Source organism: Leuresthes tenuis, unplaced genomic scaffold, assembly GCF_036924035.1.
Source record: "Leuresthes tenuis unplaced genomic scaffold, fLeuTen1.0.hap1 SCAF_21, whole genome shotgun sequence".
Lineage (NCBI taxonomy): Eukaryota > Metazoa > Chordata > Actinopteri > Atheriniformes > Atherinopsidae > Leuresthes > Leuresthes tenuis.
In genome coordinates this window covers 9,274,098-9,398,350 of record NW_027325375.1, presented here as the reverse complement: position 1 = coordinate 9,398,350, position 124,253 = coordinate 9,274,098, and the positions used below count along the sequence as shown (strand labels likewise).

The 124,253-nt window shown below is 39.9% G+C and overlaps 5 protein-coding genes across 7 annotated transcripts; 3 read left to right on the top strand and 2 right to left on the bottom strand.

Annotated features, from left to right (window-relative positions):
* Nucleotides 1-2,646: 2,646 nt before the first annotated feature.
* On the bottom strand, nt 2,647-59,926 carry capn5b (calpain 5b). 2 transcript variants are annotated; one of them, XM_072374915.1, is made up of 14 exons: nt 59,787-59,926; nt 49,322-49,495; nt 33,927-34,058; nt 25,607-25,815; nt 25,204-25,396; nt 24,014-24,207; nt 21,781-21,858; nt 19,297-19,492; nt 19,087-19,209; nt 18,788-18,984; nt 18,062-18,183; nt 17,898-17,948; nt 15,795-15,931; nt 2,647-10,686 (listed from the first exon to the last, which is right to left on the bottom strand). In XM_072374915.1, the coding sequence occupies exons 2-14, from the start codon at nt 49,484-49,486 to the stop codon at nt 10,504-10,506; spliced, it is 1,980 nt and encodes a 659-aa protein (XP_072231016.1). In that variant the 5' UTR covers nt 49,487-49,495; nt 59,787-59,926; the 3' UTR covers nt 2,647-10,503. The 2 variants fall into 2 exon arrangements, with proteins under 2 accessions (XP_072231016.1, XP_072231017.1); XM_072374916.1 differs by lacking the exon at nt 17,898-17,948.
* Nucleotides 28,030-28,561, top strand: ompb (olfactory marker protein b). Its single transcript, XM_072374917.1, has one exon. It carries the CDS (start codon nt 28,079-28,081, stop codon nt 28,559-28,561), a length of 483 nt encoding a protein of 160 aa, XP_072231018.1. The 5' UTR covers nt 28,030-28,078.
* A 5,451-nt stretch (nt 59,927-65,377) lies between the features above and the next one.
* On the bottom strand, nt 65,378-80,735 carry LOC140279632 (cullin-5-like). The gene is made up of 19 exons (XM_072374787.1): nt 80,685-80,735; nt 77,939-78,048; nt 77,740-77,839; nt 77,139-77,315; nt 76,911-77,052; nt 75,967-76,112; nt 73,952-74,032; nt 73,577-73,670; nt 71,674-71,804; nt 71,310-71,417; nt 71,157-71,221; nt 70,938-71,070; nt 68,581-68,712; nt 68,290-68,413; nt 67,754-67,929; nt 67,390-67,551; nt 67,098-67,216; nt 66,644-66,767; nt 65,378-66,477 (listed from the first exon to the last, which is right to left on the bottom strand). Exons 1-19 carry the CDS (start codon nt 80,706-80,708, stop codon nt 66,283-66,285), a joined length of 2,343 nt encoding a protein of 780 aa, XP_072230888.1. The 5' UTR covers nt 80,709-80,735; the 3' UTR covers nt 65,378-66,282.
* Nucleotides 80,736-84,502: 3,767 nt separating this feature from the next.
* Nucleotides 84,503-91,755, top strand: slc35f2 (solute carrier family 35 member F2). 2 transcript variants are annotated; one of them, XM_072374270.1, is made up of 9 exons: nt 84,503-84,712; nt 85,203-85,308; nt 86,612-86,784; nt 87,413-87,540; nt 87,893-88,052; nt 88,831-88,987; nt 90,425-90,477; nt 90,558-90,712; nt 91,124-91,755. In XM_072374270.1, exons 1-9 carry the CDS (start codon nt 84,625-84,627, stop codon nt 91,325-91,327), a joined length of 1,224 nt encoding a protein of 407 aa, XP_072230371.1. In that variant the 5' UTR covers nt 84,503-84,624; the 3' UTR covers nt 91,328-91,755. The 2 variants fall into 2 exon arrangements, with proteins under 2 accessions (XP_072230371.1, XP_072230372.1); XM_072374271.1 differs by having other exon boundaries at nt 84,503-84,716.
* A 1,007-nt stretch (nt 91,756-92,762) lies between these two features.
* Nucleotides 92,763-107,098, top strand: elmod1 (ELMO/CED-12 domain containing 1). The gene is made up of 11 exons (XM_072375472.1): nt 92,763-92,895; nt 93,283-93,354; nt 99,213-99,358; nt 99,570-99,598; nt 99,728-99,825; nt 100,025-100,154; nt 100,560-100,693; nt 101,144-101,212; nt 103,294-103,344; nt 103,677-103,810; nt 104,393-107,098. The coding sequence occupies exons 2-11, from the start codon at nt 93,338-93,340 to the stop codon at nt 104,566-104,568; spliced, it is 984 nt and encodes a 327-aa protein (XP_072231573.1). The 5' UTR covers nt 92,763-92,895; nt 93,283-93,337; the 3' UTR covers nt 104,569-107,098.
* The last annotated feature ends 17,155 nt before the right edge of the window (nt 107,099-124,253 follow it).

Genomic DNA, 124,253 nt, shown 5'->3' with positions numbered 1-124,253 from the left:
CAAGTATAAACTTTAAGCAGCTCAATTTCCTGGAAAATATTTTGAAATAAACTGTTTTGTAACATCAATATGGCTTGTTGGATAATGAGGAAGAATACGTCAAATCTCTGTTTATCTGGTAACACCATTTCACTATGAAGCATTTCAGACCTGGCATCATCATATTGTGTGATATTTGTGATGATCCAATCACAAATGGACAGCTCAAAGCATGTGCATCCACAAATGGTGTTAAAATGCATCTCAAAATGCATCTTGAGTGACTCCTTGTGATCACATCTCAGTTACCTGCTCTATTAGCTGTCATCTGAGCAACAAACAGGAAATAAAAATCTCCACCCAGAGACGATGGTTATGATCTTTGCTAACTCGTGCTTTCCTCCTCAGGCTGTGTGCGTTGACATTCAAAGGGCGTGTTTTATGGGATGCTTCTTACACATAAAATATGACGATCCCCTGACATCTTGTTAATAAAATGAGCATGTTGTGTGAATGTAGAGGAGTGAACAGTTATGCAAATTATTCCAGCAAGGTAACCATGTACCGCCAATTAATAAGTAAGAGAAAGACTGCAAAAAAGTGCTCATGCAAATTAGAAAGTTGCCTACCATTTATGCTATAACAGCCACACAGGAAGCTCTTTGTGTGTGAAAACTGAAAACTGTGTTATTTCTACAATAATCGAGTGCTTTCAATTTGGTTAGGTCAGGCGTCAAAATAGATGGGATACCATCAGAGAGAAAAAAAAATCAGTTGTGCAATTTACACTACATTTAATTTGGAACTGAAAGTTATCTGCTTTGGAGAAGGTCATGTGTTCCGCATACCGTATTTTGCGGACCATAAGGCACACTTAAAATCTTTTAATTTTCTCAAAAATCGACAGTGTGCCTTAAAATGTGGTGCGCCTAATGTATGAATTAATTCTGGTTGTGCTTTCTGACCTAGAACCGATTTTATGTGGTACATGGCGCTCAAAAATCTGTCAAAATGTTTTAGGACGGCCTTTGTAAGCTACGAAGCTGCACTGCTTGATGGATTGAGCATTATGGCCACCGTAGGCACGAGCCTAGCAGAGTAATACGATCTGTGCTTCAACATTAAGGTGTGTGCATTCATTCATTTTCTATACCCGCTGCCCCAGAAATGGCTCCTGTTAAGAGACATGCTTACAAAGCGGATTTCAAACTCAACGCTATCAGTCACGCAGTACAACAAGAGAGTTCAATAAAGTTGGACTTATCTGAGTTTTGTTTAATTTAATGCGCCTTATAACCCGGTGCGCTTTATGTATGAAAATAGACCCGTTAGCAGTCAACCATTGATATTGTGGTTTTCACCCAGTGCTCTTTATAGCCCGAAAAATACGGTATATTACCATGGTGATGAGGGCAGGGTAGAACACTACTCAGTTTTGAGAAGATATGAGTGTAGTTCAGCTCTAAATATCAGGGACAAGAACAGACAGTACAGATTCTGAGCTTTTGCACAGAGCAGAGCTGCCTTATTCACTGTTACAGCAGAAATGAGCATAAAAGACAAACAGGTTATTTTGTGTGAATAATAGGATGCTTTTTTTTTTTAAGAGCAAGAAAACATTCTAGTGGAATGGCTATGACCTGTGAATGTGATCTGATCTGAGGGCATCCTCAATCCTTCCTGAGTGCATTCACACTTGTATTTAGCTCTGTGTACTTGTGGTCAGATCTCCCAGGACACATATTAGCACAAAGCCTGAACAGCTAAAGGCTCCCCACTGTGTTGTATTTTAAGAACGAAAACCTATGAGCTAGTAGGTTTGCCTAAACTTGACTGAAACTGAAGGTGACGAGGTTAAGGAGGGAAAATCAAACCACAATTAAATCTATACAAACATAGTCTACTCATCTTGAAATAAAGACAATAAACAGATTGCAGAATCCACTAACAATCATCTATTAGTTTAGTTATCTGAATTAAATATTGATGGAGCAATGATTTATGGTTTCATTGCCACCACGTCAATCTGAGTCAGCAGTTACTATAACCAGGATAAGATTTTCTTGTGCACAAATGTGAGGGGTTAAAACAACATCAAACACTGTGAGGGGAAGTTCTTCTGCTTTCTTACTCACAATTTTTCAACAAATCTGCATTGCATAGTTCTGAATAGGTCCATATTTTCCCTGCATGCAGGTTTGTCAACGCAAAAACCCCCTGCATGGCCTCATATTCAATGCCCCACTGGCATTGACACCAACAAAATGAACGAGGAAATACAAGTTATTTTACAACTCCCTGGAAATGACTTTAAGGCATGTATATTGCTGGCACAACTGAGGCCAGTGGCTACTGTTAGCATACATCCTCCTCTCTTTCTTATAATATAAACTATATTCCAATACAAATTAATTCACAATAAATTTCTTCTCACTAACAAATGTAGAATACTGACTGAAATGGAATTAATTCTAAAGACTATATGGTCACCAGCTGTCTAGAACCAGATTGTCCTCCAGTTGTTAGCTGCACTATCTGCACAGATTTTGTAAAGACACAAAAAATGTCAGGTATTGGTTTACATTTGACATAACATGCAAATATCTTCATACCATTGATCTACTTAATTCTAATGCTCACTCACATACAATGATGACAAAACCAGAAAAAAGTTTTCCTGTTTTATTTCAAAGTCATGCCACAAGTTGACATTAATTACAAAAGAAAATGAACAATTTCCGATTGTAGCTATAAAATAACCACAGTGTAACCGAGAACGAAAATGAACGAACACGCATTGAAAAGAAAAAGTAAAGCTCACACTGAAAATAACACACTGACAAGCACACAGTACAGAGCATACGGCACGGCTCTCTGATACCTAGTTATCAGTAAACATACCAGTTGGGAACGCAAGGTAAACTGGATATATAAAATCAACAAGCTTATAAAATACTGATAAAAGATACTTGTTATAAAGACAGTAGCATCTTCTAGAAGAGTCACCATGCAGTAGGTATTCCTGTCTGCAGTTGATAAACATTGGCAGAAAAATACAAGAAGAATCACAAGCTCATTCTTTAAATGGACAAGACTTGATCTCAGATAAAAAGGTCAGAGTTTGAATTGGATACAGTCTATGTTATGCAATCTTTGAAAAATATAACACCTGGTGTACTTTCTCTGGGACTCCATTCTATTTAAACACATGCAGCGGCAGGCAAGTTGACGAGGCTTTAAAATCAGCACGCAAGCAGTCGTTCTTTAGAGAAGTTATCAACGAAAACCGATACTCTTAAAAATCTTACATATTATCAGTCCATGTTACTCCTGCTTCCATCATATAATGTGTGAATCGTCAGAGCTTTAAACCTTTCACTGAACTTGCAACTGCCAGAATTTAGAAGTTACAGGTGTCTTCAACTTGTAGAAGAAGTCTTATATAATATGTATAATGTACAGTATTTCAGTCTTTTCACTCAGTCCTCTCTGCTCCAGAATGAAGGCCATAGTGGGACCACACATGGATCATTTTCCCTGCATGGGTCTTGGTCTGTTTATCTTTCCTCTTTTCAGCTTGTGTCTGAGTAGACTGTCCCGATTTAGTTATCCTACGTCATTTGTTAAAGTATGTTCCCAAGAGTTGTCACCTTGAATTTCATATTCTTCTCTCCATTTCAATTTCAACATCTAACGCATGTCCTTCTCTGTCCTGCACTGAGTTCTCTGTTGAAGGCTTTTCTTCCTTTTGAGTTTTTCCTTATAAATATCAAGGGTCAAAGAAATGAAGGCGTTATAACCTTCACAGCTTGGAAAGCACCTGAAAGGTCATTTGTAATTTCTGATATTGCACTTTACAGTTGTTAAGCTACCTTCTGTACAGACATCCAAATGACAATAAAGCAGTTAACAAGCTCTAAGAAACCTTCTTCTTACTATGGGCAGGTTTTGTGTGCGATGACCTAAAGAGGTTACAGTAGATGTACGCAGCACAAATTAAAGGTGACAGGAGGACATCTTTGACAGAAAAACAAAGACTGTGGGCTTGTGTGAAAGTTTTTGCTCATTTACCAACTAATTTCAGCAAAAATTTGAGTTAAAATTGTTTCTCACTGATAGTGCTTCTTTTTTCAACTACTACTATTCAAACGAGTTTGTATAAAAACTTGGTTCGTCGAGTTAGCTTATTAGAACGAGAATGTTTAGCATATTTGATCAAACTATGTGCAACAACACTGGCTTTTTCCTATATTACCACAACACTTAACTAACCCTAAAATAAAACAGTTTGTTTTTGCTAACTTCCTCAGGTTGTCTTCCCTTTCCTCAGTGAACAGTGAGAAAGGATAAGATCACAATATCAAGAAAAACACAGGGGGAAAATTTGGCCAAACTCACCCCACTGTAGATTCTACAATCACTGCCATTCAGGACAAACCAACATAATGGCAGCTCATAGTGGCATGCTCCACCAGCTTGCTGTCTGGTGAATTGAACTGAACTGGATAATTTGCTTTATTGCTGGGAATTACAGCAGATACCATAACCAACACCACTTTCACATTAGAACACTAAACATGAAGCTGCAGGTAACAGCCAGCTTTATAGCACCCCGACACTAACACTTTATATGCTAACTAATCCATACAGAAACAAAGAGAAAGAACTGTTTCTTAACTAGAAAGAAATATGTCAAGTGAACACCTTGGGAGGACTAGTTATTAGGCAATTAATGTCATAGGTAGAACTTATCACACTGTCAAGCAGTGATATTATCTCGGCTGAGGAAAATCGAATTCCTTCACTCACAGCAATCAGTTACTTATTCCATGTTATCAGAAACATAACATACCAACATGCAAAAATGTCAACCAATTAAGCTCATTTTCAGCTTACCTGAAGCTAATAAAACAGGATTTAGGCTAGATAGACAGATAGGATAAGACAGCGGCATTGATCTTCTCATCTCACTCTCAGGAAGTGAATCAACTTATTTCCAGAAATGTACTTTTCTGATAACGTGTAACAGAAGACAAGTTATCTATTTCTTAAGAACCTCTAAGAAAAGGGAAGAAACCTGTAGCATAAGATAACTGTTGCAGTCACTAATTCAGTGGAAGAAATTACCAAAATTCTTGCCCTTTATACTTCACACAAGCCATAATGGAAGTAGAAAAATGTGATTAATTCAGTTTATGCCTTTAAATGTTGTTGCTGAACACTTAGGAAGTGGGAAGAACTGCTTCCCCTTGAAATCCCTGTCCAAGACATAAATAACCATCAAAACATAAATCCTGCAACAACCGATCAGTCAAGTTGGTGCTACTTTTATATACATACTGTAAACTGCATGTTACAGGGTACAAAGTATCTAAAAACTGTATACTGCTTTAATGCATGCAAGTGTGCAACATAAGCCTTTTTATCAAACACAGTATGTTTATCAAAGTAGCAACGGGAAATTATGCTTGAGGACCCTGGGAGAAACCATAATATATCTTTCGCGATTCATAATGATGCGAGCAGATTTAAAAGCATTTTTGCTACATGCACTGCCATTTTTGGATTCATACAAAGTAGATCACTGTTGTGACAAGTTCAGCTTCATTTGAATAGTATTGAGTTATTCAAACGTGCTTTGGCACATGCAAAAACATATATACAGGGGATGGATAAGCTTTCTAGCAACTATAAAAAATAATTTTTTAAAAACAACAACCAAGGTCCAGACACCCCAACCAAGCTTGGTTTGTTTGGTAGCTGGAGTGTATGTGTATACGTGTGTTTCTCTCTGTGTGTGTGCGTTTGTGTGGTGGTTAACAGTGAAAGCCATAACACTTTTGGCAAAGGTTCACAATGTGCAACAACTACAAAGACTAACATAGCAACACAGTAAAACACATGATGATAAAACCAAAAACAAAAGGACATAGTGGAAAGCAAAACATTTGTCTTACATTTACATCTTTCCAACTCACACTTCATCAGCCACAATGCACCTCATCACATTAGGCCACTGGTCTTTTTTGGCACTGCAGTGACAAACGGAATGCCTCAAAATGTTTAACACTGAGCTTTTTTTTGGCTGCTTACCACAGCAATTACTGTGGTATTTTGAGTGACACAGTTAAGCCCAGATACTTATATTTGTTAAACCTGTCAGGTTATTAGATATTATATTTCTGTGTCACATCCACACAAATCAAAACAGATGGGAGGGATGGAATGACAAGGTGCCGACAAAAGCGTAATGGAACACCTCACAGCTCAGTATTGGCATCATTTAAAGATAAACTGACATAAGGAAAGCTTACATTGTCAAACACAAAATAATATGGCACTTTCATGAACAAATAAGTTCTCTTTTTCAGAGTTATCAAAACCTGCATCCTACTCTCAGGTACCTGCTCCCATCTGCAATCTTTACACAACATTTATACGTGTGTTTTTCTTGACTCTTTTTTTTTTAAAATAACTGACATTTAATTAATATAGGCTGATGGCGTTAACAGAATTTTTACTGAAACGAGATTTAGAGTCTGCAGCAACAGTAATGGCTTTGAAACTGCACAGTTTAATGCTAATGTTGACAAGCAAAAATATACTTCCTGGCCGACAGGTTTATTAATTAACTATTAACTAATCTAACTAGTGATTGAAATTAGAGCTGGCTTTTGTGAGCGTACCATGGTGCAGTTATCAGTCTAAAAGTTTACTCCTTTTTTAACAATAAGGATGACATCCTGTTGGTAATTTGTCTGTGACAGTCCAACCATCTTTTTTGGATGAATGCACAGAAACAGAAAACTGTAAGTTGTAATTTTACCGTAATATGCCCATAAGAACCCACAATGGTTGGTGACATGGTTTCAGTACATTTATTACTAATATTAACTATTAATTCCCACATACCCAGTCTATAACTGATAAGCTTGTAGTTTGAGCCTACATAATAAAAATACATCTGTTGAATACTTGTTTAATTTATGGGCTGGTAAGAAGGCATTGTTGGAATACAAAGGAGCAATGCAAAGAATGGTGCACTTTGTGGCAATAAATGGTAGATTTGTCAGTTAAGAGGGAAAAGTATTAACAATTTGGGCCACATGTGGTTTGTTTGTGACTACCACCTGCTGCCAATATGATGTGCCATATTTTTTGTCACAACAATTCAAACTAGTCAGAAAAAAAACAAACAAACAGATAACGTTAATCTGATCTGCAAGAATCCACAGTGCCTCCGTGAGGACAATCACACAACAAGTAAGGGAAGTTTCTAGGACTGACGAGGTCACCCATGGGTATAAATGGTAAATGGACTGTACTTGTATAGCGCTTTTCTAGTCTAGCTGACCACTCAAAGCACTTTTAACACTACATGCCACATTCACCCATTCACTCACACAGCACGATACAGCTACATGCTTCCTACTTCATTCACACACACTCACACACCGATAGAAGCATCGGTAGGCAACGTGGGGTTCAGTGTCTTGCCCAAAGAAGGTTCGACAAGTGACCTGGGGAAGTCGGAGTCGACCTTCCATTTGGTGGGCGACTGCTCTTCCTTCTGAGCTACAGCCGCCCCCAAAGGGGGCATAGATGCGTAGATGTACAGATGTGTATGTATAGATGATCACAATGACAGGTCATCTATGTCCCAACACCATAGACCCTAAGTCAAACTAATAAATAAGCATAATCCAAATTTTAGGCCAAGGCTCTACAACATTGTTTCTGCTTTGGTGTGACGTCACTGGCCTGTACGCCTTTCCAGGGAGGGGCAGAGGCAGAGTTGAGGCACAGCAGAGAGGGAGCAGAACAAACCTGTGAGTTCACTTATTTCTCAAGGTTACTGGGTTCTGATCAGTAGATATATTTGGAAACTAAATTCTAAGCTGTGTAACTTGAACCACTACAACAATCCATGTGGCAACATATACCTTTGGCACTACTTTCGTCTCACAATAAACCCTTTATCCATTGCTGAGTTTTTTGCAACTGATTTGTAGCATGCTAACAGTACTGAGTAGGAGACATTAACAATGTTCCAGAAAATTTGTTAATAAATAGTTAGGGATTCAGTGGTTTTAAAAGGTACTTTATAATAAATAAAAACCAACACGATGTCTAATATTTTATCACTTGGCACTGCATTTTTAAACCTGCGGGCTAAGCTGTCACAGTTGCAGCCTTCGTAATACTGACATTCCCGCCAGTGAAAACAATAATAACATTTAGAAAAAAAAAAAAATAATAAAAAAAGCACATAGAAGACAAATAGCACCTATATAGTAGCCAAAAACAGCTGCTGATGTTCACAAATACTAGAGGCATAATGAATGCATCGCGGTAATGCAAGACCTAACTGTTTCAAACCGAATGATATGATGAGACTGATGTGAGGTGCATTAGTGTCGACATGCGCACTCTTCAAAACTAGCATTTCCAAGATGTTTGAGATAGAAAGAATATATATATATATATATATATATATATATATATATATATATATATATATATATATATTTATAGTAAAAGTTGAACAGTACAATACAAGGCAATGAACATATTGAAAAACAACCCATGCAAGACACATTTATAAATATGCTGCCAATTAAATGTCACATGTGACAGTTCAAGTAATGGAAAAAGCTGTTAAAAAAAAAAAATAAATACTGTCTTACATTCAAAGGAAATCTCTTTATAACAGTAATATTTTTTTAATCTTGTGTTAAGACACACACAAAAAAACTATTCATAACCAAAAGTTTATGACACTTGGGTTCCACCTTTGAATTAAAAAAATAACAGAATTATGTTTTCTGTTTGGACCTCTCAGTGCTAAAAAGTGAGATCAAGTGGCCACGTCAGCTAAGCAACAAATATCATGGTTAATAAGAGATAGATTAAATACAGTAGTACCACTTGTGGTTCAATATGCAAAAACATCTTAAATCAGCAGTTAATCCATGCTGTTTTCCTGCTGTGGAGGCAAAGCCAGGACCAAGGCGATGGCACAGGTTTGTTTGGCAGGACGCCTCCTCTGCCAGTCCTCCTCTTTCTGCAGTCCTTGAAGGTCTTTTTATGCCTCAAAACAAAGTAAAGTGCAAGGTGTGATTTCCCCTAAAGGACACCTTACTGTTCGGTTCTCACCTTTCCCCACACTTTTATCTCTTCCAGGTACAACATGGATTAACAGATGCATTCACTCAAGCATTCCCATTTACTCCCATTCAGAACGATGCTAAAACTAGCAAGACATACACACAGCACAATCACACCATCACATACTCCCATGTCTGTTCTGTGCCAACAGCAGAAGCTGTCTTTCAGGATCACGTGGCGTGAGTCTTTTGGGTCGGGCCAGAAGACTCTCGTCAGAGGAAGCGTCAGGCAGTGGTGTTGCCGTTAAGAGATGATGTGGCACAGGGGGTGGTGATTTTATAGCTAGGCTTGAGCTTGGCCAGGCCAGGACAGTCTGAGAGGGACTAAGAGAGTGGAGGGCCTGGCTCGTCTTTGGTCCCATAAAGCACTTGATTTTTGTCAGGGTGAATCTGTGCATTTTGCTGGACGGGTAGGGTGTGCACATTGGAAAAACAAAGAAGGAAGGGTAGCACTATCAGAAGCACCGGCTGCTAAGCTACGACTGAAGAGATATGCAGCACAGGCAGAGAGTTTTTTTTTTCTTTTTCAAACCATGCAGTTTAGAGATCGTCCATAGCAACCGGCGGCAAGCATCTCAGGAAGTTTCAAATGGTAGAAGTGAAGGAAGGCGAGAGGCAGGATTTCACACATGAGCACACATGACACAACACAGAAAAGCGCTCACAAGTGGGAGAAAAAAGCTGCTATTGGCTTTCACTTTTAAAGTCAAGAGAAAAAAGTGTCAGACAATGATGCATGCTCTCCAAAGCACTGTGAAACTGCTGAAGACTTGAGGTGTCTGGGAGAGCCGACTGGAAGGGAGGATTATCCAGAGATATACAGTAAGAGAGGAAACAATAGGAGGCAGAGCATGACAGAACTGAGACAAAAAGCAGGCGGTAGTGCAGACTTAAAGCAACAAAAAAAGAGGCTGTGCTAACACTTAGAACAGCTGATAAAATCTAAAATAACCCTTGTCTCCTCAAGGTAGAGAGACTGACTCAGCCTTAAGGCAATGCATAGCCCTTGGAAACACTGGCACATGCATGGAGAGTGCAGAATGTCTGCATATGTATAGTATGTGCTAAATGTAGGTGAATGTGTTTGAATTTAACAAAATGCAGAAAGACAAACGAAAGATTTTGTAGAACAGAGTCAGAGCAACAAGCAGGTGCTCATGGAGATTCTGGCTAAAAACCAAGCAGTATATAGATATATAGAGGCCTTAAAAACAGGTAAAACAATGAGACACAAAGAGCGCAAGTGGCAGCAAAAAGACAGTGAGCTCCTGCTATGGCTGAGATATGAATGGTAAAGATGAGCAGCAGTCACGGTTCAAACGGCACCTCGATTATTTCAATTGTATCAAGGATTGCGTCAGATGTTGGTGAGCATGGTGGAGGTGATGAGGCGCACAGTGAGCGTGCCTGGGAGGTCGTTGTCTTGGCGGCTGCCCTTGTCGCGGAGGTGAAGCGTGTGCTGTTCCTGCCGCTCGTTGGGATCGCTGAACAAGATCACCTGACCCAGGAAGGTGTCCACTATTATGTTCTTGTTGTAGATCTGTGCACCGCTCGTGGGAGGAAGGCACAAATCCGACAGAGAGGCAGGAAAGCAGGAAGAGAGAGGAGAAAAAAGACAAAAGGAAATAAGTGAAAGAGAAACCAAAGGAGGAAATACAGTCGGGACAGATAATTCTAGTTTGTGGAAATTGGGACAGAAGCAAAACACTGAGGATAAATGTAACTGTTGACATGCAGAAGTTTCTGAGTCAAGCTGTCAAGCTGTCAAGCTGTCAAGCTTTCTTTCTTTCTTTCTTTCTTTCTTTCTTTCTTTCTTTCTTTCTTTCTTTCTTTCTTTCTTTCTTTCTTTCTTTCTTTCTTTCTTTCTTTCTTTCTTTCTTTCTTTCTTTCTTTCTTTCTTTCTTTCTTTCTTTCTTTCTTTCTTTCTTTCTTTCTTTCTTTCTTTCAACAGGTAAATATAATGTATTGTATAATCATCAAAGATGTGATGTGCAACATAAACATCAGCTTCAGACCTCCAGATTAGGCTTTCCACCAGCAGCCACAGCTCAGATTAGGAGCACCACTTTATCACAAGAAATTAATGTATTTGATTATGTACTCTCATTTTAGAGAAATGACCAAACTCCTGGTTTACTTTAAAGCAAAATGTCACAGACTGAAGAAGCTTAGGTGAAAGATAAATAAATCCCTTAATATCAATTTCTTCCTTTAAATAAAACAGCAGTTTGATATTTCTGTAGGCTAAAACTATCTGTTTATTACCAAAACATCTATCAGTAAAGCTCTTAAGATAGCGTAATTAATAATACCGTATAATATTATTAATAATAATAATATTTATATTATATAAATTTCACAGCTCTGATTGAGTAAATGCAACATCATATTACCACTGATAATTCCCCTAACACATATGGCCTGATATGCAGGCTGTAATTGATTGGTTATAGATGTTCTGCAAATTTCCTTGGCAACTTCAGTTTAATGTGGCATAATGTCACAGCAAGAGAAAATGATGGGGAAAAAAACAGAAAAGTAAGGTAACAAACATGAAACATGTTTTGTATGAAGATAAGTGTTGGGGCAAAGGAAGCCTCTGCAGTCATTCACCAACCCGAACCATTCCAACAGCTGGCTTCACTGGTCTTTAGTCCTAAATGTTTACTGCATCCATAAAATTCCTACATGTAAAACATGTATAGAGAGGGTGATTTAAGTCTGTGTTTCATGATCATGCTGATTGAGAGTTACAAATGTAACTACGGTTCTATGAATTCTGGATGACCGCCAGAGGCGGTGCTTTAGCACTGGATGACTCATGCCAACAAGGTCACGAGGAATGCTTGCCGCATTAAGGCATGGAAGCTGTTGATAGAACAGCCGTTGCCACAGCGGGTAGAGCAGCCACATTGACGCGATAATCGTGAGCAAAGGTACATGAGGATTCCCAGGTCGCTGCAGTACAGATGTCCTGCAGAGAGACCCCCTTCAAGGCTGCCCATGATGTGGATACACTCCGAGTAGAGTGGCACCGCACGTTACTAGGCACAGTTAGGCCCTGCAAACTATAAGCATGTAAAATCACATTGACAATCCACTTGGAGGTTGACCTCCTACAACCCCCATAGCAAACAAACAGTTTGTCAGATTTACGAAAATTGGCTTTAGCACCCACATACCTTGAGTGCCTGAACAGGGCAAAGCTGCTCTGACAGCTCTATTGCTTGCTGTGATGAGCTTGGTGGACTGAATGCTGCCAACTCAATTGCTTGGTTTGCATGTGAGGGAGGTACTCTCTTTGGTAGGAAGGAGGGATTGGGTAACACCTGACCCATCCAGATACCAACGCATACACATCTGGCTCACTGATAGGGCATGGAGTTCACCCATTCGCTTTGCCGATGTGATTGCCAGCAGAAATGCGGTCTTTGCAGACAGCCACCTGAGTTCTGCCTCTCTTATGGGTTCGTATGGGGGCTGACACACTGACCTCAAAACCAATGTCAAGTCCCATGATGGTACCACTGTGACCCTTGACGGCCTACGCCTCTGTGCGCCCCTTGAGAACTGACTAACCAGATAGTGTGATCCCACTGTCTGGTTATTCACTCTGGCATGTCCTGCCGAAATGGCCACCGCATATACCTTTACGGTTGTAAATGACTGCAGGAAACGCAGAATGATGGCCACTGAGCAGTTCTCAGGCACCTCACCCTGTGTCTGGCACCACTGGGAGAAAATACCTAGTGGAAGGAGCCCTGGAACTTAACACCGTGTGGATCATTGACTGGTCACAGGATACTAGGAGTGGGTTCTGGCTCCCAATGGCCAGACTCAAAGCTGAAGACGATCCGGATTCGGATGCCATACGTGTCCCCCCATCTGAGAGAGAAGGTCTGGTCTCCTTGGGAGGCGCCATGGTTCCCCCGGAGTAATTTTAGCAGCACTGGAAATCATGGCCGCCCTGGCCAGTTGGGGGCTGTAGTAGTAGTCTGTGGCCCTTCTGTCGCACTCTTACCAGTGTCACACGAATGAACGGAATTGGAAGAAAGGCATATAGAAGGCGGGGTGGCCAAGCATGCGCCAAGGCATCCTGTCTCATTGAGCTGGTCCCCCTTAACAGTGAGTACCAAAGAGGACAATGTGTGGATGTATCTGAGTCAAAAACGTTTACTTTTGCTCTGCCATTTTTGTCCGAAATCATCTCCACCACCTCTGGGTGGAGTCTCCAGTCGCTCTGTGGCAGCCCTTGACAGGAGAGAACGTCCGCTACCTTGTTCTGTACACTTAGGAGGTGTATGGCCCTGAGGCTCAGGAAGTGGAGAAATGCCCATGTAAGGAGCTGCTTTGACACCTGCAGCCCCTGCTTGGACCTGGTGCCACCCTGATGATTTAGGTGGTACACTGCTGAGGTGCTGTCTGTGCGGACGAGAACATGCCGCCCCTTCAGTACTGGGAGAAAATGTTGCAGTGCGAGATATATTGCCCTGACCTCAAGCACATTTATATGTTCCCACCTGTGCTGTGCGCTCCATCTGCCCTTGATGGTCCCATGCTGCCAAACGGCACCCCAATCTAACAGAGAGGCATCTGTCTCCACAACCTCTTGGCGGGCAGGGATTACTCCTCGGGGAACCCATCTGGCTATATACCCCCTTCTCCTCCAAGGACTCAGGGCTTGACAGCAAAGACTGGATACCCTGATGTTCCTGCCCCTGTGCCACTTGGGATCCAAGTGAAGTGTGTGGACCCAGATTTGAAGGGGCAATAAGGAAAGAAGACCCAGGGGGATCTCCATGGATTCTGCCATCAGCATACCCAGCAGCTTGAAAAAGAGACCATACCTCAACACTCTGCCTGGAAGCAACCTATGAGTTGCAAAATATTCTCCACTCTTTTCTAAGAAAGGAAGGCTCTCATTGACAGTAAGTTGAGAGTCATGCCCAGGTAATCTACCTTTTGACTGGGTGTAAGACTGCTCTTGGAGTAATTGACAATGCTCATCACAGTAATTGACTGTGATGCTCAACCGGTTTACATGTCCAAGGAGCCAAGCAGTGTCTCTAACTGCCTGCTCTGTAGTTGGGGAAAGAATTAGCCAATCGTCCAGATATGGCAAGATCGTCAAGCCTCTGGCTTGTATGGGAGCAAGGGCCGTTGTCACACACCTCGTAAATATGCATGGGGCAAGTGAGAGACCTAACGGCATCACCTTGAATTGGTGAGCCCGGCCCTGAAAGGCGAATCTCAAGAACTGCCTGTGGCATGGAGCAATAGGCACATGAAAATAGGCATTCTCTTTGAGATCTATTGATACAAACCAGCCCCCCTGTGCCACTGACTGGAGAACATCTGCCATCCGCAACATTCGGAATGGCCGGACCTTCAAAAACCTGTTCAGCCCCCACAGGTCCAGGATCGGACGGAACCCGCCATCCTTCTTCGGAATCAAAAAATACACTGAATAAAACCCATTGAGCCATGTATGCCACTCGATATGCTCGATGGCATCTTTGTCTAAGAGAGTTTCCAGCTCCTTGCTGAGGGCGAGGGATTTTGCGGAATCTTTGACCAACGGACATTCTGATCCCGCAGAAAGTTGGTGGCTGGCGTTGGAACTGCAGTGTGTATCCCTTGGATATCGTGGATACCACCCAAGGGTCCGTGGTCTCCCTTTCCCAGTAGCTGATGTGCTGCTGAGAGAAGCGCCCGACACCGGCCCTTTGAGCTGGCCCCCTTCAGGAGGGGAGCCATACAAAAGTCACAGACATGCGAGCTCAACATGTCATTAAGTGGGACAGTCTCCAGAAAGCACGTAAGAGTAATATAGCTAATATTATGCTGCACAATTAACTCATAAACAGTGTGAGACAGTCACAGTGCAAACACTATGTCGCCCACACAAAAATAAAGTTCAAACGCGTCCACACTCCACACTGCCTGACAATTTAAAGTAAGATGTCTAATGGCGTGCTTACTACCGCTACAACTTACAGAAAACAGAGAGTTAAGCAACATAGAGTGTAATATAACCTGCGGCGAAAACACCGCCGTTTAACCCAAATACAAGCCAGATGAGCCGCCGGTTCTTACTAACAATTAAAGCAATTTAGCTGACTTACCTGTCTGTAGTAATTCAGTACTAATCATAATGTCAAGGTCACCACTGTTCGCCCCAAAGAAACAGACACACTTGAAAAAAAATAAGCAGCTTGCCACAGACTCTGGTGGAAGAATAGCCGAAGCCCCAACCTTCAGGTTACGAGACTACCAGCAGCGAGCCCACTGACCTGCTATCAGATTTTTCCTCAAATGCGAGATGATAGAAGGAACAGATTGCGTGAAGACATGAGGTTCTTATACCTCATCACATGGTCACAGGTGACTTTGTTGGTATAATAACTTGACCTGCACATATGTGAGATGGAGATATCCAGTGCGAAAGCACCGCCTCTGGCGGTCAGGAGGAATGGAATAGAACTACATATTTAAAAAAGATGCACGTGTCTCTAAAACAACACAATAAAAATCTCAATGTTTGGACTGACGTAAGGCACTGGTAGCGCCGTTATGAAGGTGTACAGCAGTGAAACCAGGTGTTTGTGTGCTGTCCCACCGTGGGATTGCTGCAGAGGGAGAGCTCACCTCGATATGGATGCCTTCCTTGGGCTTTTTGCGGTAAAACAGGCCTTTGATGTCAAAGTTTGGGCACCGTGTGTCTTTTTGAACTGGTGAACGAACCCTCTCTCCTTCACAGGTGATTATCACGTAGGGATCTACAGCTGCGAGGAAAAAAAACTCACATCAATATATAATATAGATAAACAGTCCTCAGCTTGAAATCTGACTATTTTCTTGATAACGTGATAACTCATATGGTCTACAAAATGTCTGAAAATTGAGGGACAGTGCCTGTAATGTCTTCCACAGGCCAAAATGGTGTCTTTTTACCAATGTTTTGTTTTTACAGTTTGATAAATAAGCTGAAACCAAGACACCATCACAAGTGGCAAAGAAGAACAAGTCTCAAACGAGAAGAGGTTGGAAACTGGTCATGTTTTGGCACTTTTGCTGAAAGATTATCAAAGCAGTTGCAGATTAATTTTCAAGTGTTTGAGTTAACTAAATCTTACCAAAAATGTTCAAGAAATTGAAGAAACTAAAGATCTAATTAATACTGTAAAATAACAGGTTGCATTAGACTGTATTCTCCATAAATTACAGCTGTACATGGTCACTTTTTTAAACCTAATTTTGGATCAGTTACCTAAAGCAGCTTCAATAAAATTCTGCCTCCACAGTCTGCATCAGTAATAATCTAATTATTAAAGATACTGACTAATAACAACAAGCAGCAGAGGTAGATTGGGAACAGAAATTTCTGAAACTTGTACCTAAAGAGGAACTTTTAGTTGATAATATGTACTTCTATTTTTGCCATTATTTTTAGTAACAAACTAACACTTCTGCCATCACTGCTTCTCCCTCTATAAAGAAACAACAATGTTAAAGTGCTTTGAGCAGGATGTGAACATTTCTGACTCTGCTGCCATCCTGTGGACACTGAAGTAGTCCTGGAAAAAAAATCTGAGTGCAGTGCACAGATTGCACTAGAATTCATAATAGTAGCCGGCTTTTTTTTTTTTTTTTCAAAGTTACAACATCATAACAAAGTGCAACACTAACCGAGTTTTATAGTACAGTGGCTTTGAATGTGGTTTACTTTGAAAGTACTGCAGTAGTTAGTAATCCTTTAAAATCTCATCTGTTTAACAGAGAATTGTATATTTTGAAAAGAGCAAACTCTAATGACTTTAATACAGTGTGGGGTATGACTGCATATCTATGCATAACGTGGCTCCACCCACAGTTCTGCCTGCCAGTTGTGCAGTTCTACAAAGTCTCCTCCAATACTGGAAAAATAGCTCTGCTACACTCATATTTCAAAATCCAAACAGCAGTAACATAACGATCGGAGCTGCTAATTATTACTCAGTGAGCACAAGACTCATGGGCTTTACATGACGGCACCTGTTTGTTTTATTTTCAGCGAGGCTCAGAGAGAACAAAGTTGAAAACAGTGGAATAAAACAGGACAAAGAAGTCTCTGTCTATGAACAGGCGATTCTGTCAACCCATCACTTTATTTTTCTAACCTGTAATCTCTGTCCTACTCTCATTAGCAATTCCTCCACTCAAGCTCTCAAGGGATGGCCCTGGTGGGACAGAGATAACACATTAGAAAAATAAACTTAAATGAATGCTCTTACTCGCAGTGTCTCCTGTCTATAAATGAAGTGTAATAATCTTTTTAATTTGCTCCATAGCATAACTGAGCATAACTTTTTGGTCAAGTCCAGTTAACTGGCTACAGATAGGTGTTCTCTCTGGTATTTTGATGGGACACTGCAATGTCTGCAAATAAACTGAATCCACTTCTACTGTAGTTTTAACATCTTCTGTAAAACTACACAATCAGATTTCATGATATCACAATCACGCACAAAACATCAGGTCGCCCACGTTAGCAAAAAGAGCAAAAACGCACCAAGTTCTCCACCTGGTTTGTGCTCATTTCTCCTTTTAATCTGTTAACCTCTCATTTAATTGGTTCCTCAAAGCATATGCAAATCAGCTGTACAGCATAATAGCATAATAGGTCCCCTATAAGCACAGACAATAGTACACTGCAGTCTATAACTAAATGACTAAACTAAGTATCTACTTCAGCAGGTGGTGCTGTGGTACCTTGTGCTTTTCCCAGGAGTCTTTTCTTTTGGGGATTGCGACAGTGCAGCTCTGTGGGTTTTTGCAGGAGTTTACAGTTCATTACAACAAAGGAATTACATGATCATTTACATGAAGATATAAAGTAGAAGACTCTTTGTCAACTGAGAGTGGAGTACTCCTACCTCCATTGGAGTCCTGTCCCTGCAAACCCTCTGCATTCAGTACGTGGACCTGAGTGACCAGCTGAGGGTAGCCACACATTCCTGTCCAACATGTCTGAGGAGGCTCGTCCAGAGTCAGCTCTCTGTGAAAGAAAGAGTGCAAATTTAAACAAATATATACTCTAAGACATGTCATCTTGGGGGAGAGTTTAATTAATGCATAAGTTTCTGATTATGTGTGAACATCGTTTTTTCTTAAATCGTCTCAGTACTTATTATTATCATCTTAAGCAGCAGGGAATGCTCAAAAATCTGCATAAAGAACATATAGCTACAGGTTTCTTAAAACCTGAATAAGAGCTTATCCAAATTTCTAAAAGAAAAACAGGATGTGTACAAGTGCAACAGAAAGCCAGAAAACATAATTCATCATTTCATGTGGTAGATATTGCTTTAAAATTTAAGTGTTTATGAAAGACAAAGCTGACGTAGGTTGTTGGGCTAAACACTCAAATATTTTTAATGACAGCAGATTCTCTGAATGTGTTGTAACTGGTTCAAATTCAACCTGCAAACTTACATACTATATTTTAAATGTCATATGAAACAGCCCACTTTTGAAGCCAACGTGAAATTGTATTCTGAGGGATTTTGTCATGACACGCATCAGTGGTGCAGTGGTGGAGTTCTGGCATTCAGCAGATGTAAAATGCTACACTTTCAGCAATAAGATTTTTACATATTTACTTGCAGTCTGAAGGCACATCAGTGAAGACACGAAGCAGAAAGTCGCCCTGCTGTCCGGGGTCAAAGGTTGTGGGAATGATCACGTAACGACCTTCTTTCAGCTCCTTCCTGAGGAAGATGCAGCGCGAGTTGATGTAGATGGAACCTGCTACTTTCTGCTGGGCTGTGTGCATACGGTACTTTCTGTTCAGCTCCACCTTCAGGATAAGAGAACGTAACCACAGAAATTTGTCATCCTGAGAAAAGTGACCTGTGCGCTTTTATGCTTCATCCTGTTTTTGTAGTATTTGTGTTTCTACCCGGTGAATATCAAAGCCTATAGCCAGGTTTTCTCCTTTGCCCTCTTTGGGTGTGGCTCTCTTCTCTTTTTGCTGTAAACAGATCAGCACCTCATCTTCCACCTTCTTCACATCAAACACGTACTGAAAAAACAAAAACAAAAGATGAAGGTAAGACACCCTGGCTCTGGTTTATTACCTCTCATTTATAACAGGAGCATGTGGACCAACCTGAGGGTTCTGCAGGAAGGTGGCCTTGTGATTGATGCAGCCTCCGGATCGGTTACGAAGGGGATCCTGGCGGTGGATCCAGGAGCCTCTCATCACCTCCTCCTCCCAGGTCTTGTGGATGCTCAGGTAGGAGGTGTTGATGAGACGACAAAGGATCAGGTCAGTGAAATACTGACAGAAGTCATCAAACGTCATCCTGGAGGAGAGCAGGTAAAGACGAGAAGAAAGAGCGGAGAGAGTGGATACCAACTAGAGGGAAAGAAGATCTTGAACAGGTGCAAAAATAGAGGAAATGAGACCAGGATCAGAGCAAACAGTTACGTGTTAAACGGAGACAAGAATATACTATGCTGCTGAGCAGTTAGATTAAAATGACAATAACAGGGTTTGTACAGGGGGTGCAATGGTACTTGGTAAATTATTGAACCGTTCGGTCCGCTATGCACGGGACAATACACTCTTATGGACTGAGGGTTTTTTGGTTTTGCAATTCATTTTGCGCTGATACTTTACAGGCCACTGTGTGTGCCTGTCCAGGCTGCTGAAAAACCCTTCCCGCAAGAAGCGAGTTAATGTCGAATCACTGTTGTGCCTCCACCCACGCACCCCCTGTCAGTCACACTGTTGTAACTGGAGGCGGGTTCAAAGTGTAGCTCGCACACGGAAGCAGAAAAAGGAAAACAAAGAGGCATGGCAAGCACTAGCGGAAGAGTTGAGAACCTTCAGGAGCACCGGGACATTTCCTGGTGGCCTGGCCACCGAACTGGCCCGCTCTGCGATTGCTGATGGTCGGCAGGCCATTTAGTGGGGGCTGGTCTCTGGTCTAGACGGCTGGGCTAACAGAGTCTAACATTTAGTTAGACTAATTTACATTGCAGAGTGCATTGAGAGGGCAGTGGCTGTGTGCTGCGACTAATGGTGCATTCAAGTTGTAAACGAATGTCGTAATTTCTGAGCTCCGAGTCAGAATTTTAATTGAACCATTTGAAAGTTGTGTTTAGTAACTGATAACTTGAAAAAAAGTGTTATACTATTCAGTACACCAGTGATAGTGGTATGTTTACAGTTTTTGCTGACAAGCAAAAGAAAGAGAATTTTGGGTGAAAAATTTTGAAGAAACCCAAAAACTGAGGTACGGACCGTACTCTGGGTTACCTGTACCGTTGCACCCCTAGTTTGTACTGTGTTAAAAACATAATTTTCATCATCTGAGTATTCAGTGTTAATGTGGAAAGACCATATAAATGAACAGCCTGACATTTTGGGAAAAATGTTTTTCCTTTTGAAGACTGATACTACTCATCAGCCATTTTCTTCTGCAGGAGTACTGATTTCCTTTGAAGTAGTCTGGCCATAACAGCTGGAACAACTAAACTAAAGAGATCTGTGGTAAAATTGTATGACTAGATGTGGAGCTGTTTGCCTTTATGTTGGCTAAATTTAGAACCTGTTGGCTCCAGCTACATGCTTAGACATGTCAGTGGTATAGATTTTTCCATTTAATTCATGGCAGAGTAAAGAATAAGCCACCATTTCTCAAAATGTCAATATCAGAAAAATTGTGGAATACATAACCTCCTTTTGAAAGCACAAACTCTGCTCTGACATAATATTTCTGGTCTACCTCCAGTTCAAACAAACTCCACCAGTAATAACCATTTTATCTAATAAAAGGTGGGTTTTATATGTCTATATAATTTCTTCAACAACATAGTTTTGCTCCATCCTTAATATGGCTTGTGAACTGTCAGCAGGGTGAAAAGCCTCTGAGCTGTTGATTTCAGGCATGGTGCCACCAGGTCTGTTGATGTAGAGCTGTGATACATGTATTCAAACTGGCTGTTTGAATTTGAAAAATTTCATCATCTGCTTCGTGCAGCATCCTGCACAGATTGCTTCAAAAGTAGATTGTCTGCTACATGGAAGCTTCTGAAACGTGCAGTAGTGCCTCTGTTTAGTTGTGACTCACCACAATCAATTCGGATGGCACGATTAGACAGAAATCAGACTGAAATAAGTCTGTAAAGAGGAGATCACTTTGAGTATCAGCAGTACCCAGACTGGTTTTCCATTTCTGTTTAAACTCAAACTTTATAAAGTGTGCCAAATTTTTGGGAAACAGGGTTGTAAGTCTGTCCAGCTGATAACAGTCCTTGGAAATCACAATTATCAGGAGGTTCCAGACTCATCTAAACTTGTGCATTTGTGCTGTGATACTAGTCACTAGCCCACTAATCTATTATACTTTCTTCACATTAGCCTTTATTTAAAGCTAAGCTAACCTGCTGCTGGCTGCAGATTCACATGAATGGATCTGAAACCATCAAAAATCTTATCAAGAAGAAAAAGAAGCACAAAATGTCAAACTGTTCCTAAAGCATCGTCTCCTCAGAATGTTGCACGGGCACCAGCGTAGGTTACCACAGATATCAAATCATGTTCAACAGTATTAACAGGTTGAAACAGAACATTTATGACTCTCACCAGAACTCGCCATCATCCTGCACAGTGACACCCAGCTTTTCTCGCTCACTCTTGCTCACCTTGTTCCATTCCTCCGAACTGCAGTGAACAAAAACACAGCAGCAAATAGGCTATTATTATATTACTTTCTTCAACAACCCTTTTCTAGTATTTGTTTTCTTAATCCTATGACAAAGACATTCGACATTACAAGCATTTCAGTTGGCACAATTCCTCTCTTAATTTGGTGTGCCTCATCTGTGAAATATTAACAAGAAGGGTGAGATCCATTTGCTGTGGATTGCAGGGGCTCTGGTTTATTCAGCAAATCACCTTTAAGACTTTAATTTAAAAACCCATTAGTTACCGCATATGATATGGTTTAATATCCGTGTTCTGACTGTATGACCCATGAATAAAAAGATATTACTGAAAACCTGAAGAGGAATATTTAGCAAGAGCAAAACATTTATAACATCCTTTATATATTTGTCTGAACTTTCCAGTTGAGTTAAAAAAAATCTGAGGTCAAATTCCAACAGAAAAGTATTAGAATAAATGTTCCCTATTTAAATAAAGGTCAATCTACCATTAAATGTTATTGTAACACTTGTTACAGCTTTGTTTATGTCAGAAACAGTTGTAATTTGTTGTATTAAGCAAAACATTTGATGAAGGGTTCTGAAGTTGTAATATTATCTATATACGTCTACAGCCATAACACTATGACAACTGAAAGGTAAAGTGAGCAACACTTCTCATCTTCATCCAATGAAAATCCTGGAACTTGTGGATTTCACTTTGACACCTACCTAAACATTTCTGCAGTTCAAATCCCCCCACAGCCATGGCAGCACCACTCCCTTAACGAGCAGCTAAGCCTTACAAAAACAGCTTAGGAAGGGCTAAAAAAAAACAGAGACTGAGGTGTTCCCCTGATCTCTAAACTCTCCAGGTACCAATCTGATGGGATCTGATAGCATTTGTGGAAAGCAAGCCCAATACACGAAGACCCTCCCCACAATGCACAGGACTCAAATGATCCTTTACTAAGGTCCTGGTACAAGACATTCCAGGAGAGTGGTTTGAGGAGAGAGATCTCCAGTTATTTCTGATTATGACAGGGTATTGACAATGTTACAAAAATAGCACGAGGTTATAAGAAAAGAAGTACTGTGTGCTGGGGGAGGCCTCCTTCTATCTGGTTAGTTTAACCTTAGATGCTGATGAAGGCCTTCTATCTTTGCTAGTTCTATCTTCTGTATGAACCTTGATTTACTAAACAAAGAAGTCTTATATGATGTTATGATATTAACTACACCATACTCATCTAACAAAGATAGTGATAGGACGGAACGACAGCAGTGTCTCATAACCTTGTGTGGCTTATGTTTTTGTAGTAGAAAGCTAGCAGAAGTATCATTTTAGAACTCAGACAGCCCTGTGTCAGCTTTGTGATCTTACATTGGGATGTTTAAGCATCAATGGCAAAAACTAGCTAACTGCTCTTAGCTTAAAGTTTTTGTTTTCGTACATCATAGCTAAAAATCAAGCTCAGCTCTGTGTTCAGTGCTCAGAAGAGGCACAGCTGCTTGCTGGATGTTTTATCTCTGTGTTTGTGTCTGTTTATGATTCACTGATGAACGTACACATCTCAGCAGTCTGTCAGCCTTCATTTACAGAAACAGATTTTATCAAACCACGACTAAATTATTCAGTGACAGTGAGTGAATGGCTGGGAAAGTCCAAAGATGACATCTTTTTAATGATATCTGTCTCTTTCACCCACATCAATAATTCAGATGAATTACCATCCAGCTTTACCACTTTTCACTTAATTGTGAGTTTGCAAGCTAACAATTCACAGACACAGATGTAGAAGGAACATCCTTATCTCAGTTTAATCCATTTTCATTGTTGACTTGACATTATGATTTCATTTTGACGATGTTGTGTTCATCATATTTGGGATGGCTTTAGTCTTGTCATTTATCACATCACAAGTCTTTTAGAAGTGTTTTACTTTGACATTTTAGAAATTAAATGAGTGGGAGTCTCTAAAGCGCTGTACAACAAGGTCACACATTATAGGAGAAATTCAATGTTTGTGTTGCTTTAAAGATGGTCACATATCACATTCTGTGATATAAAAAATGACGGACTGGTAGAGCTCCATGAGCCTTCAAGAGACAAGATCAAAGCTTAAGAGTTGTGGTAGTTCATCCGTGCCTCCAGGTGGCAGCATTGTGATTACCTATCACTCCAGGGGCCGCTCCACTCCTTCTCTCCCCATGGGTTCCTCATGCGGATCATGTGCAGCTTCTCTGACTTGAAGAACGCCAGCAGTCCGTGACCCAGACGCACCTTCCGGACATCTGTCACAGCGTAGGCGTGACCTTTGACTAAACCGCAGTCCAGCCGGGCCTCCATGTCTTCAACCGTGGTTGCCTGGAAAACAACAAGGCAGGGAGGTTTAAAGTGTAAAAATAAGATTCTTATCTCCTCTGGAGAAGCAGAAATCTCACATGCAGGATAATCAATACTGACATAAGCATCTAACAAACAACAGCACCTCAACAACAGCCTCACAAAACTGTAAACATGACTATAGACCCTTGTTTTCTGTGATGGCACCGAGAGACACTAAAAACATCAATAGATTTGTGTCTTTGCGTCTATAGACTGTCATCTGTGTATTGCCTGTTCAGATCTGTAATGTCATAAGTAATGTTTTTCTTACCTGTACTAGGACTATGAATTTTAATTGTCAGTTTCTGTCTATGTAGGTATTTACTGATCTACATCAATATGTCTGAAAGTTTAGATCCAAAACAGTCAAACTAGGCTCATGACATCAATATTAAAGCTTGGAAAATGATACAGGATGCACTGACAAGCGATTACAGACCTCTATAATCTGGATTAAAAGTGAGGATTCAACCTGGGCCTGTAAGTGAGTGATTGGTATCTACTGCAAAGGGGTGATCAGGAATCCTGGGATTCACAGCTGAATCCTCTGGAAGGTTTCACTGGCCTATTAGTAAAACACAGAGGAAGGGGGGCGTCCACTTGAAAACCTAGGAAATACCTCTGCTAACCACTGCTGTTTATTTTTTTTTTATCCCGCAGACTCTTTCCATCATGTCCCACAAGAGCAATTAAAGAATGTTAACAGCTAGACCTGCACAACAGACCAGCTCATTAATGTGAACTGTTTCTATTACATAACAAAATGTCTAAAGGTCTTACTGCAAATAGTCTACTTGCATTGCTGGTCAAGCTCCTCCTTTAGAGGCACAACTTCTGAAGAACTATTAGTAAAAAAAAAAAAGAAAAGAATCTCGAGAAGAAAACTAAACTTAATCTTGACCCAAGTTGTCAGCTCTGGTCTAAAAACATCCCGAAGGTAGAAAGTTGCGGTGAGACATATGGCTCTTAGTTTACCCTGATGGAGCAGCTGATGAGGCCGTCTCTGCTGTGGACTTTGAGAACTCTTTCAAACAGTTGGTTACGGGCTGCCTCATCTGTAGCCATCTGACCCTCAAGCAGGTCCACAGGCTCAGAAACACCACCCGTAAAGTCCACCAGGGCATCAGCTGTGTTACCCCCATCCAAAGCCTCGTAGCAGCCATAAACCCTGCATTGAGTAGGGGAAAGTCTGGTATGTTGCAGCATGAGAACTTTCTGATTTTTACTGATATTTTACAGACAAAATTAACTATTTATCTTTTTATCTGTATAGAAACAAGAGAAGTCAGAGATTTTTTGTTAGGAGTGTTTTTTGTTTTTTTTAAAGAAGTTCTGTTCTTTAATCTGTGACTGGATACTTGCTGGCACTGATACTAACTTGGCATATGCCTTCTCCACCAGGGCACTCCAGAACTCGTTGCTGTCATTGGAATGGCAGTAGACGAGCTGGTTGTCCACTGTCGGTAGACGGTCATCAATCACCACATCCACCCACTCACCAAAGCGCCAGAAGCGGAAGTGGAAAATCCCTGCGTAGGAATCTGGTTTTTCTGTGTCCCACTCCTGCTCCTTCCAGTCCGGAATTACCTAAAGGAGGAAGATGGAGGAAGAAGAACAGAGGGGAAGGTAAGCAAAACATTCAGCTGTTGGTTCATGGAGCGTGAATAATGCAGAGGTGCAGTGGGCAGCCAGACTGAGATCGTGTCCCTTCATGTCTGCTGATGCGTTAAGTGTTAGGGAAGAAATTTATAGCCTTGGCTCTCTCAGTCATAAATCCAGCTGTAATAGGACATGGGTGAGAGGCAATAACGGTTTGACTGCAGAGTGTGTGTGTGTGTGTGTGTGTGTTTCAGCTGCCTGCACTTGCTTCAATCCAGTTGAATAAGTATAAGCCAGCCTCCATTTTGAGAGAACAGTAATCTACAACAAACATAGGCATCAGAAATGACTACCTCATAAGCAAATATTATAGGAACATATTGCACAGTACTGAAAATACTCACTTTATTCCTGCTGACCACACAGTGCTGTTCCAGTCCTGCCAGAGATGCTCCCAGTCATTCTCCATCTTGCCAGCTGGGCCAAAAAATCCAAACCAGGCTCACTCAGGGCACTCCTGCTCTCCATAACATACCTGACCTGTTCATCATTCAGTCATGTGATGTGATGAGCTTTTTCATTTGTTTCCTGGTCTGCTTGTAACTTTGTCATTATTCTAGTTGATCCTAATGTAGATTGATCTTGCTGTTGAGGCTTTTGCATTCTTATCCAGGACTTGCATAATAGCTCATATTTGTAGCTTTCCAACCAATAACTGTCAGCTGAAGAATTTGGATCTGGGTCTCCCAACAAAGCCATTTTGCCGTCTTTGAAAATGTTTGGTACCATTTAAAAATTGTGACAGCTTCAGATGAAGGTAATTTCTGTTTGCAGCCTCTATGGATGAATAGCTGAGGATAACATTTGCTAAATGCTGCCAACTCTAAAACGCAACCGCTGAAAAATGTTGGTTAGATTCTGTCGGCTATAATCCAAGAGATCTCCTAAGTTTTAACGGACTGAAATGGATATTATTGTAATATAACTCTTGTCTTCAAACCTGGGAGGATTTAAACCCAAATGACCCACAACATGACCAGATGGGTCAAAAGTTCTTCTCACACTGTCAGTTTAAGGTGCAGTGAAAAACAAATGTATAACTTCTAACACCTTAGAGCAAATAAGTGACAGACCAGAGAACTGTTGAATGAACAGACCAGACGGAGCAGACAGCAAAGAGAGTCCTTCTATTCCCATCGGTGTATGTTTTGAATTGCACTGTGGAGGTCAATAATTAACCAAGGTGAAAATTCAAGAAGGCATAAATGTAAAAAAAAAAAAAAAAAAAACACCAGTGGACTTCTTTTGCAATGTCTCAGAGCAACCTACTGACCAATCCCCCCATCAGTATGAATATCAACACAAAGTGCAAATGATGCAGTGAGTGGCAGTGTTCCAGCGGGTGTCCTTGGAGATGTCAAGATGTGCTAACTGAACAGCAGTTCCTGTCAGACCTCTCTGCAGGAGGTGACACGGTGCTGATGGAGAGAATCCCGCCTCCACAGAGGACCAGCAACAGCTCATTTAAAAAGGAAGATGAGAGGGAAGAAAAACAAACCAAGTACAGCACCACAGAAACCTCAGAGTCATTTTGTAATCCTTCGGGAGGCAATCTTTCCTGCACTCCACTTTGCTGTTGCTTACTCTCTGTCTCTCCATTGACAGTGGGGAACACTTCATCTATCTCAGCTTTCAGCTGGGGCAAATGTCGCTATACAGCAACTGAACTCTGGTAGGTAATTCACCTGACAACTGACCAAGAACACAACTACACAGCACCTTGGCTTCCCTGGTTTGATAGAAAAGCATCCCAAGAGGAAAAAATAAGCTTTTCCCTCACTCTCCACCTTGTGTCCAACACTGCCACACACAACACCATCTCACTCTTCAAAAACATTTGCAGGCTTCTATAATTCTGATGGCACTTCATGTGCCAAATGAGTTACAGTACAGGATCTGTAACCAAGCAAGGAAAGCCTAAAACAAATGTGTGACAAACAGCGCTAAGCCCAGCTCCCTGTGGGCCAACCCTGAGCTGTGGTTCCAAATGTAATTAGATCTTGTTTTCTCCTGGCTCATCTGTACTTCTGTGTAAGACCCACCCTCTGCTATCGCTGCCTCATGGACATGCTCATAAACCTACTGTGGCAGTCTGCAGAAAGAGACAACTTACTTGACAGAGAAAAAGTAAAAACACTTTGATTTGACATAGCTGCTGATCTAATCCACCCCTGCAGTGGACACTGACAGCATGTCTACAAAGATGGAGCTGCCCTTCCGGCTGGACTCCCAGCTGACGGAGGTGATGCGCCTGCGGGTTCAGTCTCTGCAGCAGCGCAGCCAGAAGAGGCAGGAGGGGGAGCGTTTGCTGCAGCCCAACGAGGCTGTGTATCGACTGGACTTCTCAAAACAATCCCTCCGATTCTCACACTGGTCGGTGCGGCTGGGACAGCCAGGGCGCCTCACCATCACGGCCACCTCGCAGCTCTGGACGCCAGACCTCACCAACCTGATGACACGTCAGTTGCTGGAACCCGCCGGCGTTTTCTGGAGAGCGTTGAGTGATGCCTCAAACGCACCTGTCCAGTGCTATGAGGCTGACGCAGCTGAGTTTGGTGAGAGGATTGCAGAGTTGGCCAAGGTAAGGAAGGTGATGTACTTCCTGTTTGCATTTGCAGAAGGCTGCAGTCCAGAGACAGTCGACTGCTCCATCGCCTTCATAGTTGACACTTGAGACTTGGCGATGAAGGACTCAGACAGAAGCTAAATAATCTCCTCTTGTGTGCTTATGGGCTTTCAAATGAGGAAGCATTGCTTTTAGGTTGCTTCTACATTTTTGTATGAATTATTCCCTCTTGAGTGCCAGCAGTCAGCTGACATCCGAAGGACTCGAAAACACTTGCTACCAATTCCATTATTCACAATAGATGTCTCTGTATGTTTTTTCATCCTGTAACACTGAAATAAAACAGCTACATCTTAATAAATCTCATAAATGAAACAGATGTATCTGCATTTTTTTAATAAAAGTATGAGTTTGGATTGTATTTGGGTTTGAGTGCTGAACAACAACCTCCTGTCTGACAAACAGCAGACCCTGAAGGGGTTGTTGGAGCTGACTTAGACATGAGATATTGCATAGAGACAGTGTGTATTTATGTGTGTGTGTGAGTGTGTGTGAGTATTCCCCAGCAGATGTGCGTAGAGGTTTCCTGTGACCCTAACAGACAAGAGGAAGGAGGCATGTGGATTTCACCTCTCAGCCTCCTCCTCGTTGTCCTCCCGCAGGCTCACCCTCACTTCAACACATAGCCACAGGGGTGACACGGTAACTGTGAATGAGAAGTGCCTGAGAGAGCGTGAGGGAGATGGAAAACAACTCGGACGTCAGGAGGATTTAGACATCGTTTCTTGTCAGCACAAAGCATCTCCCTAACTTGCCGCCTGAACAGTCAAACCACAAGAGGCTGAACTTGTTTTTACAGAAAAAAGCAAACACATTCTCAAGAGTCTCAATTAAATCGATCTCCACAACAGTATTTGAACGCATGAATAGAGATTTTTGCCATTTTTGTGTCCTATTGTTCACTCTTGCATGCTACACTATGACCAAAAGTTGATCAAATAGAGCACAAATTAGCCTATTTATGTTATCAAGAAACGATGTTAGTTGTAAAAAGAATGTATGAGGAGCTAAATCAAAAGTAACTGTATTTCTGTTCATTAAAAACTCTTCTTTTCCCCCAGATAATCAGTATAAAGGCAAAAATGTTTTGAAGTCGCAGCCCTCTGTTTCACTGGGGAAAGCGTCTCCTGTGAGACATGGTCTGGTATTTGTTTTGCCTTCAGAGGAATTAAAGACAGTGGCAAAGAAGAGACAGAATAGATGCTTAATATCGCACAAAGGCAACTTTCACAAGCAGACCTTCACAAGTCAAACAGCCAAACCTACGGGAACGTGGAAGAAGAAAAAAAGGCTTAGAGGGCTTAAAGCTAGTTAGCCAAGTAACAATACATTGTAAATTGTAAAGCCGTAATTCCAACCAACTGGAGGATAATTACTTGCACAAAAAGAGAGATTAATATCAGATACAATTAAATGCTGGGAAAACTTTCTATCTGGAAAGTTTAGGGATCGTATATGCAACTGATGACCATTTTCTGTTCTGTAGGACAGGACAGTTTCAAGAGAAGCAAGGAAGTAAGGATGCAGCTGTAATCTTTCAGGAAACATCTAAAATTGCTCTACACATAAAGAGTAAAGTATGAGGAGAGAACTTGTCACAATTATGTAGTTTAACTATTTCAAAGGCAGGACACTAAAAATATTTTTTAATGAACAGGTCAATTTTGAGATTCAGGGTTATTTCACTTCTATAATATATACTCTTGCTTATCAATGGAGAAACTTGTAATATAAAGCATAGGTGTCCTAATCCACATAGGATTCCTGGAGAGATCTATTAATTGAATAATGTACTCTATTGGAAATATGCCCGTATCGAACTCTACGATCCTTAAACACTGCAAGGTCAAAATGATTTTTCTTCATTTTCTGAGCCAAAAAGCTTCATTCCAATGGCACCAAACTTTACAGTTAAATTCCTATATTTATGCCAAAAAAGATGAGACTTTTTCTGAAATTTAATAAAACATTAAAAATGTAACTTTGTGAAATTCAAATTCAAATAAATTATTTTCTTCAATGACCAATTTCAACAAATTCTTGGTCTTTCTTAACATCACCACAGTTATTCGAAAGAGTCTCCCTTAATCAAAAACAAAAATTCCATCAGATGTAAAGAAACTAAAACGATAAGCAAGTAGCAGACATGACGGATTAATGCTGAAACTGGTGGTCAGTATATCTCTGTGTAATGACAGATACGATGTGTTAAAAGACAAAGATATCATGTTTGCACAACCATATGCACACGTGCTCTTTGATAAGTCCGTCACAACTCTGAAGCTGCGCTATCTTGTTTAAAATCTAATTAAACCTGGATGATCATAGTTCTTTCAATATGGATGTCATCCAATGCATAAAAACTGGAATAGTGACTTTGAGACTCTGATGTGGATTCATTTGTCCTTCTTTAAATGCTTTGGACAGCATTGCCACTGGTAACCACTGCTTATTTGAAAGTGAAGATAGATACATTAAAGGTCATTTAAGGATCTGTAAAGAACTTTTCTCTACTTGGCAGCAGTGTTGAAAATGAACATTTCCTCCCACCAATTCATACCATTAAGGCTTAGATCTTCTAATGCTTTGCACCTGTCTGAGAGTAAATTTTGGTATAATTTCTTTAAAAAAAAACATTAAAGACATGTCTTAACTTTTGCACCTGATGTAGCCAAGGTTGTGCTGTGCAGATGAGGCACATGTCCTGTGCAACACTGGAGAAAGTGTGTGAAGAAGGGCATTCTCCATTTGAAATAACTTTAGAATGTCTGAAGATTGTCTATCTATTGCCAAGCCATGTATTCTTAATTGACTGGAAGATGTTAAGAGGCCTTAGAATCATGAACAAGGAATTGTACAACACATGCTGCACCGTAACTTCTACTGTTCCTTCAGTTGAATTTAAAAAAAAATTTCTACGTGAGTTTGTTTGGTTTGAGTGAACAAACCATGAATTCTGTTGGAATACCATCATCCAACTTTTCACAGGTGCCGTCTCTGAGGGCTAAGGAATACAACGCTACCAAGCAGCGAGGCATCTGTTCCTCATAAATAAACAGCTGCAGATGACAACACCTCTGAGCTGACAGCTGCAAAACACAAACAGATGCAAACAGATACCTTTCGAAGCCCAAATGTGATAACAATACCACAAAAAAATTTGGATTTCACAATGTCCAAATTCTCTTCAAAAACACCTTCACATGGTCCTCTTTGTCAAATATTTTCACCCCAGAGTCTTCACTGTGTGATTTCCTGCATCAGACCTCAACAATCTCGCCTACAGCTCACTCTGTGTATACATGGCAAAAACACAGCCCGTAGAAGACAGCTACATCTCTCTGGTAGAAATTTAAAACTTAACGACGTTTGCTGTGTGATCCAGAACTATAAAAAGAAAATAACAAACTTGAATGCAGTTAAAGTGAACAGTGAACACAACAGTTAATACAGATCTTTGATTTCATGTTAAGCAGCAGGCACAGATTTTACAAAGGCAAAGTCAGTTGAAATAATTAGTTTAAAGACTGCTCAGGCTTCAGTTTCGGCTGTATTTACATGCATAATGATCCCTCTTTGAGAAAGTTACAGAATCAGTTGTTCTGCCAAAAACAACAAACAAAATCTCCTAAAACTTATCATTTGCCAACTAACTATTTGCGTAATTGTATAAAGTATTGTTCTTTTGTTTGTTTGCTATAAGTTCCCTGACTTATTGCTTGCAGTTCTGGCACAAACGTCTCTCTGGTGGTAGTTTTTTTTTTTTTTTATGCATTTGTTCTCATCGAAAGTGAGATTTTGAGTGAAAGCTAAAAGCTCAGAACACTATTCACTCTAGCATGTAGACTTTTCAGGTGTTGTTTTGGTGGAATGGCAACAACACTGATCATAAAATTGCTAAACTGGATTCCTGCATTTAAATGCTGAGTACTGGTTGAAGATTTTGTCAGTACCTAGATACTTTGTGGTTTCAACTTTCAAGTAAAGCCAAGCTTTATAGTGTAAGTTAGCTGATTTGCCATATTTATCTTTAGCAGGACCCACGGTAAATAAACCCAAGGTGTTGTCCCTGGGACATTCCAAACTAATTTCTTTTTTAATCTTTGCTTGATATCTAAAAAGTCTTTTGATTATATTATATTTTTCAGCTTGGAAGCCCCAGTTCATTAAGCCACTTGCTTAGAAAGTTCACTGGTTCTGGCTGAGCACTAGGGAGAGCTAGCTTTGGGCTTCTATGGCTCCATAGTTCCTAACTTGCTCGGCTAATGACTTGGGACGAACAAGCCTGGATCTCCAGAGCCGATCCTTTTATCTTTATTTATTTATTCATTCTATTCAAATTTAAACTTTCTGAATATGTGGGTGGAGCTCTGGAGATTCAAAGCAGAAATCCTTGTTACACATAAACAGACACTTGATAGGGACATTGATAAGGGTATAGGTTTGATTTGATTAACCACTGCAACTTTGTTAATTTACTCGTCCTCTATCCATTTATCCATCCACACTAGCTGCTAACAGCAGCATTGCAGATACTCTATTGCAGCTCTACTCTACCCTTAAAACAATGGGTCAAAATGGAGACTTAAACTGAATACTGAATAATTACAACTGAATACTTGTTATCACCCTTTTTAAGAAGTGTAATATATTATTTTTGAGTTGGGAACATTATCCTTACAATCTTCTTCAAATAAGATTGCCATTATTTGTCTGACCATAAACTGAAAATATCTGTTATGTGTTTGGCAAAGCTGGAAGTTCTTGGATCTTTTCAGAAGCAACTCAGCCAACTGACCATGTTAAACTGGGAAATTCAAATTAAGAATTAAAACAATTAAATCATGATGCAAGTTTTTTAAGTATTAAGGGATGATTTCTGTTGTAGGTTTGTGCAGCTCTTCAAGTCTTCCAGCTCAACAGTGACGTCTAAGCCAGCTTAAAATTTCAGCACAACTCTGTATTTTGTTTTGAGATAGGGTTAAAGTGACAAAGTGACCCCCCCAATAATCATTTTTATTTTGCAGTGTGTTCAGCTTTAACTGGTCATGTGTAGCATCACTCTGTCTAAAAACAAATAGAGAAGCTAAATAGAGACTTTAACATTTGGATAAATAACACCATTCTGACAACTGGAAGGAGCCAGCTTCATCAGTAAAAATGCTATTTTTTCAATTACATCATTATCAATTTATTTTGCACCCTACATATTCAATATTTATGGTTAAAGCAATATGTGCATCATGTACAGGTCTTTGTTTGCCCAGGTTTTATGAGGGCAGGTTGGTGAAGCTATGACTCGAGCAAATCAAGTAATCCATACGACATTGAGCAAACACTGTGATATGGTGATTGAAAAACAGAAAGAAAATAAGAGGCAGAGGAAATCAGACACACACGTAGGCATACTTACTTTTTGCCACAGAGACTCTCTAGAGGCCAGACTGGAGCATGCTGCAACGAACCAACAGTTACCCAGCTGTCCCTGATGCAGGTCATGTGCACTGATGCCATCCACAAACAGGTGAGGGTCCTCACACAGCTCCTACACCCCCAACGGTGACAAACAAGACCAGACAACAGTTTACTTAATATACTTGACCAGAAGCTGAGAAGGAAATTCTCAGAACTTTTCAGTCATATATCATATTCATGACATTCTAACCAAGAGGGCAGCATGCATTCATGAAATCACATTTCCTGTGGATTCTCTTTCAAGGTCCATTTTGTTCCACAACATGTACAGCCAGTTAATTGTTGTTACATCTACACACATGGAAAACCCATACAAACACGCCATCAGATTTCCTGTGGTTCCTGCAATAATGTGCGGGATCATTACAACAGGAAGTGGGCCGATAGTTATCCCTTACAGAGAAAGTCATTGTGCTTTAACTTTCTGCCAACACACAATGGACCCACTTCAGTAAAAATCACAACAGCTTGCAAAATTAATCAAATAATGTATCCTAACTTATACAGAATGATACAAAGTACAATGAAGTCAAATGTTCTGCTAAATTAGTATATGAGGTGCAATCAAAAAGACTGCGCCGATAGAAAGTAAAATTTGGCTGCTTTACAACCTTCTTGTAATATCTGAGGTACACAACACTGAGTGTTCAGCAGCAGCAGGTGATTCAGTTGCTGTTGAAGTTACAACAGTGAAAATAAAAACAACACAACAAGTTGTTGCTTCATAGTTGGGTTCAACTTTCTGGGTGAAAACCAAGGAGCAGAACAATGGATCTTCACGATCTTTACTGAACAGTTTTCATTTGAAAGGCCGGCACAGTCACCATTCACTTTGTGAAGATGCTGAATTAATAGCTACATTCATATCATATTTCACTGAGATTAGAAATAAAAAGAGAAAAATTCCCAACCTGAGATGAAATCCAGTATTTTCCAGAATCACACTATTACACGCATATGAATTTAAGTGATATCTCATTGTTAATCCATAGGGTTTAATATGACATCAGTCCATCCTTTGCAGCTATAATAGCTTCAACTCTTCTGGGCAAGCTTTCCACAAGGTTTAGGAGTGTGTTTATGAGGTCAGACACAGATGTTGGACGAGAAGGCCTGGCTCGCAGTCTCTGCTCTAATTCAACCCAAAGGTGTTCCATCGGGTTGAGGTTAAGACTCTGTGCAGGCCAGTCAAGTTCTTACATACCAAACTCGCTCATCCATGTCTTTATGGACCTTGCTTTGTGCACTGGTTCGCAGTTATGTTGGAACAAGAAGGGGCCATCCTCAAACTGTTTCCACAAAGTTGGGAGCATGAAATTGTCCAAAATCTCTTGGTATGCTGAAGCATTTAGAGTTCCTTTCACTGGGACTAAGGGGCCAAGCCCAGCTACTGAAAAACAACCCCACACCATAATCCCCCCTCCACCAAACTTTACACTTGGGACAATGCAGTCAGACAAGTACCATTCTTCTGGTAACTGCCAAACCCAGACTTGTCCATTAGGTTGTTCATCAGAGTGATTCGTCACTTCAGAGAATGCATCTCCACTGCTCCAGAGTTCAGTGGCGGTGTGCGTTACACCACTGCATCTTTGCTTTGCTTTGCACTTGGTGATGTATGACTTGGATGCAGCTGCTCGGCAAATGGAAACCCATTCCATGGAGGTCTGAAGTTTGGAGGTCTGTAGCGACTGACTGCAGAAAGTTGGCGACCTATGCGCCTCAGCATCGGCTGACCCTGTCATTTTACATTGCCTAGCACTTCGTGGCTGAGTTGCTGTTATTCCCAATGACTTACACTTTGTTATAATACCACTGACAGTTGACTGTTGAATATTTAGTAGCGAGGAAATTTCACGACTGGACTTGTTGCACAGGTGGCATCCTATCACAGTACCACGCTGGAATTCACTGAGCTCCTGAGAGCAACACATTCTTTCACAAATGTTTGTAGAAGCAGTCTACATGCCTAGGTGCTTGAATTTATACACCTGTGGCCATGGAAGTGATTGGAACACCTGAATCTAATTATTTGAATGGTTTAGTGAATAATTTTGGCAATGTAGAAATAGAAATAGAAAAATAATTTATTCAACCCCCAGTGGGGGAAATTCAAATTAGTGAAGTAGCTCAAAAAATTATAAATATTTTTCAAATGCAGTCCAATAGTCTATAATCCACAATGTCAGGGAGGGGGTCACACCCATACCTAGAAGCTTGTCTTTCAGTATGGGAGGCTGTATGGTGTTGAAGGCACTGGAGAAGTCAAAGAACATGATTCTCACATATGAACCAGGCACATCCAGATAAGCATATGCCCGGTGCAGTACAGAATTGCGTCTTCCACTCCTTTGTGTTTGTGATAGGTAAACTGGAGGGGGTCAAGATCCTCAGCAACCTGCAATCTCATGTGACGAACAAGGAGTCTCTCCAAGGTCTTCGTGATATGAGATGTCAAAGCCACCGGTCTGTAGTCATTCAGCTCCACCGGTTGCCCTAATTTGGGCACCGGTATGAGAAAAGAAGTTTTCCACAGCACCCGGACTTTTTCCATCTGAAGGCTCATATTGAAGAGCCTATGAAGAGGGACTGCTAGCTGACCAGCACAGTCTCTCAGAATCCTTGGACAGACTCCATCTGGGCCTGCAGCCCTCTCTGACTGAAGTCTCCTGAGCTCAGCTCCAACCTCCTCTACAGTTTGACAAAGAGGTTGTAGCGGAGGGATGACGACAGGAGTGATGTTGCTATCAATTTTAGAGATGGGGGTGGGGGTGCAGCTGGACAGAGGAGGGTAAGTGGTGGGAGTTGCTGCAGAGGTGGAGGTGCAGCTGAACTGAGGAGGCCAGGCAGTGGGAGCAGTCACAGATGTGAAATTGCAGCTGAGCTTAGGAGGCCTGGATGTAGTAGCTGCCACAGATGTGGAGGTGCAGCTGTGCTCAGGATGCCTGGTGCTGGAAGCTACCGCAGAGGTGGAGGTGTGGTTGGGTTCAGGAGGCCTGGCGGTGGAAACTGCTGCATAGGTGGATGTGCAGCTGGTCTCAGGATGCCTGATGGTGGAAGCTACCGCAGAGGTGGAGGTGTGGCTGGGTTCAGGAGGCCTGGCGGTGGAAACTGCTGCAGAGGTGGATGTGCAGCTGGTCTCAGGATGCCTGGTGGTGGAAGCTGCCGAAGAGGTGGAGGTACAGCTGGACAGAAGAAGTCTGTTGGTGAGAGTTGCTGCAGAGGTGGAGGTGCAGCCAGGCAGAGGAGGAGGCTTGGTGATATGAGTTGCCATTGAGGTGGAAGTACTGCTGGGTCGTGGAAGCAGTAGAGAGGAAGCAGCTGAAGTGGTAGGGGTAGAGGGAGCAGCAGCAGTGGTGGAAAAAGCCACACTATCAAACCTGTTGAAATATTGGTTAAAAGTGTTGGCTCTTTCATCATAACCTTCCACAGACTGAGAGTTTTTCAGTCTGTATCCAGTGATGGACCTCATGCCCCTCCACACCTCCTTGGTGTTATTGTTCTCCAGCTGTCTCTCTACCTTTTTTTTGTACTCCACCTTAGCTTGACATAGTGTCTTTTTAAGCTCCCGTTGTACATTCATCCGCCTTTCTCCATCCCCATTCTGGAACGCCATCTTTTTCTGGTTCAGGAGGTCTTTGATGTCACTGGTGATCCATGGTTTATTATTAGGATAGCGCCTTACAGTCCTCACTGGACTATATATATATATATATATATATACATACACACATATATACATACATATACATATATATATATAAAATATATAGTGTATATCTCAGTATAATCTTATGACAGAGAAGATGGTATCCTGCAACTTATGAGTAGAGGTTGTGTAGACAGCAGTCAATGACAGCACATGACTAAAAACAAAATATAAAAACAAGATCTAAAACATAGCAATCAGTTCAAATCGCTCTCACACACACACGATAACATCCCTGCTCAACATATCTAAACGCATCACCTCCCCACAAGCTTGTGTTGAGGTGAGGACAGGTGTATTTGTGCTTCAGAACGTAACTGTTGTAAAATAATCTATAAATCAGGTTTTATACTTCTGATTTGTTGCTTTGTTCTGTTTTTGAATGTGGCCTTTCTCTCGCTTCCTAAATACTGCAGAAACTGCTATGCTGCATTCAACCGGCACTTAGGTATTCCTGAACTCCAATCAGGGATATTTTTTTAAGAAAAAGCCACAAGCAATTAGATTTCATAGTTTATAACTCTTGATTTCAGGGTTCCACTTCCAGTGTGCATCTAATGAAGCATTACTGTGCAGCAAAGAAGGGGAATTGTTAATTTATCTGATGCATTTATAAATAGTAATTGTTAAGTGTACCTTTAAGTTATAGTTAGTTACGATATTTTCTGATGTGAACATTTTCACCCCGTCTTTAGCCTGCATAATGTTTTAGCACTGCAAGCTGTGGTTTCCTCCCATCATTCGAACACTGCAGATGAACTGAAACCCAGAAACTGGTAACATGTGGGTTGGACTGGCCTCAGGCCCACCATGTGGCTTTACTTAAATATCTGTGCTGTTATCAGTCTTCAAGTGGTGTGCATGCACACAAAGGAAGATCACAACATATTCTTACATGATGATACACACGCACACACACACGACACAACCAAGGTCAGTCATTTGCTGACTCTGCAAAGCTGGATGCTGCAAAAGCAAACTTTAAATCAGAAGCAGAGACCACTGCAGTGCTCCCTGGAGCCTTGCAGGCTCAACCAGCATCCTCTTCTCACCTTACACAGACCAGCACAGAGGTGCTTTCTGTCATAAAGCTGGTACAAGTATTAGAATCAATGTTTGGTTGTCATTCCACTGAGCTACTTGTGACTGAGTTAAGATATCGAGGTACATTTCTTCTCCCTATTCACAGCAGCATTGATTGGTGGAGTCTGAGCAGTGGCGAGAGCTCCCTGTGGTGGCGTGCCATCCATGGATTGGCGCAGGAGGAAGAGTAATAGAGTATTGATCAGTGCCTGGCCTGCAGACACTGAAGTAATGTGAATATTGTGGCTGAGCACAGCCTAATCATTTACTCTGCCACTGAAGACTTTTCAACTAGCCTACTTAGCATCATTCACCAGCTTGGCTCAGATGGAAGCAGAGCAATCTGCCATACATGCAAAATCACAACCAGCCGCAGGTGCACAAAAACAGAGAATCTAATCAGTACTACTCAGAGGTAATATAAGACATTTCCAGACATTTCCAATATTTTAAAGCCTGCATATTGATATCCAAGTCTTTCCATGTCTGCATTTCTTGACTTTGACTGTCAACATTATAGTCACGTTCATAAGTTAGTTGTAAAATAAACAACAGTCAGTTAAAGAGAGCGAAGAGATCATGTCTACAGAAAAATGGATTATTTTTATATTATACCCTTATTGTCATTATTATACTATACCCTCTATAGTATAGCTTCTGAAAAAGACGCTACATCTGTAAATTGTGATAGGTAATAATGAGACATTTCCCTCTTTTAACACTAATCGCATACAAGGTTAAAATATATATTAGTGTGTTAGAACTTGTCAGATGGACTGTATCAGTCCTGGTAGAGAAGTGATGCTTTTGAGACAAACCTGAACCACTGAGGTGGTGCTTGCAGCACACAATATTTCTGACTGGTCAAGTATTTCCAGCATTTTATTTTCATCTCTTTGTCTAAGTCACCTCAAATTTAAAATCTCCAATAACTACTGAGATCTGTTAACTCTAAGTTCCACCACAGAAATAGTTGTTATGGTTTGTTAACGGTCAAACTCAAGACATTGTTTTTGAAGGTTCCAAATTGAATGATGCAACAGAATGTGAACAGAAAGTAGTTCAATCAAAGCAATAAAACTTTAATCTCTGATTGTTTCACAGCAATTATGGGACGGGTAAAATCATCCAAAACCCTGTGAAAATGCATTATGCTAACATATTTTAAGAAAATGGAACAAACTAGCACTTCCTGATGTTTATTTTAAAGACTGTGAGAGAGCTGAGATGATACAATACAAACTGTGACCTGTGGCAGTCAGGTGATCTCTAGAATAAGGGGATTTTCTGACTGTGAAAATAAAGCAGTGGGCCATAAAATGTTAACCTCTCATTTTTCACAGCAGTTATGCTCTAAGACACAAAGAAAAACACACAAAACCCTACAGCAATTTATAACTGTGACAGATTTTGCATTACTACAACCAAAGCAGACTTCCTTGTTTTACAATAGGCATGTCAAGACTCCAGCGAGCACAGTCAGGGTGGAGCGAAAGTCAGCAGCCTGATTTAATAAACTTAATCTTATCTGTAAATGCAACAGACCCAAGGCTGAAATGATCTTTAAGGGGAAAAAATACATGGGCCATTACGTTCTAGGTGCTTTTAGTCAAAATGCAGCTCAGTATTGATTTTCAGCTGTGTCCCTTGTCCTGAGAGATGTCTTCAGATTCTCAGAATCTTTTGATAACATGATGTACTGCAGATGATGATGAATATTCAAAGTTTTTGCAATTTTATGTTAACCATTATTCTTAAACTGCTTAAAAATTTGTAGACACAAATTGTAGACTGCAGAACCATTGCCCATATTTACATCTGAGAGACTCTGTCTTTCTAAGGTGCTTTTTTTATGCCTAGTTAAGTTACTGGCCTGTTGCCAATGAACCCAATTAGCTGCGACATGTTTGTTCGGCTGTTCGGCTCTTTAGTGCCACCTACTTTTCCGGCCTTTTGTTGCCCCCTATCAAACTTTTTCAGACATGTTGCTGCCATTAAAATCAAAATGATCCTTTTTTTTGGCTCATTTTGTCTCACTTTCAACATTTTATGTTTTGATCAAAATGCAATCTTGATAGTTACTCTCAAAGATCTATCCCTGGGAGTACCTTAGTTGTTATCTATCAGATCTACTGTCCTAATGCTTTTATCCAAAGTGACTTACACTCATATCCCAGGTAGACAGATAGTGTAAGGAGGTCTTGCTTAAGGACCCCTACTGGAGGTAGTACTGGATTCAAACCCCAGCCACCCACATGAAAAAGCAGCAGTATTACCACTACACTATCCAGTCACAGTGTTAGTCTTAAGAGCTGGGCAGAAACTGTGATTGTAAAGATAACATATCATCCTTTTTGTTTTCTTCAACTTCAGTGTGTTGTCCTGATTTTTGTATGAAGACTAATTCAAAGTAACAACGACCAAAGTACACACCAAAAGATGGTAATCTCCTCCACTGAAAATACTGCTCCTACAATTTCCAAAATGCCTACTATTGGTTGTGGTTCAGACTTTTCCTCACTTGTCTACAGCCCTTTTCATACAGCCAGTTCAAAGTGAGACTGATGTGCCTTGTGTTGCATTTGGCTATCTGTTTGAACAGTACAGAGGCAGAATCCAAGGTTGAAGTTAATATGTCTCTGGGCTGGCAGTGGAAGTAGTCCAAGAACTCTAAATGATGCAGTTGTCACCCTTATTTTCCTAAACTGGCTTGCTTTTTGATAGCACACACTGATACATTGCTACAGCACCTCTGTGTGGTAAGGATGTATGTAGGGCATCTTATTTGCGACAATATAACACAACCTAAATTACTTCACAGTGAAACACAATTGTTTAATGCCTACCCAGCTTCCACCATGCTGGTCAAATCAACTGACCAATCTCAGCTGACTGGGCTTTTTAGTGTGAAGGCATTAAAGAGATAGGAGCAATGGACAGTGTATAAAAATAATGTGTTTTACAAGTTAATACATTATTATGTCATTGCTGTTGTCGACACTATTCTTTTGGCCCAGATCTCGCAAAATTTCTGCTTACTCTCAATGGGTCAATCAACAAACTACCATAATTGTAGTTTATCAAACTTTATCATAAAATGATGGCTGTGCTATGGCTGGCAAAAAGAAAGAAAGGCATTTTGTACAATTCTGAAGTCTAAATGTCACTGTTGTAAGTTGTCTTGATGGACCTTTTAAACATATTGTTTCATTTTGACATCATGCTGCAATTGAGTGTCCTAACTGTTACAATAATTACAGACATTTAAAAGCTCTCCCAGTGTATGTAAATCCAACACTGTTATAGTGCAGTGTTCCCTTCACTGATTGTTTTTCAAAAGTAGAATGTCAGCCTTAGTAAAATTGGTGTGGAAAGTGCATAATTTTACAGTATATAGTAGATGATCTAGTCTAGTTAAGATATGAATAATCCCAAATTGGTAGAACAGAAAGAGCAGCAAAAGGACAGGCTGAGGCACATGAGTCAGACATCGAAGCACATTTTATCAGAGCCTCCTCTTTAGGCTCACACACTGCCGCTGGGATTTCATAAAAGCCATAGATATTTCCTGGACGTATCTGAGCAAGGATAACACTGAACACAACAGACTCTGGGGGGTATAAGACACTGAACCTTCACCCTGACACAGAGAGCACAGCCTCTCACCTCTTTACATTCTCACGGGAGCAACAATGCGAACCCTTAAACCCTTACAGGCTGTTTTCTCTCTTTCAAGCTAACTGTTTGTGTATAAGCAGAGCATCAGCCGCATTCTGACTTGTCAAGAAAAAAGAATCCAGTTGATATCTTGTGATGAAAAGGTTTATAAAATGAATGAATTACTAAGTCACCTTTTATTTTTGTGACTCACACTTAAAACAGTTTTCCACAGCATTTCTTATCATTTCAAACCATAAGTTACGAGTGTGAGATGGATCTGTCTGAGAACCACAGAAACTACATACTCCCACTGGGTTGCAGCCAGTTAATACCCATCTAATGCATTGTAATCTATTTAACTTTAAATAAGGCTACAATTTTACAAAATGAACATTGTGGTTTATTTAATAATGCGTGAAACTAGAAAGTGAGACAAACTCATTGGGGAAATGTTTACTTACATCACAAATCAAGAGAGAAATATGGTCCTGTCGATGGGGTGAAAAAATTACCTCCTTTTGTGTTTTCCTTGACCTCATTAAAAACCTCATGGGGTTAAGGAAAGATAGCAGGAAAAATTCTTATGGACTTAGGAAAAGACAAGCACACTGCGCTGAGAACTCGCCCACAATTACACTAAGCTGCGATGTAGGTCTGCAACACTGAAACTACACACGTTCAATAAATATTTTACGTCTATTGCAATCTTATCACATTGTTAAATGAAAATTATGTCACATATATCATATAAGAGATAATATAGAATATTACTTTATTATCAAAGTTTGCAACTGAAAAAATAAATAAATTGTGTCATCACAGACTGCTCATACTCATCCTCCTATCTTCATATTCATCCACATGAATAGCAGTTAGTACGACTGAATGAAAATGTTTAAGCATTGCTCTAAAAGTTGCGGCCGCAAGGATTTGTGGGATGGAATTATCTCCAGTCTCTCACGAAGGATGGTCTGGTGTATCCTATGCCAAAGAGGATAATTAAGGAAGCATTGGAGCTCCTTTCCTTAATATTTAGAGAATTCAAACAGCTCTCATCCTTGCTGCTACGCAGATACTTCTGTGTCATTTCACTCAGTTGGTAAGGTTCTTTAACGAAATAGATTATTCGACCGGAGCTGTAGAATTATTTTCCCATAAACTTCTATAGAATCTGAACTACATGGCCATCCAAAATAATGCAGGTTTGAGGTACTTCCACACTGGATTGATTTTTAACAAAGGAGGCTTCAGTCTGTTGATCTTTTTTTTTTTAGACATTCCATGGCAGAAGCCCTCAGAGCTGGTGCTATGAAGAAGCTTTGTCCTCTGTTCAGTGAACTGTCAGTTTATACACTACAGAAATGTGTAGTTGATGATTCACCTGTATGGATGCTCTTATTTCTACTCTAAACATCTATTTGCTACATATCAGGTTGCTGCCAACAGGCCATTAAAAAACTAATACTTAAATACTTTAAGCAGTAAAGGATGCTGAAATGTATATCTACAGTTGGATATATAAAATGTGAGTGTGAAAGAAGAAAAGCATCAACATCAAATTAAAAAGGGGAAAAAATGTTTTGCTCTAAATTATGGTGAAATACACTGAAAACAGGTTAGCCAAAGCTCTGATCTACACATAGAATTGAACTGTATTTTTTCATGGAATTCAGCAACAGTCTGCTACACAGAAACACAATCCAGGTTATGTCCCCGCACCAAAACGTTTACCCTTCACTGTGCAGAATGAATCCACATGTGAGAGTGATGTTATATTTTAAATGAGATTTTGTGAGGATATTCATTAAAATTTGATTGCTTTGAACATTTCATTCTCTCAAAGCCACTCTGCCCCAAATAGTTTGATGTCTAACTTCATTATCTTGCACTTTCCTCTGAATAAAATACTGGATTGTAAATGACTTTTCAGTACCCATCAGGAAGAAAGGAAAACCATTTCAGGAAGAGTCTATGGTTCAAGTGATTTTGTTTCAGAGCCCATATTATTCTCATTTACAAGTTCATGGTGTTATTTTGGGTGTCTTCTAAACCACATTTACATACTTTAATGCATTATTTTTCTCATATCAGCATCTCTTTGTCTGATATCCTGAGTTGTCTTCTTTAAGACCCTCCTCCTGAAAGGCCCAATCTGCTCTTACTGGTCAGCTGGACAGTCAAAAACATGGTAACACTGACTATACAAACAACCTGTTATGTGACCGCAGGCATGACCCTTAAGAGGCGTCGGTTCTTAAGAAGCTCCCAGAATTCAACTGTACTCAACTGAATTAGAGTCAGACTCCAAATAAGAAGCGACTTCATGTTAAGGTTTGGAATTGTTTCATTTGGAAATTCTCTATTCTATTACATTTTTGTCAACTTTACATTACTTCTTGTGTTATTCAGAAGAATCAATTTTCCATTATTCAAATAAATTAGTTTTGCTTTCTGTGTTTGCTACACACCTTTGTGTTGAATTCATTACCTCACACCTGTATCCTATTAGTCATCAACATTCACCTCAGTATTTACCAAAGGCCCTTTATTTACTGTAACAGCTAAGATTGCCTGGCTTATACATAGGGACAGTCCTTTTTTCTAAACTTTAAACACTTGTACCATGTTTCCACAAATCTGTGTGCTCATATGAGTCAACTGGGAGTCCATTAATTGCTATGGGAATGCTGTCATCTTTGACAGTTGTGCAAAGCTCCACCGTCTGATTTCTTCGCTTTTGGAATTTACCTCAAATACGTTGAAAAAGTATGATTATGTGGTGGATTACGGAGAGGGTCCACACAGTGTGCCAGAAATTTGGCTGGACATAATGAACGGGCTAAGAAACTGTGAACTTAATATGATGTTCCCAACTCTTCCTGCGTTGTATCAAATTAAAACCCTTTCTGAATATAAGTGAATAGAAACAGACAAGTTGGATATATACCATATAAATGAAGGAATCAATTATAAAGTCAATTATATAGTTCTATTATACTATAACACAACACAGGTGTGAGGTAATGAAGCCAACACAAAAAATATAGCTCAGCTGCTTACTTTCACTTACATTTTGATCTCGAGACTGCTCTTTTATTTCATTCAATGATACAATGTTTTATAGGAGGGGGGAAACAGAAGCAGTGTCACGTTTTAAGTTTTCTTTTTTTTCTTTTACGCACCATGTACCCTGACAGAAGGATTTCACCAGACATGGAGCCAGCGGACCTTCGGGAATTTATTGCCTGGCCGGTCGCCGGATCGCCGCCTCCACGACCGCCGCTGTCCCCACAGCCCACCGCCATGCCCAGGTCTGCTGCTGGTGCTGTGCTCCAGCCTGTTCCAGCCATGACCAAGTCTGCTCCAGCCATGACCAAGCCTGCTCCAGCCATGGCCCAGCCTGCTCCAGCCATGACCCAGCCTGCTCCAGCCATGGCCCTGCCTGTTCCAGCCATGGCCCAGCCTGCTCCAGCCATGACCCAGCCTGCTCCAGCCATGACCCAGCCTGCTCTAGCCATGGCCCTGCCTGTTCCAGCCATGGCCCAGCCTGCTCCAGCCATGACCCAGCCTGCTCTAGCCATGGCCCTGCCTGTTCCAGCCATGGCCCAGCCTGCTCCAGCCATGACCCAGCCTGCTCCAGCCATGACCCAGCCTGCTCTAGCCATGGCCCTGCCTGTTCCAGCCATGGCCCAGCCTGCTCCAGCCATGACCCAGCCTGCTCCAGCCATGACCCAGCCTGCTCTAGCCATGGCCCAGCCTGCTCCAGCCATGACCCAGCCTGCTCTAGCCATGGCCCTGCCTGTTCCAGCCATGGCCCAGCCTGCTCTAGCCATGGCCCTGCCTGTTCCAGCCATGACCCAGCCTGCTCTAGCCATGGCCCTGCCTGTTCCAGCCATGACCCAGCCTGCTCTAGCCATGGCCCAGCCTGTTCCAGCCATGACCCAGCCTGCTCTAGCCATGGCCCTGCCTGTTCCAGCCATGACCCAGCCTGCTCCAGCCATGACCCAGCCTGCTCTAGCCATGACCCAGCCTGCTCTAGCCATGGCCCTGCCTGTTCCAGCCATGACCCAGCCTGCTCCAGCCATGACCCAGCCTGCTCCAGCCATGACCCAGCCTGCTCTAGCCATGGCCCTGCCTGTTCCAGCCATGACCCAGCCTGCTCCAGCCATGACCCAGCCTGCTCTAGCCATGGCCCAGCCTGCTCCAGCCATGGCCCAGCCTGTTCCAGCCATGACCCAGCCTGCTCTAGCCATGGCCCTGCCTGTTCCAGCCATGACCCAGCCTGCTCCAGCCATGACCCAGCCTGCTCTAGCCATGGCCCTGCCTGTTCCAGCCATGACCCAGCCTGCTCCAGCCATGACCCAGCCTGCTCTAGCCATGGCCCTGCCTGTTCCAGCCATGACCCAGCCTGCTCCAGCCATGACCCAGCCTGCTCTAGCCATGGCCCTGCCTGTTCCAGCCATGGCCCTGCCTGTTCCAGCCATGACCCAGCCTGCTCTAGCCATGGCCCTGCCTGTTCCAGCCATGGCCCTGCCTGCTCCAGCCATGGCCCTGCCTGCTCCAGTCATGACCAAGGTGGGTTCATCTCTCTCCCTGCTTTCGCCAGTGGGAACCTGGGCGGGGTCACCACTGCTTTCACCAGTGGGAGCCTCGGCGGGCTCGCTTCTGCCCTCGCCTCTCCTCACTGCTTCTCTGGAGGGGCGTCCAGGTAGGCGGAAGTCTGGCGTCCGCCGTACGGAACCCGGCACTAAGCCCTTCAGAGCCCCCACCCTTTTTGGATGTCTGGAAGCCATCCCTGAAAAGGGGGGCTCTGTCAAGTTTTAAGTTTTCTTTTGTCATGTTTTCATCAAAAGCCATCAGCAGCAGAGTGTGGGCTATGATAAAAAAAAATCTAAAAACAGATGGGCTTTCTGACCTTCTGACACAAACGTCTTCACTAAAAACACAAGTCGTGTCCTGGTGAAAATGAAAACGATTCTCCTCCTGCTTACTCTCCCCTCAACGTCCTACAATTTTGGTCAGCATGACTGGCATCAGTGTAGACCAAAACATGCAATCTGTGTGACCCAGTTTCCATGGCAATGCACGCTGGCTGTCACTGCAGCAGCACACAGGCAGAAGGAGGTTACACCATCCAGAACCACAGCCTGCTGTGTGAGGGGGATAATAGTCGCAGGGGACTCAGCTCACCAAATCCTGAGGCCCTACATCTGATATCATCCACAGCCTAAACATTTGTCCAGCTCCGTCTTATGCAAGGACACTAGAAAGGAGTGCTGTGGAGCAATTACTGATCACTGCTGATGTTAGTGGTGAATTATAAACGATTATTCATACTGTAGGGTATTAATCTCCTATGCTGCAGGGACCTTAGGCATTGATAGCTGGATGATTTTAACACATTTAAAGGTGCTCATTATTTATGCCTGGTGACTTAAAAAGACATAATTCTCCAGGGGATTACCTCTACCTCACTGACTGATCGAAGTCTTAGATTTCTTTATGGAGATATACAAATTACTAAATTATTCTGAACACAGGAAGATAGATTGTGTAAACAGCAAATCAAAATACTTTCTAATTCAGATTTGAGAGACTGTCATTTAAAACAAATACATCACAAATTTCATTTCAACTGAATTTTCAAGGCTATATAAAAATCCGTGTAAGCCATGGTGCATGGGGGGCTAATGCACCTGAAGCTGTCTGATGGCTGCCAAAACACCTTTCCACACAAACACAAGGGGGAAAAACTGAGGAACTGAAAAAAGTCTGGCTTTTACAGAGATAGTGTCAACATCTGAGATTCCTAATATTCCAAGGGAATTTGGTACAAATCAATGCTGAAATTATAACTTCTGCACTTTAAAATTCACTATTATAGCAAAACGGGCTAACAGCGAGAGGGTTCCAGGTTCAACTCCCGGGTGGGGCCTTTCTGTGCGGAGTTTGCATGTTCACCCTGTGTATGCGTGGGTTCTCTCCGGGTACTCCAACTTCCTCCCACCATCCAAAAACATGCATGTTTGGTTAATTGGTGTCTCTAAAATTGTCCTTAGGTGTGAGGTTGTGTGGTTGTTTGTCTCATTTGTATCTGTGTGGCCCTGTGATGGACTGGCGACCTGTCCAGGGTGTACACTGCCTCTCGCCCGATCACCGCTGGGATAGGCTCCAGCCCCCCTGCGACCCAACCGATGGATTAAGCGGGTATAGAAAATGGATGGATTGAAGTTAGCAAAATCACCTCTATCCATAAGCACTATATACTGTTAAATCCCATTTATGGACAACATCCAAGACAAAAGTCCCTGTATGTGTTTCCATACAGTATTTACATGCACTTACACATTGGAATCTCTCAGGAGATTTCCTGCCATAAACTGCTGAAGTCCTAACATCCTCCTGCTAGCAGAGATGCAACAATCTGTAGAATTCATGTTGATTTGGTTTAAACAAAAATATTTATATCCCTGCATTCTGACGATTGGACTTTCGGGGTTGACTTCTGCCCAGCTTTGGTTTTAGAGATTTTAAAGCTTGTTGAGAAGTTTTTACTTCGGAGTAGACATCGGCTCAAGAAACGTCAACTTCCCCTCTTTCTTCTCTGCTCTGCATACATTCACACAGGACTGTTGCCCCTTCAGCAAACAATAAATCTTCACCAGGGATCAGCATTGCCAATGAAGAAGAGCTTTTCTTTCTTTCTTTTCCTTCTAGTTGTCATCCCATTCACTATAAAAGAATGATTTGTATACGACTTAATTCAGTATAATTAGGAATGGAAACATACACCTCGTCTGGCGAAACTCTGCCCTTTTGTGGTGATCATTTCTGAAGACCAAAGTCAGAAAATCTACATTTAAGTGTACAAACCAACTTACCCGAGGCCTCTTCCAGACGACACGCCCGATCCTGTTGCCCTGGTAAAAGAGTGAGTCGTCGATGGCGGGGAAACGGGGGTCTTCAAAGAGGAGGCCACTCTGCAAGCACTGCCTCTTCAGGGTGGAGTACTGCTGCCCCTCAAAGGCCTTCACTGAAGTGAACATACTGCAGCCCTAACAGACACAAACCAGATGAGGGACACCCGTCAGAACATGTCCTCCACACTTGCATCAGATTATTGGACTGTCACTGTGCTTCTATCATTGACTTTCACTTACACACTTTAGGAACGTTCTTCCACTCACACATCCCTCATAGACTGACAGCAGAATCCAGCAGACTGCAATACCGTAACACTGAAAGCTGTAAGCGGAAACAGAAAGTCGATGTGCACTGCTGCCCTGAGCACAGCTTGGATTCACTGGGTCAAAATGATTAATCTGTCAATTCACTGATATCCTCTGGGGCATCATTATCGCTTATATGCGTTGAAGAAACCTTGTGCACATTGATCAGCTCAGGGGACTGGTGAGTCAGGACGGAGACAAACTTAGATGGAGCTATGAAGACGATAATCAATACTGAGGCATTGGATGAATGACAAATCTTTCCACTGATCACTGAGTGCATCCTGCAGTCCAACAAGGATGCTACTGAATGGAATTGAATGATACTTTGTTAACCCCCAAATGGGAAAACTGTATTGTGCATATAAATAACAGTACATTTACACTATGACATGGTTGGTGTCTATACTGTCACCACTAAATTAATTTGTCAATAAAGTTTTCAGTTCTTTTTTTTCTTTTAGACTCTGAAGCTAAAATCTGCTAAATGAATTCTACCTTAACTGATCGTGTTACTTATTTCCAAATTAAAGGTGCAGCATGTAGCATGATGTAAAATCATGCAGTTCAAACTGCAAACAGCATCCAAATCAATCCTCCAAATCAATCCCCCACCTGACCCAACACTACCATGGCCTCAAAGAACACGTCAGTGTTGGGTTTGTCCTTTGCGGGAAAACTGTAGTAAAACTGCACTGTAACATGGAGGGGCTTCATGCAGTGTTTTTAGACATAAGCTATTCATCAATGTAGCTTTAATGTGGGATGCTGTTTGTCCTAAACTAATGGACGCAAGTCCAGTATTTACTCTGTCTAGCTCGGGTTTGGCCAGAGCCAGAGCCCTTCACCTCACACACACACTCAGCAGATGCATTATCTATATGAATGTACATCCCAAGACTATCACAGATAAAGCAGAACAGGACACAACAGGAAAAATGCTGTAGATTTATATGAATGTGTGACTGCTGAAATGATAAAACACAGCAGGATCACTAATCTTTAAGAGCACATGAGGGGTGAAACAATCTAATCAAACAAAAGAGAAGTGGTAAAACAGCTGCAATGTTATGTCATATCTCACACAACAAGCAAGGAGCCTGAAGATAACAATTCAACAGTGTGCATCAGAGCTTTGTTGTTCTTTATCCTGCTGGTCCACTGATTGACTGGAGGGGTGTTGACCTCACAGCTGGGAATCGCTGAGATCAAGAAAAGCAGAAAATCCTCTGGAGTCTGAGACTGAACCTGGAGAATTTGGGAATCCTTTAACAACTTCCATCAAAGCTGCCATCTCTTCAGTACACCTGGAACCTTGCAGATGATTTTATGTTCCAGAGCTGCCTGAACACAACGTGATTACCAGGAGAGAATCAGGAGGTATCAGCACTACATGGTGGAAGTCACAACAAAAATTTCCCCAGAAGCATCAAAAAGGGTCATCAAACAATCATTTAAATAATTTATCAGCTACATTAAACAACTACTGGCACAAGGACATCACAAGTAAGAAGTGTAAGTATTATCAGTGTAATCTTTTCTAAAGCTTTACACATTCAGGGACCTGTCATGGTTGTAATATTGTAAGTTCCATAATACGGTTTTAGCATCACTAACCTCCTCAGAGAGGGGGCACAGAAGAAGTGTCTAATTTTGCTACCAGTGGCCACAGCACAGTTCATAAGCTACCAAACATCACTGCTTATATCTTTTATGCATGAACACAATGTTATGTGTAGGATGAAGCTTTTAATGAGCGCTGTGCTCCAGCAGCGAGGCAGGGGAGAGACGCTCAGATGACGTGGGAGGGCTCACTCCTCAACAGCTTCTCAAACTCTTCCTAATCACCGATGAAATGTTCCTGTGATGCTGTTTGTGACAGCCGAGATATGAAGAGAAAACAGCACACAGATGGACCAGTGCAGATGCATCTGATTTACAGTCAGTATCCACCTGGATATGAATATTTGAACTGGATGGGGAAAAATACACACTGATGCAGATGTTAATCACTGCAACCAGATCAGCCACAACACATCTCTTGGAGATCTGATTTATACAGTGACTGGACACTAAGGTATGAAGAGAATCTGTACAATGTGTCCTCATTCTTAAAAAGAAATCCCTCAGCAATTTACCTTTTTTGCATGGAGTCATACTGGAAGAGTGGAAAAAGTCAAAGTTGATGCAAAACAGCTAGACATATCTTTCATAATCTTTTAAATGCTGTTCTCCTATAATGCCAACAATTCTAACTATTATAACTATAATGAGTTCAGTTTTTTCATGCTGGTGACTGATGGCTTCTGTAGCCAGGAGCCTCGGGACATGAAGAGTCAGCCTCAGTGATCAGCTGATAGCATTAGACAATACAATACAATATTCTTTATTCAGTACATCGTGCAGTATGGGATGGTGGGGTAACTTAGAAAGCCATAACATGACTTGTCCAGAGGAGGAATTCTAACATTAAAACACTGTTAGCAGCTGTTTCCAGTACACGTAGCAGACTTCACATCACAGCTTGGCACACTGTGGTGCAGAGTCAAGGGACAACTTCACAGGAAGTTACTGAAGTTTGTGACTGTTACATTGCTGGAAAATTCATTTAAAATTACCCCATTATTTTCAATGTAAGTCTAACCTTGGACATTTAAAGTGATGTAATAGCATGGCTCTGTGGTGGCTTTCTGGTATATAAAATCAAAACAGTTTTAAATTAGTTGAGAAGTAGCAACAGCGTTGAACCGCTTTGGTAAAAAACAGGTTCTTACAAGGACACTTAAAAAAGATTCACAGGACCGATGGGGTCTCCACGAGCACCCCTAAACTTTTAATTAGTCTTTTTAGCAAAGCTACTAAACAGCATCCTCACCTTGTTTGTTTTACCTACAGAAATTAAGAAAGCAAAATCCTGTTCATCTCTCTTAATAACAAATCACTACCAAGCAGCACTATGAAATAAGGTGCTCCTTAATTGGACTGCGGTGCTTTTTTTTTACCCTCCTGCAGAGCTCCACAATATCTAATATCTGATGTAAAACGAAGAGAGAGAAATAGAGAGAGACACAGGAAGAGCATGAAATGTCACTATTGTACCTTTCAAACAACATTAACTGGAAAGCTTCAAGCACTAATTTGTTCTGACACTCAGAGAAATGTAGTTCTTTCAGGAGACCTGTGACATGTTTAACCCAAGCAGGCTAAGAATCTGGCTGTAAAGCAGCAAACAAAATACAGCTTTTAGAATTTGACTACAGTAAATATTTCTACCTCTCAATGCACTCATTGATCAAACACGTGAAATAATACGGGAGTCTTCCCTTGAAATACTGTTTGAGGCACCCTGCTGAAGAAGGTCCACATGTGTGGGTCTCATGTAACACCCGGTCTATGTATGTAAGTAAGTCCAATCCAGAGGAATTAACAAGCAAGCTGACTCTTGAGTGAGCGATAAAGTAAATTCCTGGGGGAATGCGAGGTTGCAGTTGGAAGCTAAATCTGACAGATGGCCTGGTGTCTTGGCTCGTGACTACGATGGGGAAAACCATGCTGTCATCTGGCCTCTGTGGACTGCCAACAGCATTACCTGCAGAGAGCCAATTCTGAGGAGAAAGCAGGCTTTATGCTTTTAATACTGTGGCAAGCACAACAACAACAACCTCGGCTGTGAATTAGAGCTTAAAAGATCCCTTTTTGAAGAACATTCAGGAGATACTGTGATTAAGCACCCAAATAATCGTCATGTCTCCAATCATCTAATGTTTCAGTTTAAACCAGATGTCTCATGATTAAGCAGCAGGATGAGCTATAAACTCAACATCTGACACATTTCCATCTTTAAAAGAATATAAATAATCGCTAACAGCTGCTCATGTACAAATCCAGCCAACATGGGGCAACATAACAGAATTTGGGCTCCACTGAATCCTTCAAAGGAAATTCAGTCTCCTTAGCTGCAAACCATCCCACAGGTTGGAACAATTTGTTGAAAACAGAGAGTTTGAACAGAGAGTCAAATACTCTCAGGGAGATTTATCTGGTGATTATCTTTTTTTATTCCTTCACATTTTTTTGTTAGATATTTAACAAATACTGTTATTTTGAGGGGGATGTTAAATTATGAACAGTTCATGTTTTAAACTTTGTGAGCAGGACCTTGAGATGTGATTATTAAGTCATCCATGTTTGATGTATTTTTTTTTTATCCAAAAACAAACAAACTATTGACAAATTCTACATTTTGCAAGTGAAAAATACCCGAAAGTCCTTTTGGGCTTTTACAAATGCACCTATAAATATCAACATTAATTTCCACATTAACTTTTGTCAAATCAAATCAAAGATTCGTCGTTTTTAACAGATTAAATAAAAAATGTTATCCTCAAAGACTGTTCTTTTTCCAATACTAATGCCTTACTGTCCACATGCTGACTATGAGGGAAACAAACACTTTTCAGCATTTCCTAAAATTAAACATAAAACTATCTCCAGGCTTCAGGATTATGAAGAAAACGTTTCTAAACAACTTAAACTGTTTTGTTATTTGCAGGGATAGTTAACACATGATGTGCAATGAACTGTGTGAAATCTCCAGGTCATGAATGTGGTTTGCTGCTTTTACCCTTAACTTGGTTTATACTGCAGTGTGGTGGTTAGCACCATCAGCTCACAGTAAGAAGGATCCTGGTTCGAGTCCTGCCTTTCTGTGTGGACTTGCACGTTAGGTTTGTTGGTGATTCTAAACTGACCCTGGTGTGAGGCTGCATGGTTGTTTGTTTGTGTGTTGGCCCTGTGATGGATCTTTCTAGGTGTACTCAGCCTCTTTGCCAAATGGCAGCTGGAATAGGCTCCAGTGCAACTATGTGTGGATGAATGTCAGTCAGTGCATAAACATTAACAATTAGAACAATAACAGACTGTGACTGGCTTCTTGGTAGTACGGCAAACTTTTATTGAAAATGATGTCATAAACATGCAAAGTTTGCTGCAGAGCACTGCGGGGAGATGGAGTGTGCCTCTGTAAAAGTGTCCGTTAGAAGGCTGTAAATTTGATTTATTTGACTGCTCCTCCCTACTTCAGTCAGTGAGGCTGATCACTGGTGACAGAATCTTACACCTAGGTTTTCAGACAATATGAACCATGCTGAGATGTGAGAGCTTTGACACTTCACTTGCAGACTAAAGCTGGTGAGTCACGAGATGTTTGACAATTGAAAAAAGATAGCTGCAAATATCTGACCAGAGTATTATCGTGCACAGAAGCTTTTCTGCAGAAGGAAAATGCTGCTCGACTGCAGACAGATGTTTGGGAAGATGTGATCTATGATGATTTATGACTTTGGTTTCCCCCACAAGTGGGGAACAAAACAAATGGGAGAATCTTTTATGGAAATTCAATAAAACCGCCTACACCACAGGACTAATAGGACTGCAAAAAAAAAAAAAAAATCGGCGAATGAAGGATTCTATTTGTCACAAAGTGGCAAAAATTAAAATAAAGGCTCTTTGTCTCATAATACAAAGAAGCCATGAAAGCCCAGCAACGGTGGTTGTTGGCAATAAGGCATTAACATCATTCAGTACCATCTGTATGCTTAATAAATTGCAGTAATTTGCTGAACATTAGTGGTGTTGCAGAGGAAGAAGGCTTCTGTGGACAAAGATATGACAGTTTAAAAATTCATGGTTGAGAGATGAAGTTTAAAAAAATCCTGAAACCTCCTGAACTGGAAGCAGAAGGTGTTCAATTATATAATCTATAGAGACAACAAACACGTCCAGCAGATGAGTAGAGTGTTGGCAAAATAATAAAGCATCCAATGCAGTGATTCTAGCTGTGTGTATCAATCATCAGCTTAACTGTGAATGCGATGTGTTGATATTGGACAACAAATGATTCATAAAGAAATGCTTTCCTCTCATTTCTGATTGGGAGCAAAACTTGCACACTTGTGTTCCCCTGCTTGTTTACTCAAGAGCAATAGCAGACCATGATCTTGTGAGGTTACAGACTTCAGCATAGAGGCTGCAGCAGTGTTATACAGTCTGCAGTCTCAGACGTGTCTGTGCTGTGACTGAGCATCACACATAAACACACGGCTGAATATGAGCTTTAGCGCAGGCTGCAAATGGCCCTTACTTCATTCTGCAAAGCCTGGCTGCTGGTCAGCAGATGTCAACATTGATCTCATTCAATTGGTATTGCCTGGTACTGGCAGAAGTGCCACATGGGGCTGATAATGGTGCAAAGACATAATTTTTGACATGCAACTCATTCACTTATCTTACTACCACTAAAAGGGGTAATGTGTTTCTACTGATTTCTTATCTATTCTCTGTAAGTAATGTACTGCTAACTTTCTTAATTTGATGATAAACTGACTGGTCAGGAAAGAGAAAATGTTCATCGGAGGACCCCAGTACAAACATAATACAATAATCACATGGCATGCTTTTGCATGTTTTCTAGTTGGGTTAAAATAATGAATTATCACCTTAAAGTAAAAAAATTAATTAAAAAAAAAGGTATGTGCACGTTTTAGTATATTTATGCAGAAGGAACTTGTTTCATCCAGCAATCTCAAACTAACTGGGTGAAAGACAGGATTGGTGGAATTCTCAAGGAAGTATGCACCCATGGGAGCTAAAGCATGCGTGTTATCCACCGCAAGCATTTCAAAAGTGGAGGTTATTGTGCCACAAGGAACAAATGATCCGTTAGTACTTTATTAAAGTACGGCACTTTGTTTTTACTTCAGAGATGTTTCTGAAACCAAACAAAGATGTTTTTGGTTGTGAGGCAAGTTGACCCTCTTCAGCTTCTCTAAAGACCCAGCAATGTTGGATCAGTGGGTGTGGTTTGTTTTTTTCCTGGTCAGCAACACGGTCAGAAAAAGATATGGAATCATTCGCTACACTTCGATAGATTCTGAAAGTCGAGGCTGTTCAAACACTAAAATGGCATAAGTCTGAACTTCAAGACAGTTTCACTCACTGCTTGAAATGTCCGTGTTATGTTGGCATTAGACCTACAGATGGATTTTAGTTCAAACATCATGGTCACACTACGTGAAAGGCAGCTAAGGTGGCTAATGGTCTTCTACTGCTCAGAAGTTACTCACACAAGCAGGCATTGAGCATATCTACCAAACAGAAATGTCCTGGTGTAATCTTTGCTGTGACAGTTCATCATGCTGCTCACTTTGATATTTGAGATCTGATTCTGGCTCCAACACTCAAGTCTGGGTTGCTTGTGCTGTCCTGCTTGAAAACCTAGCATATTTATCAAAGCTTTTTCTTGTGTATGTGTTGTTATAGCTTCCTACTGGAGTAGTGCATGTTCACAAGTCACCGTCATTGGCTGACAGTCACAAGTCTTCCCCTGACTGACTGATTGTTACCATGGATAGTTTTTTCTTAATAAGCTTGATGATGACAAACGTATTTCTACCTCCTCTAAAATATCGCTGTGAAACCAGCCGCTGCTTTTCACAGACTCAACATACCCAATGCAGCTGATCAGGTGTGACATGTGCAGAGTGCAGCGCCAGGGGCTTTCCTAACAGGAGTTAACATGACCGAGCCATTCTTGTGAGCATTTTATACCTTGGTGAAGGTTTTCGTCAACATCGCTCTCAGACCTTGCAGAGTGAAGGATTCTGGGTATTTTTTCCATGTAAATGGACAGAAGTGCAGCTTCACGTTGGTTGAATACTCATTGACTGAAAGTTAATTTCAGCCAGGAGGAGCCCACAACAACCAATTTCTTACCAAATAGGACAAAGAAATAGAGCAATAAGTAGCACAGGTTAAATAAATTGATAGCTGTTACACTGTAAAATCTTAATTTTCCTAACACTAATCCTTCCATCAAAAAGCAAAACTTTTCCTACAGTAGATTGTGTTTTCCACAGCAGAGCAAAGCCAAACAATCAACAACAGCACCAACTGAACTAAGATGGCTCACAGCTCAGATTGTTCCACACATTTCCATTACTGCCCCCAAGTGGCAGCAACATGCTGTAGCGTGTAGATACCCATATGCAAAGACCTAACACAGAGCAGCCTGCACAGCACCATAGACAGCTCCTATTAGCTGTCCATTAGCTGTCCATGGTTCTGAATACGTTAGTTCAAGCAACCAACCTTTTATTAACCAATAAACTGGCCACAAAAAATGTCTATACACTTGCATCTAGAGAAGTATCTCTACTTCTCTACATCTAGAACAGTGAGAGCCTGTTGCTTTAACTGGTTTATTCTGGGTACAGTGTAGCCATGCTGTTGCTAGTGACTTCAGGCTACTTTCTGGTGTACAGCGTGAGCACAAAACTGAACTGGTAAGCTTTGTTATCTTTAGATCAACAACAATGAACACACGCAGAGAAATGCAAGGAGAGGGGAAAAACAAATGTATGAAAGAGGAAGATCTGGATGTATGGCAGTTTAAGGATAAATAAGGGCTGCTGTATGAGAAACTTAACAAATTATGTTAAGATTAGAGACAACAGCATGAATATTCTAGGCTATAAAAGTGGTACCATAAGTAATGAACAAAAAAATAAATCATGTATGTAATACTTTAAGTCATGCAGATTTGTTGTCAAGACAAACTGATTTTCCCTGCTAGAAATCATGATTCCAACTGTTCAAACAACTGATGTTCACAGCAGGAGGAGCTGACCATGGTAACATTGTGGTCAGAAATCAGGGAAGAGTGTGTTCCTGCGTTGCTGGTGGGGGAGTGAATGATTGAGTTGGCTGCTGCTGACAGACTGATTACCCTCACAAGTGAACAGGGAGCAGTAATGCACCAGTATACTACGGACAGGGAGGGAAGGAAGGGTGCGCCAGACCATCCCTCATCCAACCCCCCCCTCGCTCTCTCTCTCTCTCCTGCATCAGGGAGGAGGGCTATCCCAGTTTACCATCCTCCCAGCATCGTGATCTCCCCTCTGCAGTATCTCCTGCTACTCTAGGCTTGGCCCTGACAGACAAAGCTCAGGTGCACTCAGGTTACCTCAGTTACTTTAACTGTTGATACATTACTGTATTACTGTTTTATCACATATTAAAATGATGGCGCATGCCTTTTTTCTTTATGCTGAACATTACAGACATGTAGGCACATTCTTGTAGGAACTTTTAGATGAAGAAATGGCATGTATTGAAATTGTAAGTCTGTGTGTATCTGGAAGGGGGATGATGGTAGTATATAACATTCTTGAAAGTTATCTTAAGATGTACAGTGATTTTCACCCAAGTGGTAAACCCTTTAAGATCTGAGAGTCTCCACTTTTGCACCATTACACCTGACAAGCACTCAAAACCTGGTGCTTACAGGCAAACATAGACTATTAACATACATTCACTATATTCTTGGTACTCTGCAGAACAATATACTTTTGAAATGGGAATTTATTACACTGTGTGCAGAGAGATGCAGGCTCCACCACAGCGCATCCAAACTCCCACTTTAATATCAGCTGAAGTCAAACTTCCAAAGAATTAAAATTTCCAAAATGAGTGGATATCATTATCTGGTCAGACTAGTTTGCTCCTGAATGCTCTACATGGAATGTGTTCATAGTTGGCTCTTATACAGAAAAATAAAAATAAAAATCATAGCAACTGTGGATTTATCTTTGCATTGCATCAAAATAAAGGAAACAAAACCTAAAATATTCAACGTGCTGCTGTGAAACCGCCACCTTGCCAGACCCAATTAACGTCCATGTGTGGTACTGAATAAAAAAAACAAGCTTAACATCATGCAAATAAAAACACAAGAGGAGACGCTTTAATATCTAAGATGAATAATATATGCCGCTATCTTTGCGCATCATATCGCACAGCTCCTTTTATAAAGGTGCAAAATGGTTTGATGAAGATTTTCCCTCACCCTCTCCTCCTGTTATGGTTCAGCAACCCCGCGCACAGAGGCCATATAAATCAGGCGGCTACGGTAAGTAAGTAATAGGATCTCGGATCTCCTGAGATTTTACAAGCCGTTTCGTGCGGCTCGCGGACCGCCGCCTCTCCATCTCCAGCAGCCATTCAAAAGGCACCTGCCTGCCGGGGAAAGCAGCATGAACCGTGTGCACAGAGCGGTTACCTGGACCAAGGCCTCTCCCGTGGCAACGTGGGTCTCTCTCTCGGGTCCTCCTCCGGGGGGTCCAGCCGGTCCGGCTCTCACTCTCCGGGGGTTGCTGGGATTCCTCACCACGCTCTCCCTGGTCCACTAACGGAGCTCCTCTATCTTTTCCAGCGTCAAGTTGCGGTGCTGCAATCAGAAGTCACATTGCCTAAGTTTCAAAATAAAAGAATACTCCCTGTTTGTTTCCCATTAACTATATACGTTAGAGCACACATCTGATCAGACAAAGAGCAAGATTTCATAATAGCAGGGCAGAATTTGGGAGATTTATTTTCCACTTGAAATAAAAAACCAAATGGAAGTGTAAAAGAAGGACGTTGTGCTCCAAAATAAAAAATAAAGAAGAAGGACTGTGAACCAGAGTACGTCACATTCGCCAAAAACTCAGCTACTGATGTGATTAAGAAGTTTTTGCTTGGATTATAATTGGTGCTCTTCTGATTTTACATTTATTTTAGATGGCAATTGTCCACTTCAAATGTCACTGTTGTACATAATGACTACATCTGAAGCGTAAAGATCTAAGGAATTTAGTCCTATATCGTCCAATTTTTTAAAAAGAAAAAAAACCCTCCCTTTTTAATGTTTACTACACTTTTAAAACATGTTGCCTTTCTGAGGCAACATGTTTCGTTCTTTTTTTGCTTTTTTTGTATAGCAAATTTGGACTCTGTATTCTCCTGTGCTCCAGATTGATAGAAATATTACTCTGCCTCACTTTTTGTCCCCTTACTAGTCTCACACCATCTTGTTTATCAATTCAAATTCCAATACTGACTTTTTCCCACATGCATGTTGCACTTGTTAATGAATAAATGAAAGAAAGAAAAAACAATGAATAAAGAAATTAATTATCTTAAATACAATCCCATAGAAACGAATGGGCTGAATGTTCAGAGCTGGAGTGTAACTGAAACTCAACAGTGGACGAGAAGCTGTAACAGCCCTGATAGATCTTTTTTTTTTTTTTTTTTAAACTTGCTGCACTACTCACAGGTTTCACTCTACGGACACAATGTTTTTTAATTAAAATGCAGGAACAGTTTAACTCCCAAAACCAATAGACATGCACTTCTCGGGCCAGCAGCTTTCACATGACAGCAAAACGTCCGACTGCCCCAGTGACCCCATTCACCCCAACATGTCCCACAGATGTGTTCAACCAAGGAGTTGTGTTTTTTCTTTAAATATGAGCAGTTGGAGTTGAGTTTTAATCAAATTTCAGTCTGAATCAGATATGATGTTGCACAAGCTCACTGTGGTAACCGTAAGTGCCGCTCAGAAATGACAGCTGGTCGGTAACATCATCTTTCTTCTGCTTACACAAACTTTGATAGATTAAACTTGAACTTTTTAGTAGTCAGCAAAAGACATGAGGGGCGAGGAGTTTTAGCAACGTCCTAGCAAAGACAACAGAAATGAGCTTACTAAAAATAAAATTTTAAAAAAACAACAAAAAGACAATTATGACAAACTGCCCCCAAGTTGCTAAAACTACATCAGTCTATAAAGCCAAAATAAGTCGGCCTTTAGACGTAAAACATGTCCCACGGGCAACCTGCGACACGCGCTCACATGCACGCTTATTTTGAAGGTACGAAGAGGAAGTGTTGTATATTCTCTTCCTGTGCATGACAGCCGTCCTCATCTAAACCGCGAGAGGAGGTCGCGCGCGGGGTGATTGAAGAGAGCTGGGGGTGCTCGCTGCGCATGCGCTAAACTAACGGGCCTGCTGTAATCCCCTCTGTCACAAATAACAAGAGGATGCAATATGCTGTAATTAAGAGGAAACTAATTACAGCCTTCCACATGCGTTAGCTCCGTGTGTATGTGATGTCTGAGAGCACATACTGGAACTGGAAAAGAGTCACAGCCAGCTTTACATCAGTTTTCTGTTGAGAAATGAAAACTTAACATGCAAGGGGGGAAAACATCAATACAACGTTTTTACTGTCAGCAATTACCTCCTGTGAAACACCTCCTGGTGTGTGTTTTTGTTATGTTATGTTTATGCTTTTAGCACGTGCTTTTATCCAAAGCAACTTAGTAACAAACAGTCTGATGGTTACTATGCATATTATAATTATACAGCTGTGTAATCCTTAATAGATATGTGGATATGACTGTACATTTGAAGTGAAACTGATTTTGAGGGCATATTTAAACACCAAGGACTTTTTTCTTAAACTTCAATAAAAGCAGTTTATGTTAATGCTTCCTGACATACATGATGACAACATGAGGTATGATCTAAAAAAATGTTCATAAACTTTTGAGAAAACTCAGTTTTGCTTTATGTGTATGGAAATTTACTGCAGCGTGGATACTTTTTCGATCCTTTGTTCAAGTTAAAGTACCATTTTTGTCATTAAGGCAACAGTATGTTAAGCCCAATCAGAAAAAACGGATTGGTATTTTTCATGAATATTGCTGCTGCTTCAGTGTGTGAGCACAGTCTTTAGTTTTAAGAAAAATCTGACGATACCGAAAAAATTTAATTATAGTTACTAAAATGATTCCCTCGCAAAGTGTTTTTATTAAAATCAAAAGACCAACCCTCTAACTAACATAAAAAGAAAAAAAATAATAAATGATTAAAATTAAAAGTCAAGGGACAAGTGGAAAATCCTCTCATCTGATGGCCTTAGATCACGACATTTGGGGGGTAAAAATTAATGGTCTGTAAAACAGCTTATCTGAATTTCGACAAGTCATTTTGGCTCGACTTTCAAGTTGTTATATTGAAAATTAAAATAACCAAGTATTGTATCTCAGAGGAATTTTCAATGTTTTATAAGCAAAAGTATTATTCTTGGAAAGTGACATGTATTTGGATTTGTTATAGAACAAAAATATATTACTGGAGCAGTAAAGTTCCACTATCATAAAATCCATCTGTCCATCCATTTCCTATACCCGCTTGATCCAATTTAGGGTTGCGGGGTGGCTTGAGCCTATCCCAGCTGTCACTGGGTGAGAGGCAGGGTACATCTTGGACAGGTCACCAGTCCGTCACAGGGCCACTCCTATGGGACAATTTAGAGTCACCAATTAACCTAACATGCCTGTTTTTGGACAGAATACTCAAGCAAAATACAAGTATGTAACATGCATTCTTAATTAAGTACTTCTTTACATTCCATACTTGCAGATTTACCCAACTCATCAGGTACCAGAAACCGTAAGAGAGAGAAATCTGTTTTCGTTGAACATTCATGGACAGATGATATTTAGCTGCTTAGTTACAGCTCCAGCACCATCTACTGTTTCTGATTTACCGCTGCTTTAATTGTACCATTCCCTTCATGACACAAAGTCTGGTTTATCTACAGCTGAATAATCCATCATTATCTTAGAACAGTGTTTCTCAATTCTGGTCCTCGAGGCACCCCGCCCTGCATGTTTTCCATGTTTCCCTGCTCCAGCACACCTGAGTCAAATGAATGGGTCATCCTCAGCCTTCTGCAGAGCTTAAAGAGCTGACCCATTCATTTGAATCAGGTGTGCTGGAGCAGGGAAACATGGAAAACATGCAGAGCAGGGTGCCTTGAGGACCAGAATTGAGAAACACTGTCTTAGAATAATTCAAGCTTCTAGAGTGCTCTGCAGTAAGAGCATGGTCACAGGAACCCTGGGGTTAGTGGTGCACCCGAGTGAAAAGTCACTGCAGATATGGAAATATTTATGAAATACATTAGGATTTTATTCAAGTAAAATATTCTTTCTGCACTGGAAGCTATTTTTGAGGTCATCATACACCAACACTGTTAAGGACAAGAGGAAAAAAGACATTTTGAGCAGGCGTTCATAGTCTCCAGAAGATGAATCCTACTTATTGTCAAGATCCAGATAACTTTTCCTCTTCCTCAAAAGTTTGTCGCTGTCATTCTTTCGACAAAAAACAAAACTGCAGATTCAGCATGTGAGAAAAAAGTCCATCCTTACTGTTTCCATAGGATTTAAAGAGGGCAAGTAGAAGCTACGTGTTGCTCATCAAATGCACTCGATTAAGCAGATGCTTTGGGAGTCTGCTGATTTGGAGCATTCAGGTGTGTGTTCACACAGTGGGTCCACAAGACGAAAAAGATGTATAAACGGATCACAGATCTGCTTAGTACCATATCAGTGTTTTATAACCCATGTGTGTATCATATTTCTATTTCATGCTTGTAAATGGGATAATGCAAAGTGTTCATGATGAGACATCAATGGAGAAAGTGAAACTTTATGAGATGATAAAAGTTGTAGTAGTTAAATTGCTAAAGATTTAAATATATTTTGAGTATGTGCAGCTTTTGAAATAAATAAAAAGTAAACAGACAAAAAAGGGATGTCAACGGGGATTGGAAACTTAGTGCGAGGAACATATACTCAGTGGCTCTTTAAGTCTTGTCCAAACCACGCAGATTTGGATATTCTCATTTTGAAGCAGTTCAAAATGAGACTTAACTCACTTTCACAAGATTGGCTGCAAAACTGGTGGAAGCCCCATCAACATGAATAAACTTAGTTTATAAACTTAGCAAAGAGCAGAGTCCAAGCAGATTGCAAACATTTAAGCCGACGGTATCTGTAGAAAACAGAAACAAACTGTGGGGCAGGGAGTCAGAAGCCTTTGCACTCTCACATCATTTACTCACCGTTTCAAAGGGGAGGCATGTTTGCCACATACCTTTTACAAGCTAAAGCAATGAAATCTAATTTTTGTCTATTCTGACTTCAGAGATTCACTGAAGTTTAGGGGAAAAAAGCAAAAAAATTACATCATTGTGCTGGTTTTTCATGCATGGTGAAATATTTTGGTGAGGTCTGAGCCATCACATTTAGTAAAAAAGCTAAAGCTGTGCATATGGCACTTTTCAGTAATCATGCACACATTTGACATCTGAACATTTGAAATCTAATATCCAAACAATGTCCGAATCAGTTTTGATAGCACCTGAAAACAAACTTGTTGGGATCCATTTTTAAAAGTGTAGAGTGGCTAGACTCAGTGACCAGCAGCTGTAGTGGAGAAAAACAACAAAGAAAGCTCTCTTGCATCTACATGTGATCATTTCTTTTTTTTTAGAAAGTGGAAATATTTAGTGATGTAGTCACTTTCACACTGGTGGCACCATGTAGTGAAGCATCACCTTTAGTTCATTCACCAAGTAAATCTTCCAAGCATATGTTTTGGCTTTCAGGTTAGAATCAAGTGTTTGGTAGTCATTGCAAAATGACTGGATTGTAAATACATCGACACATTGAATTTTTCATCAACTGATTCAGCCGTTTCAGAAAAACAGCTGAGAAAATAGATGAATTTTCAGGCCAAACATTAATCAAGATGACTGCAGCGCAGCACCATGCATGAATTCAGCATTTCAAGCTGGGCTCTGAGAGGTGACCAGCATGTTAACAAAATTTATCTTCCAAGCTCTTGTGGTTTTGCTGCACAAAGTTTCAAGATAGAAAAATTAATAATAAGAGGAATCAAGACAAAAGCACCTGCTGCACCTTTGCTGCCTGGACCCTTTGCCTGAGCTATGATGAACGACAAGCCTGTGTGTTTTATAATAAGGTGCTGTTTATTTATTCATTCCATTATTCACATCTCATGTTACACTCTCTTATAGCTTTGAACTGTAGTATTTTGTAATACTGACCTCAGCCTCCTCTCCCAGGATTCCTGCAGATGAGAGGGCTGTTCCAAACACGAGCTGACCTTCCGGACTCCAACACCACCTCTGTCCCTGGGTACGGTTGGAGGAGGGACTCCCCACACCCTCATATTTACCCAGAGACAGAGGCTGATGGGTTGGAGTTGGCTTTATGTTGTGGTTTGGTTCAGTCCTGCGAACTGCAAAGTGCTTGTCTGAATTTGTATACACCGAATGTCCAAATTAAGTGTTTATCACTCTAACTGTGATGCTAAATCACAACAGCATCAGCCCTCAGTGATAAACAGAGGCGCTCATAGCAGCGCGCCTCTGAGGAAGGAGGGCAGCGTTTTGTTCAAGTGGTCTGTATTTGACATGGAATAAAACTGGACTGCAGATATTTCGAGTTCTTCAGCCTTTCCTGTCAGCATGCCTTTAGACTTGTGCAAGCATTGAGCAGGAATGTGGTAGTAGCTGCCCACATGAGACATCATGGCATCAAAAACAGACCACTGCCTCATCTGGACAGCAAAGAAAACTCCCCGCACCTTAAAACAGTTGTGACCACTTGGTGCAGACTCCCACTCCAACTTGAAGATTTATCTCTTTTGTTTTCTTTATACAAGTTTAAGGCAGGAAGTTTATCTTTTTTTTTTTAAACAAGTCTCAGTCTTAAACTCATTTCTCCCTGCACAAGATTGGGTTTTTTCTTTTAAATAGAGGACGGGAAGCCTGGAAGTATTCTAGCGTCCATCAGGCCTGATCCACTGAAACCAAAGTCAACACAAGTCATCCTAATGTGCTGTGCAGCGCTATGCCATGTAGATGAAGGTGTTTATATCCGTCTCATCCCGCTTTATGTACTTGTGATCTATCAGCCACTCAATCTGCTCTTTGATCATCTTCTTCTGTGGTAAAAACATGTTTTTTAGGATTTCCACCAGCTCTGTCTGCAGCTGGGCGTTGTTGATGCGCTTCCTCATCTTCATTATCTGGATGATGGCCTCCTGGATGTGGCAGAAGAAGATAAAGCAGAAAAGAAATAGCAGTGAGTCACATGGAATTGTGGATAAGTTTATACAAACTTTACCCCAGATGTTTGCTGAACTTCAGCGATGGGAAATGTTTATTCAGAGTGTGAGAGATCTGCATGCTGTGAGCTCATCTTCATACCTGTGTTCTTAGTATCCTGAGCTGGACGATGCCCTCGTTCTCTTCCTCTCTCATGCGCTCCGTGGTGAGCTGCAGTCGACCAATCAGGTTAATCTTCCCCCTTTTCTGGACCTTTGAGTTTTTTCTGTGAAGTGATAAAGTAAACTGTTCACCAGAGCAGTTTGCTTTCTGTCGATCTGGTTGAAGTTTACAACACATACAAATGTTGTTCTGTTTTGGTCTTTTGTGCACATGTAATTCCAGTTTTAGGTTTCAAGTTCTATTTAGAAAGTTTTAGAAGGAAGGAAAGCCCTGTCAAACCAATCAAATCCCACAGGGAAATAAAGACAGCTGGCAAAACGAATGCTAAATGCTAAATCCCCAACAGAAAGTCCTCTACTTTTAAACCCATTACAAAAGACAAATGTCTCTGACAGTCGGTCTCATACAACATGCTGACTTTAAAATTCCTTACATGAGAGAAAACTCCTGGTTCACATAGAATAGAGTTCCTTCTGTAAAGTCTTTGGGTGAAGACACCACTGGGTCGTATGACAACACCTGCCGCTTAAGTTTGGGGAACGCCACCAGAGACTGGAAGGATGGAGGAGAGTTTAAGGGGAAAGAGCAGAAAAATCAGCTCAACAACAAGTTAATTAAGTGACAAAACTGAGCACAGAGAGCACTGCAATCTACAACATCTGTGGCTCAGAAAAGCTCATTTCCAACATTCTCTGAGCAGTTTTATCTTCATCATGCGTCTTTACCCAGAGAGTGCGTCGCAGCTCTGCATCGGGCAGCTCAGTGGCTAACTTGAGGTTTTCAAAGCTGATCCGCTCCCTCGGCCTCTGGTTCCAGGCAAACAGCACAGCCAGTTGGAAAGTGGTCACTTCCAGGTCATACTGGCCCACCTCATTCTTAAAGGTTATCTGGAGAAATGAAGGACATTTGTTTAGTTCTAACAATTCACCAGCCACTTAAACTACTGCTAAGTAAACACATATAGTGTTCTTCGTTGATCTCAGAGCTGAATAAACATATATATGTAGAAGAGTTGAGTGAAATGATAAATTCAAGTGAGTCTCTTTCTAATAACCGGTGAGGTTCTTTTTTCAGATCTGTTCCACTCACAATGCCGTTGGACATGAGGTGGTGCCAGTGGAGCTTCCTCCCACTGTGGTTTTTCTTGTAGAAGTCTTCAACCTCAGGTATCAAATCCTCCAGCTCTGTGGGAAGAGAGACGAAAACCTTCTCGCTGCTCCTCGACCACGCTCCGGCATTCAGGATCTTTATGTTGACAGAGTCGGCTGCAGGGGAGTAGAGCACAGCAGAGAAAGAAAATATAGTTTACAAAACATTTCACAGCAGTTGCGTTCAAAAACACATCAACACATATTACTATGTTGCTGTAAGAACTAATTCCAAAAAGACTTTGGTATTATATACCAATACATGATGTCTAACCTAGTGCACCTTACCTACACTGAGTCAGTACCGTTGAACTCTGTCATGTCAACATGAAGTTTAAAGAAACATTAACTTAAAAGTCTGAATGACAGAAAACCATAATTTTTCCAGGCTAACGAAGCCATTAATGTTACACATTTCATGTTTAAAAAGGGCTTTTCTGTCTGCCTGCTGCTGCTCACGTGTGATGAAGACTTTACCTGGTAAAGCAAGCTTGTTATGTTTATGCATTTCTTTGAAATGCTGGTTGAGATCCTCAGACACCTTGATGTCTTGAAACATCCGGGCCAGCTTGTTGACATAGTCAGCTGGCATTCCTACTTCCTGTTAGGATAAATGACATCACAGGTTTATGTCCTTGGTAGCTAAAGAACAACAAATTCAGGTAAAGGAAACGGCTTCCTTTATTTACTGAACCGAGCATGGAAAAGAAAAAACAATTGTTAAAATGAATGCAATGAAAAACACATATCCATCCACCTAGATCTTACCCTGAGCCATTCCACCATGTTCTCCTCTATCTCGCTGTCAGCTGAGATGTCCAGGATGAGACGACGTGTGAGGTGGGCTTTGTGGTAGCGCATGAACACGTCTTTGTTCTGGACGTACTTCAGCACTAAAAGCTGCAAAAATCACACTGCTGATCAATATCAGAAGTACCGGCTGTTTTCTTATGCAGATTCCTCCTTAATTCTGTCATCATTTTAGCCAATTAACGTATGAGAAAAGCTAATTCAGGGATTTGCAAGGGAACAAGTTATATGTGCAAGTTGCTGAAAACATTTCAAAAGCTGAGATCTGTGTTTTACTGAATTGTAAAGTTGGACTGTTAAACTGTTTTTTGTAAGTTTTCTGATCAGGATTTTTAGAGAAGCTCTAAAATCACAGTCCGTGATGCAGGGGACTGTAATATAAGACCTCTACCCCTAACACTACAAGGTTAGAAATAGGCCTACTACACTTCATTAGCCTCAGACTAGCAACTAGCTTGTGAGCTCTGCCTTTATTAATGAAATGCTGAACTCTTCTCTGGATGTAAGAAAAAGCAGAACTTTGATGGTCACGTCAACTGCAGAGGAACAAGTGAAGAGTGAAGAGTAAAACTGAAATGTGGAGCCACCACAGATCTGGCAACACACCAGCAGAGCATCCTGGAAGTTTAAGGGCTGCAAATCCACTCAGAGCACAGAAGTTTCAGATCCACTTTGGTCAGTGGATGCAGTGTGAATTTGTCAGTGATAGAGTTCAGAGATAGCTGGGTTTAACAGAGACACTGCTGCTACTGCCAGACTCAGCCTCTCACTCCACTGCTGTGCTCACACTGCAGCAAATGTATGTCTGCTACCCCTCTGCAGTTTGGACATACTCACTGTGACAATGTAAAGCTGCAAGGTCTAACAATGTTGATAACTTGGGTCACCGCTGGATGGTGACCAAAAAATGTCATATCTGCACCGTCTGCATCTGATTTCTGAGATCTGTCAATCAGGAACAGATGCACCCCCAGCATCTCAGACCAGAGAGCATATTTTGCTATGATTCTGAGACCTAACTTTATTCAGCTCATATTTGTTTTAGTCATTCATGTTTGGCTGAGTGGTTAAAAAAACATTAGTCTGTGATGTGACAAACTCAGAATGTAAAATGTATTTCCGCTTCATCAGACTTTAATCATGTTGAGCTCGTTGGGCTGCATGATTTCATGTGTTTTATCCAGTTTTTTTCCCTTAAGGGTTTCATTTTTGTGGCAGCACATTCTCAGAGCAGGCTGCACGGACATTATGACATGTGTCTATTTGACATTCTATTGAAAATAGGTTCCTAGACATTGTTCTGAGATATGATTTGTCTGTCAAAAGAAAAAAAGAAAAAGGCTATCAGAGTGCCGTAGAGACTCAGAATCAGAGTGCCGTAGAGACTCAGAATCAGAGTGCCGTAGAGACTGACTGGTTAAACCTCATGCCATGAAAAGACATGATGTCCAGTTTGATAACAGCGAAGAACCAATCTGCCTTGTCATTAAATCAACAACACACACTCATGTGGTCAGTTACAGCTCTGGGTGAGAGCCTTAAGTGCTGAGCTGATACTTTTCCTACATCAGACTACAGCTAGATAATTTTTTGAATTTCAGTTTAAATATATATATATTTTTTTAAACTATAAGATGAAGCAGTACATCAACACAAATATTAAAACAGGCTCTGCTGAAAAAAATAGAATAAAAGATTTTGAGTGGAAACATATTCCTTTAAACTTGTGTCACAAATGACATCAGTTAATTTTAGCAAGAGTCAGAGCTGGGTCGATGCTAAACTGAAGTGACAATAAAATGATCCTGTTGAGGGGGTGTTTTCATACTTCAGTGTTCATGTTTGTGCATTTAGAGTGAATTTATCACCTCAGCCTCCTCTCTACAGTCCGGTTGACACCATCATTCAACACTTTGCTTAAAAAGCTGTGGCACACCATAAAAAGGCTGAGGGACACAACGTGCTGCCTGTACCAGTTAGGGAGATAATCTACAGGCCACAGGATGCCCTCAGCTTCAGACTGTACCCTAACCCCAACACATGGAAAATGTGGTTCTTTGCTAAGTTGTCTGATGTGTCGACACAACTCTGGTTCACCCCCTGAGTTAGGTTCCTTTTTAAACTTCAATGATTCATAGCTCAGTGCTAAGAAAATGAAAATGGTCAAGTACAAAGACTAGACTGAAAATAAGTGAGAAAGCTGCCAAAAGACTTTCTCAAGGCCTGGAGAACTATTGCTCAAGTGCACTTTAAAAGATTTTATACAGTATTGTAGATTCCAGTAATAGACTACATGATTAATGACAAAAACTTACCACTTCCTTGAGCTTGGCCTCAATCTCTTCAGAAGTAAGCTTCTTACTAAGTGGGGTCTTCCTCAGGAGCATGTCACAGTAGTTGGCCAGCAGCTCTGGACATTTGGACTCTGGCTGAGTTTTTAATCCTACCCTGTAAACACAGGTGAGCAGGGATGGATATGACTACTTTTACCGTTCAGAACTACAGCAGAATTTGATGGAAGGTGTTTTTCTTACCCTTTCTGTTTCATGGGAAGCTCTAATTTAAATATCGTTGCATCATTCACAACAGCTTTATATGCCTGTAGAGAGGTTTAAGAAATAGTAGAGAATATTTTGAGTCATCATATTACTGTTAATGATGGACAAGTTAGCAAAAGTCTAACTCACTTTGTCTCTTGCTGTCAGGAAGCGCGGGTCATCCTGAAAGGCCTCTTTCACCAACCGACTGAAGCGGTTAAACAGGGTGAGTAGCTGCTCCACGTATTTCTCTGAGTCCTGCAGACAAAGAACAGGACGTGAGACTATCCATTAATTATCTTACATTCAGGTGGACCTTCAGTTAAGATTACTTGTATGATGACTAAGCATTAAAGAACTCTTAATGACCTTGGGTGTACTTCCAAAACCTACAAAAATTAAGACCCAGCCTCCCATAGCTGGTAATCATCCTTGAAATTCAGGATTCAGTTACATTTCATGGCGTTTCTTTCTTAGTGGAGTTCTCAGTACAGTGTGTTAATGAGATGCTTACAGAGGTAATGGTCTCTGCTGAAGCCACCATGTCAGCCAAGCCCGCACTCATGATGTGGTCCTCCAGGTCCTTCAGCATGGGTTCGATGCCGCTGGGTACTTTGTCCATCAGAGAGAACATCAGATGCAACTCTGGGATCAAAGGAAAATTATTCTAACAGTTTGTAGATACACTGTAAGCTGCGAGTTACAGGGGAGACTATTCTTGTAAAAGAAACAGTGCTTTTCTTTGGTATTTTACTGTTAATTGCTTCATTGCAATAAAACCAACATATGATTCCGAAAAATAAATCAAACAGGTTTATATCATGAAGATAATCGCTATTTGAATTGCTACATGGGTGATGACTGCAACCAGACTTGTCTTACTCTGCAGCAACATAAGTGAGAGCAGTGTCTGATGTGACACTGAATACTAAACTCTCATTTGGCAGCTACATTATAAGACAGGCAGAATGTTGGCTGCTTTAAAACCCATTACTGAGGGGGTGCACAGACACACACGTCCATTAAAGTTGCTAATGCAGTCCAGAAACCAGCAGAGGTCTCAATTATAAACATTTTATTCAACTTAATCTACTCTTAAGATTATTCATTCTGGTGTTTTCCATTCGGATCATGAGAAATATCTGGATAGAGACGTTGCATGGGCCCAGTTTGAGTGGATTTTAGGCTCATGTAAACAGGAAATGTTTGATGAATTGCAACTGTGGCAAGATTACAGCACCCAGAAATATTAAGCCTCAGTACTTTTTGGAAATAAATAATTGTATCCATGACCCAGAGTAGCAACTCTTTAACTTCATTACTTAGAAAATTATTTTTGATAAACTAAACTAAACTGCAAGAAGAGATAAATCTCATTTCTGTTGTTTGATGAACAAAAAGATTCAAGAGAAAAAACATCTCAAAATACTGAAAAACATACAAGTCTTATCTGTAATGAGAAGTGTCAAACAACTGCATCATTTCAGGAATTTTGTCACTGATGAAAGTGTCTTTCACACCTCTTGTTAACTAACTAAATTTCTATCTAAGATTTTTCTTTCCTCCACCAGAACCTTTCATATGTTGAGGAACTTTGCTGCAGTATGACGGTTGCCTTTATAAATTTGCCCTATGAAATGTTAACATTTAGTATGTAAAATTAAAGCATTAGTCCTTGTGTTGTTCTGTGGAAAACTGCCGTGCACTCCTGGGTCTGCATAACCACGGCAACCCGTCAATACTTTTGTCACATCTAAGTACAAATATGATTAAGAATTGTTGATGTTACAACAGACCACCCCTTTATTAAATCTATTTTTATGCGCCACTATAGCATTGCATTATGGGAAATTGATGCCCTTTTCCTGTAAATGGTATATAAAGGGGTCAATCTATGAACTATTTTAGCTTACCAAATACTATGTTGCAACAAATTTCAGACACAGCCTCACTTTAAATAAAGCTGTGAACAAACCGACACTGAAACGTATAAGATGAATTATCTGAATTAGCTTACAGGAGTTCTTGTTCCTATTCAACCTAACCACTATTCTCCAGCAAGCTCTACATTTACATAGGGAGAGTTCTTCTAAGATTTCCAAACATGTGTTATATTCAATTCACAACGGGCATCCAACTTAATGACATTCACTGGCAGTGTTTGTCACAGCACACCTAAGAATATTTATGTCATGGCTTTGTGGGCACATTTAAAAGAGTTCATTTTTGAGGAACATTACACAGCTCATCTCTTAAAACCTATTATTAAATTTGATTTCTAAACCAAGCTGAGGTCATCTCACAAACTGTTACTTTGTGACCATCTTCATGTCACAGAAGTGGAGCAGACAGGACTACATCCTGGTGCAAACCTGAGCTGGCTCAGCTTTCGGTGGGAGCAGTCTAGCTGTACTCACTCTCTGTCTCATTCCGTTTGATCATGCCTGGACATTCGGCCAAGATGGTCTCCTTGAATGATGTTACAAGTGCATTGACGCAACACTCCATTAACTGGAAAGATAAACAAAAGGAACACATTAGAAATACAGTCTGTGCAGTATGATGATAGATGTTGCTATTTGAAAGGATATTTCAACATTTTGAGAAAAAAGAAAGAAAGAAAGAAACCACTCAGTATTTTCTCTCCTGATCGAATAAATACAACTTTAAGATATATACATTTACATATTTCTTCAATAGAATTTGAAGAAAGAGGCATTTTCAGGCTAACTTTTTCACTTTCCACTCTAAACTGTCAGCAATATGAGAACCACACCATGCATAACACTCACTGCCTGCACAGAGTTACAGTCACGTCTTGTCTCCAAATATCGCAGAGCCCGCTTCTCCTCTTCCCTCAGCTTTGAATCCGCCTGGTGAGAGAATACATTTATACAAAGATATGATTTAAGACGACATTATTCAGCTCTGCTGTGATGCCATTGTCATTTTGGCATTTTACTTGCACTGAAAGTTAAAAGATGCTAAAGAATATTAGTCTTGATGGTAACAGAAAATGCTGAGTTTTGAAATGACCTGAAGACATACAGCAGCTTTTGGAAAAGGCTCCAAAAACTTAAAGCAGTGAAAAAAAATATCTCAGCAAGACCTTTAACACTGGTGAAAGCTTGTTGCAGTGCCTTTTTTGTATCGTCTTAATACTTTCTGCTGTCTTTCTCTGTGAAAACACTGATTTTTTAAAAATATTTTCCTGTATAAGTAATTTCTGCTGGTATTTAAGGCGAATTTTAGTATCTCTTTTAAGAATAAACCATGTCAACAGAAAAGGGGTTTACATGCAATAGCAGCCGATTGAGCTTTCCAAAACACAAGGAATGCCCTGAAGGAGTTTTAACCCTTTGTTGTCTTGATCGTCATGGGGAATGTGAGATGACTGGTAGATAAAATGGAGAAGGGCGGCGTGCAGATGAGGACACAGCAGGAATGTCTGTATTGCAGCATCATGAGTCATGGCTGCATCAACATATTCTGGACTTCCATTCTACTCTTTCCACCAGTTCACCTGTGCAAACCGCAAATGCTGCGCGAGACATGTTGCTAAGAAACAAACCCTGGAGATGGTGATCCCTGGAGACTTTTTAAACTTTTATTCATCTTACTTTTCTTTTTTCTTGTTATTTAGTTATTTTTCCTAAATAACTTAAACTGAAACTTTATAATTTCCCCATAGAGATGAATAAAGTATAATTCAACAGCTTAATTAAATCAGGCCTCAAGAGCTTTTTACTATTTACATCACCATTGTAACTGCAAAGGTAAAGAAGATAAGAGACAAATTCAAAGGCACTGAGCTTCGGGGAAAATACAACATATCTCAAAAGAGGGAGTACATTCCCAATCACAAAGACTAAGTAAGGCTTCCTGCTCTATAGCCTTATAAGATTTGAAAGTATGTGATGTTGTGATGTAATTGAATTATATATTAAAATAGCTAAAGTCTTGATAAAACAAGAATTCAGTGAATTTAACTGATTTGTTTTGGAATTTACATCTTGACTGATACCACCAGGGTTACACTCGAAGACAACCTTAAAAAGCCATAAGAATACAAATTATAATTTAATTTCCTTGAGTCTTGTGATGGGGCATCCAACTGAGTCCTTCTGCCAGCTTTCCACCCTGGCTTTGGCTGTAGCAGCTGTGTTGTTCTATTTGTATTGAGGTTCTAGTTTGTTCTTGTTGTCAGATATATAAATCGAACATCAATGCTGTCACTACAGTTGATTTAGTCACTACAGTATAAATAACTTACAACATCCATGGCACATCATTTTCATTTCAAAGCACAAGAGCAAATTAAAAAGAAATTGAAAGACAAATCGTAAGGATTAACAGACCGGAAAGTGCTTTCATTCACTGAAACATGTCTGAAATGAGTCGTCTCCAGCAAACAGTCAGATCAGTATTCTCTCACAAAGGAGGGCATTCTCTAAATTAATCTTAAAAATATTCAGCTTTTATACTCCAGTGCTCCAGGGAAAAGGATCTGGAGGAATTCCTAAAACTGAGTTTACATGTCAGTGACTGCCAGTATACCGAGTGTGAACATGTTGGCCCATGCTGCGAAAGACATAATACGTCTGCTTTGAATCATGACGTGTGACAAGTTCCGGGCAGCAGATCCTGCTAGATGTTAATGTTTTTTTCTTTTCATTCATCCAACAGACTTTTAAACCATCATCATCAAAACAGGGAAAATATCCTTCAGGTCTCATCTCTCAACTTTGTGTTGTGTCCATCATTTACAACAACAACAATCATTTACAATAATACATCCATGACTCACATATTTCATGTAGTTTTGCACTCCGTTCTGCTGAAGGTAGGATGGTGCCTGTGTTCTGTAGAACCTCTCAGTAGAGTCCATATAAGCTTTCTCAAAGTTGTCCCTGTAGATCTGCAGCTTGTCGTCAGGGTTGGAGCACAGGTTCACTGCTCACAGAAAAGAACGATATTACAGTCAGACACAGGAACAGCACATTTCGTGCCGGGGTCAGACTGACATGGTGGAAACATTCATTTCAATCTGCTTCATGTTGGAGTCAAACGCAACTTGTGCATGTTTGTCAGCTGCACTTCCACTCAGATCACTGCCATGTTCATAAAAACAGTTTAAGACTTTTACATGGTGACTCAGTGCCCTTGTGCCCTCAAAATTATGTACATTATGGGGCTCAGTGCGCCAATAAAACCTTCTCAACCCATCACCACAAGCTGGATCCTGGGATTCCTTCTGTCAGTTCTGACCTTTGACCTGCCTTCAGCTTTCCAGCTTTGGTGAACCTCTGCAATCCCAGATATCTGTTCATGGCTGACACGGAGGGCCTCAACACATTTTCATGCTGTTGTGGATCCATCATGTTCTCATCTGACCTCTCATCATCAAATTATGTCTGTCTGCACAACAACTGCATATTGGATTCCACACTTTTCTGGTTGATGCTTCATGTGCACATTAACAAAAGCTTCCGAATTGCGTCTGCTGGATTTGATCTTCTGCAGTTTTGCCACATGATTTATTAAAAAATAAGCAGCTTTATTGCTGGTCCTGATAATGTGCTTTGTGACTGTATAAAAACTATAAAAAATGGGAGGGATATAAACTTCACATGCTCTGAAAGACATGTTACAAAATGCATTATGAGCCCTCCTGAACAATATTTTGATCCAAACAATAACACTTTTCCCAATATTGCTACAGTTTAGTGACTGCGTCACTGTGCTTCTCACCGTAAGACTCTCGCACTCCGATGACCAGCTGAGAATCAAAGGCCTCTCCCAGCCTCTCAGCGTGAACCAGCTTCATGGCACTGTCTTGTAACCTGTTTTTAATGTTGGAGAAGATGGACTCGTTCCATGTGTCCAGCATGAGCTGCAGTCACCACAGAGAAAATGTAGAATTATTTACTATTTCTGTCCTAACATAGCAAGCTACTTTCGGTCAGTGGTACCCCTCACCTTGCGGACGATGCTGTCCTCCACATTGGATTTCTTGTTGCTTCCTTGCTTGCCCATCAGAGTGATCTCAAGCTGGCAGAAAGGTTTGGGCAGGATGTCACACTGTGTGAAGAACTTCCTCCACTCTACAATGTAGGCCTTTAGCAGGGCTGTGTCATCCTGGTGACTCAGTACCCGCTTAGAAAGGGTGATAAACACAAGACAGGGTCGGTTTGCTACATGCAAAAGCTTAAAGCCCCTTTCACACATGCACTGTTTTCTAAAATAGTACATGTGTTTAATTGAAATAGTGCCAACTGAATATGTAAAAGACCCCTCTGGTGCTTTTCCATAACATTTTGCATTGACAATATGACCCAGTAACATATACATATGATTTTCAGCATAAAGACACACAAGTTTGAACTCCAGCAGTTACATTAACAGATGCACCGCAGTGTGGGTGAATCTTGCTTCTGATCAGCCGTGCGGAGAAATTCAATAGGTTACATCATTCAATAAATAAATATATAAAAGCGCAGTCCAAACTTTCCTTCACCATATTTTTGTGAACATTAAAGAGATAAAATTACAAAGAAAAACTTTAAAACTACTGTCTTACTGCTTGTGCTTGTTTGATAAAATCTAAGATGTCCTCTTTGAGAGCCTGGTGGATTTTAGCTGGACCTTTGTCATCCCAAAGGCAAACAGCATGGACGTCTCTATGGAAACAAAGAAAAGAGAAAACACAAAATCGACGATCCTCTTTCACCTTTAACAGCAGAGTATCAAAACTTTATCTGAAAGCACAGAACACTCACGAGAACAAGTCAAACCACTGTTGTTTGGTGACAGACTCCTGCCGCAGGAGCTTCAGTACGATGGGGCGCATCAGGTCCCATTTATCCTCAAACTGTAGGGAGCCTTTGTTCTGGGAACAGACAGGAGAAGTGAACTATAGTCATCAAAGTGTTCAAACAGGTGAAACACGAGCAAAACTAAAGTAAAACAAATCATTAAGGTTTCACAAAGTTTCACACAGTTTATCTCTAATATGAATACATAAACAATATTCAGAAGATTGTTTTGTTGACATGTTTTATCTGAACAGTGTCTTTCAGTTGCATTTCTAAGACGGATCTTTCCAATAAGAAATGTGGAGGGCACATAAATGAACTGAAACTCTGAATCAGTGACGAATCTTCCATAAAGAGATTACAAAGGCTCACTCAATAAATACAGAATGAAAATTGCGTAAATCACATGCTTCAGTTTTTCACAGTCACCAGATGAAAACCTGGTGGGGACTGTCTATAAGTTTGTTTCAAGGAGTACAGTAGCTGATCTAAAGTGTGATGTAGCGCAATGTATTTTCTGCAAATGACAAGAATATGTTGAGGTGGATGGAGATTGGGACAGAGTTGAAAGTAATAATCTATTTTGGAAAATTGTGACTTTTTCCAAGCAAAAAATTACCAATAATACCAAGCTCAAGCTTCATAATATGGCATAAAAGATATTTTCACTTATCATAGCTTTTTGGTAATAAAGTTGCAAAAACTGAAGACTTCGTTAATTCGTTAATTCAACTTGGCCATCTTGTATCTAGTGGTAAACATGTAACTGGCTCAATATCTTGCCATTTTAAAACAACTGGCATCAGCCAATTATTTCAAGACACTGGCAAAGACAAAATAAATAAAAAGAGCTCAGAAACATTGGCAGTGCAAGCAGCCTCTTCAGTGTGACTGCTGTGGAACAATGATTTTGATCATGTTTTTTGGGTGATACATGCAGCACAGATCTGCGGAAGCTAAGAAAGCAGACAACACTAAGTGTTGAATCCTTATTTAAGTTCTGGCAATAAGACGTTTTGTTTACATCTGGTGAAAAGAAAAAACATTAGATTATGTATTATTTTATTATATTCATCCTGAAGTACCAGTTCAATGAATCCAGTACAATTTTAGTTCAACCAGCAAAGACCATCAGCAGAAGAGGAGCATAAAGAGAGTCCGCTGAATAATCAAATGTGGCAGTAATAAAGAGAAAGGTGACAGAACTCTGACATACAACAAATAAAATCAGTTAATCATGTAAAGTAGTTATTATGTTGTATGGGACAGATCTGTCAAAAGGAGCTGAGATTAGCAGGATTTTTTTCTCAGGTTCTGCAATGCTCCCGACCACAATATTCAACCACGTAAGAGTAAATGATCTTAGGCTGGATGGTAGATCCACAAAAGCTCTGGTGTCTCTGCTAATTTTACAGGTTTGAGTGTAATTGAGATTTGGAAGGTGCAAAATAAACAGGCTTATATAATAAAAAAATTTAAAAATTAACAACAACAAATTACACAAAATTGCTAAAATGATATAAAGCAAAAAAATACTATTTTGTTTGCATTGGTCTTTTGCCTGAGTAAATCTTTTCTGTTCTTTGTCTGCAGTGACTTAATCTCAACTATTTTTCTATATCCATTCTTTAAATAAATGTTAAAAAGCAATAACGGTGACTGCTTAGTCAAAGTGGTTCATATCTGCACCAAAGTTGTACGAGCTCCAGCAGTCGAAGCTTCCTTAAATTCAACAAGTTGGTTTCAGAGGAATTTTTTAATCAAATACCTCAGCATAGGTGAGAGGAAACGTGGTCTATGTTGAAGAATGGGTCGAAATATGTGTGTGGACTATGAGAGGTGGGACGAATGCACCGGCTGGGCTGAGGGACAGTGAAATTGGATGATTTTGTGACTCTGTTCTGTTTCTATACTGTCCTGTCATGGGAGATATTTGTAAATAAAGCTGAAATAATCACATTAGGAAAAACTGAAAAAGGAAATATTATTTTAGCAAAGGATTCATAGGACAGGCACATCATTTAGAGGGAAGCATATTTTTGCGCAGGGTATCTTTAACAGGATAATGATGCAGTGTTTATATACATATATGCTTCGTGCAGAAGACTTGATTTTTGTCTGCAGTGAAATTTTTTTGTACAGTCAGCCTGTAACTGTGCGTCCTTTCCTTCACCTGCTTGGCGATATGATTTATCATTGTCATAGACGCCTGGCGAACAAAGCTTTGTTAGAAAGCATCAGAGAATTGTGAGGTGCTCAAAACGATTGTGACAGTTGCTCCTTGCGGCTTTTATCGTGTCTTTTAAGGGGCTGGTCAGCTGCAGACTCTTGAGCCACTGAATGACAGATGATATGAGCTTAGAGGCTAGCATGTACAAAGACTATGGTCACATTTTAACGGAGGTTAGACTAACAGTATGCCTCCAATCCGCTTTTGTGACTCTCCTGCTCCCTTGTGTCTACCTTTTTCCAGCACATTTAGCTCTGTTGTAGCTTTTCAATTTAGCCAGCTAAATCACTGATAAGTAGCTAATGTTAGCCAGATGTAACTTGACTGCTCCCAGCTAAAGTCAGCACTGACAGCACAACCGTATACACGTGCTGTGAGCTGTTCGTTAAGGTTGGAGCAAAACGTCAATATTGCATGACAAAAATGACAAGCACTCCGGTGAACGTTAAATACAAATATTTGAATTGAAGTGGGTCCTACCTTTAGCAAATTAGACGTCGCCATGTTCCCTCAACTTATCCTCTCGTGAAATCTCGCGTGAACTACAAGACGGATGAAGATTAACTTTATCACATTACCACAGCCCTTGCAGCGCTCTTGGCAATAGCAACGCTCTCTGAAAATGTACTTTTGAGTTATCCTTTGAAAGGAGTGAATAATTATGGCTTTTTATAAATAAAAACATATGTTTGACAAGGTAATATCATCTGCAATTAACCACTTCATTTTTATTTTTTTTTGTCCTACTCAAAGTTATGTTAAAATACGTAGCCTACAGCTTTGCTAATTTTAAGTTTTTCATTTGATTCTGCACGCAGTGATAATTTTGTAAATATCTGTTTTATGTTTGTTGTATTAGTTCTATTTCTATGCTATTGTATATTTATAATAAACATTTGTAACATAGTTTTAATCTCCATATATTTTATATTATGCATATATTTTTTTAAAGTGTTTGATATAATGTTATTCTATCATATACATAATAAATTGAAAAATAAACACAATGTCACAAAAGTTGAGAATACCATGTTTAAAAACTAAAAGAATACAGAACAATTTTGAAAACGTCTGTCTGAAGAAGAGTAGGCAAATGGCAAAAGTTGGATCTGTCAAGAAAGAAGGCAGAGACAAAAGTCTGGAACTGCTCAATGCCTGATTATGAGGAATGATTCTCTGTCATTTGAATGGAGGCTTTCTCAAACAGCCATAAGAACTGCCTGCTCTTGTGAAATGGCATATCAGTGGCATACCAAGCCATGTCACATGTGCTGCGTCAACAAATGGACCCATGATGCTGCACATGTCATTTTTGTTTGTCACAACTAGAGCAATTCCAAATATGAGTTTGCTTGGTAAAAAAAAAAAAAGTTTGACGTTATTGTTTATTATGTAACTAATTTGGTCCTGAATATAAAATGAAAAAGAGATGTTTCACTATTAAGTCATTGTTTGTATTTGTTGATAATCATTTTGTCATCTTTGGATGTGACGACCCCATGTTGTGTGACAGCTAACCAATTGATGAGGTAAGCTGTCACATTCGTACTCCATATTCAACTTTCATAAACTCTGTGCTGGAAGGACAGAGTTGAAATAAATAGATGCAAAACATCTATGAGAAACTTACGGTAATTGAATCTTATGTGACCTTTACACCATTGTGGTGTTTTGTACTCAGCCACTAAAAAAAATTTGAAGTATGACAAAAAAAAAACACTCTCCAAGATAGAAAGGATCTAAATCTGGCTCTGCATTGTATAACTACCATACTATTGTATGTGTTTTATGTATATATTAATGACAAGAAGGAATAAAATTACACACCAGAATAATATAACACTTTAAAATAAGTCTTTCTATATAACATGAGTTTCAGTGTTGGCACTCAGATGATAACCCTGAACCTGTTCTGCTATGGTGTTTCCTCCTTTGAATTGAGAATTGAGAATTGAGAAAAATGCATGGAGGGGCAATGTGTGGTTCAGTATTTTGCCCAAGGATGCTTCAACATGTGCACTAGGGCAGTTGGAGATCAAACCTTCCTACTGAAAGACCACAAGCACCCCCCACATTGTACTGCTGATTTTCTGCTGCGTTGTACTGAAAACACTATTTTGTCTACTTTGCAGGACAATAAACTCCTATTTCATTCTAATCTACTATAAACCTCCCTTATTTCTATAAAAGATTCCAGCAACAGGCTCAGCTTTCCAGGCAGACGTTCAGTAGGATGTTACCAAATGGTTGCTGGGCAGTTACAATGGTGTTTTGGTTAGATCAGTTCAGTAACAGCTTTTTGATTGGACATCCTGGTTGCTATGGCATTTTTAAAGGGTTGCTAAGGTTCTGTGATCAGTTGCTAGGGTGCAGTGGGAGCAATGTGAAACTACTGATACGCCTGTAATCAATAACTGCGGCTACTTGTCATCTACAACTACAAATAAATATTGCCTGGCACTGCTCCTATTGGTGCAGTTACCCAAAATGATTGGGCCATTAATTTCTTATCTCTTTCAGCACTTGGCTCCAGTCTAGCTTGAATGACCTTCTGTTCAATCTCATCACTGTCTGTTCAAAGTTAGGAAGACAGCTTTTCCCACATATCACAGCAAGTAGGACAAGGGGTGAGAAAACAATATTTGTATAATCTGTGGGAAGTTAGTGTTTTTATTTCTGGTATACGGTATCTGGTATCTGGTCAAACGCAAGCACAGGGGCTTTCACACAAGAGTAGTTTGGACAGTTTAGATAACCAGTGGTGATTTCATTTCAGACGATGCAATTCTGATGACTGAAACATAGACGTAAAACAAATGCATTGAGAAGGAAAGAGCTACTTAGAAATAAGGACAACTTTTTAGATATATTTGCTTTTGTTGAGACAATAAATGAATAATAATAATCTTTATCCATACCCCATTCCAGAAATTGCAAAACTTGCAAATCCATTTCAGTTTAGAACTTGTGTCTGTGAAGTAGAGATCTTCAAACAAATGAGTAAATTACAAATGAATGTTGTTTTGTTGTGATAACCTTTTGATTAGATCATTATATCAAAACTTGCTTTCTCAAGATAACTAGTTAATATCTTTTGTTAGTTCAGCCTCGTAAGCTAGTTGAAGCCCTGACTTAATGTTATAGATCCTCCCCAGCTGTCTTGATACTGATCATGAACAATGCAGTAAGGTGTAAGCCGCTCATTTTGGAACTCATTTCATAATCACCTTGAGCTCGTTTTCTTCGTGATAACAGATTACTCTGTCATGATTTTCAGTAAACAAATGGCTGGTTTTGCAAGAAACATTTACTTAATATCATGAGAAAAACTTAGCTTTATTATCTCAAGATAAAAGAATAATCAACTTGTGATCTTGAGATAACATTCAATGTTGCTCTCACTGTCCATTAATTTAAGTTTTTAGTGCATTTTATAACACTTTTCACTTTTCTTGAAATATATGTAGTAAATGTGTACTATTTGGGCTCAGTTATGGACTTACAACTTCACTAGAGTAAAATTCCAATTGTAGAGATAACTGTATTATTTTTGTAATAGAGGAACTCGCTTCTCACATGTACATAACAGACAGGGTGTCAGTCCATCAAATGTACAACTAATTGAAACAGATGAAAACAGTATCTAAAAGTCATTATCAAAGTTTGAGTGAATTAATTTATTTCCTAACATATCTTTAAGAAACCCACAGACATAAATGGTGATACTTTGGAGCTTAATGTTTCAGAAAGTATACCGATCCTTTACCACTAATACAGCTCTTTAAATAAACCTTACTTTAGTAAAAGTGAGACAATTTACCAAAAGTACTTAAATCACCTGAAGATGATATTTTTTACCCATTGTGCATAATTAATTTTTTGACGCTGTTTAAAATATTTATTTGTTGTCGTTTGGGCACTTTTGAGTTTCATTTGAATATCTTTTGAAGTGGTTTGGGTGGTTAAATGGTTTTTAAGTAAGTTTTATAGGCAAAAAAAAAATCATGAAGCTATGATTCAGCTTGAAGGAGGCTTCATTTTAAATCATTGACTGTATAAGTAACGTATCGTGTATCATATTTATTTTTTAAAAAAATTAGAGAATTTATAGCAATTTTTTTTAAGGTCTGTGTGACTGAGCTGAATACGCGTTGACATGTGAAGCCTCCTCCCACTTCCATCCACAGCAAGTGATTGCAAAGTGCACACGTCATTCAGTTCTTCTTCAACCAATCAAAGCTAAGAAGGCGGGCCCACACGGCACGAAGTTAGAATGACTCGCTACACGCTCTCTTTTAAGGATATCCAGCGTGGGACAGAATGTGGCCAAGTCACATAGAATTAGACAAATCTACGTTGCTATCGAAATTCATCTCACTTATCATGGCATGACTGAAGTGTAGAAGGTATATGAAGATTTATGAAGTTGTTGGAGTTATTTTCAGGCGTTGGTTGTTCAGGGACACAAGGAAGCGATGATGAACGACGCTGTCACTCGGACGCGTACAGCAGGTACTCCAAGCTCCATTGAACAAGTAACAGTTTAACTATTCTATCGCTATTGTCAGTCCTTTCTACCTGTTTAGACCCAGTGGAACAACATTTTACGACATTTACGGTTGCCAAGTTGGTATTCATCCTTTACTTTGCTTTATTGCGGTTAACTGTAATCTACAACACCGCCAACTTCTGGGTGTACACTAAAGCTATAAGTGAAATGAAGTTTAAGTGCTTTAGTTTTTTCCATGCTGGCCACATTTACCGTGGTAGGTTTTTGAAGTCTAGAAACAACTAAATCCGCAGGCTTTGTCTGAACAGAGGATGGCACTTACCTAGTCCATAGTTGAAGTGCTAATCATATTATAAAGGACATCACATTCCTGTGGGGATTTGGACCATGTTCTGCTTGGGTAGTCTGATGAAATTGAGTTTGGAAGACATTAATTCTTAACTCCTTTTTTAAGGGTTTAATCTGTCCCGTTCTTTTTGTCTTTCCAGGTTTAGCTCTCAAAGTGATGGAGCATCCTGAGGAGGACAGACTGTGTGGGAAATGGAGGGTTGCATGTGGAATGTATAGTTTTAACTTCAGAGATATCTTCACATGGTGAGCAATATCAATGGCAGCTTTTTTTTTAAATCTAAAACTTTTTGTTACTCTACCGGAAATAGAAGTTAGGGTTATTTTAGTAGATATCTCACCCGAAACTTCATATGATTTCTGTTGTGGCCTCAGGAGATGTCTGTATTATACTGTTGGTTATTTAAAAAATGTAACAAAAAGATTCCATTGAATGTTATGAGATGACTCTGTCTGAGGTTTAAAGACAAAGCCATCTGAATAAGTACATAATTGTACTGCATGTCAGGGAAGGGGGGAATGATTCAATAACTTTAATATATGTTTTGTTTCTTAATTTACTTTGAATGGTAAACTACATGTTGTGTGAGGAGTTAGACAGTTTTTTTCCTGTACAAAGGTTATTTTTTAAGAATTTTATTATTTATTTATATTTATTCAAGTAGTGACTGTGAGATCAAGATGGGATTTCACTGGCAACATGCAGTTTATGCTGCTACATGTCACTACACCGATGCAAGATCAGCTCACTTTTCACAGGTGATATTCAGTAACAACCATTACCTTAGATTTTCATTCCCCATGTCAATTCTGCCCCTCAGTTTCAACAGATTTTCCTTCCATAGTTGTATAGCGTCTCCTCCTGCCTTCTGGTTATTGTTATCACTTGGCTGCTTAAAGAAATAATCCCCACTGTCAGCCGTGTCACTTTAAAAGCATAATTCTCTGGCCTTTGTTTTTTTTTTCTACACAGTTTTAAACATGCCATTGCTAAAGAAACCTCATTTTTTTAAATTGGTTTACCTTTTTAGTAAATACAGACCAGTCTCTAAACTGTCCTTATCCAAGGTTCTGAGGAGAGGAATTTCTGCAATTGATTTAATTTATAAATGCAACTTCATTGCACAGAGACAGCTTTTGTTAAGTGACCAAAGACCTACTGCTGAGTGCTGATAGAAGAGAATGTTTGATTTGGTTTTACTTAAATAAGTTCTGGCTTTGATGTAATTTTGTTGGAGTTAAATATTAATGTTAATATTCTGCTCTCAGTTTTCGATGCCCCCTTGATAGAAGCTTTTTGGCCCCTCTGAATAACTTTGCCCCCTTAACAGCTCAGCTGACTTATCGGCTGGCGTACCACAGGGTTAAGTCCTTTGCTCCCTTCTGTTTTCAAATTACATGATACTATACCATTTCAGAGTTTGGAGATTTTATTTAAAACATTTTTATCAGCCTCAGCTCCCTCTTCCTTCACTGATGAATCTAAGAGGATGAACAGGAGAGCTGTTGTTTGTCCATGTGACTGACTATTTCGTTGCCAACTCCTCAGGCGTCTGGTGAAGACCATAATCATGGGTCAGGTCCTGTCCCTGCTGATCTGTGGGACTGCAGTGAGTTGCCAGTACCTGACAGATGCAAAGGTGGAGACCCCCATGCTGCAGAGCTTCCTCAACTACGCCCTGCTGCTGCTGATCTACACCACAATCCTCAGTACCCGCAAAGGTCAGACCACCACTCACTCAAGAAATGTCTCTTATTGATTCCAGTGGGTCCTAATTTTTTAAACATGTCTTTCCACCTGCACTGTGAAAATTAAGGTAAATTTAAACACTTAAATCACTTCATAAGTTTAATGATAGAATTATACACTTGCTTTAGGGGAAAATATTATTGCTTTGATGTCCACGCTGTCGGTTAATTTATGACAAACTCTGAAAGTCAACTTTTTTTACTTGAACATTTCTTTGCAGAAAATTCTCAACCTGCATTAGGAAACCAACTGAAAACAATATACACAGCAGATAAATGGACACATTAGCATTCATTAGGTGTCTTCTTTCAGCTATGTTTTGCAGCAGCAAATCTCTAACTTTGTTTCTATGTCTGTTTGTCAAATTACCTGTGAATTTGATAATTTCTGCAAAGTAGCTTTTGTAAGAGACAACATCTGCTCAGATGAAAGAGGGCAGGTTTATTAGTAAGACAACATCTTACTGCAAGATGATGCAAAGGCATGAAGGAAACAAATGGAACAGAAAAACACAACAACACAAACATTTGAAGCAGTTAAGAGAACCGTTTAGAAACGACTTCTCTAGTTTTTGAAGTACTGGCTATTTTGTCTCCACAGGTGACGGTAACATCCTACAGATTTTAAAAACCAAGTGGTGGAAGTATCTGGTGATGGGTCTGGCAGATGTGGAGGCGAACTATGCAGTTGTGAAGGCTTATCAGTTCACCAACCTGACGAGTATCCAGGTACAGGAAAACCGTGGAGGTTGTAATAACTTCAGTTCAGTGTTGTGTTGCTGTTGCTATGGCAGTTTTATATACCACATTTATCTGAAATGGAGAAAAATTAATTGTAATGGTAACAAAAATACATAAAAACCACATAAAAATTTAATGTCTGATGTGAAAGACATGTAAATACAAGCTTTTACTAATATTTGAGAGCTTATTGAGAGGAAACGGTCCTTTCCAATGACAGCATAAATGCTCGATCAAAACATGAAGTTGCTAAAACAGGATCTCATCAGCTTGTTTTATGAAACGAGATGTCTCTCCTTGCTTTTATACACCGGTATGTCTGCATTTCTGTGTATTGCAGCTGCTGGACTGCTTTGTAATCCCAGTGCTGATGCTGCTCTCCTGGTTCTTCCTGAAGACGCGATACAGGCCCGTCCACTTTGTTGCCGTGACAGTGTGTTTGTTGGGAGTGGGGGCCATGGTGGGAGCCGATGTTCTAGCCGGGAGAGTTCAGGGATCGAGTAAGGATCATTTTTATCTGTAACCTTCACCCAAGTTTAAGCACAGATAAAAACAACAACAACAGACTACCTATTGTTAGCACAAATCCATAATCAGATGTGGAGGTTTGCTGGAAAGGTCAAAAGACCACAGTTGCTCTGAATATCATCTTCTAGGAATGATTATTTAACTCACATTTTTCCTTATAAAAGTATGTCTGCTTCATGAGCATGCACACTTTCTGGGTGAAGAAAGCCAACTGGAAATATAGATATCTTGTTTGTTTTCATTTTTTTTTTATTCACATTTCCTCTCTTTGTACAACATTATGCTTCTGAAAGGGCTGTCAAAGATGCAGACAGCATCAAGGTTAAGGTTCCAACGGGTGGACTACAACAGGGAGTCATTCAGATATCAAGTATGAGGAGCCCTCAGACCAGGCTGACAGGAGTGCAGTAGTCCGCTGTGTAGCAAGGTCGAGGTGGTGTTTGGATTTGTGGGAAACCCATCTTGCAATAGTCACACTAAGTGTTAACGCAGGCAAAGACCCGCTGTGTCGTACGGGGGACACAATGACTGGCCTGAGCAGCCGTAAACGCCTACGGGCCTCAGAAAACCCCTCATTGGAGCTCAGGGAACAGTGCTAAGAGGCAAACGGCCATCTGTCCTTACACGGTTCTAAACTGGGAGATCCTCAGCATGATATATCCAGGGTTCAACAAGAAGGTTTTGCTTCTTGATGTCTGGTGTCATGGCTTAATACTGTTGCTGGATTCCAATTTATATCTCTCTGTGCAGCCAGTGATGTGGTGTTGGGCGATGGTTTGGTCCTGCTCAGTGCCGCCCTCTACGCTGTATCCAACATGTGCCAGGAGCACACGGTGAAGAACCTGAGCCGAGTTGAGTTTCTGGGCATGATGGGCCTCTTCGGGACTGTCATTAGTGGTATACAGCTGTAAGTTATTATTTATATTCCTTGTATACTCTGGTGATTTAGTTCTATTGTTTGTTTCACCATTGACAGTTACAAACCACCATAGCCATGTGTTCATAGGTGTGTAAAGTAATAAAAAGAAGTGACAAAAGCAGTCTGTAGTATATCACCTTCTATCGTTGGTGTGTTATGAGCTTTTCTCCAACATATGAGCTACACAAGGAACGTGGAACGAACATGATACAGTGATAGCCATTGTAACCAACAGATTAAACCATCAAAAACTTTAAACGTAGCCACTAACATAGCCTGACGTCATTACTTAACGTAACCAACCACAGCACTGACAGATATTACAGGAAAATTCAATTAAAGTTAACGGTTTTCGTGGCTAGTGAAAGTTTGTTGGGATTAAAAGTCAATAGATGGAACTCTAACTCATGTACATATTCACAATATTTTCACATGTTTTAATGAATATGTTGTCCTGTTTTTGATCAATCCTTTTCTGCACTCGTGGTCAATGCTGAAATGACAACCTTGTCCTGCAAGATTTTCTGCTTTCCAACATTTAGAAAGACTTTTTATCGTCATATACAGGTAACAGTGTGACAAATTTACCGGTATTATTATTTAATAATAAATAAAAGAAAAAAATAGAGAATGAAAACATCAAATTGAATATAGAAGTGAAATATATATATATATATATATATATATATATATACATACACAGAGAAGTAGAGGTTAAAAATGGTTAAAAAAAAAAGTTAATTGTTCCCATCTTCCAGGGTGTTAACACGGAGCATTGAGGAGGAGCTACAAATAAGTTTCATATAAAATTTTTTAGTTTTCTAACATACTGAACACAAAATACTCACTGCAAATCCATGTTTCTGGGCACGAATTCCAGTTGTCAGCAATCCATTTACTTCTCTTTACTTTTTGCTAGTTTGTAAAAAAAATAAATAAATAAAATAAAAATAAGAATTTTTTTGCTAGTACAACAGATCTACCTCATTTCAGACATTTTTTGTTTTTGCTCCAGTCAGACAGTCTGCAGTCAGTGAGTCTGGTGTGTTTTTGCTGTTCTGAGTACGTAACCTCAGCACCAAGATCTTTGAATGATGTCACATCTACACTGTGAAAAAAAGTGAAAAATTCTGTGAAACTCCAAGACACTGACAGCGTTTTCACACGCATTCACATGGAAAAAAACGTGACATCTTAAAAACTGAGTTTTCTGGAAATATTGGCTATCAATGCTAATGGTTTTTAAATAAATATGTGTCCTTATAGAACACTAACCTTTATGACCAAGTGAAAAGCTCTTACTACTGTTCATTTAATTTGTTTGCATGTTTAACAAACCAAATTGGTGCATCTAGAAGTTTTGATTAAAGTAGTCGGTCAGTAATGAAATTCATGCAGGACATAAAACTGGAGTGTTTTTTGCAGTGCTGTGCTGGAAACGCATGCAGTAGCAGCCATAACGTGGAGTCTTTACATATGTAAGTCAACAATGCACTCACAGTTACTGAAACACATTTGATTGTTCTGTTACTTGACGTTCATCCGTTGTGCTCTACAGCTATGCTGTTTGCAGGCTACGCCTTGTGTATGTTCGCGCTGTACAGCTTCATGCCTGTAGTGGTGAAGATGACCAGCGCTACAGCGGTCAACCTCTCTCTGCTCACTGCAGATCTCTTCAGCCTCTTCTGTGGCCTCTTCCTCTTTCATTACAAGGTGGGTAGTGCACTTGTCTTCCCAAAAGTGTGTGGGGGTGGGTGGGTGACAAATGGCACTCACCTTTGGATTGAACAGTCAATTAACGCCTGTTAGTTTGTAGAATCTTTAATTTCTTTAAAATGATCTGTGCGCTGTGTGTGCACAATATTCAGGAAGTTGATGGCTGCTCGAAATATTTACATGACCAGTTAGATCATGAATCATGTGTTTTGAAAACCAAACTGATTTCAACTATTAAAATGTGTTCCTACTGTTGGACTATAGCAGGGACACTATGGTAGAAAATGGCACATACACAGCACCCTTTCCTCTACAGTTTTATCATTAGACTTGTTTAAGTGGAACTTGTGACAGAAAAAGATTTCCTTAAACATATGAATGATATTCTGTCCTGCATCTCATCCTCAGTTTTCAGCCCTGTACATCATTTCCTTTGTCGTCATCACTGTGGGTTTTGTCATGTTCAACGCCATCCCAACGTATTTGGCTTTACCTGAAGACCCCGCTGAAGAGTCCGTTGACCACAGGACTGAGAGCTCCTCAGACCGCCTGCTGGGCCCACACAGAGACAATCAGAGCACTGAGGCAGTCACAGCTGTCTCTGCACTCTGACCAAAGGGGGACTGTTTTTTTTTTTTTTCTTCCCCCATTTATGGTCATTTTTTACTTTGCACTGTTACCAAAGTTCGTGTCAAGAAAAGCACACTTGAAACAATCTTATTGGCACAATTATTGTTACGTTTGTACTTGTAAGATATTTCTTTATAATCACATGTCATCAGATACTAGATGTCAGCTTTATGAAAAATATTTGTTTATTGTTCCAAACTGGTCAACAATGTGGGATTTTCTTATCAAAGAAATCACCAAAGTTACATTTTGTTTTGCCAGTTTGTCAGTTGTTACTACAATTTTCATACCATGATAGTTGACTAAACAGACTGTAAATCAAGTGGGATTGCCTTCTATTGCCAAAAATGAAGCATGTTCGCATGCACCAGGAGTTTTACTTTTTACTATTAAATTCCTTCTTTTTTTTTTTTACTCTTTGTGGTCTGCGTAGTTTCTGATGTCCTTGACTCTTTAAAGGTGTGTAGTGACATTTGTCATCTATCTGCATCCAGCTGATACCTCTTACTTCGCTGTCTTATTTCGACCAGTATTGTCTGTAAATGTAAAAATTTTTTTATTAACTATGTAATTCGACACTTAAAAACATCATTATGAATATTATACATGCATTTCAAACAATCAAGCCAATAGAATCAAAGCAAAACGATGTGGTGCGGAGCTGGAAAACCAAGGTCATGAACTGCTGTATCTCCTCTCCTGAGTGTTCTAGGGCTGTTTCACGTCCAGAAATGTGCAGAACAAAAGTCACTGTACTTCAACATTTGGTAATCTGAAACCAAAGGGTCATAACTCCATCACTGATGAACGCCTCTCTTTAGGATATGTTGTCAGATTCTTTCTCTATCTCCAGGGACACTTACATTTGAGGCTACAAAGACTGACAATTTTATATTCCTATTAAAAGCATCAGTATCGACCATATACAGAACTGTAATACACAGCAAATACGGTGTTTAATTACAGACCAAAGCTATAATCGGTCCATAAACTGGTTGTGAACAGATGTGTAATTGTGCATGTTTGGTAACATGATCTCCCTATCAAGATAAAACAGAAATATGATGTGAGCTGTGCTAACAGCTTGTTGCACTGCCATCAAGTGGCCAAAGGTGAGTTGATGAAGTTAAATAAAGATTTTTAAAAAATAAATCCGTAAATCCCTCTGTTTTACCAAGGAGCAACAAGAAACTACGACTCATCTGTCATTTTGTAGTAGATAGGGTCAACAAAATCCCTAAAATACATGCTTTTGTCGAGCTGTGTCTTTAGATTATGAAGTGTTATTGAAGAACTTAAATGCTGAATAAACCTCTTTACACTTTTGTCTGAAGAAAATGTGAAATAGATATTTGAACTGGTGAAAAAAAACTGTCCTGGTGAACGTCTGAGCCCACTCTTCTGCACTGCATTAATGCGCTGTAGCTTTTAGACCTGAGCCTCAGTCAGTTGGTGTCATCATGGAGGAGAAGCAAACGACTGAAGCCGAGTAACAAAACGCTGCAGCCTCATTGCATCCTATCTGCATCGCCTCTTGCTTTCTGAAAGCGGTAAGAAAGAATGTTTAGTGTTTTTTTTCTTGCATGTAAACCTTGTGCATCCGATGTTAGATCACACGCATTGTCTGCTGCTACGGATTATTCACACAGCGTTTATGCTTTGGTTTGCTAATCAGACTGGAGAAGGACCGGGCAATAATCACAGGGTTTTTACAGGATTATGTCTCCCTGAAAGGTGAATCAAGCGTCTGTAAGGTTAATGAAAATGTTTGTTTGGGTGTTAATGTTTCATCGAACCAATTCTAAGGCCAAACAGAGACGCTGCACATAGCGAGGAGTCAGCCTCCTTGCAGCGGGAAGCCGAGCATTTACATGCAGGTTGATCCGTCAGCACCGCGGACAGCTCCGCAGAAACACTGACGTCTACTCTGTCCTCAGGCCGTCACCCAACCAAACCAGCACCGGACACACCTGAGGGCAGACAGCGGCCAGGATGAAGCACTTCCTCAGGTAACGTCAGTCTCCGTTGTAAAGATGGAGGCAGAGCTTCCATAAAAATAAAAAAAAAATAAAAAACCGTGAAGGAATTCATTGTAAATTTACACACAACTCCCCCTCTTTTCAAGCCTGTCTCGCTTTATTTATCTACAAGAATTCCCAGCTCTCCCATTTAAGCTCTTCCTGATCGATTAGGTTGTTGTGTGGACAGTAAGTGGATGTTGGCGGGTGAAATGGTTTGAGTCGCTCAGTTATGAGGCCTCTCAATAAGAACACGTGCAAACCGAAAGCTCTCCAGAGGTGTTTCTATTCATAGCTCTGCTCCATCTCTTGTTGCAAACATGTGAAGCCTATTTAACTGTGAAACACAGAGGATTATTGGTATGATTGCAACGTGATTATCTATCCTATAATTGAAAGTAAAAATACTTATGTCAAAAATAAAAATGACACAAATAAGACTTTAACTGGGTTATTTTAATGGATTGATTGGGGTTACTGAGAAAAAAAAAAGGGAAAAGTTATACACCTTGTTTAAATGATTTACATATCAATGTCCTTATAGATGCAGCACATGTAAAAGTGAAAAGATGAAATCACAACACAACAAAGGCAATACTAATGCTCCGGAGAAAGTAGGAAAGATGACACAAACTGAGGAAAGAAGAACCGTAAAAGAAAATCAACCAAATAACTAATCAATTCAGAAATATTGAGATTATTTCCAGATAATTACTTAAATTATTTTTTAAAAAAATCATTAAAAAGAAGGAGCAGCTGACATGGAGTTATGAAGACGTCTGCAAACTAAGATCAGACTGTGCTTTAAGAGCATTTTCTATGTTCGGTCCAGGATAATTCGGTCCAGATTTGACCCTCATAAGCAATGTATTTCAGCTGGACCTGGTTTCAGATCCTCAGTATGACAAAAAAAAGCAGTTAAATGGCCCTTTTCTCAACTGTGACTCAGAAGCCAACTTCTGTGTCGCAAACTCAACCAGATGTATGGAAGGTTCACAGTGTAACAGCTGACCTGACATCTATTATGGCCTTAAATGATTAAGTACTTTATCTACACCAACAGCAGTATTTCCAATCAGAAACATCTGCATGTTTTAACATGATTAACAATCATCAGTAATACATTTGTCTCCAAATATTCTTTTTTTTTTTATTCATAGTTGTTTAAAAGACCACCTTTACAATAAACCCCTTCAAATTCATCATTCCCCCTTTGGTATCTCTCTCAAAAAAAAAAAAAAAAAAAAAAACCTCAGATGATATTTTACTTATCTTTTTATGGTCTTAAAATATTTAGCGTTCTTAACCTTTAATAGGTCAAGCTTCAAGAACACAGACATGATGATAACAATAATATTTAGTTCCTTTATTATGTTAGGAATAGGTTAAAGAGGACGAGCTTACATTGCAATCGCCCTGATACAAATACAGTTTAAAAAAAGCAAATGACAGATTTTCCAAAACATACACAAATACCACATCATGTGAAAAAGAAATTAAACCCCTTTCATTTCTATGTTTATGTATCAGGACTTAATGAATTATCATCTGGTTCTGCTAGGACTTAATATTAGTCGAATAAAGCCTCATATGAACAACACATGACAGGTTACACTGTTGTTTTTTTTGTACTTTTAAAAAAAAAAAAAAAAAAAGAAAAGAAAACTATGCCAGAAGCAGTGTGTAAAAACTAAGTCCACAACCACGTTCAGCAGCAGTAATCATCTGCTGTATGTTCTAATGTTGTCAGGATCTTACATTGTTGTTGAGGAATTCTGGCTCACTCTTGTTTACAACATTGCTTTAGGTTATTGATGTTTTCAGCATTTGTTGCTGCACAGCACTGTTAAGGTCCCACCACAGCATTTCAGTCAGGTTCAGCCAAGCTGTCAGACAGATGGTCTCATATTTGACTCTATAATACTTTGGTATACAGAGGAGTTCATGGTGGACTCAATGACTGCAAGGTGTCCAAGTCTTGTGGCTGTAAAACAAGACGAAATCATCAGCCCTCCACCACCATGCTTGGCAATTGGTATGAGGTGTGCTGTGTTTGGTTTTCTCCAAACGTGCTGCTGTGCATTATGACCAAACATCTCCACTTTGGTCTCATCTGTCCAGAGGACATTGATCCAGAAGTCTTGTGGTTTGTTCAGATGTAACTTTACAAACCTGAGATGTGCTGCCTTTTTCTTTTTAGAGAGAAGAGGCTTTCTCCTGCAACCCCTCCAAACAAGCCATACTTGTTCAGTTTTTTTCTAAGTGTACTGTCATTCACTTTAACATGGTGACTGAGGCCTGTAGAGCCTGAGATGTAGCTCTTGTTTTTTTTTGCAGTTTCTCTGAGCATTGCACAATCTGAGCTTGGGGTGAACTTGCTGGGATGTGCACTCCTGGGAAGACTGACAGCTGTCTTGAATATTTTCTCACTTAATCTTTCTCTCTGTAGAATGATGGATTCCAAACAGTTTGAAAATGGCCTTATAACCAATTGGACTAAAATCACACTAGTAGAGAAGCTAAGAAGAACAAGCACAAACATATTGTAGTTCCATATGTGGCAGGAGTTTCAAAGAAACTTCTCTATCTTTTCTAAACATGACATCCCAGTGTACTTCAAACCCAAAAACACCCTCGGACAGAAATTGGTCACCCAAAGGATCAAACACCCAGACAAAAACTGACCGGTGTCATGTATACAGTGCAGAGAGGAGTGGGCGGACCTCTATATAGGAGAGACCAAACAACAGCTCCACAAACACATAGCATAACATGGGAGAGCCACCTTTTTGGGTCAAAACTCAGTAGTGCACATACATCTCAAAGAAAAAGGGACACTCTTTTGAGGACAGTAATGTACACAATCTGAATAGAGAAGATAGATGGTTTGAGAGGAGTCAAGGAAACCATCTATCTTAAACTGGAAAAAACATCTTTGAACAGAAGAGTTGGTCTCAGGTATCACCTTCAATGCAACATTGTCTCTTCTCCCCAGGCAGTTTCACAATCCTTCACACCTTGGATCCTGTGACCAAAGCTCACCCTTTAAGGCAGGTAGACAATTCAGAGGTGATGATGACTTACAAAATGCACATTGGTCAGGGGGTTCAGTGACACATGTGACTGTAACAACCCTCTCCATTTATAAGATGATACTCCCCACTATCTAGTTCAGAACTGAAGAAGTCTTTCAGATGAGAGGTGAAACGTCTTCAAGATCCAAGAAGTCCAGTTCCTGATGTCTTTCCTCTTGTCATTGTGTTAACACACTGCTGAATGCTCCAGACCAACAAATTGACCAAACATCTGCTTTTATAGAGGTGCTCACACTTGATAATGCCAATTATGCGAGTGTGTTTCATGAGCAGTACTTGGAAGCATTAAGGGTGGACTTGTCACACAGGCTGTGAGGCGTGGTGCTGAAAGAGGACCCGAATGCAGAAATTCGAAAGAAAACTTGATTCATTCCAAACAAAGCTGTAACTAAAGGCGTGTCTGAGCCGAAATACAAAAATCTAAACTAAATCTGAAAAAACAAAACTTGACAAAACAAAACCTGACTGTGAAAACCTGACATGGACAAGACAACAATGACAAACCTGAAACGGCTTAGGTGACGATGTCTTAGCATGAGGGACATTGAGGATCTGGCAAAGGAACATACTACATACTAGTAATACTACAAACTGGGAGACTAAATACTGAGGAAAGTGATTAGTGATTGAATGCAGCTGAGGGGAGAAACACAGGTGACATGAGTCAAGCTGATGACGGGGCAGAAGAAACTGAGGCAAAGAAAACACAGAACATGACAGACATGACAGGACTTAAAAATGACCTCATGTGTTGTTTGTTTTTGAAGGCGGCAATGATCTATAATAACATTAAAAGAATACGCAATCTCTAGAGATAGTGATTGCAACTGCATGAGAAGACTGAAAATGGCGTCCTTTAAGGTGACAGTAACATTGTAAAAAGAATGTATTTTTGTCCTAACAATGACAAGTGTCCCCCTGCTGGGTTCTGCTTATTTCACCATCATCCGAACCAACAACATTGCACTTGTACACATCACAAAGACAACATCCAAAAGGCATCCAGGATGTATAATCTACACCTGCATAAGAACACAAAGGGATAGAAGTAAAAGATTATTTCAAAAAAGGAAATAATGTAAATATAGCAGTGTGTGCTTTGTGTTCTTTTGTAGTGCCATTCTGAGCAGGTCAATTTAAACGAAGCCTCCACCAGGTAGAACGTAGTCTGTAAGGACCCTGAGAGCAAACAGCAGGCTTCAGAAAGCTCCAAAGTGCTCAGTGTTGCTAGTGGTGCTTAAATGTTATGGGGAATGAAACACTGCCCGATGAGCTCATCAGCCTTTTGATCATGCCATCTCTTTTTAAAGCTGGATTGTTGGGTCACAGTCACAGAGATTTTTATGAGTAGATCAGGCAGAAACAGGAAAGTATTAGATGATATTAGAAACATCTTACCCTCAAGTTTATGGCAAAAGGATTTGTTATATATTTACAGAGCTGTGTAAATATATATGCATGTTTTAACAGGTTGAGTAGCTCACCCTATGACTGGCAAACTGACCTTTATGTGTAAAACTCAATAAGGTGACCCTTTAAAAAGAAGTAGCAGGTGGCTGGATCTGTGCTCAAACCTGTGACGGTTTGTGTTATCATCACAGGATTCTTTCACCATCCCTTTTTGCTTAGTGCTCACTTCCTTGAAGGTGAAAAAAAGACAGAGTATGTCAGCTGTTTAATATGCTGCTCTCATCCACAGGCTTAGAAACGGGATTAATCCCTCTGGACTGCACTTTCCCTTTTTTCCTTGACACAGACGATGATATTACTGTGATCCTTCGCCATCACAAGGATTTTTTCTGCACGGTTGTAAACTGCTTGTGTGGCTCACAGTGGGAGGTTTTCTAGGTTATTTAGAATGCAGGTGTGTTTTCTTGGTTTGCTGTCAAACTGTGATTAGAGATTGAAAAGAGCATTGCAAAAATAAAAGAACATCTTCAGCTTCCACTGCTGAGTGAAGCAGGTGAAGGCTGGGGATCGTTTAACCTATACAGTTTCTTAATGGATCACAATGGATTTCCCAAGACATCTCCATTTTCCTTCTCAGCACCTGCCTCAAAAATAGAACACTTTGATCTGCAAGACTGCCCTGCTATAGCAGATGTGAAGCACAATGCTCTGATTTTACCATTAAAATATCTCTCTGCTGCTCTCTTTTCATTCAGTATAATTTCTCCTTTGTTCACTGCAATATCTAGATCCATGTTCTTATATCTATATTCATAAGAATTATATATATATGTTTTTACAGATTTTTGCTTTACAAAGTTAGTTAATTATACAACTATGTTTGATTGCTTTTTTTTGTAAAGCTTCCAATATATTCAGATGCAAAGCTAAAGATAAAAAAAAGAAGCAATAATTTACAATGGATGCAAACACGAGGGAAAAATGAGGCTGCATTTCATGGTTATTTTAATTGACTGGTTTCTAAATTAAGCTAGGTTCACTTGCCTCCATATCAGACCAAGGGAAGAAAATAATTTGGACTTTAGGAGCATTAAATGTTTAGGGACTCTGAGTAATCAATCATTATAATGAGTTGTTAATTCATTTTCTCTTAGTTGACTAGTTGTTATAGCTTTTAATTCAAAACCTCCAAATTCAGACCAGAGGACGACAGCAACATCATGGACAAGATGTCACGAGTATGAATTGCCTCTCTAAAAAAGGAAACACAACAAAAGTTGTTTTTTCATGCAATCAAACAAACATAACATCTGCCTGTTTATACCCCCGTCTTCTCCTCTCCAGAGTGGTGACCCAGTTCTTTGTGTTCCTCTACTGCAAATGTCTGTGGCGGGGCTTGAAGTTCGTGGCCAGGAAGTTCACGGGACGCTGCGAGCTGCAGCGAATCTGCTACAACAACAAACATGGAGCTCGCAGGACCCTTAAGATAGGTAAGCTGCACATTGCCTGACAGTTCTATTAAACTTTTTTTTTGTATATATTGTATGATGTTGATATGTTAGTAAAAAGTATTTTATGCTTATTGTCCAAATATTTATATCTATTTATTAAACATATTTGCACCCAGATCGTTCCATACTACTTGCGCTGCTTCATATGCTACTGTATGTAGTCTCACACTTTTCAACTGTTTTCTTTTAGAGTCGTCTCTGCGTTACTCCAAGAATGAGGTACTGGTCTTAAAATCCAGCATAATGTTAGACATACATGACATTTAACATATTCCATGTGTGTTGAGCTGCAGTCTCTGTACATATGTCGCTGCTTTATTCTTCCCTTTCTCCTCTTGTCCACTCCAGCTGCTGCAATCGGCCCTCAGTGTCCATCCTGACAAAGTGGAGAAGACCATTGACGACATAATGGTCTTGAAGAAGATTAATCCTGACACCAACCCACAGTGAGATGCAACACTATTACACATATACTAATTTTTTGCTTCTTCAACATTTCTGTTAGGTCGTTGTGATAAATGAAGTTAGTAAAGCAAGATTATCCCATATAATCTCCCTCACTAACTTTTATAGGACAGTTTATTTCATTAATAGACTTGAGTTTCCTCAAACAAACAGCACTTCCTCTCCCTTGTGTGTTCCCAGGCTAGGCATCTCTCTGCAGGCCAGCCTGCTGCAGATTGTGGGCTACAGGAGTCTGGTGGCAGAGGTGGAGAAGCTGCGCAGGGAACCCTACGACTGTGACAACCCTGAGCATGAGGACATGCTGATGAAGGTGTGCAGCTGTCTGTAGCTGCTGGAAGCAGAGGAAAATTCTACAAGAACAATCCTTTTCATTTTGTTGTGTCTTAAAGGGACAGTTAGCTTCCACTTAACTTTGACCTTAACTATAAGATACTGTTATATACATATATCTGTAAGTTAAAACCTTAAATGAAAAGTTAACACTTTAGCTGCCTTTGTCTTTTAAGCTGTCTCTCCCTAATTACCCTTATTAGTCAACGCTTACTATAGATCACTTATGACAAAATATTAAACTGTTTGTCTTCAGATTTGAGCTTTGCTTATCTGTATTTACTGTATAGACAGAATATACTGTATAACTGTAAGGTTCTTATCTCTTATCAACACATGGAATACGTTCAGTCAGTGAACTGTGGTGTGTGTTTGTGTGTTGTAGCTATGGAAGGAGCTTCGTCCTGACACACCTCTCACCGGCCGTATCTCTAAACAGTGGTGTGAGATCGGTTTCCAAGGCAGCGATCCCAAGACTGATTTCAGAGGCATGGGCCTGTTAGGCCTGCACAACCTGTTGTAAGCTCTTAGTCTGGAAAACTTTTATGATCAAAGCCCAAAAACCACACACTTTGATCAGATACAGACATAACATACAAACACACAACTCTTACAGTGCATTGAAACACACAGAGCCTATTCCAGCTGCCATTGGGTGGGGTACACCCTGGACAGGTTACCAGTCCCAGGGCCACACAACTCACACTCATTTGTGATTCTCAATTGGTGACAATTTGGTCACCAATATCCCAACACATGCATGTTAGGACAGTGGGAATAAGTCATGCATCCACATGCAAACTCCAGAAATTCAGAAACTCAGAAATCCCCAGCTGGGATTTGAACCTCGCTGTGAGGCAACAGTGCTAACCACTACACCATCGTGGAGCCTCTTTTTAGAGAGGGGCTAGTAAAATCTGCAAATAAACATGTTAGCTGGATCTTTTCCCCTTTCTGATCTTTCTGCAGGTACTTTGCAGAACATGACAAGGCTTCAGCTCTGCAGATGCTTCAGGACTCCCTGCAACCAAAGCACAAGTATGTTCATGTCACCTTTGCACATCCACATTTAGGGAATATACAAAGTGTTTCCTGGTTGATCACTGTGTTCACTTTAGATCTGATAAGTAAATGTCTTTATGCATCACTATTTTGTAGACTATAAGACCAGTAAAATTTATTGAAGGGAGATTGAAGTACAATAAACAGAAAAACTTCTCAAGTGCAATGCTGCTACCAATAGCGTTATCATCTTTCAGGGTGCCAGTCGTTACAAGTCTCAGGTTTTCTTCCTGGCTCTGATCCATCCATTTCATCAAATCACAACACTCATTACACCACACTACCACTAAAACCCAGAAAAACAGCAAGACTTCTGTCTTTATATTCAATAAGAACTTTAGTCCTTTCTTATGAAGAGAAACTGTCCTTACATTGACATTACAGGGGAAATTCTACTTACTTGATGTTTAGGTTAACCGGAAAATGACCACATATGTGTTTTACCTCTGATGAGACCACCTAATGAAAAACACACACTTTAAAGACAGTGGCAAGAGGAACTAATGTCAATACATTATAGTACATTTTCCAGATACATCTGCAGATAAAGATCTGTAATGTGTAAAAGTCCAGAATCAAGCAAAAAACTTTATCTAATATTTCAACTTAGATTTTGTGATGAGTTATGTCATGATAAAGAATGATTTTATGTCTCTTTGGTAAATTAAGTCTTTACTTCAAAATGTATAGCCTAAAATTTAGATAAGAAAACTTGAATTTGTGGAATGGTTATTCTCATTTCAGTCTAGTTCAGCATGTACATGCTTAATTCATATGACGCCCACCAGCTGCATTATCTGGGTGTGTTGGTCCAGCTTTTGATCCTGGTCAAACTAACAAACTGTTTAGATGCATTTTAAGTCCAGTTTTCGCAGAATAAACACAATGTTTTTCTAGTGTCACGTATACAAGCCTAATTCTACATTCTTCTAATGATTACCAAGTTTTGCTTTAAATGTATGCCAACCAGATAAAATAATGTGTTATCATAATAAGAATTATTTTTCCTCTTTTGTGTGTGATAAAACCAACACTGCAGTTCACCTCAGATAGAGCTTTTTAGCCTCTTTCAGCTCATTGTTTTTTTTTTTTTTTTGTCCCCCTATTATAAAGAGATTGTATGCTACCTGTCTTGGTAATATTCCTTATCATATGGCCAAAACAACAGCCAGTCTAAGCAGCTACGAAATCTACCATAGACTCGGTGCATCCCCTCTACTTTTAAAATGCACATAATCATCCATAACTCTGCTTTCACCACTCTCTGCTTGATTATATTCATTCTTTCAGCTTTGATGTCATTCACTGCTTCATCTTTTTCTGAATGCTGCTGTTTCTACTGTCATCATCCCAGTGAGCTGTCTCATTTCTGAAATGAAGATTCTTCTTATTTTTCCCTCCTCCACCTCCATTTCTGCCCATTCCCTCTCTTTCTGTCTGTGTCATGCACTGTAGGAGCACACACAGGCCGTCAAGGTACTTCACTTTCATTCATTTGCTGTATTCACTGTGACATTCATAGCTTTCTCTCTTTGGTTTTATGCATTTATACCTGCACTAAGCAGTATGTAACTACTGTATGCACTACTGTATGTAAGCACAGAGGGACATACCTCAGTAACTAATAAAGACTGCACTGTTGGAAAATATTGCATTGTTAGAAATCAAAATTTCTGTTTGTGAACAGTCTTTGAAGAGTTCTATCTATCTAGAAACAAATAGTCTTGGGACTTTTGACATTGATGAAAAATATGTTGAGTTACCAAAGCCATCAAAGGCTCAAAATATGACATTTACTTGACTGATTCAGCATCACTTTATCACCAAGAATAAAATATCAGATTTGTTAGTTCTAAACAAAGGCCTGACTCCAGTTTATAACCTCTGTGACACAGTATTTGGGCTCTCAATGCTCACACTCACTCCTGGAATCAAAAGGCTGACATTTCTGAGCCAGCATCTCAAATGTTCTGAATAGGTTTTGTTTTTAACTACACTGTGGTGGTCAGTGTTGCTTTACATGGAGACAGTATATGACTCGTGTGTGTTCTTAACAGTGAAGTAAACAAGCCTGACTGGGAACAGAAGAACCTTGACAAAGCTATCGGGTAAGAGTCCGTGGATCTGCTTAATTTGGTCATGTGTGTGTCTATGGAGGAATAAACTGCTGTTGCTGCTGTAGCTGTGTCAATGTTGGCCTTAATACAGAGTAGCTTATGCATGAGTGTGTTCAAATGTACAGGATGTGGCCTACATAAACAAACTTAGCAAGAGTTTCTTGTCTTATATAAGTTTGCTGCTTAATGTCACAAAATCCTTCAGCTGGCCCTGTAAGTGCAGATACTAATGTGAAATAGTGATAATTAAAGGCCGACATAAGCCTCAAAATAAACCGAACTTCATCTTAAATTGCTTCCATATTTTTATCTCTCCCCTTCAGCTATTCTTTTGCCATTGTGGGCATCAACATCACAGACCTGGCCTACTCTCTGTTGGTGAGCGGAGCTCTGAAGACCCACATGTACAACGTGGCCCCAGAGATGCCCAGCCTGCTGCACTTCCAGCAGACTTTCTGTGAGCAGAGTTGATGGATACACAGCACATACAAAACATTCTTTTTCAATTCAGTTTTCCAGCAAAATCAGAATCAAATGTAATTTTTTGTTGGTACCCGTTTTGACTCATCAGTATCACATCCCATGACATCAAAATCATGTTAATTTTTACCATATTCCAGTGTTAAGATATGCAAGTGTACAAGTGTCCTTCAGTAAACTACGACAATTTTGAATACCTAAATATAATATTGGTTCATGTTTATAATAAATCCAGCAATAAATTTAAATTCATGTTTAAAACTTGACCTTATTTTTCAGTCTGATATGTATATTAAACAGCAGTGAGCACAGCCAGTGAACAGACAGCATAACCAGGGGTGGACCAGAGGTCCAGGAATTTGGACCCATGAGTTTGGGTTTGGTTTTTTGAGGGAATTTCCTTTGCAATCAAAGTACCTCACATAATGAACCCTTGAAACAAATGTTCAAAATTAGAATCACCTTTTCAGTTCTTCTCAATTACAGAGCAAACAAAAGCAAAAGCATAACAGCTGATCAGACCATGCATCAGAGTAACATAACTTTCTCTCTGTGGTAGGTTACCTGATGCAGGAGTTTCACCGTTTCTGGATTGAGGAAGATCCTAACGACATCATGGAGTTCAACCGGGTCCGCTCCAAATTCCACAGGAGGATCCTGCGACAGCTGAAGAACCCGGACATGGCTCTGTGCCCCCACTTCTCCGCCTCTGACCTCCATCTGGTCAACCTCTAAACTCACCACCATCATTGAACCTTTCATGTTCCCACAGAGATCTTCACTGGGTGTTCAGCAATGAAAATAGAAAAAACAGAAAAATATCACTCAAGCTGTTGGACATACCAGAGGAAGCTCTTGTCCTTCTCTGCCCCCCCCTCACAGCTAACATCATATCACGTCACTGCCAACAGCTCACTGTGCATTCAGACACACAGAACATTAATCCTGAGCCTAACCTTACCCCAGTCTTAAACCAACTCTTCAACATAAAATCTAGACTTACATTATAGGGACTCTTTTTCTTTGTTGCCAGAGGGAGGTCAAGTCCTCACGATGTGATAGTGTAAACAGATTTATGTCCCCACAACTGAAGAAAACAAGTACATAGACACACACACACACACACACTGCCTCTACACCCTTACTACAGCGTCAGACCACCAGCATCAGAGACGACCATAGCGATTGTAGCTGTGCATGAGGAGGCCGCACCACACCGTCACCACTCATAGTTGCTTTAATGATTCATTATGATTGTATCACAGCCGTTACACCTCAGTTATCAACCATTTGCTTATTTTGATAAACCAAATTTATTTCCACAGCCAAAAATATCTTTTTGTGTTGATCATAGGTTCAGAGTATTTTGGTAGTTAGCTGATCTGCTATAACGTGAGCTGAATTTTTATATTACGATTTAGACACATACAGAATTCTGAATGATTGGTTGCAAGAAAAAAGTTGCTTGCACTGATTCAATCAAACTTAATAGGGTCACTTCACCTCTAATCTTTGACTGTATTAGCAAACTGCCATAGATTGTAATGTACTTTTTATGTCAACCTGACATGAACACCTGAAACTTCTCCTTGCCAAAATATCAAATGTGGAGAAGTTCAGCAATCACAGCATCAGTTTGTGTCTTATGAGCTCATATTTAAGTCCAGTAAACCTGCTAAATCATGTTTAGAATTGTTCCAAAAAGTTTGCAGACTAAAAATCTAATGTTCCTCATCTTAACTGCTTCCCCCCCACACTTTATTGGGCAAAAGAGATTCTAACATTATTTTTTGGGAGCATTTTTTACAGGTTTGAATAAGTTACTGCCTTTGATTTTCAACCCATGCAGAGATTCTGTTATGAATGTTTCTCACCTGCTCACATTCATGATTGTTTGATTCTATTTTATTCACTGAATGTGACATTGTGTCCACTGTTGTATCAACCAAAGCAATAATTTACATAATTTCCACCACACATTTCTTTAAATGTGTTTATTTGCACCATGTGTGCCTATGTAGTTTTGCTTTGTTTCAACTCAGAGCTGGAATGCTAATCAAATCAGAAAAATGTCCAGATTTTTCTTAAAGAATAAATCAGAGGAGAGCTGATTGTGAATGTTTAAAAAGCAAAAGATAGTTGCATTGACCAGTCAGTCAATGCACCAGCTGCACAGCTCGTCACTTTCGGCTTTCTATTCTGGGCTGCAGTCATATATTCTTTTAAATTAAATGAACCATTAGCTTATAAGGAAAAAGGTGACTTGATCACTAAATACTTATCAAATTACAATCTGCTATGAAGATCAATAAATCATATTATTGACAGACCACTGGTACCCAGCCTTTGACTTAAAATGGATGTGGCAATGCTTCATCATTCCCAGTTGTCCACTACTTAAGACCAAAGAATGTTTTTAATTGAATCAGTTCTATAAGTACAACCTTATTACTAGGAGAGGAAGTAGAGGCACTAAAAAATGTTTTTCTGTTTTCTTGTCTTGATGATCTTTTCCTGATCCTTCAGACGTCCTCTTGGAACAAGAGACATCTTTTAAATCACTTGCGTTACCCAAGGGCTCCTAAAGAGTCACTTGTGTAACAATGAGTTCGTAGTGTCTAAAGCAGCGGCTGATTATTATCTCAGCTCTGAGTCACATATTCAGCTCACACTGAATGATAAAAGCCCACATCTGACACACTCTTTACACAATTTCTCATGAACACACTCACTATTTAACAATCATTCACTCATAATGCCCTGACAAATGTTCTTATCACATAACTTAAAATTTATACTATTAACATATTTTCCCTTGCATTGTTGATTGTGTTTGAATAGTATTGAATGCTTTTGTTCCTTTGAAGTAAATGTCAAAGCTTTCAGTCAGTATTAAGCAGCGGTTTACTTCAGAGAATGTCAGCGCTGGTTCCATCTCCTGCTTGCGGTTTGCTTTGCTTTACTATGATCAGCTTTGCACTATTCTAAAAACAAAAAAGCTGTTTTGTTTACCGTAATAAATTAGTAATTTGTGGTGTAAGGGCCATTGTGTACCACAATAATGTAGATGAGGATGTAGATTATCTAGATTACTTAGGCGTATGCTGCTGTTTATTCTGCTTTGAAACTGCCTATAAGACCTCGATCTGCATGATATTTTCATTGTCACTGCTCTGGCATTCTGTATTCTTCAGTGAAGTACTCCTATATATTGTAATGGTGTGTTCAATTTGTGGTGTACTTTTTGAAACCTCAATAAAAACTAAATGTCAATTAAAACTGTAGTTAACTGTATATCTTTGTTGTTTTTTTTTTAAGTTTCTGTGATGCTCGGGAGTGTTTTCCTTAAATATGAAAAATGCCGTACAAAAGCTTCACCTAAGGAGTTTATGGAGACAAAGTGAGAGCAAAAATCTGTTCCTGTGTGAAAACAGACAAGACAGTCAAATTAAATATCCAAAGCAATCCCATACAAAGTGACAGGGTTATGTTTCCTTAAAGTTTTTTAGGTAGTAGTTACATCAGACAGAAAAGTGATGTCTACCCTTTTTTTTTTTATATGTCCACCTTCACACAATCTTTTAGAAAATCAAAATTTTTCATCAAGAGTAGCTGAAATTTCAGCGGGAGCAGTCTATCAGCATCAATCTTCTACTAAAGCCGAATGCTGCTAAAAACAACATAAATTAGAAAGACATAAATCATTTAATATGTTTTTGAGGATCCCCACCTGGGGCCTATCTGTGTGGAGTCTGCATGTTCTCCCCGTGTATGCGTGGGTTCTCTCCGGGTACTCCGGCTTCCTCCCACCATCCAAAAACATGCATGTTATGTTAACTGGTGACTCTAAATTGTCCTTAGGAGTGAGTGTGAGCGTGTGTGGTTGTTTGTCTCTATGTGGCCCTGTCATGGACTGGCGATCTGTCCAGGGTGTAACCCGCCTTTCGCCCGATGACTGCTGGGATAAGCTCCAGCCCCCCCGCGACCCGACCGATGGATTGACGGTATAGAAAATGGATGGATGGATGGATGGATGTTTTTGAGGCTGAAATGGAATGAAATGGATAAGCATCTACAGTGGTGTAGGTACTACTACTTGACTGACCTCACCACCCTGCATTTGGAGCAAGATAGCAAATAAAAATGATTGTTGACATAAAATTGATTGCAGCTAAAAAAAAGGAAAAAGTTTTAGTGGAGAGTTTAATGTTTTCCAGGAAGCTCTCAGGTTGTAGATGGCTCTTTTTTTTTTAACAAAACCTTAAATCTGAATGGAGTAAATCTTTGTTGACCATAAGATAATAAACATATAGACTTAAGACATTCCCTGCTGTGAACATTACATCACCCACAAATTTTCTAAGGTGAACTAAAGCCAACAAATATGACAAGTTAGCAGGTTTGTTTCATTTCGTCCTCATGTATTTAATTTCTATGGACAGCAGAGGGCAGTAATCTCAAACATGAGACAGACTAAGTTTAAATTAAAAAGGGGAAGGTAAAAGTAAAGTGTTTTAAGATTTTATTTTACATACTTGTAAAAGCCCAAATTGTCTAAATCTGGCAAGCAGTCACAGGCTAAAGATTAACCTTAATGGTTTATATTTTTAAGGCTGCTTACAGTGCCAAACATTTTGTACATGAGCAAGTCGTCACTATTGAATATAAGTTGGTATTTATGCTTGGTGCTATTTATGTCATCAAACCACTTTCAGTGACTGTGTGTATTTATGCTTACGTAGCATTTCAAAAGCAGTTCATTCAGTATCTGATCAAGATCAGAGGAAGGTCTAATCTGACAAAGTCTGGTGAGTCATAATGCATATTTCATTAGTTTGGCGGTACAGATCCAGATGACAGGCTCAGATTGAATGATCTAGGAACTTGAGAATCAGACTGGAACGATCATCACAATCTATCAGTCATAGAACACCCGACTGATGCCTATGAACTGTGGCTAATTTAAGTAAAACCACTGATGCTAACTGTCTCACGATTCTTACATTAAACCTTATTCATTGTTATTTTGTAACTTCTTCACTTCAGTGAAAAAAATAATGTTTGAACATATCTGAATGAACATACAATTGTTCTAATATATTTGATTGTTGTGTTGTTAAATATGTGGTGCCTTCATTCAAACTTTCCCGCATTCAAACAAATGTTCAAACTAAAAAAAGAAAGTGACAGCTCTACAGAGCAGCTTCTTTGAGCTACTTTGAACAACTGTCAAACACCTCTGCATCGCCAACAATTTTGCAGCAATTCAAGAGCTTTGGGTGGTACATGAGCGGCATGACATTCTCAATTGGCTGCTCCTGTGACGATGTGGATAAAAGCATGTTTGACAAGGCTTGAGGGAGTTCATTACTCTTGCTGATGTCATTCACCGTGCTAATTTTTGTATTGCTTCTTTTGGATTTTTAGCTGTTGGTGTCTTTTTGTATTGTAATATCTTATTGAAGCAAATGTTTTTAAGTCAAAAGTTTTGTTAAATTATTCACATATAATTAAACTTTCATACTCAAGACTCACTGATGGACCATATGGCAACTGACACTGGAACAGAAACAATGACTTGCCAAACAACCAGCACAGCCGATGGGAAGGACCAACAGGATACAAGCGTCAGCGCTGTGTCTGTGGCTGGGAGAAGGTAATATGGGAGAGGGGGGTCAAGGTCCATTTAGAAGTGCCTGGCAGAGTGTAGCAAGTGGCCCCACATTGACCACTACTTCATTAGAGGTGTCATCAGTCAGGTGAAGCCCAGTGACAGGAAAAGCACAACAGTCCACAGGGTATCCATACCTCAGTTGAATCTCAACCAAGTGCAACACCACCAATTCTTGAAAGCCCAGGGCCATCCAGCTACAGACAGCAGAGGAGACAAAGATGGATGTAAGAAAGCCTGAGATCCTCTGGTCCAAATCATGACAAAATAAAGAATGGGCAACTATTTACTAAGATCTTGTTCAACTGCTAGAAAGTTAGAAAGGAGATGTGCAAAAGAGGTTAGAAAAGATTGGGCAGGATCATCTATACCTATGGTGCAGAGAGATTTGGGCCGAGAAGCAAGATGTCAAGGACACAGAAACAACCCAAATCCAGAAGTCAGCAACAGATTTTTCACAGACTTGTGAAAGAACAAAGAAGCCTGAGGAAACCATGGAAGAGAGCTACACAAATGGAAATAAATGGTCTTCAGGCACTTCTGTGTGATCTCAAGCAGCATCTGGCAACACTGTGAAGAGGAGAAAGCTTGAGAAAGCAATGGAAAAAGAAAGAGTGAACAAGGACGGCTTTCTATAGAGATCCCTATAACTTTGTTAAGAAGCTTTCACAAAGAGAAATCTGGAACCTGCACAGTATTCATAAAATAACTGGAGCAGTACCTGAGGAAGACTTTTTTCAGACAGATAGAGAGATACACACCAATTACAATTCCAGCTGGCATGCCATCGATTTAACCACCAAAGTACCTGATGGACACAAGGCCATGGAGTAAAGATGAGCACACGGTGAATGGGGCAAGATCAGCATATGCCCCTGGGACAAACAGCATTATATATAGGTTTCATAAGAACACCCCATGTGTCCTAAGGTAGCTTTGGAAGCTAATCGTTATGGCTTGGAAAAAGCACCGTGGCATAGAGCAGGAAACTCCTCAAACATCGACCAGTTCCACCAGATTTATCTCCTAAATGTGGAAGGAACAATCTTTTTCACTGTAGTGGCTAAAAGGCTGTCAATAATCCTGATGTACACCTATATTGGATCAGTGCAGAAGGCAAAGATAGGTGTTTTTCCGAAGTCTTTGAGCATGCAAGTACTGTCTAGCAACAGTTGCAGGCAGCCAAAAAGGAAAAGAAAGATTTGCAGTACCACATGAAATATTGTGGAACATTGTGAAACATGTTGTGGCACTAACAATACTGGTCAAAGCCTATTTCCATGACCTCCAGTTTTGCGTGACAGCACAGAGAATGGCCACCATTGAGTTTGGAATAATGATAGGCTGTACCATCTCCCCCTAGCTTTTACCATGGTAATGGAGCTTATAATTAAGGTATCACAATGGGTTGTTGGAGGGGAGCTGTTGACCAATGGGACTTGACTCCCACCAATCAGGGCATACATAGATGACTTGGCAACAGTTACAACAACAAAAATGAGCTCCAAACGCCTGTTGGATAAGCTGCAGGAGCATGGGGTTACCACATGCAATCCCATAGCATGGGGTTTGCTGCCCCGCCTCATGTGGCCACTCACTATCTACATGATCCTGCTGTTCCACGCCAAAGGATTGGAGATACAATAATACAAGGTAGATACACTTGCCGCCACAATAAAATTTTAAGGTGCTTGGCTGCAACACCCAAAGATAAAGGAACATCAACCAAAGCCACTCCCCTAAATACCCAGCCACAGATAATACCGTTCATGCAAGAAGAAGAGAAACAGCAGACTAAGCCCTCCGTTTGCTATGCAGGCCTACCAAGCAATGGACTGAAAAATGTGTGTTGACCTTCACCAAAAGCTCACTTTCTCATCTGAAATCGCAAACTCCAACTTGCGTTCAGAGCTGGTTCTCTGGTCCAGTTCCAGTCTTATGATAAATGGCCGAAACACCCAGTAAGGCTAGGGTACACAATCAATGATGTGTTGCAGAACTAAGTGGTTACCATCTAAACACCCCAACTCCAAGGAAGGTATTCTTATTCTTCTATTCTTCTCCCTTCTGTTCCCACCTAAGGGTGTAACAAGGGGGATGTAGAGTGTACATCCCGGACTGGCGGGGGAGTAGGTAACCAGGTACGGCACCTGTCCCTGACTCTACCTTCCTCACCCTCTCTCTCTAGTACTATTCCTCTCTTCTCTCCTACCCTCTGTTCAAATTTAAACACCACAAAACACTTGAACACATCTTCATACAAGGAGAGTGCTGTGCAGAATCATTAGGGATTGAAACAACTAGTCCTACTTGTAGTAGATAATTAATTACCTACGAGGTAAAGATAAAGATTTCCTTAAACATTAGCAAAGCGATTAACTAAAACTCATTAACCTATTGAAGGATTATGAGAAATGCAAGAATACACTCAATCAAAAAAACAGATCATGAATTTTCATGTACCACTAAAGTGTTTAATTTTTTTTCTGGTCGGGCTGTTACCTTGTAATTAGAACATTACTTGAATGAGCAAATAGAATATGCACACGACAGTGGAGACACTTCCAGTTACTTATGCTCCACAGCAAATTTTGGCTGTGTTCAAGTTTGCATGTATGAAAAATACATTCAAACAAACCAAAAGCACTACAGAAAAAACTTTGTTGTGCATCTTTGTTTTGAATAGGTAGAGTAATATTTTTTTCACATATTCCTAAGATGCAGAAATCAAACAAAACTGGATAATTTCTATTGATATTGTTAGGTTTTAAGATGTGTATATGATATGATTCAATAACCATGCAACTAACATTTTTAATCCATAAGTTTAGTCATGAAGTAAAAATGCCATAGTTATCTAAAGTCATGGCTTCACACTGAAAGTGACTGAGCTGGCTGTTGTCCTGTGTTTATCCCTCCTTAGATAAGTCTCTTTGTCAGTAAAGCAGGCTGAGGCAGAAATCCATGAAGCAGAAATGCTGGCAAACAGCAACAGCAACAAGAGGAGGCTTAAATACAGAGAGAGGCAGGTGAGTAGCATGAGAGTGATTGCAAGGCACAGGTGGACATGATTAAGATCAAGGCAGGTGGAGCAGGAATCAAGTCGTGACACATGGAGTTTAGACTTAGTACATGAACTATGCTATACAGATGAACCGGTTTTAACTTACCACTTAACATTTTTGGTAGCTTCTGGTGGTGTCTCTAATGGCTTCTTAGGCATGGCAACAAATTCACATTTGGTTGTCCTTGGGCAGGGCTCATATAGAGTTTTGTTTTTATGAAGGCAATGTTATATCCCACAATTGTTGGGGGATATCAAGAGCAAACGTTGCCAGACTGTCTAGTGTTGCATTTAGTGTTGTTTGCCAAAGAGGCAGCGTATGCCTTTTACTTAGACTGGCTTCACTGCAGCTGCTCTACCATAAATGCCCGATCAAGAAAGTGCTGCTCAAGTACTCATCCTTCCAACTGGTTTTACTCTCTACAGAGGATTTCTTAACCTCTGTTTGAGTGACAACTGACTGTCAAAGTTCTTGTACTTTACCAGATTGTTTTTTGTCCAGACATGCAGTGTGAGTTGTCATATAAATAGTAGTGTGTAATTCTAAACTATGTCTATTGTAATATACTTTGAAATAAGATATTTCTGCTTTTGATTTTTAATGAAAATATCTAAACCTTGCTTTTACTGTTCTCTATATTAATCGGAAAATGTTACTTTTATTGTTTTTGAATCCACCATATAGTAAAATATGGATTGGAATATTTTTTGAAGAACGGATTTTGCATCTATTTTTATGAATCCCAAAGTTTTTTTTTTCTACATTACTTTTAAGATGGTTTGGAGTCAAGATTATCTGCTCAGCTGCTAACTTTCCATCATGTTGCTGACTTAACTTGGCCATGAAATAGATAAGAGGAACACAGTATTTTGTCAACATCCTGCGGAAGAGTTTAAGGCAGAATATGTTGATCTCATGAGTTGAGTTTTTAATTCATGCTTACATTTTAAATTTCAAATTGTAAAGAAGCTCTTCATCTTCAAGACAAACTTGGTAAGGTTAATACAACTGCCAAATCAGCTTAATCTCAGAAGTGTTTTTTTTGCTTCATATTTTGTCCCTCTACACAAAGCTAAGACATTAAATTGGATATGAAAAATGGTTCTATGAGGATAGAAGTACACAAAGAGAAACACACTCTTCTGGCAGCTTATCAGAGTGATGTGTTATAGGAGAGTTTCTAGTTTGTTTCCTAACATCAGAGAGAGCATGGAGGCTACAGTGTGTAATCATAATGCAAGGGCAGATGCATGTACATCACATCAAAGCAGTGGATTAGAGCGAATCAGCTCCAGACAAACTGTAGTGTAATGAGAGTTAAGTCAAAACTGCAGGGCAGAGCTTGACATGTTAACATAAGTGTTGACAATCCTCAGTGTAGTCAGCACTTTATCAACTCTGCCTGCAGAATCTACAGTTTATTAATTCAGACCACAAAAACGTGTATGGAGGGAAAACAACTAGGATTTACAGACCACAAACTTGTTTACATTAGCATTTTTCAAACCAAGGAGATATAAAATTGCTGCCTGAGCAAACAACTTTTTGATTGCCATCTCCTTCACCCTTATTATTGTCATTAACACATGCCACACTAATTTAATCATAGTAAAGATATAGGAAGCTGCGTGAAACAACCTCTTAGTTGGTAGCTTTTCCTTCCTTGTTTTGAGAAGGTAATCACTGAGGAAGCAGATGAGTCAGCTGTCCTTTTGCAGCATAACTGGATCTCCAGCAAAAACGGTTTGCCAAAATAAGGCATCTTTTGAAGCCAGCAACTGATGTATCTACAGTATAATAATGGGCTGGTAAATTGTTAGGTTAGGTTCTAGTAGATGACATGCACACAGTTGCTGTCAGATGAAAATAGACAATAATAAAAAAAGATTATGATACTAAGTTTAAAATAGCATCTTCATGTATCCAATATTAAAATATATTCCTATATAAATATATAAAGATTCCTCAGGCATTGCAATGGCATATCCAGATTCCTCAGGTATATCAAGTTATGTCATTGCAATGTTACAAGCATACGTTTAGACAATGCCCCCACTAACCAGCAAACAAAAAACGTCTCATAGATTCTCTGTAAAGTAGTTACATGGACATTACTGTATGTGTGTAAGACATTCAAAATTGGACTGCCAAATGTAACATATAGTTAACCCTCTGAGGTTTCATGCACAACTTAGAATTGAAACCAGTTCTTCTTGACCACAGTCAAAAAATTAACTCACTAAGCTTAATAATTATACACTGAAAAAAAATCATGCTGTAGTGGGAACCAGTAACATATGTAGCAGAGGTAATGAATGTCATATGGACCTCTGGGGGTTGTCCTTTGTTATCTGGGTTGATTGTGACCATCTGAAATGCTAGTGACATGCTCAGGGATGCTGGTGACAAAGGATGCCATGAAATGAAACTTGTAAGCTTGTCATTTCAACATGAAAGTTGTGTACAAGATTCATGCATACAACTCCTACATGGGTGTAATAGAGGTATTTTTACTCTATTGTACCCTCTCTGTTCTTGTCTCCTATTCTTTGCGGTCAATCAAAATTCATAAAAAATAAACAAAATTTAAAGTGTATTCAGAAATACATTGATCCATATACATTTCAAACATAATTCTAATTGCATATTAATTATGCTATTAACACGCTAATACAGTATTGAAATATTATTAACATATATTATATCAAAATATATTGACATATATTATTGACATATTAGCGGAAATGTCCCTTTTACCTCACTCTTACTCTGAGATTTACTGGGGGAAAAAAGGTAATGTATTAATGGAGTGACTGTTTGGTCTATTTGTGCATTAAGTACAAAGTAAAGCCCAACTCTGTCAGAGTAGGAGACTATGTGAAAAGTACTAAAATAAGGAAATGCATCAGTTAGCACAGCTGGCAATGGTGCAAGCAGGTGGCGCTAGAGAGTCAACATTAATCATCTATCACCATCATCTCTGATCTTAGCTTGAGGTTTACTATTTACCTTTGCTATAGTGTGTTGTTAACATCCCACAACCAAAGATGCCCTTTCAAACAGAATCCAAACCATCTCTGTTGACATGTTTGTTTAAGCTATGTGCTGCTTACCAATATGTTGAATTGCTATGGGCACACTGCTGTTGTGCTTTCACACTGCCACACATAATACATGTAACTGTCTGTCAACGACTATGAATAATAGTCTAAATGGTCTAAAGATGCTAGTGACTAATATTGCATACAACTGTGACAGGAACCTTGAAAATGAAAAAAGAAAAGCAAGGAAAATTAAAAACTAATGAAAATGTTAGCAGAACTTAGAAGAAAATATGATTGATTGGTTAATATTCAATATATTTAATTATTTTTTAAAATCGCTCTGAAATGTGGGTAAAATAACTGAAGTCTTGTAAATTTTTCTTTATCTTTTGTTCAGTTTAGCTGCACAGAGCATTCTTACTCACTGATTTAATTCATGACCAGCATTTCATTAAACTTTAACTGCTCTCTTAAGTGTCTGGAGAAAGCAGTTGATTTTCATTGCAAACATTTAAAAACTTACAGCATACACAACTTCTCCAGTCCTGAAGACAAACAGAGCTGCCAAAACATGCTTAAGGATTTAGCTGCTAAGGAAACAAATATTTTACATCAGAAATCAGTTGAGAGCTTAGAGACAATTAACTCACTGCATATCATCATCAACTGTTGACACAGTTCTGAAATATCTGCTCACACAGCCAGTAGACAAATCTCAGTTATGGGCTGACCTTGATTATCTGTTATCAGATCCACTCTGATGATGCAGGCGAGGCGAGGCGAGGCAAGAGCACAAGTCGTACACAAGGCAATTCAAAGTGCTTTACAGCTACATAAAATCACAAGAAGGCAAAATCATGCCAAAAAACATAATAATAATTAATTAAATTAAAAGCGAAGAGTGCAGATAAAATACTTTCAGTTGTCATATGCACAGCTAGATAGAACTGTTTTCAGCCTGGATTTACAGATTGTCAGAGTTGTCTCACATCTTCTGGAAGACTGTTCCAGATTTTAGGAGCATAAAACTGAAATAGCTTGACATGCAGCCCTTTTCTGAGACAACAACATGTTAATGCAGTACACCCAACTGAAACATTTTAGATACCAGAACTTGTCACATATATTTGAAGTGTGTGTTGAAGCAAGTACTGACTGTGATGGATTCACCATCATTTGAGTTTGAGGTTGAGTGGATGAGTGATGAAACAAACTCAAGATCAGCATGCATTCTTCACAATTTGAAGTTAATGAGCAAAAACACGAATATCACAAATGATATGTGTTGACACTCTTTGGATGATTCCTGTAATAATTTAAAAAGTTTCTGCATGGTTAAAAGATGAGCTTTAGAATAAGTTGCAGCATAGATGCAGCATAAGCAAAGCCTCTGTGTCACTTCAATATGATGAAACCAAAGTAATAACATTTTGGTTCAGAGAGCACAGTCTGATCCCATCTCTCCTTCGTCCATTGAGGGGGCAGTTTACCTAATAAAATATATGCTGGGTGAACTTAGAGGTTTTGGTTTGATAGGTTTTTCTTTTGTTATGATCTGTTTTCTTTTCTTTTATGAAGTTTTAAAAACAATATCCAGAATTTTGGGATGAATACTGTCATCCAAATATAATTTGGATACAGAAAAAAAAAAAATCAATATGGGTTGATTATTAGGACAAAAAAAGTGTTTCCAGTTCTTTCTTTTATGGAGGGGTTAGGTATTCGGATTCTTCAAAGATCCCCCATTACCAGTGACAGTTCTGCATTATAAGTCAGACAGAGGTCAATGTATCTTGGTATTAACAGAGTGAAAATTAGATAATTAGAGAAAAGCCTCTTATTGATGTGTCATTGACATGGTTTATATTATAATGTGTAAGCAACATTTTACTGTAGCATTTTTTTTTAAAAATAGTAACAATAATACTATTGATAATAATGTTTTCTCCAGTTCTCCTTCTAAATTACATCAGTTTGATATAAAGGAATATTTGAGTTCATATAGCCACAGTGGTTTATAGATAAACCACCAACATTGATGTAAATAAATAACAACAGCAATGATATTATCAGTGATATCAAAACCAATACTATCACCATCACTACCACTATATATATAAAAAACTAACAAATAAATAATAAATTAACTAATCTATTGACTGATCAGATATTAACAGTAACAATAATAAAACAGAACTACAACAACCATCTTCATCATAACAAAGTAATACTGTTAGTGAAAAGATTAAATATAATGATAAAACCAGAGAGTATTAGTATTACTAGTATGCTTTGCTAAGACTATTTGTCCATATTAGGTACCAGAACCTCACGATGGACCTTTGAGACAAGGTGTCCAGAGCCAGAAGATGAGCCGACGAGGAGTGAGCAGCAGAGGAGGAGCTGGGGCCAGGTGGAGGAGTCGAAGCCAGGAGAACTGACAGATTTCAGAGATGCTGAGGCAGAGCACGTGGTTGGGGACAGATGTAAGTTGTCAGGCAGGGAGGCAGGCTGATTGGGAATGAGCTGCATCTGAGTTTGCAGGTGAGTGGAGTTGGGCTGATTAGGCAGGAGTGGCTGGCAGGTAGAGAGGAGCAGCGGCAGGGAGAGTGGAAATTTACTGAGGCAAAGGGATAGGGGGTGAGACAAGGAGGATGAAACTGTGACAGTATTTTTATTGTGTCTGAGTTTATAATCTATGTATACGTTTATAAGTTTATAAAGTTTAGATATTGATTGTTTAGGGTTTGTCATTTTAGTTGTTTCTTTGACTGGGAGTTTGTAGTTGATTATTAATGGTATTCATCTTTGATTGAATTATAGATTTTAATTGTTGGTAATGAAGTGTATGGAATGAAATAAATTGGTTATTTTTAAATAAATGGTGAAGCTGAGAGATTCCCCTGTGCTGCCATGTGGGAAGTGTACTGTAGAAGATGTTGGCGCTAGTTTGAACAACTTAATGTCAGGTCTGATGAGGGCAAATGAATGTGGAGGGCTGTGAGATGATTCATGAAAGAGAAAACCTTTGATACACATCTGTTTCTGGTTTTTGGAATTGTTTTTGGTCTCATCTTCTAATATCTAATTATCCATTTAAATGAAACCTTGGGAAGTACATGAGGAAATTAGGTTTTTGGTGGAGCTGTTAACAACTAATGAAGCTAAGTAAATACAAATTTATTTTTGTGTGATCTTAGAGGGTTGAATGCTTGGAAACCACTTGTTCAATCATTTGTAAATGTGTTTGAAAACTTTTTGAAATGGAAGTATTGGAGTACAGAATTGAAGTTCAGTATGTTATTGGAGTTGTTTATTTTCTTCACATTTAATTTGACACAAGCCAAACTACTCAGGGATGAGACAGCAACATGAGACCAGTGAGATTCCTTCGTTATGAAGTTTTTTTGTCCAGGTAAGCTGCGTTTTTATTGAGTGTTAACATACAAGGCGTCTAAACATCGATCATAATACAACTTTATAACAACTCTATTTAGACTCATTGAATCCTGTCACATTAAAAAGTACTTTTCATCAATCTAATCACACCTTTCTCAACAAGTTTGTCATGGTTCTTAATGTGGGACTACTCAAACTGCTCAGTATGATGTATGACTATAAGAATGACTAATGTTAAAGCAATCAATAATAAGTCATTTTTTGTCCTGTTTGGACCAGAGTAAATCAGGGAGGACTCATGAGGACAGAGAGGAGTGTGATCAATTTATTGATAATCATTACTCATTTCTGCCACTTGGTCCTCTTGTAACTAATCATAACTACAGTAGTACTGGATTGTGCCTCAGGGGAATACTTATCAGGGACATGTGAGCTCACTGGTTCTCCTCTTATTTTCCTTAACGATCATCATTTTGTTGCCTTGCTGTGTCTCAAACTGCAGGCTAGAAAACAGAAATGATGATGTGAAGGATGCCATAAAACTCCACAGGACTCAGTAATTGGAACATTTTTTAAATCTGATTATTTTGTATTTACAGCCAACAACTGCTTTGAATTCCAAGCTGCTCCAAAGCCCTTGTACAGAGTCCACCACCAAACAGGAAACAAACAGTCGGTGACTAACTAGTGAAGAAACACAAGCTTTTAGGAGCTTAAGAGACAGATCTACGCCTCAGCAGTTGGTCTCTAATGACGCTTCATATCTGCTTCTCATGAAAATATTTTCTGACACACTCACTGTTACAACATTGGAGGACCTGAATGATTTTATAATCAATGCCAATTTTGATCTCCAAGTAGCCCAAAAATAATTTATGCAGATTCCAAATGTGACTCTTTATTTAATATAACAAATCCTTACATAAATACTTTATTTCACCCCTTGAAAATCTATAAAAAGGGAAGTCAAGGGACTGCCACTGCAGTTGTTAATTTACAGTAACTTTAAAAGTCCATATGAAGGTGCTAGTGGGCAACATAAATTCATTTGACTGCAGCAGCCTGCTCGACCTGCGGCACATCCTCTTATTGTAGTGTATAAATCCAAAACTATCATAAGAGCATGCAGTCTGATTAATTTTCCCTTTATCTTGTTTTCTACTGGTTTCATCTAACACATGCACACACACATTTGTTAAAATAGCAAATCTGCTCGTTTTCACCAGTCTCCTCAGAATGCAGAGAAGGGCCTTGTTTTCTATGAAAATCGATGCTCTTCATTTCTGAGACAGTCAGTGTATGCCAAGGTGGGAAAAGCTTCTACAGATTTCATATTTGCAGTTAAATTATGTTAAATTCATCAATGCTGCCTAATATATTAACCTAAAGCTGCTGCAGGAGTTCTAGGCACACATCAGATTTACTTCCTGCTTCTGAAGAGCGCAGACGTGTCTCTGCTTCCTGCTGCTGCTTACTGTTTTATTTACTTTTAAATCATTCTACTTCTTTCCACTAGTCTTGGATATAATTTTATCCTTTTACTGATATTCTTTTTCTTTTATGTGTATATTTGTAAACGTTATTAGCCCTCCTGTTTGCAAAGAGAATCGGACAGAACAATGTCTCCTAACCCTGCATTATCAGTGAGTTGCACAGAGTGTGAGCGACTGTCTGTGAGGATAACACAGCTTGAGAAGAGGATTGAAACGCTGCAAGAAATTTGTGCGAGTGAGGAATTTATTGACTCTATTACAGCTCCTGTACAGGCTGTGGAGCCTTCATGTGCCAAAGGACTAACTCAGACTTTTCTACACCGGATAATAGCTGATGTGGAGCCTCACACTGCAGACCTGGCTGACACTTCCCTGGATGTGTCCAAATGACACTGGAATATCTGGTGAAGCTCCGAAATCGCCCGGTCCGATTGATATCTCTTACTGGAACAGTGTTGGTGCCAAACCAAAATCATCAATCCCAGCCATGACCTGGTCTCATGTTGTCCGTCGCAGAGGTAAACCCAGCATGAAACCTAAACCTCCAGCACTCCCTCCACCACCTGAAGTACCATTGCATAATAGATATGACCCGTTGATTCCAAATACAATGTGCAATTGTGGATGTAATACAAAAATGAATAAAAACAAGAGAAATGGCCCCAAAACTCAGCCAAGAGCTATCCAGAATATCAGGAGAAGCCCAAATGCCACAACCAAGGTGAGGGCTACGGAAGCAATTGATACCACAAAAAAGGGAATAGATACCATTCTGATTGGGGACTCTATCACACAGCTTGTCAGAATGGCAAAGACAGAAAATATAACTTTTTCTGATACATCAGTCAGGGAACTGATAGATATATTGCCGACCATTCTGTCTACACATCCAGATGGCATGAAGATCATTATCCACACGGGGTCTTTTGATATTCTGAGAAGGAATACTGGCTCTGCGATCCTGAAGAAAGACTTTTCTGCTGTTGGAGAGACTGTGTCACTATGGGGCACACCGTGTCTCCATTTCAGGCCCCATTCCTACTGTGGGTAAAGGAATTTAACTTTTCAGCAGACTTCTTGGCCTGAACACATGGTTATCAAATGCATGCATCGCCCATGGGATTAAGTTCATAGATAACTTTAATATCTTTTGGAACTGTAAGGAGCGTTTCAGACCTGATGGCATGTATCCGAATCAAACTGGATGCAGATTACTTGGTGCACACTTACGTCATGCTGTTGGGACGGCAAACCCAAACATGAGCGTACAGATAAGTGTGAAGGACACAGCAGCGAGGCAAACAACCCCCAGCCCTCGCCTCTCACCAGACACCTTACTCCACATCACCCAAGGTCTCCAAAGGATGTCTCTATCCCAGCCAGGACTCCAGCGACCACCATCTACAAAAAAAAAACGCAGGGCCCCCTCCTCATACATCATCTGTCCTGGCAGAGCAGGGCACAAGGGGATGTGCAGGATGTTCAAGGAGCAGTAGCAGAGTTCAAAACAAAGATTACATGCCATGATGCGTTCAGGGTCCCTGCTATAGTAGTCTTACTACTAACAGCTGTTCTGAGAACAAGATGGGACCCAGTAGGATTCCTGTGTTAGTTAGTGAAAGAAGGAATCAAAAACAGTCAACTTGCTATCTAATCTGTTAACGGTACCACGTACAACTCAGAATACAACAGAGACCAGTGTAAACTCCTCAAAGCTCGCTCTACTTAATATTAGATCTCTGTCCAATAAGTCACTGTTAGTTAATGACTTCGTAATTTCACTCAATTTAGATTTTCTTTTTCTGACAGAAACATGGTTAACAGAGAGCACAAGTGCTACTGTTCTTAATGAAACAGCACTCCCAAATTTTAGTTAATGGATAAATGCTGAAATGGGAGGAAAGTTGGAGGAGAGGCTGCCTTATTTAAAGATACATTCCAGGGTAAAGAGATCTCATTTCTACAAGTTCATTTCTTTTGAATATCTTAGTTTTATTTTAAAGGGTGTTCCTAAAATTCTGTTCTTAACCATTTACAGCTCTCCAGGATACTGTACAAGTTTTATTGATGAATTTTTATGTCTGTTATCTCGACTGATTTTAACTATTTTATCTTGACCGGGGATTTTAACATTCACATAGATAATATGACAGATGATAATGCCAAATAATTTTCTTCTGTGCTGGACATGTTTGGTTTGTGGCAACATGTAACAGAACCTACCCACCTTCGAGGTCACACTCTGGACCCGGTCATTTCTGAAGGTGTTGACATTTCTACAGTTGTAGATATTGATTTGACCTTGTCTGATCATTTCTGTATTTCATTTTATTTATTGATTAGTCAGAATGTTCAAACAACCAGTTTCTCAGCTAAGAAGAGGTACATTAATGAGAAAACAAGTGCTCAGTTTAGGGAGGCCATAGCTATGTCACCAACAGTGAGCGCACAGTCAGTTGACAGACTGCTGGATCATTTCAACGAAAGAATTTTGAATGTAATGGAAGCTGTTGCACCGATAAGAATCAAGAGCGCCTAACAGAAAACACCATGGAGAAACACCACCAAGTGACAAAAACATTTCTTTTCTCATGTGTCCATGCATGAAATCTGCACAGTTTAACTTATCTAGACTGTTGCTTGTTTTTATTAATTTTAACTATTTTATTTCTTTCTATTTATATTCTTTTTCCATATTTTTAATGCTTTTTCTGCTCCCTTCTGCAATGCTTTTATTTTACGTAATTGTTTTGTACACGAAATGTACTATACAAATAAATTTTACTTTGACTTGAATGTTTTGCAGGTGTTATATAGCAGGTTCCAACTTCTAGGCTGACATAAAGTGGATTTTTCTCTTCAGCTGCAATTGGTTGAATTTGGTGGGTAGTGCTTTGCTGCTCTGCACACCGCTGGTCTTGCAGTGGCAGTGAATGAATGTTTCAGGGTGGTACATGAGCTTCATTATAGTCACTGTCCACACCTTAGAAGGTGTGGCTTAAAGGCATGCCTGGGATGACTTAGATTTGGTCTTCAACCACACCCTCATTGCTTTCAATAGTTACTCTTTATCTTGTAATATAGTTATAACTTTGGACAGGATTCACAGTGATGCAGTACTAAAGATCAACAAAGGGCGCTCCGTAGTCATGATTCATTCACAAGATCGAAGAGGACATAAGTGAGATGACTTTGATAGTAAAGACTGGTAAAGAAAAGCAACAGAGCCAATATTCTTATCTGCAATGCAAGATGTACCCCATTGAAAGTGAATGAGATTGTTGAACACTAAAGCATTTATGTATGAATTTTAGTCAACAGTAAGGAACCATTGACAAAATCCTTGAGTTTATAGGACTTTCTAAACCTGCCTACCTTTCCTCTCAGAACATGAGTTATCCCCACAGTATTCCCATCTTTAACCCGTCTGCTGACACCTCACCCGCCTTAACATAACTCCTTCACAAGGGGGCAGCGGTGGCTCAGGTGGTAGAGTAGGTTTTATAATCATAAGGGTGACGGCTTCATTCTGAGCCGCTCCACGTGTAGAAATGTTCTTGCCTAGAAAAACTGAAGTTGCTGCAGTTGAGATGCCTTGCGTGGCAAGCTTCGCTTACTGTGAGTGTCTATGTTGTATGAATGAGAAACATATATAAGTGCAGAAATTCAATTAACATAACATCACATTTATACAACTAAATCTCTTTAAGGGACAGAGTACAAGTAAAACAGCTAAAGAAGTGTACAA

Excerpts from the sequence above, each read along its gene's own strand:
- slc35f2 (XM_072374270.1), top strand. The coding sequence starts at position 84,625 with ATGAAGTTGTTGGAGTTATTTTCAGGCGTTGGTTGTTCAGGGACACAA. Across the intron at positions 86,785-87,412 it reads AATCCTCAGTACCCGCAAAG|GTGACGGTAACATCCTACAG; the intron begins GTCAGACCACCA and ends TTGTCTCCACAG. Across the intron at positions 88,988-90,424 it reads GTCATTAGTGGTATACAGCT|TGCTGTGCTGGAAACGCATG; the intron begins GTAAGTTATTAT and ends TGTTTTTTGCAG.
- LOC140279632 (XM_072374787.1), bottom strand. The coding sequence starts at position 80,708 with ATGGCGACGTCTAATTTGCTAAAG. Across the intron at positions 74,033-75,966 it reads TGCAAAACTACATGAAATAT|GCGGATTCAAAGCTGAGGGA; the intron begins GTGAGTCATGGA and ends TTCTCTCACCAG. Across the intron at positions 71,222-71,309 it reads TCCTGACAGCAAGAGACAAA|GCATATAAAGCTGTTGTGAA; the intron begins GTGAGTTAGACT and ends ACCTCTCTACAG.
- ompb (XM_072374917.1), top strand. The coding sequence starts at position 28,079 with ATGTCTACAAAGATGGAGCTGCCCTTCCGGCTGGACTCCCAGCTGACG.
- elmod1 (XM_072375472.1), top strand. Across the intron at positions 99,599-99,727 it reads TGCGTTACTCCAAGAATGAG|CTGCTGCAATCGGCCCTCAG; the intron begins GTACTGGTCTTA and ends TGTCCACTCCAG. Across the intron at positions 101,213-103,293 it reads TCCCTGCAACCAAAGCACAA|TGAAGTAAACAAGCCTGACT; the intron begins GTATGTTCATGT and ends TGTTCTTAACAG.
- capn5b (XM_072374915.1), bottom strand. The coding sequence starts at position 49,486 with ATGTTCACTTCAGTGAAGGCCTTTGAGGGGCAGCAGTACTCCACCCTG. Across the intron at positions 25,397-25,606 it reads GTGGAGAAGGCATATGCCAA|GGTTTATGGCTGCTACGAGG; the intron begins GTTAGTATCAGT and ends TACTCAATGCAG. Across the intron at positions 24,208-25,203 it reads TCATCAGCTGCTCCATCAGG|GCAACCACGGTTGAAGACAT; the intron begins GTAAACTAAGAG and ends GTTGTTTTCCAG.